General features: G+C 45.3%; 6 protein-coding genes across 8 annotated transcripts; 2 read left to right on the top strand and 4 right to left on the bottom strand.

Moving 5' to 3' along the window:
• Nucleotides 1-8438: 8438 nt before the first annotated feature.
• Nucleotides 8439-35295, bottom strand: ANAPC2 (anaphase promoting complex subunit 2). The gene is made up of 13 exons (XM_036751666.1): nt 35047-35295; nt 34025-34653; nt 31313-31445; nt 23561-23735; nt 19142-19261; nt 17832-17949; nt 16708-16889; nt 14790-14931; nt 12820-12895; nt 12399-12602; nt 10606-10735; nt 9640-9878; nt 8439-8944 (listed from the first exon to the last, which is right to left on the bottom strand). Exons 1-13 carry the CDS (start codon nt 35161-35163, stop codon nt 8732-8734), a joined length of 2478 nt encoding a protein of 825 aa, XP_036607561.1. The 5' UTR covers nt 35164-35295; the 3' UTR covers nt 8439-8731.
• A 48-nt stretch (nt 35296-35343) lies between these two features.
• Nucleotides 35344-37482, top strand: SSNA1 (SS nuclear autoantigen 1). The gene is made up of 3 exons (XM_036748522.1): nt 35344-35509; nt 35665-35864; nt 36834-37482. Exons 1-3 carry the CDS (start codon nt 35458-35460, stop codon nt 36939-36941), a joined length of 360 nt encoding a protein of 119 aa, XP_036604417.1. The 5' UTR covers nt 35344-35457; the 3' UTR covers nt 36942-37482.
• Nucleotides 37483-40032: 2550 nt separating this feature from the next.
• TPRN (taperin) lies at nt 40033-76276 on the bottom strand. Its single transcript, XM_036749228.1, has 4 exons — nt 73940-76276; nt 42303-42522; nt 41843-41952; nt 40033-41245 (listed from the first exon to the last, which is right to left on the bottom strand). The coding sequence occupies exons 1-4, from the start codon at nt 76139-76141 to the stop codon at nt 41183-41185; spliced, it is 2595 nt and encodes an 864-aa protein (XP_036605123.1). The 5' UTR covers nt 76142-76276; the 3' UTR covers nt 40033-41182.
• Nucleotides 76277-78795: 2519 nt separating this feature from the next.
• On the bottom strand, nt 78796-79940 carry TMEM203 (transmembrane protein 203). Its single transcript, XM_036749227.1, has 2 exons — nt 79871-79940; nt 78796-79697 (listed from the first exon to the last, which is right to left on the bottom strand). Exon 2 carries the CDS (start codon nt 79570-79572, stop codon nt 79162-79164), a length of 411 nt encoding a protein of 136 aa, XP_036605122.1. The 5' UTR covers nt 79573-79697; nt 79871-79940; the 3' UTR covers nt 78796-79161.
• Nucleotides 79507-90689, top strand: NDOR1 (NADPH dependent diflavin oxidoreductase 1). Of its 3 annotated transcripts, none has more exons than XM_036749224.1 (15): nt 79507-79995; nt 80386-80520; nt 81854-81931; nt 83204-83301; nt 83978-84076; nt 84763-84864; nt 85378-85587; nt 86696-86817; nt 87192-87412; nt 87590-87697; nt 88349-88463; nt 88838-88984; nt 89610-89728; nt 89918-90012; nt 90225-90689. In XM_036749224.1, exons 1-15 carry the CDS (start codon nt 79942-79944, stop codon nt 90367-90369), a joined length of 1848 nt encoding a protein of 615 aa, XP_036605119.1. In that variant the 5' UTR covers nt 79507-79941; the 3' UTR covers nt 90370-90689. The 3 variants fall into 3 exon arrangements, with proteins under 3 accessions (XP_036605119.1, XP_036605120.1, XP_036605121.1); XM_036749225.1 differs by having other exon boundaries at nt 79973-79995; nt 80372-80520; XM_036749226.1 differs by lacking the exon at nt 79507-79995 and having other exon boundaries at nt 80494-80520; nt 81903-81931.
• Nucleotides 90690-102573: 11884 nt separating this feature from the next.
• RNF208 (ring finger protein 208) lies at nt 102574-105738 on the bottom strand. Its single transcript, XM_036748526.1, has 2 exons — nt 105445-105738; nt 102574-105086 (listed from the first exon to the last, which is right to left on the bottom strand). Exon 2 carries the CDS (start codon nt 104620-104622, stop codon nt 103867-103869), a length of 756 nt encoding a protein of 251 aa, XP_036604421.1. The 5' UTR covers nt 104623-105086; nt 105445-105738; the 3' UTR covers nt 102574-103866.
• Nucleotides 105739-106688: the final 950 nt, after the last annotated feature.

The raw sequence follows: 106688 nt of genomic DNA, 5'->3' as shown, positions 1-106688 counted from the left end.
CTACACAGCAAGCTCTGCCACACCTGCACTCCTCCTTCCCCAAGAACCACCAACCCGGTCCGCTACTCAGATCTGAGCAGGCCCTGCACTCTGCACTGGGATCTATCACTTAATTCCTCCCACCAGGTGGGCCTGGGGCCGGAAGCAACTGCAGCTGTAGTTCTGTAGCTGCACCACCTCTGCTGCCCCCAAGGGCAGTCTTTCACTCTGTCCCCACAGTTTTTTCCAACTAACCTTCTCTGTTGTCTTTGGTGTTTGTGGGCTGAGAAGTCTGGTAACTGCCACAGCTCACTGATTCAGGGCACTAAGGCCTGTTCTGCCTGGCTCCCAGTCTGGTTGGTCTGGGCACACCCCATGCTGGGCTCTGCTCCGCTTGATAGACCTTACCCAGTGACCATCCAGGCTGTCCTGGGCTGGAGCCCTGCTTCCCTCTACTATTTCGTGGGTTCTGCAAATCTAAAATTTGTTCAGAGCCATTTTTTATAGGTGTTTGGAGGGTCCTGGGGGAGAGCTTTAGGCCAGTCCCTGCTTTCCAGCTGCCATCTTGGCTCTGCTCCCCAATAATAAACAACTTTAGCAAAGTTGCAGGATATAAAATAAACCCACATAAACCCTCAGCATTCCTATATATTACTAACAAAGCCCAATAGCAAGAGATATAAAGGGAAATTCCATTTAAAGTTACTTTAGACGTTGTAAAATATTTGGGAGTCTACCTACCAAAACAAACCCAGGAACTATATGAACAAAATTACAATTTTCACCCAAATACTCAGATCTACATAATTGGAAAAACATCAGTTGCTCATGGGTAGGCTGAGATAATATAATAAAAATGACAATTCTACCTAGATTAATTTACTTATTCAATGCCATACCTATCAAACTACCAAAAAGTTATTTTATAGAGCTAGGAAAAATAATAACAAAATTCATCTGGAAGAACAAAAGGTCTACAATGGCAAAGGAATTAATGAAAAGAAATGCTAGGGAAGGTGACCTAGCCATACCAGATCTTAAATTGTATTCTAAAGTAGCAATCATCAAAACTACTTGGTACTGGCTAAGAAACAGAGGGGTAGATCAGCAGAATAGGTTAGATACACAAGACACAGTAGTCTATGATTATAGTAATCTACTGTTTGATAAACTCAAAGAACTCACTTTTTGACAAAAACTGCTGGGGAAACTGGAAAATAGTACAGCAGAAATTGGGTATAGACCAATGTCTGACACCATATACCAAAATAAAGTCCAAATGGGCACACAATTTAGATGTAAAAGCTGATACTATAAACAAATTAGGGGAACAAAGAATAGCTTATTGTCAGATCTATGGAAAATGGAGGAATTTATGACCAAACAAGAGATACACAACATTATGAAATGCAAAATTGATCATCTTGATTACATTAAATTGAAAAGTTTTTGCACAAACAAAGCCAATGCAACCAAGATTAGGAGGGAAGCAGAAAAATGGGAAAGAATTTTTAAAACTAGTGTCTCTATAAAGGCCTCATTTCTAAAATACATAGAGAACTGAGTCAAATTCACAAGAACACAAGGCATTCCCCAATTGATAAATGGTCAAAGTATATGAACAGGCAATTTTCAGAGTAAGAAATTAAAGTTATCTATAGTTATATGAAAAAATGCTCTAAATCACTATTGATTAGAAAAATGCAAATCAAAACAGCTCTGAGGTCCTATATCACACCTAGCAGACTGGCTAATATGACAAACCAGAAAACCAAATGCTGGAGAAGATGTGGGAAAATTGGAACACTCCAGTTGTGAACTGATCCAACCATTCTGTAGAGCAATTTGAAACTATGCCCAAAGGGCTATAATAATGTGCATACCCTTTGACCCAGCAATACCACTTCTAAGGCTGTATCCCAAAGAGTTCATAAAAATGGGAAAAGGATCCACATGTACAAAAATATTGATAGCAGCTCTTCTTGAGGTGGCCAAGAACTGGAAATTGAGGGGATGCCCATCAATTGGGAAATGGCTGAACAAGTTGTGGTATATGAATGTAATGGAATACTATTGTGCTATAAGAAATGGAAGAGGAGGACTTCAGAAAAACCTGGAAAGACTTATATGAACTGATGTGGAGTGAAGTGAGCAGAACCAGGAGAATATTGTACACAGTAACAGCCAGTGTTCGATGATTGACTTTGATAGGCTTAGCTCTTCTCAGCAATGCAAGGACCTAAAACAATTCCAAAAGATTCATGATGGAAAATGCCATCCACATCCAGAAAAAGAAATATGGAATCTGAATGCAGATCAAAGCAGACTATTTTCTTTTTTTGTTTTGTTTTGTTTTGTTTTATGTTTTTCTTTCTCACAGTTACTATCATTCATTCTAATTCTTCTATACAACATGACTAATGTCAAAATATGTTTAATAGGAATGTATATGTAGAGCCTATATCGCATTGCATGCCATCTTGGGGAGGGGGAGAAAATTTAAAACTTATGGAAGTGAATGTTGAAAACTAAAAAAAGATAAATTAACTTATTAAAAAAATGAGTCCTTGGTTTTGAACAAGGCATATTTACATAAAAAAGGCCAAAAGAACACAGAGGTAAAGCCAAGCAATTAGATGTTATTTCCAAGGAAGGACAGTTCCGTGGCATGGACAAATCAGGTGCTTCATATAAAAGACATTTATGTGAAGCTAGAAAGTTCATTCCCTGCCTGAAACATGCACACACAACTGCTGCAAAAAAAAATTAGATGGAAAGAAATCAGTGATCAATCTATAATGCCAAATGAAAAACTCAAAGTGAAATGTCTTAAGGCAACCTTCAAGCCCATGACTTTGTCTGAGACATGAACACTATGAAGAAAAGTATTATTGCCTTCTGAGACAATCTCAAAAGGCTATGCTCCCAACTATTTCTAATTTCTTACATAATTACCTTTAGGAATCTAGAATAGATCTAAAAATCTTCTTAAACATTTATTTCTTCGGTCCTTATCATCATTCAAGGTCAAGTGTTCCATCTTTGTGTTGAGTCATTTCAGTTATTGAAGATTCTGCATCCCCATTGGGAATTTTCTTGGCAAAGATACAGCAGTGGTTTGCCATTCCTTCTCCAGTTCATTTTACAGTTGAGGAACTGAGGCAAACAGGTTAGTGACTAGCCCAGGGTCTCACAGCTACTATCTGAGGCTGAATCTGAACCCAAGTCCTCCAGACTTCAAGGCCAGCACATTATCCACTGTGCCACCTAGCTGCCCTGGTCCATTTTTACTCCTGTGTATAAAAAGACTTCTTCCCATTTGTCCTAAAACTATCTCCCTCAACAATAATAGTTTCCATAGCACTTGCAAAGCAATGCATATACAGATATACACTTGATTCTGGCAACAGATCATCCAGGCAAGTGCTCCATGAATTACAATCCCTTTTTTTCAGATGAGGACACAGGCCCAGAAATGTTAGCGACTTGCCTACTGTCACACAATCACTAAGCCTTAGAGGTGGGTTTAAACCCAAGTCTCCCCTTAGAACTAGTCTAGTACTTACTATATACCTCACGGCCTCTCAAGCCTTGACATGGTCCTCACCCCCAACACTGGTGGTACATGGGATTTGGTGACCAACACTGGATTTACCCACTCCCCATCCCTTTCATCCACCCTTAGCCTGTCTTTCCAGAAGGAAACAATTTCTACCAGTAGTACATAAAGATACTGATGATCATACTGAATAGTCAATCATCAACATCTAAAAGGATGTTGGAAAATTCTGCTGATGCTTTTTATGTGAATTAAAAAATAGAAACCAAGTTGGTACCCACAAACTACAGAACGGCTGAATAAATCAAGATATGCGAATGCAATCGGATGTTATCGTACTATATGAGACAATGGATATGGAGAATTCAGAGTATGGAAGAGCATACACTGAGACCTCTTTTTGTTCCAGAAAACATTAAAAAAATAATCTTTTTGCAGTCAGAAATCCTTGGTCTTATTTAGACCAAAGACTCAGTCAGTTTTCAGTAACAGTTTTATTTAGGGAAGGATCCAGATTCCCAGAAACTAGAATGAGATAGAGTAAATGTCCCTTTGTGTTTAACCAAAGGTAGTATCCCATAGTTTATTATGAATCAAATCAATCTTTTTGCTTACCTTAGGTATGACTAAAAGAATAAAGTGTCAGTTTAATGTAATTAAGAAAATTATTCCCCCCCCCCCAATTTTTTTTTCTCTGCTTTTGACCAGGTTGAGGTGAATTCATGGAAGGAGTGGTTAAAGAGTAGTTTCAGGAAGATAGTTCTCCAACAGTGTTCCAACACTTGACATTATTATTGTTCTGTTTAATTAAAAAAAGAGAAACTAAACCTAAACTTTGTACCTTATTTTCTCTTGTTATAGAGTTTTGTCTTTTGTTTCATACAAAATGTCTGAGGACATTGGGTCAGGGACAACAATTTCAAGTAGCAATGGAATCTTTGCCAGTATTCCTTTAAGCTGGAATAATTGTCTGATAGGCTTTTGGCTAAAAAACACAGAATATGAAGTCTTTCTTCCACAAGAGAAACATGGGAAGACTTGCATATAGCATACAGAAGGAAGAAAATAAAACCACAGAAATGATATACACGACTACAATAATGTAATGAATATAACATTAAGAGCTGAAATCAGATAAAATGCACTAACCAATATTTGTTCCTAACGACAAACGAAATATAGCTCCCTCCTCTTGGTATGGGACTATAGATGTCAAAGTTGCATCCGTTGATGGAAGTGGAAACCACGTCTATCAGTTCTGCTTCACTGTTTTTCTTTGTTGTAGGGAAGCTAGGTGGTGTAGTGGATAGAGCACCAGGCCTGGAGTCAGGAAGACTTCTCTTCCTTAGTTCAAATTCAGCCTTAGATACTTACTAGCTATGTGACCCTAGGAAAATCACTTAACTCTGTTTGACTCAGTTTCCGCATCTGTAAAATGAGAAGGAAATGACAAACCACTCCAGTATCTTTGCCAAGAAAACCCCAAATGAGGTCACAAAGAGTTGGACATGACTGAACAACAACCACAACTTTTCTTTATTATAATAAAAGGGTACTGATGGAGGAACCAAGATGGCAAAACTCATCCAAACAGATCTAGGAAATACAACAGAACAAACCCTGATGGGGAAATCTAAGAAAAAGTCACAGTGAGTAATTGAATTACCTGTAAGCCATGAAAAAAGGAGCCTAAACATTTTATTTCAAGAAATTTTAAAACTACCCAGATATCTTAGGACCAGAGAGCAAAGCGGAAATAAAGAATCCACTGGTCACCTCCTGCAAGAAACTCTATAATGAAACTTCCAGGAACATCATAGACAAATACAGGGCTTCTGGGTCAAAGAAAAAATACTGCAAGCATCCAGAAAGAATGAATTCCAGTATAGAGGAGGATAAAGAGTTAGGGTCATACACAATTTAGCAACTACCATTATAAAGAGCAAAGAGCTGAAGACAGAATATTCCACATGTGTGTGTGTTTACAACCAAGAATAGTTTACCCAGCAAAACTGAATATAATTCTACAGGAGGAAAATGAGTCTTTACTGAAATAGAGGACTTCCAAGCATTTCTGATGAAAACAGCAGAGCTGCACAGAAACTTTGAAGTTAAGAGAAATATTAATAGGTAAATAAGGGGCTAAACAGGATAAACTGCTTTTTACATATGGGGAGAGGATACGTACATCCCCTCTAAACACCATATAATTGGGAGTCATAGAAGGAATGTAAATAGATAAAAGGCCTGGAAGTAGTTACGTCTTGATGATTTCAAAATGTGTGGGACAACAGACCACTGGCTCAAATAAAAAAACAGAGGTGTCTCGGTTTTCTCAAGGTAGAAACAAAACAGAAGCTTTATTTGATCAAGTCTCGCGAGAATTGGGCATCTCCCACTACCAGGGCGGAGATGGTAGTGAAGAGAGGCAAGGGGGAGAAGGTAGGCAAGGGGATATATAACCTTGTACAAACAATTCTAAGAAATCCCACCCCCAGAGGCTGGACCCCTGTCCCTATTTGCTGGGACAGGTGGCCTCACAATCTAACCCAGAATACGATTACCCAATACTAGCACAGAAACTACAGAATTACCTTACAGGGAAATTTTAATGTTAAGATGACGGTTTGTGAGTAGGCTAGGGGAGGGGGAGAGGGGGAGACCACCTGATTTCCCCGAAATCATATGATTTACAGGAAAACGAAACTTAGGCCTAGTGAGGTCTATATCTTAACTAAATTTGTACTATTTGAGTATTACCTTGTCTGATTTATTCATAGGGAAGCTTTCACAATCTTGTATCCCACACAAAAAGAAGAATGGAAAAGGATGGGAAGAGGAATACACTTGATGGGGTAGGGTCAGCATGGGAAAGAAAGTTTAGGAAAATTATCTCATCTAATTATGGTGTACACATAAAAGTCTGTACAAAGGAGAAGGAAAGAGTGGGGGAGTGAATGGCACTTGAAACTCAATCTCATTGAAATTGGCCAAAGGAAGGAAGAATACACTCACACAGAACAGTATGGAAATGTTCAGTTGTTTCAATTGTGTCCCACTCTTCATGACCCCATTTGGAGTTTTCTTAGCAAAGACACTGGAATAGTTTGTCATTTTCTCCTCCAGCTCATTTTACAGATGGGGCCACTGAGGTAAACAGGGTTAAGTGACTTTCTCAGGATCACCCAGCTAGTAAGTGTCTGAGGCCTGAGCCTCCAGGCTCAGTTCTCTGTGCACTATGGCGCCACCTAGTTGCCAAGGTATGGAAACATAGTCCATCCATTAGGGAAAGAGTGGTGTATATTGAGAGATTAGTTCTAAGGAAAATTCCAATTAAGGATGTACAAAAATATTTATAGATCTTTTTGAGCAAACAAAGAATTGGAATCTGAGGGGGTACCCATCAATTGGGGAATGGATGAACGTATTATGGGATATAAATGTGATGGAATACTATTGTGCTATAAACGATGAACTAGATAATTTCAAAGAAACTTGGGAAAACTATGAACTGATGCAGAGTGAAGTGAACAGTACCAGGAGAACATTTAATACAATGACAAAAATACTGTAGAGACAAACAACTTTGAAAGACTCAGGAACTCTGATCAATGTAATAGCCAACCATAACCCTAGAGAACTAATGATAAAATACGTTACCTACCACCCGATAGAGAAGTGATGGACTCAGAGTACAAAACGAGGTAATATATAGATATACCACCTATATACCACATAGTAACCTGTCTTATTCTGCCCTCTGAATACATTCTGTATATATGTATATACAGGTATGTCTATGTGTGTATATATTCTTTTAGATATAGCCAGTGAAGAAATTTGTTTTGTTCAACTATATATGTTTGTAACAAGGATTTATTTTATCTTTCAGTTTCAATTGGTGGTGAAGGAAGGGAGAGAGGGTGGGTTTTTGCTGACTGGAAAAAAAATGTTTAAAAATGTTAGACATTTTTTGCATGTAATTGGATAAAAAATAAAATATTTTTAAAAAAAATCTGTCATGTGAGATGGCTCTCTTGGAGGAGGCAAGAGAGGGATATTGGTGGAAACTATGGTGATATAAAAAAACAAAGCACAATAAAAAGTTGCGTAAAAAATAAGAGAAGAGTATTTGTGTTTGGTGCTACAGCATATACGTAAATGACTGCTGAGTAAAAAGCAAAAGGAATCAATAATTTTAGAAAACCCACTCTTGACTTTAAAGCACTATCCATGGCTGCATTTATAGAGCTTCTTTATAAACTCTCATTTTATGATATTCTTAGGCTCATATTTGCATATAAAAGTAGCATTCTGCATTATAGGACCATAAAGGCAGACTGTGGGACAAAGACTGACTTTGTCCTGCTACATAAGCCCTCAACTGGAGCCTGAGGTCACTGAAGCATCATAACCACAGGCCAGAACCTGGGGTAAGCTGTTTAACCCTAAACATTTTATGTGGGAATTAAAAACTTTACTACAGTGATACAACAATTTTCCCCTGGGAAAGATTCCTTTATTATGTGACCCCACAAAGGCCTGGTTCTATTAGAAGCCCTCAATCTCCAATAATGAAATTGTGATTTCAGCGTTACAAGGTCATTTCTTTGCCCGCACCTTGAAAGTTCAGCCCAGTGACCTGATGTCATACAAATGTGCCCAGCCTGCTCAGGACCTCATTTGATCATGTCCTAAATTGAACCCTGTTCCCAAGGAGCAAAGTCCAGCCCAGGTATGGAAGAAGGTGCCTCACAGACCAAGGCTGGAAGGTGAAGGTGAAGTGGGGAAGAAGGAAGTGCCTGGTGCCAGGTATGGTTTCTAGCTCAGTGTGGTTTCCATCACTAGTGTTCCTTGCCATACTGTCCCAGATCAAAAACCACCACAGAAAACAGAGAAATGATTAAAAAGCCAATTTTCCTTTAATGAGCAACAAAGAATACTGAATTAATTTTGGGAATAGTAGAAAAGGAATGAATGTGAGGTGGCATATCAGAGGAATGGGGGAGGGAATAACACACATGCTCTCCTTGTCATTACGGAAGGCAGAAAAGCCCATAGAGAGGGCCTGATCCTACACTCATGGGCAGTCCTAGGGTCATCCTGGGATCTGGTCAGTCTCCAGCATGCCCCTCACCATGACCCCACAGGCCCTCAAGTCCCAAGACGATAAGGCTGCAGACCTGCCTCTTGTTAACTGCAGCTCTTGGGCAGGCGGTAGACACCCCCAGAGTAAATGAGCTGTTGGTCTCGAACTTTCTTCTGCAAAAAGCCTTGCAACTCCTGCAGATCTATCTCAGTCACCACTGGGCCCGTCATCACAAACATTTTAAGCATGCTATGGATGCGCTCCAGAGATAAGCTCTCCAAGTTGGTCAGCATGGCCTGGATGTATGTCCAGAATAGCTACAGGACAAAAAGACCAAGAGAATGAATCAAGATGCACCCAATCATCTTCTCCCCATTCCTAATCTTCCTAGAGCTCAGCAGACTCAGGACAATTCTTAGAGCCCACAGATGTGGGAGATAGGACATCAGCTAAGAGTCACAGTGATTCTGCTACCATCCAAACAAGTTCCTCCCATCTGTATCTCCATTTCTTCCTTGGCAAACTGATAATAATGCCCATTCCCATCTCCCCAGGCCAATCTGATTAGAAGGAACAGCTGAGGCTAATTCTTCATATACTCTAAGCTGGGGCAGCTGCTTCCCATGACCTAGGACATCTCTGGGAATCTCCAGGTCTCCTTCTTACGAAAAGTCCTCTGAGAATCAGCCAAGAGGAGGAATCCCTGAGGTACACACAACTAAGTGTTTCAAAGTGTCCATTTCAGTCAGTTATAAGGACCAAGGAGAGTCCATATTATGGATTCATAAAATGCTGAGCTTGAAAGCTTCTATTTCAGCCTGCTCAGTTTAGAGAAACAAGGCTTCCAACAGGGGAATCTGCTGCTGCCCTCTCTCCTCTTGCCCTTCATCTCAGCCCCCATCTCTGCAGCTATCCAGAAGTGGGACTTAGCTCCTGCCCCACCTCCCATGATGACCCAGACCCTTGGGAAGTTCGTTCTACATGTGCCTGGGGGAGCGGGGCCGGGACTGACCTGCAGCTCCTCTTCCTTTTGGTCAGCCTGCGAGGCCATGGCTGAGTCACCCTCCTCATCGCTGTCAAGGAGCACCACCTTGTCCACTCGGTCCCTGGGCTGCTCTTCCTCTATCACAGAGAAGGTGCCCGGTGGCTCCTCGCGCAGAACCCCCTGCTGCAGCCACAGAGCCATCTTACGCCGCAAGGAGGCCACTGGCACCTTTAGCACCTCGCTCAACTCCTCCAGGGACCAGCTGCCTGGGGTTAAGGTGAGGCATGAGGTGGGGGACCATCAGTACTAACATGGGCCTGGGCCCAAGAGGGACAGCGGGTGAACCATCCCCCAGCATGGTCTGACCAGTACTGTACTGTCTGCATCAGGTCTGTCTCTGAGCCCAAGGTACTCACTCCAGGAGAGAGAGGCAGGATGTCCCATAACCAAGCCCTAATTCTGCCTTTAAGAGACTGTTTGTCAAGAAAGGCAGAAAGGGCTGAGCCCCAGTGTCACTGTTTCTTTGGAGGAGTCCGATACCCAATGGGAACCCAGCCATCCTATTCCAGCAAAATAGTTCTGCCAGTCCCAGTGACGCCAAAAGCCAAACAGCAAGAGGGGATGAGGAAAAGCTGGGCTGGATCCAGGGAGGCAGGTGTTCAGTCTACACTCAAATCCTTCCTACCCTACACCAATCAAGGACTATTCCAGGGCCCAAGTCCTCAAAGCAGAGAGTGTTTAGAACATAGTAAGTGAGTATTAATGCTCTGCTCTGAGTAAGAGCTGACATTTGGTATTTAGTGAGGGAATACACCCACAAAATGAGCCTGAGACTGGGGATCAAAAGTCCCCAAACAGGACTATTGTTCCAGCCAGCTCAGAAGAACCACGAACTCCCAGCTCACTGACCTACTCCCCTCACTCAGAGAACTCAAAGCAGCATTCAGACTGCAGTACGAGGGGAAGGAATGCACAAGGCAGGAGGAATCTTACTTTTGCTCTGGAAATGCAACAGGACAGCAGCATGTACCGGAGATACCGACAAGGAAAGGGTACGATCAGCCAGCTCCACATCGAGAGTCACAAGGCCCAGGTGGTGCTTCCAGCTCAGGGTCCTCATAGCCTGAGTAGAGACAGAAGAGTCAGCAGAGGGTCCCTCCATTTAGCTCTGGTGATTCAGCAAAGTGGCCCTCGATACTTTTGTGACCCTAATTAGTCCCCTCTCTATTTAGGCTGGAATATCAGGTAAGAGAAGAGGAGGAAAGGGGTTGCCCTAACCCACGGGTCAAAGTCCTGTTCCTCTTCTACAACCCAACAGTTTGCAGCTGAACTACCAGGAGCCCAAATATTAGAAGAAATTGAACAGCAGCAAATGCTCAGGATGTTTTAAATCAGAGACCAAATGAATGTGAAAAAACCACCAGGAACATGGCATCACAAAACTTTTGAGGGAACTCAAGGACAAAACTGGTGAATTACTGGCCAAAAAATGTAACCTGCCATTACAAATGGCTAGTATGCCCAAGGGTTGAAGTATGGCCGACATCCTCCCCCTCAGGCTCCAGATCTCCTGGAAACCAGAAACTGGTGACTCTGGTAGGATCTATAAAGGGCAGACTCAACTGAACACTTAGGACAACATAACCTATATGGTGAAAAGGAAAGAAATCCCACCTGACTCTTCTATTTTATGAGAGGATAAAAAAAATTTAGGCAAGGAAAAAACAATAGATGTAATTCAGTAAGCCTTTGACAAGGCAGCACACCAAATTAAAATTATGAGATTTATTAAAAATGCCATAAATGTTTTCTAAAGTTACAAAGCATCAATATGGACTTGTTGGCTAACTGCGAAATTACTATTATTATAATGAAGGCTCACCCTCCTTTAAAGATTATCATAGGATTTAGAGCCAGAAGAGATCTAAGAGATCACAAAAGTAAAACTCACAGGTGAGCTGACAAAGCAGCAAAGCTGGAATGTGAACAACACACAAAAGCAAAAACAACTTCATTCAGTGGGGAGTAAACACTGAATGTTAACATTCAGGATGAGGTAAGCTGCAAATATAAACACTACAGTTATTATCAGAGATAGAACGCTAAGCTGGATGAAACAGGACTGACTGTTTCTCAGGGGAAGTTTTCAGAGATTATAAGCATAAAATATGAAGGTCAATGGACAAAAGAGGGTTGACACCCTCAACGTGTATTAAAACAATGGGAACAGAAAATGATTTGTAGACAGCGACAAAGTAAAATTAAGGACAGGAACTAAGAAAAGTATATCATTTTAATAGAAATCTTCATCACAACAGCTTACCCACATTAAGCACTTAATTCAGATAGTTCTGGGTCAAATTTTTGTTTGGTTAATTATCAAACACTTAATTTATAATCATATTTTGTAATCCATGCCATGAAAATAGCATGAATTAATCTGTTTTGAAAGTTCACCTATGGGAAACCAAACTTTAAGCCTGGTTCACATAAAGAGAACACCACTTAACAACTTAATTGGATAAGTGAGGCAGCAAGAAAAACTGGGTAGAGGCCAGACCATACTGAATGGGACCAACTTTGAGTGGCACTTCTTAAGCTCCAATTTACTCAGAGGTCCCCTGCAACTCACCTAAGAAGCTCCTAACATTCAAACTACTCTCAGATTTCACTGCCATATTCTAGGGCCACTAAAATAATCCCTTACTTAGAAAATAATGTTTATAAGTGAGGGAAAGAAGGAACACCCGCCTTCCAGCTCCCTTACATGTCAGGGGGGATAGTACCTTCAGCTTCTCATATCTCTTGGAATAGGCCTCCATTGCCTCTTTGATCTGCTCTGGGAGCTCCAGCTTCTCCTCCTTGAGAGTCGGCCAGAACTCACTGGATAAGATGACAGCAATGAGGCTGAATGGGGGTCGCTCTTCCTCAGGGAGCCTCTCCTCCTCATCACGGATGTTGGCATTGATGCGCCGAGAGTCCGCCATGTCCTGGAGTGAAGTGGAGGACAGAGTCCAGGTCATGTCTGGAGGGCCTGGGGTGGGTTCAGGAGTCAGGCTGCATCCAGAATTAGGGAGGGAAGATAATTAACAAAGATAGGGAAGGCATCTTCCAGGTTAGCGTAGCCCACTGGGTTTCCAAATATGGAAACAGAGATGTACTCTGAACGATTTACAGAGAAAACTTCCTCCCAGAAGGGACACTGACCTTCAACATGACCTCACAGTAGTGCATTTGGGCCTCACCAAAACGAAGCTTCAGCAATTCCACATTACGAATTTCCCTAGAAACGGAAGTATAGCTATATTACGACTGGGGAACAAGAACCTCCATGTGCCGGGGGAGGGACGTCTAAATCTGACAGCCCACAAAAGGCATGGAATGAGGTTATGGCTTTCTCTATTGGCATCAGAGAGACTTGAATATTCTAATACCTTTGAGGAAGAAGTGAGAGGATGTAGTAAATCTCCAAACATGGACTCCGATAACTGTCTGGAGGGATACTTTAAGAGGGACATTTCATTTTGGGGGCTCTCCTGGCATTTTTCCTCCTTCCTATCTCCACTCTCACCTCTGTCATCCCCCTGCCCCGAAAAGTGATTATAGGGTCATATAATTTGGAACTGCAAGGTACCTTAGAAACCACCCACTCCAACTCCTTCATTTTAAAGTTGAAGGAATTGAGGTGGGGGGGGGGCAGGTAATTTGGCTAAAGTAAACAGCTAGCAAACTGCTGTTGAGATGTGTATCAAGTCCTCTAACTCCAAACTGAGGGTTTTTTCTACTATACTATGCCACAATGCCTCACAGACTTTCCCTGAGACCTTGAGCCAAGTGAAAAGCCATTAGAGAAGCTATTGTGAGCCTAGGACAGCTGGGAAGATCTGAAAGATTGCTGTGAAATATTCCCTAGAGATCCTAAAAGTTCTGATAACTCTCCCCAACCCCCTACCTAAACAGCAAAATGGATCAAAATCTCTGCAGACTCCAAATTGCTTCACTGCCTAGGAATCCATGCAACCAATAGTCTATCCATGCCAAGAGGATGGATCCTCCATTAAGGGTAATGAGTATCCTTAAGAAAACTAGGCTTGACTTCCTCTCACCCCCCTCCCCTGGGCAGTTCTGAAAAAGCATTATAGGATCCCTGCTCTAAGCAGAGAAGAGCTTCTTTCCTAACAGTGAATGAACTCTGTGACCCTCATCTCCTAATAAATAAAAGCTACAGAATCTTCTACAGAGCTGCCAGACCTCTTGTCTAACAATCTTGTCCAAGGGAAAATATTTATAACATTGATAGCATCTATAGGAGCAATTTTTGTAGTAGCAAAGAAATGGAAACAAAGAAGGTATCCATCAACTGGGAAACAGCCAAATAAATTCTAGTAGTAGTATTGTACCATAATGGGATGGAATATCACAGTAAGAAATAATAAATATGAAGAATACAGAAAAACTGGGGAGATTTATGTGAAATGATGGAGAGCAAAGTAAGCACAGTCAGAGGACCAATTTACAAGATGATTGTAATAATGTAAAGGAAAATAACACCCAAATACTTCCACTCTGATCAATGTAGTAACCAATCATGATTTCAGAAGACTGACAATGACTCATGCCTCCTGTCTCTTGGCAGAGATGCAATGGACTAGAGGTAAAGAATGAGACACATATTTTCAGGCATAACCAATATATATACTGGGTTTTCCCTTCTGCCTTCCCTGGCATTCAGCCTGAGTGACTCAGTTGTGTGTATATATTCCTTTGTTTTGCTTAACCATATCTATTAATAACAAGGGCAGTTTAGATTGTCAGTAGGAAATATCTATGATACAAAGAAAAAGAAGACCAACAAAGCACTTAAAATATGTACATAAAATCCTATTCCTAGGGAGTTATCCCTCGGGACAGGTTACTGGAAACAAGGAGGGAAACCATGGCTTTTCTTGACCAGTAATAGCTTCACTGAACATAGTAGACCTAGCCCTACAAATAAATGCAATTAGGAGAAATGGGTAGCACTGCTCACCTGCTAATCCCTTTCCTAGGCTCTGAGGGTTTCACTCAGTCAGATCAGAAGGGGATCAGGTCTCTTCTTCAAAGATATTGTGCCTTGGGTACCAGAGTACTGTGCAGTGAAGACTCCTCTCCCATTAAGGACCAGGGAACTGACTTACCTCTCAGCACTGTAATTGAACTGATGGAGAAGGCGGTCAGCAAGTAGTGTACGGTATTCATTGATAAAGAGGTCTTTGCTGCCATAGATACTGACCAGCAGGCTGATGATGTCTGAGGAACGGCGTTTCGAACTTGACTTCCCTAGAGACATAGGCAACAAAGACAGAACATTAAAGAGAAACTTCTGGAACCACTGGCAGAAACAGGAACATGCTGCTGGCAGAAGGGGGACCCCGGGCACATGAGCCCACCCTGGCTTTCCCAAGCCCTAAAGGAGCACCAGATGATTCCCCTTGGGCTTGTCTTTGGGTGATAAACTGAAAATCAGTCTCCTTATACTAGACCAGTGGGCCCCAACCAGGTGATCAGGGTCTAACAATAGTGCTTAAAGACTCACCAGACAGATCATCAAACCAGCCGTTGCTGCCATCACACCCTCTTCCCCAGTTTGCCAGGGTTCCAAGTAGAGAGGAAAGTGTGGCTGTGGTAGCGACCCCTTGGGGACTCAAGGGCTTTACTGTCGGTATCGCCACCCTTTCAAGTCAAGCACTTTACCACAACCCCTGACTCCAACCCCACCAGTGATCTGAGAACTTCTAGGTAAATGAAAGTAGCTAGCTCCTCTTCAGAAAAAGGCTGGGGATGCCTGTCCTAGATACCACTCCTGTCAAAGGGGTGGGAAGAGAGAAGGGTGGGACAAAGGACCCAAAACTATCACAAAGAGAGCTCGGGGCCATCTGCCCTTGGGGCTCCCCTGTTGGTAAAAAGCCACACAACCGAGTCACTCAGGCTGAATGCCAGGGAAGGCAGAAGGGGAAAACCCAAGTAGACTACGATCAGGGCCAGGGAGGGAATGAGGGAAGGCAGGAGTGGAGAGAAAGCTACTGGAGACTTGTGGGAGACAACTGGGGTGAACTACAGTGGGAAGTAGCAAGGTGGAAAGTGAGAACTGTGCATTTAATTCCAACAGAGTGCCTGATACACTGGAAACCCAAACCTTGTTATGCCAGTTTCCCTGTGACCAGAGCACAGGTGTGAGGTTTGTTTAGCTGCTGCTCTCAGGAAGGGAGGGCACAGAAATCCAGAGGCAGGTATGCCAGGACAATATGTTCCTCTCCTCTTATAGCAGCAGAGCAGTAAGAGACATGAAATGAGAGGGGATAGGGCAGAGAACCTGATGATAAGGAAATGTGCAGCCCCTGCCTCAGATGCTAACTGTGCTTGAAAAGGATGAGCTAGCTGCATGTCTGGATTTCCACAGACAGTTCCCAAAGCCAAGGCTTGCTTTCTGGCCCCCACTGTCACATGTGTATCTGTCCAATTCTACATATATAATAAACAGATGACAGGAAAGACCAAACGAGTAAGCCAGAGATACGTTCCATATGTTCTATGAATAACCTGGCCCCTGAACTCAACATTCACCTATCCTGGGAAATCACAAGCTCACACCTGACAAAGTTCCCCAGCCAAAATCTGAGCATCCAGAAAAAGAAAACCCTTCCCATCCTTTTCCTGCCTTCCCCAAAGAAGTCCACTGGGGCTATTAGTGATGGAGCTGGTTCCAAGGACTCCTAGAAGCTGGATCCCTTTTCCTTAAACCCAATTTTGCAATCCCCAGTCTGGCTCATGTCCCTCCACACTGTAGTTCACCCCCAACTGGCTCTTCAAAGCATCCCATAGTTACTTATCCCTTCCTGGGACACTGAAGTATTACCCCACAAACTGAAACTTAGCTCCATGGTTCTCAGCAAACAGCAGTAGAACTGATGAAAAAACAGGACCAGTGAAAAAAACAGAACTAAGCCTACCCTACGTATGTACAGGACCAGACCTTGGATGCTGCCCTTCCCACCAGCAAAAACCCCCAATAGCCCATGGCCGGCTAGGGAGCTACCCTAGAGGGAGCCATCTGACCTGGATCTGCATCCACTGGGTCTGGCACCCAGTCCTCCGGCTCACAGATGTCATCATCACTCTCCTGGCCATTTTCCAGCGTCACCGGGTCAGCCTTGGAGAGCTCGTGAGCCAAGTCCCCAGAACCCTCAGCATCACCAGTCAGCCCAGCTACAATCTGCCTCACAGTGTCTTCCCGTGTCCTGTCAGGGTGAGACCATGTGTGGTCATGACTTGGGGCCGAACCAACAGCTCCCAGCACTGGAGATCCCTGCATGGTCACAGCCATTGTAATAAATAGCCCTGTTCTAGTGCTATGAGAATTAATAAGTGATGCCCATACCCCTTCTTGCTACAGACAGAAAACATATTTTATTGGATGTAAATTTGTAATGGAAAATAACTGATAGACAACAAGGAGGCAAACAAGATGATGTCCTGGAAAGCATCAGTATAAACAAAAGGGAAAAACAGTGAGAAAAGAAGTTTCGAAGTACATAGAGAGAGCAATGGGTTTAAGAGGTGAAGGAGTTAACCAAGCAGGGGGAGAACAAATTGAGGAGCTGATCTAGTGTGGATACCCTATAAAAAGACACCACTTGAGAGACTCCTGACCACTAGGAATATCAAGACTGGGGTTGGGGTAGCTGTGCACAGGTTGGGTCTGAGCTCAGGGCTTGTTTCTGGGGCAAAAGGGATCTCACTTCTTCATTACTCAGTCCAAAGGGGATAAAAGTACACAACTCTGGTTTGAACTGTTGGGTTGGAACAGAGTAGAACCAGGAAGAGAAGCCAGACCTTCCCAATGAAATTAGGCTTTAAAAGTGCTAAGTCGGGGAAATGGGTAGAAAATCCAAACCCAAGGAAATCCTTCAAGGAGCCTTCTCTCTTAAGCAGCTCTCTGTGACTACACTGGACAACTGCAATATCCCATCTCCCCCAGGCAGTTTGTCCTCAAAGGCATCTCACAGGGCAATAAAAGTCTCTTGCCCTCTGAATAGCTGTCTTGAACATGACACGGTTGATGACTCACTACAGAGGAGAGGTATGAATGAATGACTGATTAATTATCAGTAAACAAGGTAGACAAAACCAGCGAGATTGAGGCAGGGATGAGCACCTACCATTCTGTTACTCTCCCTCACCTTAGATATCGTCGTATAGGTTCACAAGCTACTTCCAGGATGACCATGGAGGAGTCCAGCTCCCGAAGGGCTTTGATGGCTGAGATGTAGAGGGTGATGATATCTGATGTATTTACCCCTGAAATTGAAGAGAGCAGGAGAACAACAGCTGGAACACCTCTGGGACACCCCAATGGGACTCAAGAAGCTAGCTAGAGGAGCAAGCTCACATGAAGCTGTGCGGGGGAGGTGCAGGTGGCTAGGGCATCCATGCAAGCAAGAGACTGAAGAAACTTTGCCCCCTCCTTGAAGCATCACTTTAAACCCTTGTGTTGTTCTTGATTCCTCAATGGACATTGTGGAGAAAGAACATTTAACATTCACTTTCCCTTCTACTCCCGAGAAACTCAACCTGATTCCTTCCCTGCACTATCCTGCACGTGAAATAAGAAAGACTAGGCATGGCCACTCTATCCAGGTTCCTAAACCATGTTCCCTCCACACAGCTCTTCTGTGCAATATTGAAACAGCATTACTGGCTCACTTTGCCTTCATTCACCATTTTGTGAGGTTAAGTTTCAGTTACCTGAATTTGGAGAAGTCGCAGGATTACTATTTCCCCTGACCCTGCAAGTCACCTGACATAAAGAATGTCACAAAACTACCCCTTTTCCTTCTCTCCTCGTCTCTCCTGATTGTTTCCCAATCCCCTCCAGCTAACCCTCAACCTCACCTCATAGTCTCCAGATCTCCTCCAATAAGAAACAAGGTGTCTTAACCTTTCATCCTGTTTTCATTCCCTCCAAACTGTATATTACTAGGTAAAAACCAAAGTTCTGGGTTCTTGACTACCAAGAGCCCTGAACCCAGCTCGTTTTGCAATGATGTGCACATGCATTGCTAAATAAATCACTTGTTTGGATGATACTCAGTTTTATTATTTAACTGTAACATCTAATGGTGAGGTATTCTTAACTTTGCAAGGTACCAAGGGTTCCAACTCAGACTTGGCCTATTTAGTTGCTATCATCCCTTCAAATGGAGAATAAAAGCCATCTCAGTGTCCCAGGGATCCACAAGAGAATAATATTCTTTAATCTGCTTCTCTTTCACACTGTGAGGGCTATACTCAAATTCCATCATAAATAAGTCCAATTTTCACAAGCATGAAAACTAAGGCGTAAGAACATGAAAGAAGTAAGAGTAGGACAGAAAAGGATGAAAATGGAGGTTTGAAGACCTCATGACAAACAAACCTAATTCCCCTACAAAATGGGACAGAAGCTAGACAGCGAGGCCCAGAGCAACCATCTTTGATAAACAAGACCAACCTGGGTGAAGGAGGCGGGTTTCAAGAGCTGCTTTAAGGGAGCTGAGCAGTTGCTGTCGCTGGTTGGTCCTTTCCAGGCAGTATTTCAAATCTTCAATTGCTGGTTTAGACTCTGGAAAATCTATAAATTAAACAGAGAGTATTATAAAATCTTTTCATTGTGAGCCCACACTAGTATGTTAAAAAAATATCCTGCACCTATGCTGATGCAATCCAAGCTATACACATATAAAATCAAAGAAGTTATAGATGTACACACACAGGCACTATCCAAGGAACTCCTGATGCCCACACTTTTGCCCTCATCTCTGAGGTCTCAAGATCAGAAATGAACACACACACAGGAAAAATAGCCAGTTTCAATTTCTAACCCCACTCTCCACTTGAAGAGTTTAAACCTAAGAAAAACCTGGCTGTACGGATCCGAATGTCTCAGAAAAATATTAGTTTAATTAATCCGGTAGGGGAGAATAAAAATTAGGTGCACAAAGAAGTACTAATCCATACGTCAGCCAGATCAGGAAACCCTTAACCTGAGCCAGAGAAGGGAGAGAGATGGAAGTGAGAGAAAATAAGGTGAATATATACAGCAGTATAGTGTAGCCACGAGTCCAGTTGAGAACTGGGGAGCAGGAAACCTGTCATCACTTGACTGGTGAGGGTAGGTGCCTAAGCACAGAACCTTTCACAAACTGGGTTTGCAACTTTCCCTGTCCCAGAACCTCCCACATGTGGAGACATGACCTACTCCACCCTGCATCACCAAACCATCTGAAAAAACACTCAAGGGACAACTCTGACAGCAAGGGTTCTCCAATCTTGGTCCCTCTCTGGGATGGAGTTTGAAGACCTCTTCACCTAGGGACCTACTGCCACTAGAGAGATACTTACTCCACTGTTTGTCATCAAACGGTCTCTGAAGATCAATGCTTCAGCCCTCAACCATCAAGCATGCAAACACTAAGCTACTCAGCCATGACCAAATGGCACTAAATTTAAGTCTGGTTAAGCCCCTCAGGACCCAAATATCAGGTCCTTCCCAACTCAGATGCTCCACCCAATCAGCTTGCTGGCTCAACCCTTTCCTCCAACGTCTGTTACTGTAAACCATGGAAGGCAGGAACCCTCAGTAAAACGGTACTTCCCTCAAACTAAGGCTAGTCAACCCATTCCTCCTCTGGTTTCTCCTCCTCTTCCTCCTCCTCCTCCTCCTCCCCTAATCCTTGTCATTAGAGCTGCTGTCTACAAAAGCAAAATCAAAAGCAAACCCCTTTTACTCTGCAGCCATTCATTGCCTTTTCATCTCCATCCCGCTCAGCTCTGCTTTTCTACAGTGCCCTCTGGGAAGCACATAATACTATTTAACAAACTTTCTTTTATCCTAGGCCTCTTCCCCTCACATTCATCTCATCTTCTTGCACTCCCAAAAACCTCACTTTCCTCCCTTCACAGTCCTGACCAAAGAGCTGACCAGTTCAACTATAGGCCATACTCTACCCTTCAATCACTTGTCTTATTGCCTTTACAATGTGACAAGCATCAACTGTGAATCAAACCCATCCTCTATTATCTCCACTCTCAGACCGGGGAACACCGCTAGAGGAAATCACACCACTGTACTGCCTGATGCTGCACAGAAATCCTTTAATTCTTCCCTGCTATCACACTCCTTGTGGTGACTCTTCCAATCCTTGTCTTTTTTTCCTCAAGACCCCCATGTTATCCACAATTCCTTCCCTCACCAGAAAGTCCTGACTCTGACTCCTACTGAAAAAACAGGGGCCATCCCTTCACTGGGTACTTCTCTTCCTTTGAGATTCAGTTCAAGGTCCATCCTCTGCATGAAGCCTTTCCTGATTCCCCCAACCACTAGCAGCCTCCTTCCCAAACTACCCTGTACTTACCTACTTTGTATATAGCTGTATTTATATTTATGCTGTACATAATTTTACTGGCAGCTAGGTTGGCACAGCAAACAGAAGGCTAGACTCGGAGTCAGGAAGACCTGAATTCAAATTTGGCCTTAGACACTTGCTAACTATGGCAGGTCACTTCACCACTATCTGCTTCAGTTTCTCATTTGTAAAATGAGGAAATAATAGTACCTAACTCTCAGGATTGCTTTGAGGATAAAAAAAGGTACCTGTAAAGCGCTTTGCAAACCTTAAAGCATTAAAACTGCTAGCTGTTTGTTATTACCTTCCAGGGCTGTGGTGAGGATCAAATGAGATAAAAATGTAAAGAGCTTACTTTATGTCCAGAACATTTATAGAGTAAGCACTCTATAAATGTTCGCCATGGCTATATTACCTAATGTCATTATTATTGGTGGTGGTGTTAAACATTTGCCCTTTCCTCTGCTGGAACGTAAGGTCCTTGTGAGTAAGGATCGTTTCATTCTTTGTACTTGTATCTTCAGCACCTCACACCATGCCTGGCACACAGTAGGCACTCAAGTGCGTATTGACTGAATGATTGATAGGATCCCTCTTCTTCCCCCCATAAACCTCAAAATCTCTCTACATCTTCCCTCATTCGCTCCTTTGCTCTCGTCTCTGAGAAAGAGATGGTCTTTCTCCATGTCAAGGCCAGCACTAAGACAACCACTCAAAACCCTTTTCTCCTTTCAGGTTTACCTGAGCCACCTCTATCACCTGGGCCCTTGATCCCATCTCCTCTGGGTGCTGGTCCTGTCAATCAACCCTCTCCCTTCATTTTCAATTTCTCCTTATTTGCTGGCTTAATGTTTAAGAACATGCCCAGGTCTCCCACATCTTTAAAAACCCTTCATTTGACTCTGCTGTCCCGTTAAGCAAACATGCTGTCTCTCTTCTTACTTTCAGTGCCAGACTCCCAGTAATAGTCAATCTATATTGACTTCCATTGCCTCACCTCCCAATTGTTTACTAATCTCTTATAACCTGGCTTCTGATGCCACCATTTGACTAAAATTATCTTCTCCAAAGCTACATGTGATTTCTTAACGACTAAATCTGCCCTTTTAAAAAAAACTAAATTGAAATTTTTTCAATTAAAAAGCTCTCTTTTTTTCTTCCCTCTGCCTCCCACTAACTGGAAAAAGAAAAGATAAACAAAATCTTTGTAACAAATAATCATGAGCAAGTGAAGCAAATTCACAAATGGTCATGTCTAAAAATGTATGTCTCTTTCTTCAGCTTGAGTCTGTAATGGGAGGAGGGTTTTCTGGAATTGTGGGTGGTCACTACATTGCCTTCTTTCTATCCTCATCCCACCTGACACACTCTGCAACTTCTGACATTGTCAACCACTCCCTGTTCCTCCATTTCTCTTCCCTAGGCAACTCTGCCAGCACTCTTCTCATTTTCCTCTTTCCTGTCTGACCACTCCTATTCCCTCTGCTGGATCATCATCCATCTCCTACCTCCTAATTATGAGAATCCTCCAAAGATGTATACTCAGCACTCATATTGTCTCTCCACAGATTGCCTCTCTTGGTGATCTCACTGACTCTCATGGGAGCATCTCTATGCAGATGACTCCCAGATTTAACCTGTCTTTGAAAACTCCAGTTCTAAAATGCCACAAAACTGCCACCCTCTTCCCCCTTGCCTATCCCCATGGCACCACAAACTCAACATATCTGAAACAGAATCCATTATCTTCCTCATGCTGTCTATTCCTCCACCAAACTTCCCTATTTCTGTTGAGGTACCACCACCCTCCCAGTTACTCAGATTTGTAATCTCAGTCATTCCTGATCCTCCCTCACCCTCCACATCCTAAATCTTGTGATTACACATCCCTACATGTCTTGAATATCACCCCCTTCTCTCCACTCACATGGCCTCTATGCTAGTTTGGGTTCTCATGACTTCTCAACTAGACTATTGTGAAAGCTTCCTAATTGGTCTCCCTATTTTCAGTCTCTTTCCTTCTCCAATGTATTGTCTACATATGTGTCAAATTAGTATCACTGAGATAGTGGTTTTGAATATGTTCTCCTTCTATTCAAAAAGTTCTAGTAGCTCCCCACTGCCCCTAGGATAAAACATAACTTCTCAGCCTGGCATTTAAGACTATCTATGATCTGGTTCATCTTTACATCCCATGTTCCAATACTGGCTATTACCAGACTGTGGCTTCCATCTCCTTTCCTTCTGCATCTATCTCCCTAGGCCTGGGATGCTTTTTTGACTTAACTCTACCTCTTGGAACCCTTATTTTGTTTCAGGGCTCAGATCAGAAACCCTTTACACAAACCCCTAGTTATAGTATTTTCTTCTCCTTCAACTTCTCATGCATTTGCTTTTATGTTTACACACTGTGTCCCTCCAGCAGAATGAGCTCCATGAAGGCTGAGATTCACTTTGGACTTTGTATCTCCAGCTCCTTGCACACAGTAGGCACTTAATACTTACTGAACTGAATTGATGCTTACCCCGGATGATGCTGAAGAGCTCCTCAATTCGCATACTGGCATAAATTCGATAAAAAAACCTTTGTACGTGGCAGCGCCAGCGTCGCAGGGTATTGTTAGCTTCAGGGGCTGTGGGCCCTATAGGATTATCCTGCAGGAATACTTTGCTGAGCCAGCCAATTACCTTCTCTATCCACTGTCAAGAGAAAACAGGAAGAAGGGTCACCCACTATACAAGATAACACAAAGGTAGGCCTGGGTCCTGACAGCATCAGGGTGGGGAAAGGCTCTATATACCGTAGCAGGAAAGAGAGAATCTGGGAAGGGATATCAAATTAAGTTTCATCTAGCTGTAATACTATTAGAAACTGAAGCTCCTAAAATTCTTTGCTGGTTGAACCTAGGAGATCTACTATTACATAATGATAATTTATTTTTATGTAACACTTTAAGATTGATGAAAGGAATGCTTGTGCCACAAGATAAATATGACTTTCAGTGCCTATGACCAAAGCCCTGGCCAGAATAACAGCCCAGAATACAATTTCTTTTGTAGTTTTTTGGGGTTCTTTTGTTTGGTTTTGGGGGTTGTCCCCCTCCCCCGCCCAGCTGTAAGCTTTACTCTATAAGTTTTGATTTTCATTGGAAGACTCACAAACCTTGCTGACTGAGTCTGCTACCCATTTATGCTAGCTGCTTTCAAGTAGGCTCTCCACTCAGCAAGGCAGTCCTACTGTTCCTCCCTAATTGGCTCCCTACCACACTGACTACAGTTGCTGTTTCAGACTTTTTCTTTCTCCTCAAACCTCCCATGCCAATCCCTATGTTCACCCTTCCTGATGAGGATCTCCACTTATACTTCACTGGGAAAAAAAAAAAAGAACCCATTTGCTGGGAGTTCCCTCTACTCCATCTCACATCTCTCTGACGTCATCCTCCACCATCTCCTTCATTCTAGTATCTGATAATGTGGCCATTTCAAAGGTTAACGCCCAAATATTTATCTATGACTCTATCACATCTTGTCTTCTCCATCGAACTGCCTCCATCACCATCCCCATTCTCTCATCTTCAGTCTCTCCTTATCTATTAGCACCTTTCTGGCTGCCTATAACCCCAAATCTCCCCCATCCTTTGGCGAAAAAAGTACGACATCCTTCTTTAATTGCAGTAAAGAGAACAGAAGGAAGGCCAGAAAGAAAAAATAAGCAGGACAGCTTTGAAAACTAAATGCTGAATTTATTATATACTTAAAAAAAAAATAAGTGATACCTAATAGACACCTGCAATTTTGTGTACAATCCTCTTTCTATTCTACTATGCATGCGGAAATGTCCATTTTTATTTGGTGTTTGTTAAATTCAGAAGAAAAACAAATTTAAAATAAAAAGCCCTCATTTGATCCTACTAAGCCTGCCAGCTATTGTTCTATTATCTGTCTTTCCCTTCTCGGCTAAACTCCTTGAAAAAAATCATCTACAATCAGCAATCTCCCCCACAACTCTCTAAATCCTCTGCAATCTGGCTTCCAACCTCAGCATTCAACTCAAACTTTTGTCCAAGGTTACTGATATCTCTGAATTGCTAAATATAAAGGACTCTTCTCAATCCTCATCTTCTTGACCTCTCTTCAGCATCTGATAATGGTGACCCAGATATTCCCTCCTGTCTGCTCTCTTCTGTTTACGTCCTGCCTGACGGTCCACATCTGCCCACTAAATGTAGGTATCCCACAAGGCTCTAAAAATAGAATCATCATCTTTTTTATCTCTATACTCTCACTTGGTGAGCTCATCAGCTACCCATGGTTCAATTATCTATGCAGATAATTCCCAGATCTATTTGTGTGGTCCTAGTCTCTTTCCTGGTCATGCACCACAAGTTGCCTGTTAAGACAGCTTGATCTGGATGTCCCCCAAATATCTCAAATTCAACATATCCAAAACAGAACTCCTTAAATTCTCTCTCAAACTTTCTCTCTTCCGAACTTCCCTATTCGTGTCAAAGGCAACACTATGCTTCTAATCATTAATATTCAAAGCCTCAGCATGACTCAGTTGACTATACTTTATCCTACATATCCAATTAGTTTACAAGTCTTGTAATTTCTTTCTCTGCAATACCTCTTAAATATGTCTCCTTTCTATTCAAACAGCCACCACTGTGGTACAGATCTTCATCACCTTTCTCACCTGGACTACTGAAAAATCTTCTAATTGGTCTTCTTGACTCCCTCCCTATTCTATCCAATCTATCCTCTACAGCTACCACAGTCATTTTCCCAAAGTGCATATCTGACCATGCTTGTCTGTCTTCTCTTACACATACACACACACACACACCATTCCATTCAATAAACTCCTTTGACTCTTAGAATTCCTGGCTTCCTCTAAAACTCAGCTAAAGTGACATCTCCAGGAGATCTTTCCTGGTCCCCCCAGCTGCTAAGCTCAACCTCTCCAACATTACATTCCATGTATTCTGTATTTATCTTGTATTTTCTTCCCTTCTGGTAATTATATCCAATTTATTCTGTATGTGGCTTGTTCGTACATAGTTGTTTGCATGTTGTCTCCCCCATTAGATTGTGAATTCCTTGAGGGCAGGAACTGTTTTGGCCTTTTTTTTGCATCCCCCATTGCTTAGCATAGTGCCTGGCACATAGTAGGTCCTTAATAAATGCTTGCTGAAATGCAATGATCTAAAACAATTTCAAAAGACTCATGACGGAAAATGCTGTCCACATCCAGAGAAAGAACTATGGAGTCTGAATGAGGATTGAAGCATACATACTATTTTCTCTTTTTTTGTTTTTTCTTTCTCATAGTTTTTCCCTTTTGTTCTGATTCTTTATTCACAATATGACTAATGTGGAAACATGTTTAATATGATTATACGTGTATAGCCTATATCAGATGGCATGCCATCTTGGGGAATGGAAAGAGGAGGGAGGGGGAAAATTTAGAACTCAAAATCTTATAAAAAGTGAATAATGAAAACTAAAAATAAATTAATTTTTTTTAAAATGCTTGCTTTTTGACTTGACTTACATATGCTGTCCCTACATCAACAGAATGTAAGATCCTTGACAGTAGGGATTGTTTTTGCCTGTTCTTAGTATTTCCAGTGCTTGAGCACAGTCCTTGACACATAATAAAGAATTAACAAATATCCATTAATTGATTTATATTCTAGCTCTAACGGCACCTGAGGCAGCGACTTTAACGCATCAGATGCATTAAAAAGTATGTATAGACACACATTTGCATGTACTTATTACATGAAGTGTGACTATAACATCATGACTGACTTGCTAACAGATGTACCAAAATGTATACCTCCAAATGAGTATGGTCCTTTAGGGAAGTCCCCTTGGTGATTATATCAGGGATGCTACCATTGCTCAAAGAATTTCTGGAAATACTCTTTCCAAACTCTCTTCTCAAAGTCTTGGCACATTCTTCTGACTATCCTCAAAGAAGGAAAATCTTTATCCTTTGAGAACAGATTGGGTTTTTAGAGACATCAAAAAGTCACTGAAAGACTTCTGTGGTGAATACAGTAGGGGAATCACATAAGGTAATGCAATTTTGAACTAAAAATTGTTACTACAAAGTAATAACATCTTCAACTGGATTCATTAACATTTACTAAGTGCATACTTTGTGTAGTATACTGCATTAAGAGCCAACGAGGATACAAAGTTTAGCTCAAACGCAGACCTTACCTCTGAGTTCTACTTTAGTAGGTTTTTTTGTTCTAGCTGATACATTGGTTCCCCAAGTAGTTCCAAAAGAGGAATTTCAGAAATGTTTTGAGCAACGGCTTCATCGCTGGAATAAGTATATAGTTTTCCAAGGCCAAAACTTGTTTAGAGGTATGAGTTCTGTCTTGCCTATTAAGAGATTGTCTCATATATATCCTACTCTTTATTACAACTTACTTTCTTCCCCTTCTCTTCTAATTATACCACAGTCCTGCTGGCAGTGCTCTAGACTAAAAGGAATTGCTGAGCATTGTTTTAGACTCCCTAGGTAGTTGTTCGGTCGTTTCAGTCACGTCCAAGTCTTCATGACCACATTTGGGGTTTTTGTAATAAAGATACTGAAGTGGTCTGCCATTTCCTTCTCCAGCTCATTTTACAGATGAGGAAACTGAGGCAAACAGGGTTGAGTGACTTGCCCCAGGTCGCAGAGCTAGTAAGTGTCTGAGGCCACATTCGAATTCAGGTCTTTCTGACTCCAGGTCTGGTGCTCTATCCACTGCAGCACCTCGCCACTCCCTTTAGGGAGTAAAACGTGGTTTTTGCCCAAGCTGTATGACAGTGAAGGTAGGACAGGCCAAGATCTCTAGTCCATGGTATACACCTCATACACAAAAGGAGGCTCGATCACACCTTAGGCAAATCACTTAACACCTCTGGGACTCAATTTCCTCCTCAGTAAAATGAAAAGGCTGGATTTGATGATGTCTAGAGTACCTTTCAGTTGTAAATCTTATTAAATGATTGCTTCTTTTTTGGCAAAAGCGAGGAAGCTTAGACCCAGACTTGGAAACCAGATCCCAAATAGTGGCATGGGACAAGTGAGCATTCAGAATCTAGTTGTGGAACTGTTGACAGAGAAACTTCCCCTATCTAGGACACATACATGGCTGTTCTGTTTTTGAGTAACCATAATGAAACAGGGGAAAAAACTCACTCATGTCTAGATCTGCCAAGTAGGAGCAAGAAAGGGACAAAGTTTCTTTTTCCTTTCTGTGCATTTGAGGCACTAATAACCAAGGTCAGAATACTTGAGGTTAAAAACAAAGTGGCAATATTATGGGCTATCTGCATACAGATAATCCACTTTGTCTCATCCTGGCAAATGTATTTTCTCTTACACCTAGGCCATGCCACCTAATGAAATTAACTTTTAATGTTAGCATAAGAAAGTAATAACTAACACAGACTGGCTTAATGCTAACATTTTAAAAAAAGTATTTTCTATTTTTAAAGTATAAGGGTTTATTGGAAAGTGGGAGGTAAGTCATGTTTCAATTATTTAGCAAGACAAGTTTTCCTCCTCCTCACTTGGGAGAAAAGACTGGCTGTGCTTATTTCACAAGAAATCTTCTAATTTCACCATGGCCATTTCTGACTGCTTTTGTCACAAGTTCCTCTTTACTGACTAGTTTTAGGAACCCTCTGGTTCTAAGTCCATGATTTTTTGTCTTCTGATAAGAAGACGCCAACCAATGTATATCTCATGATGTGTAATTTAACATACCATTTTGTAATTCCTGGAGGCCTGTTATGTGTTGATTCTATTTATTTTTTGTGTTGAAAGAGAAGGAGAAGGAGAAAGAAGGGGAGAAAGAGGGAGAAAGTGAGGAAGAGGGAGAGGAGGGAAAGAAAAAGAGAGAGAGGAAGGAAGAAAGAAAATAGAATGGCAATAATTAGTTCATGTTTGAGTTGAGCAAAATTTGGCTATCTCCTCCTTCACCCCCAACTCAGATGAAGAGAGGGCCCTTTTCTTTGCCAAGTCAACCTCTCTCTATATGTACCCTGACCCCATACTACCTCCCCCCCTCCAGGAGAGTAACCCTTCTATCATCCCCACTCTCACTAACCTTTATCTACCTAGCTATACACTCCTTCCCTGCTGCCTACAAACATGTCCACGTCTCCCTCATTCTTGGAAAACTCTCATTTGACCCAACCACCTCTACCAGCTAACTTGCTATATCTCTCCTCTGCCTCTCAGCTAAAATCCTTGGAAGAGCCATCTATACCCCCACCGCCTTTCTTCCAACTGGGTTCTAAACCTTCTGCAGGATGGTTTTCGACCTCACCATTAAACTGAAACCGCTCACTCCAAAGTTACCAATGATCTCTGAACTGCCAAATATAATGGCCTTTTCTCAATCCTTATCCTTCTTTACCTCTCTCTAAACTTTGCCAAGCTCATCACACTCTTTTTCCTGGAAATTCTCTCCTCTCTAGGAGGATTATAGGTTTTTGTGACACTGCTCCCCCTGGTTCTTCTTCTACCTGTCTGACTACTCATTTTCACTCTCCTTCGTTGGATTTTCATCAGGGTCATACACACTAACCATTGATGTTCCCATCCCATCTCCCTAATGACCTCATCTCTTTGTCCTCCCTACTCTCTCATTTGGTGATTTTATCAGCTCCTACGGGTTCAATGATCATCTCTATCATTTGAGGCAAGTAGATGGCACAGTAGATAAAACCTGAAGTGAGGAAGACCTGGGTTAAAATCTGAACTCAGACCCTTCTCACTGTGTGACTCTGTGTACTTTAACCTTCATCTGCCAGTTTCCTTAACTGTAAAAGGGGGATAGTAACAGCACCCACCTCCCAGAGTTGCTGTGGAGATAAAATGAGCTAATATTTTTAAAGTGCTTAGCACAGTTTCTGGCACATAATGGGTACTATATAAATGCTTACTGTTTATTGTTATCTCATGCAGATCATTCCCAGATCTATACATCTAGCCCTCTGGATCTCAAATGACCAACTACCTACTGGACATAGCACATTTCAAACTCAACATGCCAAAACAGAATTCATTTTCTTTTCCCCCAACTCTCCTCTCTTCTGAAGTTCTGGACACTACCATTCTCCCAGTCACCAAGGCTCACAATCTCACTATCATCTACAACTCCTCACTCTCACCCCACATATCTAATCCATTGCCAAACTTCATCATTTCTGCCATCGCAACATTTCTCAAATACATTCCCTTCTCTCTATTCATACTACCCTACCTCAGGCTCATGACCTCATACCTAGACTACTGCAATAGCTTTCTAGCTGGTCTCTATCTAATCCATTCTCAACTCAGCTGCCAAAGCAATTCCCCTAAGTCGCAGGTCTGACCGTGTCACTGCCCCATCTCCTTAGAAAATCCTCTCTTTGACCTTTAAGGCCCTTTATATCCTGGTACCTTCCTACCTATCCAGTCTTATTACTATTTACTCTCCTCCACATATTCTATGGTACATTAATATTGGCCTCCTAGCTGTTCCTCAAACATAATACTCCATGACTTTTGATTGGCTGTCCCTCATGCTTGAAAAGTTCTCCCTCCTCTTCTCTGCCTTGTGGCCTTCTTCAAGATTCAGCTCTCGTTCAATCTTCCTCTGACTCCTAGTGCCTTCCCTTTGAGATTACCTCCCATTCACACTGTATATGTACATAGCATATGCATAATTGTTTGCATGTGAGCTCCTCAAAGGCCAAAATTATGTTTTTGCATTCTTTGTGTCCTCAGCACCTAACACAGTGCCTAGCACATAACAAGTACTTTATAAATGTTTAAGTGACTGAATGATTAACATCACCACACTCGCAAGAGCCTATATGAAACCTAGACCACAGCTAATAATGCAAGCCTGGGCAAGAACCATTAAGGAACGACAACAAAAACCCACCTACCCCTGTTCAACTACAGGGTAAACAAAAAGGTTATCTGTATATTCTACCACTCTAAATATAGATTCTGGTCCATGTTTTGTTTTGTTTGCAGGGGGGAAGGCAGGGCAATTGGGGTTAAGTGACTTGCCCAAGATCACACAGGTAGCAAATGTGTCAAATGTCTGAGGCTGGAGCTGAACTCAGATACTCCTGACTCCAGGGCTGGTGCTCTACTTACTGCACCACCTAGCCGCCCCTCTGGTCCATTTTTTAACTAACTCTCTCCTACTTGTTCAAATTGCGCTCCCTAAAGCAAGAGTCAAGAATACAAAGTCAAAAAGAAGGCTTACCTCCTGAAACTCATTCAGGAAAGACCTTTCATATTCTCCCCGACATCGACGTTCCATCCTTTCCTCTATCATTCGGTGGAGGATAGTTGTAACAGCATCAGCACTGACTCTCTCCAGCAAGTTTAGCCTGTGCCTGAAGGGAAGCCAATGTTCAAAAATCTTATCCTAAACCATGTGAAGGAATAGCTGAAGCAAAGGATGCAAGGAAGGAGATTCAGAAGATGCAAAGTGTGAGACCACAAATGAGGAGTTACGTTCCTCAAACAGGACCTGGACCTAAATCCAGACAGATTAAGTAGCTAGCCTCTATATGCTCTAAGAGTTTTCTCCCCATTCCAAAATATTTGAACCACTCTCACCCTCCAATAAAAAATTCATACCATTAGATCCACCACTACTTATAGAAAGGTCACTGTTAAAATATACGTTAAATCTGAAAAAGTAATAGAACAAAGTTCCCATAGTTCATCAGTACCCCCAAAGAATAGGGCTCTGAGAGCATTCGATGAGCACAGATTAAATTTTGTTGAGGGGGACATCCTAGGGGCAAAGTCCAAGAACACTGCAGTGGGAGTTCCTAGGCAATTAGTAGGTCAGGAGTTGCTAAAAGCACAGAGGAAGGCACAGAAGAGGTGGTCTACTTCTGCTAAGAGGCTTGCCCTCAAGGACAATAAAGGATCAGAAAATCTGCTATAAAATGGAATTTCTTAGCTCTGACTGGTGAAGTAGCACAGGCCTGACCAGCAGGTGTCCACACAGATCAGTCAACAGACAAGTAAACATGGCTCCAATGGATGCAAAGGTATTTCTGGATAAGACAACTATCCCACCTGCTCCTTCTTGCCACTGAAAAAAATTGTAAAAATTCTGCCTGGATAAATAGACATTACTGTGGTAGCTTTAAAATGATTAACTTTTGGGACTTTTAATGCAGATCTAACTGTAGTGACAAATGCATCCTTAAAAACAATTAACCACATACTTTGTGTGTGTGTATCTTGCCCTTCCTCCCAGCCTTAGGTGGCCCAAAAAGGGGTCCCTCAGAGAACCATACTTAAAGATTCATTTTGGGCCTAACTAGTATCACTATGGTAAAAATCTGTAGACTGAAAAACTTCAAAGTTCACCCCCCGGCACAGTTACTTAAAGAATATACAGAATTCCAGTACAAAAGAACTGGGATAACCACTTGGATTTCATCAAAATAAAAGCAAATCCATGAAAATCAATGGGACCCAAAAGGTCAAACCAGAAATCTTAGTCATTTTAGCAAAACATCTCTAACATATTGCTGAAGAGCAAAATTCTTTCCCCAAAACTCTTTGATGGCCCTTAAGTACTTCTAGAGAATGCTAGTGATTTTGGACATGTAAATAAAAAGCCATGAGCTAATCATCTGCTCCAGAATACAAAACAAGGAACCTCAAGGGTCATCTAGTCCCACTCCTAACCATAACATGAATTTTACCTATAATGTTGTTAATAAGCAGTCATCATTCACTTGAAGCTGTCCAGAGACAGGGAACACAAGACAAACCACTTTTATGACTTATTCTCCACTGAGTGCAACTAAAGTCCAGGAACAGGCGAAGATGTGAAAACATGATAAAAAAAATCAAATGCCTAAAAGTATGAATTAATTATTCCAACAAATAAATTCTATTTTCTGCTAATGATATAGCACCTCACACTCCCTGACATTCCCTGCAATTATGAGTAAGGGAAATAGGATATTAAGATGTCTTAAAACTATGCTCAAAGGGCTATAAAAATGTGCATACCTTTTGACCTAGCAATACTTCTACAGCTATATCCCAAAGAGATCATACAAATGGGAAAAGGACCCACATGTACAAAAATATTTATAGGAGTTCTTTTTGTGGTGGCAAAGAAGTGAAAATCAAGGGGATGCTCATCAATTGGGGAATGGCTGAACAAGTTGTGGTATATGAATGTAATGGAATACCATTGTGCTATAGGAAATGATGAGCAGATGGACTTCAGAAAAACCTGGAACCAGGAACTGATGCTGAGGGAAGCAGAACCAGGAACTGATGCTGAGGGGAGCAAAACCAGGAGAACATTGTACACAATTACAGATACACTGTGCGATGACTAACTTTGATAGACTTGGCTCTTCTCAGCAATGCAAGGTTCTAAGGCAACTCCAAAAGACTCATGCTGGAAAATGTTATCCACATCCAGAGAAAAAATTAGAGTCTGAATGCAGATTGAAGCAGACTATTTGCTCTCTTTTTTTTGTTGTTTCTTCTTTCTCGTGGTTCATCCCACTGGTTATAATTCTTCTTTGCAACATGACTAATGTGAAAATATGTTTAATGTGAATGTATATGTAGAATCTATATCAGATTACATGTCATGGGTGAGGGCATTACAACTAATGTTGTAAACAAATGCTGTAAACTAAAAATAAATTAATTAATTTAAAAGAAAAAAAGATGTCCTAAGATCCTTTTCCACTACCCAGAAGTAACAGGTTCCTCCTACTCCACCTTTGTTAAGCCCTGCCTGATCCCAGGGAAAATGACTAGGCTAGGGGATACTTTTTATAGGATAATAAGATTTGGAGCTAGATGGAACCTGAGAGATGATTAAATTTGATTCCTTTATTTTACAGAGGAGATCCTTGGATCCAAAAGAAGCAGAGGGATTTGCCCAAGGCCACAAAAGGTGCTAGTAGTAGTCACTTACAGTATCTCACTAAGCTGCTGGAATTGTTCCAGAGCCACTGAGCACCAGCACAGGTCCTTAGTGCTACTGCAGCCGGCACACTCCTGGCCCTCTGGAGACACACTCTCTTCCAGGTCACCTTGGTCCAGCTCTGGCTCACTCATACCACTTTCACTCATTCCTTCATCCCCTTTCTTTTTCTTCTGCTGGTGCATGTAAATTTTAAAGGTACGCCCATAGAACTGTTGGATCATCTCCTGAAAGGTCTTCGTGGTGGAGAAGAACAAGATGGCTCTAAACATAGTATAGACTTTTTCCCGCAGACCCTGAGAGCCAGTCCCCAGCAACAAGCCCATTTGCGTCCACTTCTCCAATAAATCCAAGCTGTTGAGGTAGGGGTCCAGTCGACACTTGAGCAAGCCAAAGGCTTCCAGGAGGAGCAAGATGCACTGGGGCTCTTCGACAGTGTTCTCATACTGAGCGATGCCATTCCAGAACTCAGGGGCGATGTTAGACTGCAGGTCAGTCTGAAGAACTTCTGTGAACCATTCCTCCAGGATCGAGTGCAGCTCATAGCATTTCAGCACCTCCACAGCAGCCTGAAGTTCCTCTTCTTTCAAACTCACTGCTCCACTTGGCCTGGAAGCTGCCTGGAGAGCACAGAACTCATAAGAACAGGACCGAGAGGGGCCAGAAACAAGTATGTGGCTCCTTCAGCATCTCTAAAACAAGGAGGGAAGAAGCTCTAAAGGTCAGTCAGGGAAGGGAGAAGACTGCCGAGAGTCAGGACACGAAGAGAGGTGGGGGAAAGGAATAGAGCCCGAGAGGCCAGGTCTTAGGGGCATGAGCTGAGAGGAGGGATGGGGCTGAGGGGCAGAAGGAGCAGAGAGGAGGAAGGGGATGAGGGGAGGGGGCTGAGGGGGGCGAGGCTGAAGGAAGAGATGGGAACGAGGGCTGGGATGCGACCGAAAAGAGAAAGGAGTCGAGAGGAGGTGGAGACGGGTCCGGGTGGACGAGCCCGCCCGCCGGAGTGTGGCCCTCACCAGCCCCAGCGCGGCGGGCGGCACCAACCCGGTGCTCACGGTACTCCAGGCCACTGACAGCTCCGCCCCCGAGGCCCCGCAGGCTGCACCCTCTACCATGGCCGCCACTGTCGTCATTCGCACTGTCAGGCTTGGACCCCGATCCGGCTCTGGCTCTGGCTCTGGCTCTGGCTCCAGCTGCTGCTCCCAGCTCCCGCTGCCGCAGCGGCTCGGATCTTAGCCGTGGCGCGCGCCGCGGTGACGTCAGACGCAACGCGGTGACGCCCCTGAGCCGACGCGGCGCGGTTTGATGAGCTCACATCCCCACTGGCGCGCAAAAGGGGCGGGAGGGCGGTGTCTGAGCCGGCGCGGTGATGCGGTAGCGGCGGTTGGAGGGAGTAGGAGGCGGCCGGCGGCGGGAGCCCAGGGAGGATGAGCCAGCAGGGAGCGGCGCTTCAGAACTACAACAACGAGCTGGTCAAGTGTGAGGGCTGCAGGCGGCGGCGGAGCCCCGACCCCGAGCCATCCCCGACCCCCGATCCCCACCCGCCCCTCCCCTCCCTGATGTCCGGCCCCGCGCCCCAGGCCCTGCCCCCGCCCCCCGCCCGGGCCCCCACCAGCCTCTCTCGCCTCCCCCAGGCATTGAGGAACTGTGCCAGAAGCGGGAGGAGCTGTGCCGGCAGATCCAGCAGGAGGAGGATGAGAAGCAGAGGCTCCAGGGCGAAGTGCGGCAGCTGACGGAGAAGCTGGCCCGGGTCAACGAGAACTTGGCGCGGAAGATCGCCTCCCGAAACGAGTTTGACCGCACCATTGCAGAGACAGAGGCCGCTTACCTCAAGGTGGGCCGGACCCTGCCCCCCACACACACCCCCAGCCCCCCATACTTACGTCTCGGATGAGTACCTAAACCCATGAAAACCCCAAGCTCACTTATCACGTCTGCATGAAAAGCCCTCCCCTACACCCCCCCCCCCGAGATGTTAGACCATTTTCCAAATCTATCTGTTTGTGCTAAGCACCCCAGGGTTGGGAGAGGATGGGTCTGGACTTGCAGACTGGGTGATTTGTTCCAGAGAGCAGACAGAGGCCTGGACTTGTAGTCCTGAAGCCACGGGTTCCAATCCTGCCTCAGACATTTCACTAGTCGTGTGACTCTGGGCAAGTCATTTAACCCTCTCCGAGGTTCAGTGTCCATATAAGTAAAATGGGATAACACATCAATGAGTCTATCGAGAGTGCCCACAAGAGGTCTGAATTTTCCATTTTTTAAAGAGTAGAGCTGCCAGATATCCCCCACCCCAAATGAAGTGCTCTCCAAGAGCAGGAGCTTTGCCTTTCGCTCTCCTTCCACACCTTTATTCTTCTGTTGCTGCCCCCCTGATAAGCCCATACTATGTACTAGGTGCTATGCTAGGCACTAGAGGCACCAGGAAACATCAGGTGTGATGGAAAGAGAATTGTTTTTGAAGGTGGAGGATGTGGTTCTGCATCCTACTTCTACTACTTGGCTACCTGTGGGACCTTGAACCAAGTTCTTTAATTTCCCTGGGCCTCAGTTTACTTATCTATAAATGAGGGAGTTGGACTAGATAATCTCTTAGGTCCCTTACAACTCAAACTATGACCCCACAAATATAAAAATGGCACAGTCCAGGCCCTTGACTTATTTGAAGATGAAGGAGAGTATATACAATATGTAGAGGGTACAATGAAAGGTAGGTAGTGATGGGACAAAGGACCCAGTACCTAAAAAGCTGTACCTCTCCAAGATATGCAAGCATAAACCGTTCCATTTTTTCTGATCACAGATTCTGGAAAGTTCTCAGACACTGCTCAATGTCCTGAAGCGAGAAGCAGGGAATCTAAGCAAGGCTGCAGCCCAGGACCAGAAGAGTGCTATGGGCAAGGACAGCTGAACTGGGACCATGGGCTAGAGCCTGGGGCTTGCCTAATACTCCCCTTTGTAGGCCTGCAGGTGACTTCCTTGAGAGGGAATCTGTTTATAATAAAGTATCTTTGTTTTTCATAGCTGCAGCATTTCCCTTCTCTTGCTGTTTCAGGCATGTGAGAAGAACTTAGCTCCCCAGTACTTCATGGGTATTCATTGTTCTCTGGGTGTTTCATCTAACATGTCCTAAAGAAAAGGGGTAATAACAACAGCCCAGCCACTTGGGGTAGGGGTGAGTAATGCTCTGCACATTTCAAAGGAAACGGGGAGAGGGAAACATGGAGAGGACCAGAGGCAGTTTTGCCTGAGAGTTGTCACTGCTGTCCTGGGTCAGCCTTCAGGATATTTATTCCCAGGCTAATGCTTCCTTCAAAGCAGGTGACCAGGCAAAGCCAGTAATGGTGGGGATGAGTGGCCAAAAACCCTAAGTAGGGACATGAGCCTTAATAATATGTGTAGTCAATATTTTGCAGTTTTATGTGTGAATAAAGATTTCCTTACGATTTTCATTTCTGAGCCTGCTGCCTATGTCATGGGGGGGAGGGCTTTTTTCTCCTAACCAAGAGCCAGAAGGCTTTGTTCATTGTTAACAAAGTCTGTGCCCAGCAATCCAGCCCAGATGGCTCCTTACCCCGCCCCCACTCCACCCTGAAAATTGAGGCTCAGGGTAGAGAGTATGTATGAAGAGCTAGAGATACAGGCACAAGATGAGGCTGGAAGGACCTGGTTTGGCCACTTGACTAAAAGACCAGGTCCTTTCCCTACATTGAGATGAGCAAAGGCCCCAAAAGAGTAAAGGACTAGACATCTTTCAGTTCTTTCTAATGTATGTTGAATGCCTGCTAAGGACAGGGAAGGCCTTGTGTGACTATATAACTAGTCCATATCCTAGCCTGGTCCTGGATTATTTCACTCTCATTTCACAGTATTCCCCTTTATGTCCTCTATTCCAATCAGACTGACCTGCTAGCTTGTTCTTCCTACACATTTCATTTCCTGCCTCTGTATTTGCACAAGTGGCCCCCCACATCTTGATAACACTTCTTTCTCTTTGAATCCTTGTCTTTCTGTACAACACAGCTCATGTGTTGCCTCCTAGAAGAGGCTTTTTCTGATATTTTGACATATTGGCACATTCCCATTGAAAATACTTTGTATTATTTTGTATACAATTTGCATTAATTTACTTGAGTACATATTTAAGTTCTTTGAGTGCAGAGATTTGGGGGTTTTAGCCATTTTCCCAGGGCCTAGCATAGTTATATATAGTTAGCACCAAATAAATGTTTATTGAAATGAAATACTCTTCTATTGCTATTTATTCTAACTCTTCCACAAAAAAGTAATAAAAGTCATCATCTTCCTCCAGGGGCATTTTGACCTTGTCACCATCCAGATTAACAATGGCTTCCCCATCCAAATTAAAGTTCAAACAAAGATTGAATGTATCTTGAATGCTGTCTTGATGTGAATTTGTTTATGGAAAAACTATTAAGCTAATGATATTATAGTATGTCTTAAATCTAATGAATAGTGTAGACCCATTTTTAACCCTCCTAAGCAGGAGTAAGCCTAAGAGAACCCACTGACTTACTGCCTTGTTTTACTTTCCTCGTTCCAGCTGTATCTTCATTTAGCAATTTGTTGCTTATAACTGGGAACTGCCTTCATCTTCATAATCCTCTTTAGGTTAGGAATTTACTTCCTTACTGCTTCACCTTTCCAGTTAACATCTAAGCAAGTAGAACCTACAGATTTACAGACCTTGATGAGTACTTGAAAATGAATTTGTGACAGCCAAAGTTTTTGGTTTTTTTTTTTGAGGGGGAAAGGCAGGGCAATTGGGGTTAAATGACTTGCCCAAAGTCACACAGCTAGTAAGTGTGTCAAGTGTCTGAGGCCGTATTTGGACTCAGGTCTTCCTGACTCCAGGGCTGGTGCTCTACTCACTCCGTGATAGCCAAAGTTTAAGTAACTGAGGGACTGTGTGACATTGTCATCTACTCTCTTGCGCCTTAAATAAGACCAGAGAAGGAAATGTCCAAGGTAGTTCCTAACAGATGACCCTTCTGAATTTTATCACTAGGGCATTTATCAGCACTTAAATCTGTTTGTCACTTCCTGGGCAGTTAATCAACTTTTAGTACCAGCCACTATTGGTATGAATATTACGAGGGCTTTCAGGATTGAAGTGTGTTCCAAGGCAAAGAATTACACTAAATTTTTGCTGCCTTTTATATTGCCTTCTCCCCTCATAGATTTGAAGTCTCAGCTCTTCGGTGAAGCTTTCCTTAAATGTATTACGCTCACCACTCACATCTTTCAGTGCCACATTACTTAGGATTCTTGTCTCCCTGCTGCTACGTCTGACTGTGCTTTGATTGCTATTTCTTGTGTCTTAGTATTCATGGAGTCCGTGGTTCCCAAACTCGGTAAGTTTCTGGGCCTGTGAAAGAAATACTAATTTTCCCTCACCCCTAGAGTTAGGGAGGGCACACTGAACATTGAGCAGTTCCTATAAATATATTTATAAATATATAAATATATATTATATATTGATATAAATATCAATACTGATTTCTTTTCAAGAGGCTATAACTTAAGATCTGACCGCTTGGCTATTTGCATTATAGAAAAAGGTCACTGGCTGAACATCCAAAGGAATGGAATGTGAACTGAGAGGGGCCTAATTCTGACACAGAATAGAGAAAAGAGCACTTAGGGGAAAACTGGGGGAGGGAATGCTGGGAAAAGCTGACTTAGGAGTCAATTTAGGCTTGAGCTCAGTATATGTTTTTTTTTTTTTTGGTGGGTGGGGAAAGGAGAGGCAGCTTCACCATAGGAACACTGAGGGCAAGGTCTTTATAACCTAAAACCAAGGATGTCTAGTCCCATCATGCTTAGACACTGGCCTTCCTCCCTATTCAACTAAGGCCCAGATGGCACTGGGCTCCCTTCCCTTATTTCCTCAGTATTTCCACCTGCCCCTTGAGGCTTTTACAAAGACATCGTCCCAGCTGGAGTGGACATGGAAAGAGAATGACAACTGAGCAAACAGGCGAAGTTTCTCTAGTGCTGTTTATTGAGTCCCATTTATCAGACAAGAAAGAAATTATTCTGGTTAATTACAAAGTGAACTGTGCTAATTTCAACCATGTGTATAAGTACTGACTGGTTGAATGGAGAAGGAAGAACCATCTGTGGAGTCATAAGCCCCTACGACCCCAGGGAGGGGACAAGGCAAAGGGGGCAGGGCATGGTGCAGAGACTGAATCTGCTTTCTGGCTAAGCCAGGTCTGGTTAAATTCACTCTCTTTTCACATGTGCACACCCACTCTACCCCTTCACATGAAATCCTGATATCCAGTGCAGACATGGAGTGCCTTTAAGCCAGCTAGGCATTGCTAGCCTCAGTAGTAAATTCTGAGCAGGAAGAGGGCTGCCCTACTAAAACAAACAGAAGGAGATAGGTAACTAAACCAGAGCCTGGCACAAAAGGCAGTTGCAAATGGAGAGTAAACACCCTAAGCTGGCTTTGGGCCTAGGTTTCCGCCAAAAGGACCAACAGTGGGGTGAGGGGGCAAGGGATGTAGAGAAGCCCTGGGAGTAGGCAGGAGAGGTAGGACAGCAAAGGACAGCAATACCCCCAATCCTGCCAATATTAGTGCTACCAAGAAAAGAGAAAGCTGCTCTACTCCCAGGCTTGGGTTATACCCAGGGGACTAGAGGAAGCTTTGGGACAGGATCAGAACTAGATTGTGAGCCCCCTTTGAGCCAACAGGGAGGGGCTGCCCTGTTAGTTCTCAGTAGTGGAACAAAAGGTATGGCCAAGCCCCAGCATTCCCCAAAGAAAAGGTGGCAATGGAGTCTCTTGGGGCTGAGGCCCTGCCGAGGAGTAAAGTCATATAGCTCTGGAAATGTAGGCACAGATCCTGAGTACTTCGTCACTGGGCAGAAACAAGCCGGATGGGAGAGAGGGGACGTGGGCCAGAGAAACCAGCAGCAGCCAGAGTTATGACCCTGGTGGCTGAGCTCCCCAACCACAGCACTGGAGAATTGTGGCACCTGCTGCCCATGACTACTGGAGGGGGAGGGGGAATGGCAGGATAATATGTGGAGAATTTCCAGCCCCACTCAGCCAAGATCAGGGCCAATAACAAGGTGAAGTGCTATAGGTCTCTCCATTTCTCAGTCCAAGGCGCTGGGAGATCAGAAATAGAGGGCAGGCTCACTTCGGAAGTCTGAGAGGTCATTCTTGCTGGCTGGGGTAAGCTATGAATGAGAAAGAAAAAATGAGGTAAGAGGGCTGTGAGTAGAGACATATTCTATTCACCCACCCTTTTCCACAAGGCCTCCCAGGAGGGCCCTCATTAGATGCCATGATCAAGGCACTGTAGGGACCAGAATCTTAGGGTGCTTTAGATTGGTCAGTGAGAGAGGGGCCAATGCAGTGACTGTGGAAAGGTCAGGACAGGGGTAAATCATCAGATCTGCCAAGGGGAAACAAAACTAGCCCATCCCTGTTTCTAAGCGGAACCTTAAAGAAGTAAGCAGAGGCTTCTGGACCCTAGAATAAGTGCTGTGGGGGTGGGAAAAGGTGGTCAAAAATCAGACAGCCAGAAGGGACCTTAGAAATCAGTTAGTCCAACTCTCTCCATATTTTAAATGATGAAATTGAGGCTGAGCGGGGAAGTGACTTTCACCTCAGGTCTCAGTGACTATGTGGCCTAGCTGGGCCCTGAAGGCAGGTCTCTGAGCTCCTGGGCCAAGGCTGTTTCCACTAGCCTGGCTTCTTGAACCCACAGGGAGCAAACCCTGCCCCCCAAAGCCAGGCAGCCCAGAGGCCCTGTTCCAAACCCACACTCTTACCATGACTTCTTTCTGAGGGCTAGCCCCAGCTTCACATGGGCCTGCATCATACTTCTGCTCCTGCCATTTGCTGAACTCCACTGAGTGCTTTGGGGTATAACCGGACAGACCTAGGGAACCAAATATAACATATACATATATATGTATATGTATAACATATATATATATGTATCCACCCATGTGTAGTCCTGCTGAGCAGCAAGAGAGCAGTGGGTCCCACCCCATGCAGGACCCATGTTGGCAGGCCCTCCCCAAGCTGAGTACCATTAGACAAGTTACCTCATGCACCCCAAATACCCAGTCTACTAAATGGGACAAGGGTCCTTCTAACCCTGGGCACATCATGGGCTCTCTCACTTCCAGGTTTTAAAAGGGCTGAGAAGCAGGGAGATCCAAGCTAAATCATGCCTAATCTCTCCCCCAATGCCAAAAGATGAATTCTCCCCAACGGCTGGCTCACCTGAGCCAGATTCTGGAGGTCGAGTGGCACTCTCCATTACAGTGCTGTTTACAAAAGTTGCTCGAGGAAGGAAGACAGCAAAGGGTTTCTCCTCCTCATCCCCTTCGGAGCCAGATGCCTCCTCTTCTTCCTCCTCTGCCTCTTCTTCCTGTACCAATGAGCTCTCGGAGGGGTATTCAAATGTGGTCTGCAGGCTCTTCTCATTGAAGGAAATCTTCATCTAGAGCCAAGAAAAGAGTGACAGGGACACTCCCTTCAAGGCATTCTCTGCCCTTTGTACCTCGTTAATCTTCCTTACCTCCTCTCTCTGGACTGGAAGGAATCCAAACCCAGTAGCTGCCCTTCTGTTCAAACACCTCCCCTCCCACCCCCAACCTGGAGAAGCTGGTAGGTAGTTGCAACGGTGAGTTCCTGGGCAAATCAGCACTGACCACTTCCCTTAGGCCAGAAAAAGGACTGTTATACCTTTCATCTGGAAACCAGTTAGGCCACCACAGCAGTCATCTGCCCTCTTAGTCTTGCTTCCTATTTTATAAAATGGGATTAACAGGACACTACACACCTCATGTGGCTGTTGTGAGGAAAGTGCTTTGTAAACTTTAAAACAAGTAATATAAACATGAATCAATCCCTAGCTGGCCCAGCCTGGAATGGCCAGCCACCCTCATTCCACCCACTCCCTTTCCTCCAACAACATGGGGTTCATGACTAAGGAACTGGCCTCTGAACTGGGCCTTTTGGTTACTACCCACCAGGAGCTTTCCAGTAGGCTTCCAACATGGAAAGCAGAAAAGCTGGGAGTAAAATCAGTCAAGAAGCATTAAATCCTTACTATGTGCCTGGCACTGTGCTAACTACTAGGGTTACTAAGAAAGACAAAAGGCATAGTCTCTGACCTCAAGGAGTTCACATTCTAATAGGGGAGACAAAATGTAAATAACCAGGTACACACAAAACATAGATATACAAAGATATGGGGGGACAGGGCTGGACCAGGAAAGCTCTTCTACAGGAGGTGGGATTTAGGCTGACTCTTGAAGGGAGCCAGGGAACCCAAGAGGCCAAAGTAAGGGGGCTTAGCCAACACAGAGGCACTGAAACAGAGGACAGTGAGAAGTGGGCCAGTGTAGCTGAGCTGTGCAGCAGGTAGAGGGGAGGAAAACGTAAAACCTGGAAAGGCAAGAAAAGGCCAGGTCATGAAAGGCTTTCCATATCAAATTGAGTATTTTTTTTAATTTGACCCTGGGGATAAGGAACCACTGGAGTTTATTGAATACAACTGTGGCATAGACAGACCATTGCTTTAGCAGCTGAGTGGAGGATGGACTGGACTGGGGAGGGACTTGAGGCAGAGAGAACAATTAGAAGGCTATTGTGATAATCTAAGTGTCCAACTCTTCGTCACCCCATTTGGGGTTTTCTTGGCAAAGGTACTGGAGTGGTTTGTCATTTCCTTCTCCAGCTCATTTTACAGATGAGGAAACTGAGGCAACCAGGGTTAAGTGACTTGCCCAGGGTCACACAGCTAGCAAGTGTCTGAGGCTAGATTTGAACTTTGAACTCAGGAAGATGTCTTCCTGATTCCAGGCTCTATCCACTGTGTCGCCTAGCTGCCCTAGCTAGGTGATAGATAGCCTATACTGGAATGGAGACAAGGTTATACGAACATGACATGTTGTGAACATGGAAATGACAAGATCTGACAAGAAACTGGATATGGGGGGGGTGGTGAAGTTAAGAAGTAGAGGATGACACTGAGATTATGAGCCTAGACTATTGGAATGGCGTTGGTACCATCAACTGAAAGAGGGAAGTTCAGAAGGGCATGGGTTTGGGAAAAAAGGTCATGAGTTTTGTTTTTAACAAGTTAAGTACCAGATGCCTATGAACATTCAGTTTGAAATGTCCAAGAGGCAGTTGGTGATGTGGGAATGGAGCACAGGAAAGAGACTAGGGCTGGATATGTGGGTCTGGGAATCGAGCATAAAGGTTATCACTGAATCCGCAGGAGCTGATGAGATAGCCAGGTGAGCAAATACAAAGGGAGAAAAGATGAGGGTCCAAGGCTTAGCCCTGAGAGACATACATAATTAGTGGGTTATTAGGGAAATAAAGACCATGTAAAAGAGAATTTGAAACAGTCAGGCAAGGAGGCAAACTAAGAGAGATCAATGTCCTGACAACCTCAAGAGGAAAGAATATCTAGGAGGAGGTGGTGGTCAACAGTGTCAAAGGCTGCAGAGAGGTCAAGAAGGATGAGGATTGAGAAAAGGCTGTGAGATCTAACACCTCAGTAACTTAGGAGGGAGCATTTCAGCAGATGAGTTTCAAAGATAACGCAGAAGGCTCAGAATCAAGTGAGAGGAAAGTATGTGAAGGTACCTGGCATTGACTACTTTCTCAAGGTTAGCTTTGAAGGGAGGAGAAATAGAGCAAGATAGCTAGTGGGGATGGTCAGATCAAATGAGGACTTTTTAAGGATGAGGGAAAATATAGGCATGTTTGTAGACAGCAAAGTCGATAGGGAGAGACTGAAGATTAGAAAGAAAATCAACATGATGATAAGGACAATCTGCTAGAGAAGACAGAAGGGGATGGGATCATATAAAGGGACTTACCTTGACAAGGAAAAAGGCCATTTCTTCATGTGAGACAGGAGGGAAGGAGGAGATAGTGGAGGAATATGTTTGAGTGATGTGAGATGAGAGGAAGGAGAGAAGTGGGAGCTCTCCTATGTCTTTCCAATAGACTAAGGATTCCACACACCCTTCTCCCTCTCAGCAACACAACTATACGTTCTCCTGAACCCTTAGGTTGAAAGATAGCAATGGCTATATATTAATGCACTGGTTTTCTTTTTTTTAATAAGTTTTTCTGGGACACTAATGCACTGTTGGTGGAGTTGTGAACTGATCTAACCATTCTGGAGAGCAATTTGGAACTATGTCCAAAGGACTATAAAGCTGTGTATAATACCCTTTGATCCAGCAATACCACTGCCTGATCTATATCCCAAAGCCATCCAAAAAAAAGGGGAAAGGACCTATTTGTACAAAAATATTTTTGGCAGCTCTTTTTGTGGTGGCTAAGAATTGGAAATCAAAGGGATGCCCATCAATTGGGGAATGGCTAAACACACTGTGGTATACGATTGTGATGGAATATTATTGTGCTGTAAGAAATGACAAGCAGGATGATTTTAGAAAAACCTGGAAAAGCTTACATGAACTGATGCGAAGTGAAGTGAGTGGAATCAGGACAACATTGTACACAGTAACAGCAATATTGTACCATGAAGAACTGTGAATGACTTAGCTATTCTGAGCAATACAATGATTCACGACAATCCCCAAAAGACTAATGATGAAGCATACTATCTGCCTCCAGAGAAAGAACTGACATTGTCTGAATACAGAATGAAGCATGCTACTTCTCACTTTCTTCCTTTCATTCATTCTTTTCATTCATTCATTTCAATCACCAACTGAAAGAGATCCCAAAATGAAAATTCCCAGAAATATTATAGCCAAACTCCAGAACTCCCAGGTGAGAAAATATGAGAAAGTACTTCAAGCAACCAGATAGAAACCATTCAGATACCACAGCGCCACAGTCAGGATCACACAAGATTTAGCAGCTACCTTGTCAAGGAGAAGGAGGCTTAGAATATATTCCAGAAGGTAAAAGAGCTATGATTACAATGAAGAATAACCCAACCAGCAAAACTCAGTATAATCCTTCAGGGTGAAAAAAAAAATTGATATTTAACAAAATAGAGGACTTTTAAACATTCCTGATGAAAAGAATAGAAAATTTGACTTTCAAATACAAGACTAAAAAGAAGCATAAAAAGAAATGATGAGCAGGGTAGTTTCAGAAAAACCTGGAAAGACTTACATGAACTCATGCAAACTGAAGTGAGCAAAACCAGGAGAACATTGTAAACAGTAACAACAATATTGTAAAGATGGCCAACTATGAAAGACTTACCTACTCTGATCAAGACAATGATCCAAGACAATTCCAAAGGACCCATGATGAAAAATGCTATTCACCTCCAAGAGAGAACTGATAAACTCTGAATGCAGATTGGAGCAAACTTTTAAAACTATTTTTATTATATTGTTTGTGTTTTCTTTTGCAACATGGCTAATATGGACATATGTTTATAAGACCTCATGTATAATTGAAATCAAAGTGCTTGCCTTCTCGAGGAGAGAAGAGAGGCAGGAGGGAGGGAGAGAATTTGGAACTCAAAAGTTTAAAAAATGATTTTTAAAAATTTTTACATGTAATTGGGAAATATTTAATAAAAAAATACAATCTTTTTTTAAAGTTAGGTGCCAAAGTTAAAAAAATATTATGAAAAGGATGGGTTCAGAGAAATTTGGGGAAACTTCTATGAACTGATGCACAGTGAAGTGAACAAAACCAGAAGAATATAGAAAAATTAAAACATCATAAAGACAAACAACTTTGAAAGACTTAAAAACTCTAATCGATGCACCAGCCACAATTCCAAGGGATCAATGTTGCTACATGCTCCCAGTTCCTAACAAAGAGGTGATGGCATTAAGATGCAGAAGGAGACATATACTTTTTGCACATGGCCAATACGGGCATTTGTTTTGCTTGACTATACATATTTGTTACAAAAGTTGGTGTTTCTTTTTACCTTTGATAAATGAGGTGAGGGGCAGGAGAAAGAGAAAACAAATGCTTATCAACTGAAAAGAAAAATAAAAAAAATTTAAATGCATGGTTGCACCCTGGGTAGATCAACCCAAATAAGCAGATCAGTTCTGTCTTGGAAGTAAAGGATAAACCAGAGTGACTGATCCATGGCCATGTCTCATCTTAGATGTTCCCCCTTGTCAGCTCCTCAAATCTTAAAAAACATAGCTGATTTCAATATTCTTTTAAAACCAACAGGAAGGGAAATCAACTGCGATTCCAGGTGATTCCTTCAAAAATGTAAAACAAAAAAAAAGTTCTGGGTATCTGCCATTATCAATACTCTCTTCTATAGCATCTTCTTCCCTGGTTAGTATAAATCACTGAGAGGTGACTAAATAGATTCTAGGTCCCCTGGGTCACCTTTTTCTGTTTCCTTGCCTCCAGGTAGGGCCACAAGAACTTACATAGAAAAGGAGGTGGGGCTCCTCCCCACCCTATTTCTCCTTCAGCATTTCCCTTTCTCTGAATACCAATATGTTCTAAAGAACATATTTGGGCAGACCCAACCAAGCTCAACAGACACTGAGACAAAGAAACTATCATGCATGCTCACCACCTTTCCAGACTGATGAAAGGGAGGACTGAGAAGGCCAAGACAACTACTCCCTAACCGCTTCCCCCCACCCACTCCAAACAAAATTGTGTATGTAAACTTAGGACTTCACTCTACTGAGGAGAAAAGGCTCCAATGAGAGACAGGGCATGAGAGTGAATAATGCAGAACTTAGACTTAGGGAAACCTGGGTTCAAATCCTGTATCCAACACAGACTAGCTGTGTGACCATAAGCAAAGGCTGAATCTTTCTGAGCCTCCTCATCCTCATTTGTAAATTGGGGATGACAGTACCTGTGGCACCTCTCTTGAGGGGTTGTGGTAAAGTTCAGATGAGATAATCGAGGTAAAGTGTTTTACAAAAATGTTAGTTATGCTTAATGATCCAGAACAGTGGCAACCTGTGGTGTTTTTTCCTAAACTCCCACCCAATCGTTTTTGCAATTCCTGTGCCCTGCCTAGAGAAAACCAATCCCAGGTTTGCAGACACATACCTCACCTCTGGGTTGGTTTGTCCCTGGCCCAATCCCCAGCCCAAAGAGCATCCAGTCACTAAGCCAGGGCAGTACTCAGGGCTTACCTCAAGTACAAAGCTTCGTGGGTCAGTCAGGATTCCCAAGTACTGGCCTTTGCCCTAATCCCCGTATCCCCACCCACCTTTCCACCCTTGCTTCTCTTATATTGCCCAACACAGACCTCCCCCCCACTCAAGCCCAAAGAAAGACCTCCTCAATTTTACCCTGCACATGCTCATTCTCATCCCCCTCCCCGCATTCATTCATTCATGCTGCCCCTTCTCCTCCAACCCTAGGAATGTCCTCACCAAATCTTAATCTTCCTTCAAGATCCAGACTGCCTACACCCTCCCCCCCCCATAGCTCCATCTTTCTAGTATTTTCTCCTCCTTCCTGCCCCCACCCCCCAGCCAGAAGATCTCACTCCCCTTTCCACAAATTCATTCCCACCTCTCACCTTTGCGCATATCGTTTCTTTCCTCTCCTAGAATGAGCCCTAATCCTTTCCACTTAGCTAAACCCTACTTAACCTTCAAGACCTAACCCACCTCTCCAGTCCTCCTGGATTGCTCCAGCCCACAATGGCCTCTCCCCTCTCCGAACTCCTCCAGCTGAATCTACAGCTATAAAGTCCTCCTCTGAGGCCTTTCCACGGCTTGGAAGGTGACCTTCGGCTCTTTTTAAATATAAACAGTTTTCAACATTAAAACCAGCTATTTATAAAGAAGAAAAACATTGCGTGAACTCAGCTCCAGAGCCCTGACCTGCATGTTCCCATCAGATGTGCCATTCAGGTCTCTCTCCCCTCCACAGCCCTTTTGCCTTTTCCCTGAATACCCTTGCGTGCCTCCCCAGACTAAGTTCCCAGGGTCACATGAATGCACAGAGGACATTCCAGTTCAATGATCCATCTTCTCTCTGTCCCCTGGGAGCAGGCAGAGGCTATCTAGGCACCGCCCCCCCCACGTGGACTTTGGCCTTGGCCTTCTCCTCTCTGCCTAGAGAAAAAGAATAGCCCCTGCTTCCCCTCATCCCTCCCCAGGAACAGAGAGGAAAAAACGGCCAGTGTATGGCAGGTGACATGACAGTCCATCCCTCATTAATGACATGGGTTCCATTCAATTCCCCCTGGATCCACAAGGCCATGGCCAGTGCCATCTGTTTGTATCTTGGTGACTTCCTGCACACCAGTCCTGCTTAACCCCTCCCTCACAAATAGCCACTCCCAGATCAGAAATACAGTTATTTATACCTTGGGCTCCGGAAGGGGAAATCAGTGTTTAGGCATGTTGTACAGGGCGTGTATGCCTGCCTGGAAAAATACCATTTGGCCTTGATGGGAATGGGGGAGGCAGGAGAGAGGGGTGGAGAGTATACAGCAGAGTCATGTGACCTTGAAGACTACTGGTAGGTGGGGGGGGGGGGAACCCATGTACCTGTTAAGCTGGCTATTGCCCTGACTTCAAGGAGAACAATTTGAGTTGCTCTGGTTCAGATGCCAACACAATGGCCTTTATGCCCTGAAGAGACCAGCCCTGGGATACTGCCCGTTCCCCAAGAAAAGGCCCAAATGAGAGCTAGACACCCTTACTCCTCACCCCACCCCACCCCAAATGCCAGCCTTAGTGTATGAGAGGGAAGACCAGCCGAGGGAGTTTATTCTGTCCCAGCTGAGTTCCAGTCATAGCAAACAAACACCCTAACCCCACTCCATACCCCCCACCTCTGGGCAAGCCACAACCCCAACAAGGAGCAACAGGCTTGCCCTGGGACCTCTCCAGGAACATGTCCCAGCTGGAGGAGCATCTAGCTCATCCAGCAGCCTGGCCTGGACTCGGGCAGAGGCCTTGAATGTGCCTTGAAGGACACAGTTACAACAGGGTAAGAGCAGGGGCACCTCACAGAGACCAATGCAGAGGATCAGTGCTTCCAGAGAGCCTGCTCCAAAGCCCAACAGCCAGGTGGGGAGGAACCAAGGAAAAATCCCACTCTTCTGACTTGCAGGCCAGCTCCCGACCCACTAGATTGGCCTATCCTGCCTTTTCTTCCAGTGTTCAAGAAGGTCCTCACCTCAACCTCTCCTGGATTAAAAAATGGACCTTTAGAATGCTGTCTTAGGAAAAAAGAAGAGAAAACATGCCTACTTCCTCTCAGCAGAAGTGTAGAAGACTCTAGGTATGAAGCATTTTGAACACCACCAGACATAGCTGGGTATAGGCTTTGCTCAAGGAGGATGCTGTGGAGAAGGGAAGATTGGGAGGCTATTGGCATATTAAAAAAAAAAAGTGTGGAGCGGAGAGGGATGGCCCTGTAACTCACCAAACACTTCCAAGGAGTGCTTTCTCCACCGTTCCCGGATTTCAGAAACACTTATAAGCATGTCTCCTTCCCCCACCCCTCCCATTTCACAGGAGCTGATTCTTAAGTACCTTGGGGTAAACCTTCTCTACCCAAACACCCGGGGCAGGGCAGACAGAAAGGCATTGGCTGAGATCACACATTCTCTGTTACCCAAACACCTTCTACCCTGGTGTCCACTGGGGAGGACAAGATGGGCCCAGGTGCACCTGGTATGGAAAGCAGGGGCCCCAAGAGTAGGGGAATAGAGGGCAGCAAAGCAGGGTAACAAGAGAAGGCTTCTTTGGCTTTGTAAGTACAGAACCACAAATTTCAAATAATTCAGCCCCCCAAATTCAGCCTGAACCCTACTACAGGAGGGGGAGAAAGGGATAAGTAAGCATTTATATGGTGCCTACTATGTGCCAGGTACTGTGCTAAGAGCTTTTTACAAATATTCTCTCACTTGATCTTCACAAAAACCCTACAGGATAGGTGCTATTATTGTCCCATTTTACAGTTGGGGAAAGCGAGGCAAACAGAGGTTAAGTGACTTGCCCAGAGTCATGCAGCTAGTGAGTGTCTGAAGCCAGATCTGAACTCGGGTCTTCCTGACTCCAGGCCCAGTCCCTCTATCCAGTTCACCACTGAGCTGCCTCTACTATCCACTTGGGTTCTAAAAAATAGCCCCCTACCCATGATGGACACGGGTGGGGGGGGGGTAGGAAGACCATGGTCTAGTGGAAAAACCACTGCAGTAGGAGTCAGGAAGCATGAAGGTGACATCATGAGTCTACCATTTACCAGCTGTGTAACCGTGAACAAGTCACCCTTTCTGACCTTCATTTCCCCATCTTGTAAAATATAAAGACTTGAAGTAGATAATTGATAAGACCTCTAACAGCCCATAATTCTATCAGGTGAAGCCCAGACTATGGTGACACTTGATCATCAGGGGGTCAAGGGGGAAATCACTCACTCAGAGGTGAACAAGGCTCACGCCTGTCCGAGGGGCCAAGGAAAGCATTTCATGTGCGAGGTAACATTCTGGGGCCCAAGCCTGGCTAGCTTCCCAGGCAGCAGCCATCATGGCTGGCTGGGGTGAAGCCTGCATTCTATCCTCAGCCAGCACAGCAGACAATGTCCCTTACAATGACCTGTCAGCAATGAAGGTCCTCGATAGGACCAAAGTAGATCCTAGCTGCTTGCTCAGCAACCATCACCCTAAAGAAGATCCCAGGTGCTCCTGCCCCACTCTGAGGGATTACACTTGGATGTGTTCCCCCCTAGAAGGTTATTGCCACAGATTAAGAGTCCATTTACTCTTCCCTGTGTCCATCTGCCAAAGACTTCCATCCAACAGAGGAGGAGGCCACAGAGGGCATCAAGCCTCCTGACCCAGCATCCCTTTTAGGGGCTATCCCTAGCCTCTGGCACAGTGCCTAATACAATACTTAATAAATGTTTATTGAACTGAACTGCCAGCATGGTACAGTGGAAGAACACATCTGGTGGAAGCAGAGGACCCAAGTTCAAATCCCACCTCTGAAGCAATTCATTTATCTCCCAAGTGCTAATTTTCTCACCTGTGAAATGAAGTGATTTCTGCTGGAGATCCCTACTCCATTATGCTGTAGGTGTCTCCCCCTAAACCTACCTTTCCTCCCAACTTCCCTATTTCCTTTTAGAAAGGTACCATCATCCTTCTAGTTAGCCAGGTTTCCAGTCTCTGGGTCATCCTCAACCCTTTGCTCTCCCTCACCCCTCAAGGTCAGTTAGTTGCCAAGCCTTGTCAATTTTACCGTCATCATACACTGGACATCCATTCCTTTCTCCCTTTCCATGGCCAGCACCCTGGTTCAGGGCCTCTCCCTTCCAATAGCCTCCTAATTGATCTCCCTGATTCTTGAGTTTCTCCTCCTGTCCAATAACCAAATCAGCAAGATTCAGGGCTACACAACCACTTTGTGTTTATGGAATTCAGAAGACTAGTTATTGGCCTGGCTCTCTCCTCTCCAGGCACTGAAAACATCTCAAAGGCCAGACCTAAACAGAGGCAAACATGCTGCCAGGGAGAAAAAAGCTTTATGTGCCAACGTGATATTCCTAAAGCACAGGTCTGACTGAGTTACACCCCGGCTCAAAATGTGTCAGCAGTTTCCTATTGCCTCTAGGATAAAATACAAATTCCCCCGTTGTGCCTTTAAAGCCCTTCACAATCTGCCTCCAACATTTTTTTTTCCAGAATGATTTCATATCACTCCCTCCCACTTTATGTTCCAGACAAACTGACCCACTTGCCATTCCATTTCCAGTCACAATGTCTTTGTAAACACTATTCCCCCAAATCTGAAATGTCCTCTCCTCTCACTTCTGCCTCTTAAAATCCCAAACTCCATTCAGGCTCACCTCAAGTAGAACAACTGACAAAGGTCTTTCCCTATCTCCCCAATTATTACTGCTCCCCCATCCCAAAATTACTATTATATGTATATACACATACATCTATACATGTGTATACGCTCATGTGCACGCATGCACATACACACACACACACACACACACACACACACAGCTAGCTGGCACAGACGGCCTGGAGTCTGGGAGACTCATCTTCCTGAGTTCAAATCTGGCCTCAGACACTTACTGGTTGTGTGACTCTGGGCAAATCACTCAACCTTGTTTGCCTCAGTTTCTTCATCTGCAAAATGAGCTGGAGAAAGAAATGGCAAACCATTCCAATATCTTTACCAAGAAAACCTCAAACGATGTCATGAAGGGTCAAACAAGACTGAAAAAGACTGAACACACACACACACACACACACACACACACACACACCTGTTTACAATTGCGTGTCCCCCTGTAAAATGCAAGCTATTTGAAGGGCTGTCATTTTCCCCTTGATCCCCCAGCACCTAACAGAGTGCCAGACACATACTAAGAACTTAATAAATGCTTGTTGAGGAGGCGGAGCCAAAATGGCAGAGTAAAGTCAAGGACTCACCTAAGCTCTCCCCCAAGCCCTCTAAACAAATTCTGGAGCATCAGAGCCCACAAAAAGACAGAGTGAAACAATTTTCCACCCTAAGACAACTTAGAAGGTCAGCAAGAAAAGTCTGTGGCACCAGGGGGAGAGAGGAGCACAGGCTGCACCAGACCAGACTGGGCCCCAGAAAACCAGGAGTAGGCTTTGGGGCAACTGAATCAGTGGCAGCAGTGCTGTTTTCCAAACCTCTCAGCCCACAGATGGTAAGTGAATAGGACAGCGGGTCAGAAGGAGATTTACAGGGGTCCTTATACTGGCAGTAGGGGCTGAACTCTGTTGCATTACCTATACCTGAATCTGGAGTCCCATTGCAAGGAGGAGCACTAGCATAAGAGACTTGGTGGCCACAGGGGAGCAGGGATCCTGGTCAAAGTTCCAGGGTTGAAAAGAGTGCTTGCGGTCACTCACAAACCAGTGCTTAGTACAGAAGAGTCGTAAACACACCTCTCCCTTTGGCTTGGAAGAGCCAAAAACTTACAGGTCCCTCGAATTACCTCTGAAAACAGTTGCACAAAAAACCTGAAGCTTGGGACAGTGCCCCCTCCACTTAGGAAGCAGAGCCCCACTTTAGCAGAGAGTTAAAAGTCAAGAAATAAGCTGGAAAATGAGCAAACAGGGAAAAAAAATTCTGACCAATGCTTATTGAATTAAATCCATCCCTCCTCTCAACTTTTCTATTTTTCTGGAAGGCACCACCATTTTTGCAACCTGAGTCACCCTTGACTCTTCACTCTCCCTTACCTCCCTCATCTGAATCAGCTTTCAATTCTACCTCAACAGCTTTCACCCTCTTCTCTCTACTTCTGTGGTCAGCATTCTACTCAGGCCCTCATTATTTCTCCCCTGGACTATTCCAATAGTCTCCTAATTGGCCTCCATATTTTCATTCTCTTCTGTATAACCATCATCCTTCCACAGAGCCTTCAAATTCTTATTTCTTAAACATGAATCTGACTATGTCATTCTCCTACTCAAAAAGCTCCAGTAACTCCCATTTTCTTCTAAGAGAAAGAAAGGAAGGAAGAAAGGAAGAAAGAGAAAAAGAAGGAAGGAAGGAAGGCCCTAAGACTGGCATTTAAAGCCCTAAATACCAGATGTGGGAAGACTGTCACTCTGACAAACTACTGGTGGAACTATGAAGTGATCCATTTTCTAGATTTCAGTTTGGAATTATGCAACACAAGGAAGTAAACTGTTTGTGCCCTTTGCCCCAGAAATTCAACTGCTGCACATATGCTTTCCCCACCCCCCACCCCAAGAAGTCACACTCAGAAACAAAGATACCAAAAACTTCATAGTAGCCTTCTTTGTGATCCCAAAGAGCTAGAAATGAGGCAGGTGTCATCGATAAGGGAATAATCAGAATAACCAAAGAGACTATGATATGGGCAGCTAAGTGGTGCAGTAAACAGAACATTGGCCCTGGAGTCAGGAGGACCTGAGTTCAAATTTGACCTCAGACACTTACCAGCTGTGTGACCCTGGGCTACTCACTTAACCCTGATTGCCTCAAAAAGAGAAAGAGACACAGAGAGAGAGAGAGACTATGTGATATTAATGTGATATAAAATTACTATACAGCTCAGTAAGAAATGACAAATATAAGGCATTCACTGAAACATGTATAAATTTGTATGAACCAATACAGAAGACATAAGGAGAACTAGGACTCTAATGAAGAGATACAAGAAGACATCTCCAACCTATTCTTTAGTGGAGGTTAAGAGGCCCATAGGTGTTATACATTGTTCTCAGTACAATGTTTTCACAACTTCTTCAGTTGTGCTACCTTTTTTTCCTCTCTAAAAATTATAATCTGTCATATGGGATGGCTCTCTAGACGGGGAAAGAATATGCATGAGATGTATGGTGATGTAAGACAGAATGTAACAGTAAAAACCTGAAAAAAAGAAGCAGAACCAAGAGAATAATATACCCAGACTATAGCAATATAAATAAAAGAACATGAAAAAAGTTAAATTTAGTAACATAAAAGCAAATGAAGGTTCAAAACAAGAGATGAGGAAGTATATCTCATTCTTCATGGATAGTTGGGGGAGGTTGCGACAGGATATTGTCTAAATTGTCAGACATGGTCTTTATATGAGTTATTTGGGCTTAATTGCTCTTCTTTATCACAAAGGGGAGATTCTCTCTGGAGCAGAGACTGGAAGACTTAAGGAAGTAAAGACAAAAGGTGTCAATAAAAATTTTTTAAAAACAAAAAGGCTAAATGAGTAATTGTGGGGTATGGTGTATAGGGATTCTTTTTACAAAGCACAGGGTGTAATGATGGCCAAAAAATTCCCTTCCAATCCTGAAATGCATCGATTCCAAACTTTTGCTTAGGTTGTCCCCCACTTGTCCTCCTCACCTCAACCTCTAAGGATCTGAAACTAACTTTCTTCAAGGCTCAGCTGGGTGTGGTGTGGTCTCCTTTGACAAAAAGCTTTTCCTAATCCTCTCCAATACACATCAACCAGCTGGTCAGTACACAGTCTTTTCAAATTACCTGGGATATATTTGTGTGTGTGTTGTAAGCCTGATAGAAAGTAAACTCCTGGTGGGCACGTTAATTTTGGTCTTTATATTAAGAGAGGTTCTATAGAAATGTTTCTTTTTCTTGTTGCTGTTATGGGAGGAAGTAATGGAAAGAGTAGTGAAAGGCAAAGGCCCCGAATCTGAATCCTGACTGCAGCTCACCCTGGGTGACCTCAGCAGGTCACCTAACCAGATAGGCAAAATGAAAGGGATTCTCTGATCCCCAGTCTAGCACTGTTTCTCTATTGACCAGTAATCCTGAGGGTCTTCCCCTCCCAGTTTGACTTTTTTTTCTTTTTTCTAATTAAAGGGACCAGCCCTTAACTCACTTCTTAAAGAGGCCTATTCGCTGAATGGGCGTTACCTCCCTCGAAGTGAGAACCTGAAAAGGCCTTAGCCTAAAAGGGTCAGGGTCTCCCATTGTATCCTGGGCCACTGGACCCAGATGGTTCTGGAGAACAGAGTGAGGCTGACGACCTTGCACAGCCCTCCCTCACTCAAATCAAAGTCAACTGCAAGTCATGTCATCATTTTCCTGATGTCATGGTCCTCTTCGAAAATGAAGGACAAATAAAACACAAGCACAGTGCAACCTTACAATAATAGGCACTTAGATATTTGTTGAAAAGAACTGAATGTTCCAATGGCTTGATCAGCCATGGGATTCAAGGGAGGTATGTCCAGGCATCTCTGGCCACAACCTCCCAGCAGAAGTAAAGTTCAGTGAGTGATCTTTCCTATACTCTAACTCACAAATCCCAAAAGAAACAGTAGAGCAGGGACAGGGTTCCTCCTCACAGCCAGGCTCATCTGTCCTCCCCAGAGGAAAGGATTCCCTCATCTGGGAGCATTCTTTATTCTCAGTCAACTTACACTTTCCTCAGATTGTTTTCCATGACTCTAAGCCACCCATTCCTCAGAGTTTAAAGTTAACTGTGCCATAAAGTACCATACTCGAGCTCACCTGTGGTTTGATGCTGCCCTGACAGGAGAGGGCATACCCACAAGGAAAGATGCAGGAGGCTACTTGGCATTCCAGCTTTCACCTTGGTGTCTCTGCAGGGGTTGTCCCCCTGGACTGGGACACTCTCCCTTCCTCCTGGTAGGATCCCAAGCTTCCTACAGGGCATGCTACGAGAACATCTTCTTCCAGGAGGAGTCCCTTTCCAAGGTTAGTGGTCCCCTTCTACATCAAACTTACTCTGCATTTACTTTGTTTCTATTTTATGACTATTTAGTTGTGAATACATTTCCCCAGGGAGTACAGAAGCTCTCTGAGGACAGGAACTTTTATTTCCTGTCTCTAAAGTTCTTCCTCTTAACACAGTCCCTGGCACTCAGTTAAAGATTGTCAATTGAAAGCCACCCACCTCCTTGAGGAACTACTCCAAAGTCCAGACTTAGCGCCTGTCAAATGGTAGGCATTTAATAAAAAATAACAGTTGCTTAACACTATTCGTGACATCTTGCTACGTATGGCTCCTGTCACCTACCAAGTGGACAAGGAACTGGAACTTGGACTCAAGAAGGCAAATTTGGAGGCAAATCCCACTCATACTCATGCTAGGTGTGATACCCTGGACAAGTCATTTAACTTGTCTATGCCTCAGTTTCTTCATCTGTAAAATGAGGGAGATGTACTCAATGGAGCCCTTCCAGCTCCAAAGCTAAGGACCCATATGAACCTACCAAAGGACAGAAATATTTGAACTATTCAAGCCACCAGAGTCATTGCTCTGTCAATACTTAACAAAAGCTATTAACGCTTATGCCCTTTGAGCCCTGTAATTGTGCTTTGGGAAACATAAACCAAGGAAATAACAAGAAAGAAAATTGTAAAAAGATGTTCATAGCTCAAAATTTTTTTTTAAAAAATGAATGTTAAAAATTATCTTTGCATATAATTGAGGGAAAATAAAATATTATTTAAAAAAGAAAAAGATGTTCATAGCAGCAATACATAGTGGGGTACCAAGGGGGAATCTCCTTAAGGGGGAACACCCCCTGATCCCATCTAGTAAGTAAGCCTTAGTAGAATAATCTTATGCCAGAAGCACAGAAGCCAAATGACTTTTCTAGGATCACACTACTGCACTGAATCAGAGGCAGGATGACAACCTACATTTCTCTAACAAGCCCAGGATACTAATACACCCTAAAAGGCAGTACTGTTATAAGAGCAAAAAACTAGGAAGCTGCTAAAGGCTCCCACGGGAACAGTAGGAAGAGAGCAGGCAGGCTCTAGTATGTGAAACTCGGTGATACTGGGGAGCCAGGATCACTGAGCCAAATGCCAGCTCTGGGGCTGTATTGAAATGTTTATATAAAAATAACGTTTACTGAAAAAAAAAAAAAGCAAAATTCAATGTGTACATAAAATGCTGTACAAACATAGGAATGAGCCTTAAGGACACAAGAGACTCCTGAGGGACAGAAAGAGCTTAATGCTTTGTTTTCTGCAAAGTTGTTGAAGTTCATAATTTTAAAAACCATTAAGATCAACTTTCCCTTCAGCTAAGCAGAATAAACAAAGCCAAAGCTAAGAGGAAACGTCTTTCTTGAGCTTTGAAATCATTTCCCTGACAGGCAGAACCTCACATGCTTTCACCTGTGGATTCTGCTCTTTACAAGTTGGAGGTAACTGGATACGTGCATTACCATAAGCCTTCTTTTAAAACTACTGGCTTTTTTTTGGACCCAAGCAGCCCCATATAGTTCTCTGAGCCCCTGGCAGGGCTGACCAGATCATCTCCAGGCAGACAAATGAGCTATAACAGACAAGGAGTTCCTTCTACTCCACTTCCTCAAAGGTCATATTCAAGTAAATTCTATCCCCAAGTCCCCCACCAGAGGTAATCAGAGGTGACTGAGGGCTAGGAAGGAGGAGATGGCAGGACAGCAGCTCCTCGACTTAGTCTTAAGGGTAGATGTCCCCTCTGACCCAGGCACATCTTGCCTTTGGTCTCAGAGGGTGAACAAAGGCCAGGTGGGGACCTCTGCCACCAGCCCCAGCCCTAACAGTCAGTAATCACTCTTCAAGATAGCCAGAGGACTTAGGGCCTATACCCTGAGGAGGAGCAAAAGCCTCGAGGAAAGGAAAAGCCAAGGTGAGGGGCAAGTCTGGAGCCCCACCTCTGCTCTGGGGCAGCTCCAAGATAAGATCCCATCTCCCAGCCCCAGGGCCCGCCCACACAACCTGCCCTCACTAGCTCTCTCTGTAATGAATACACTCAGCCAGTGGCAGATGGGAGCAGCACAGCGGAGGCTCGAAATATTAAACTCTACCTGGGCACAGGACACCACAAACAGTTTCAAATTCCTCGGGAGGAGAGACAGCACGATCTAGATTCCACAAAGGAAGGCAGAAAAATGTGGCAGGCCATGCGCCAGGAACCAGGAAGGAACTGCTCAAATATTCCAGCTACCAGCAGGGGCTTTCCACTCAATCAGCGCTGGACTTTAACAAGGAAGCCGCAGGATGGGCCTCCAACGGGCAAGGGCACAGCTTCCAGCCATGCCTCGATTGAAAAGAATGATGATATCTGCATGGCAGTGCCCTTTCGGAAAGGGAGTTCCAGGTGAGGGCCTGGCGTAATGGGGACACCGCCCCTCCCCATTCAAGGATGTCTGGCTGCTCCCTAAGCACGGGCACAGGCTTAGGTTACAATCACATCTCATAGGAGCAGTCCTAGAAAGAACAGCTAGCTCTCTCACATGAGCATTAGCCTAGATCACACCACAGGACAGCAGGGCCCACACCTGTAACTAACCATGGGCTACCCCAACAGAAATGTCACAGGGAGAACAACCACAGATCAAGGGACTCACACACCTAACAGGCCTACACGCTCATTGGGGGTCTCCTACAGTGAAGGCTTCAAAGGAAGAGACAGGAAGGTTTGGCCATTGCCAGAGGTTGTGGAGTAGAAAAGGTGAGACCCTAGACAGAAAACAGGCCTCTCCTGAATGACAGGCTTCCTCTGACCAAGGCGGGGAAGGAGCTCCCAATGAATCACCAAGCACCTAGGAATCCTCCAGGTCACAGAAGCCCCATCTCTAACTCTTAAATAACTAGCCTCAGACCACCTACCAGGCTAGGGCAAGGCTTGCTCCATGCTCAAAGTTGCACAAAGCCAGCCCAAATTAACTCTCCTACCACAGTACTCAGCCTTAGCCCTCTGATGCACTCCCAATACCACAAGCAAGCTATTTCCAACACATACCCAAAGGGTCTACACATAACCACAAAAGCAAAGCATTCTAGTGTCAAGGGAAAACTTCCAAGACACTCCCAACTTCAGCTTCCTGAATTTAAGGGAAAACTAGTCACTGAAGCAGCAGCAGCAAGAGAGAAATACTCTCCATGAGTGATATCACTATATCCATCCCCTCATCTTTACAGAGAACCCTGCTACACATCTAAGGCTGGGCTTGCTCAGGGAACACAGAACAGCCAATTCCATGAGAACAGTCCCCTCATCTTGCCCTGGCTAGCAAGAGCCCTAAGGGAGGAAGACTTGAGTCACTCAAGCCAGTAATGATGTTTCCCTCTTAGATGGGTGCTTGCTCAATTTCATCATAACAACTGGCTTCCCCTACCTGCAGGACAAACAAGAAACCTCACTTTGCTCCTTTTCTGGGCCTGTGGAGTAGGTGAGCCTGAATTCTAGATGGAGAAGGTAAGAAAAAGTCCTTGGGGAATTAGGAAAGGAGAGGCATCAATGGCCATAATCTGAACTATTGGGATGAGGCCAGGGCAAGTCCTGAAAAAAAGGCATGGAGCTATCCCTCAGCCAACCCTCTGGCCTATATGTGCCCCACTGACCACCATGTACCCCCTCAGAAATAGAGGCCTAGCTCTCCAAGCCAGCCCAGAAGGATATCAAGATTAGCAGATGACTCACACATACATACACCATGCTAACTCCTAAAATGGTCGCTGGAGAAAGGCAAAAAAGAAATATAACAAAGGAGCTCTAGCTCTCTGAGGGGCCCTACCAAGATCAAGGTCCAGGATTGGTTAGAGAACACTTTAATCCAAATGATGAGACCCCCCTGGTGGAGAGCTTCCAAGCACAGACATGCCAAAAGGCTGAGCGCAGAGCTAGCTCGAGCTATCTCGAGCTATCTCCTAGCCCCCTGCCTTTACTAAGGACCTCAGTGCCATATGGCTCAGGAGCCCTCTGTGTGAAACAGGAGGGATAAGCAAGGAGAGTCAACCCTGTCTCAGCTCCCTCCCAAGGAGGCGGACACAGGGACCCACAGAGACAAACAGAGACAAACTAGCGAGTTCAACAACAGGCTTACAGAAATCATCTAAAGGTCTATGCTGCCTTCCTACTCACAGCTTGGCTGCTGTGAGGCTAACTCATAACCCCAATGTCACAGACTGTGCCCCTAAATCATAATCGATGGCTATTGGTCACTAGTGGGACCGGGTGGAATGGAGAATGGCTCAGGGCAGACCATCCCCACTGCCACAGAAACATAATACATAATACTGGATAAACAGTGTCATCTCTATACAAACTACAGCACATTATTGTCTTGTCTGTGGACTTGCCCTTTGTCCTTTTATCCCTTTAAATGACAAACCCAAAAGGCAGAGAAACCATTCTCTAGATGTAATGAGGAGGCCAAACAGGCTGCCACACCACTGATCAGTCTCTCTGACTATCTTCACTCACCATAGAAACCAAGTCCTAACACTGGGTGGGGCCTAACGCTGATCACTGCTCTTTGGCGGAAATAAGCTGGTCAGCCATTCACCTGGAACATTTATTTACTGACTGCTGCTTCCCTCTTGGCTGAGCATTTATAAAATCTCAACAGGGAAACAGGCCTTCCCACATAGAGGATTAGCACTAAGCCTGACCAGCTGCTTCAATCGGCTTGTACGCAGGAACCTCTAAAACTCACAAGCCACCTAATACAGGGCCAGTTAACCTGGGGGGCAGGGGCCTCTAACAATCCCACTATTCTTGTGCCTCTCCAGTTACCACCATAGAGTGATGTTCTGGCTGCCCCCACGGATAGCACTCCCAGTTTTGGGCCAAGCCCCAAAGCTCATGGCAGCCACAGCAGAAAATGCCTTGCCAACAACCAGCCCTCTACGGAGCAGAGGGAAAGAGAGAGGCAGAAGCCCAAGAACCAAAAGGGAGTCAGGCCCAGAGAGGGAGAAAAGCCTAGAAGAGGTAGGCTTCTGTGACTTCCACTGCCGTGTGCTTATATAAACAGTATCACCTGCCCCATGGGGACTTTGACCAAAAGAGTTTAACACACCAGGGCAGATTGGTCACGGCTCAGCCTCAGCTTCAAAGCTGAGCTTTCCCAGCTTTCACAAGTGCCTTTTTGTTCTCTGTTCACACTACACAAAGCCCCAGCTTGTGTTACATTCCTATCCTCAGATTCTAGGCCCATGAGCCAAACACCAACCCCAACTTCAGGGGACAGCTGGGAGTTCAGAACCCTGGCTGTCCTCCCATCATCACCCCTCATCCACAGTAACACCTCTCTCTCTCCCCAACTGTAACATGCCAAGTGGCCTATACCCATCAACTAGCAATGAGAAAACCTACATATACTCTCACCCAATTCACTTCCCCACTTTCTGCCTGGTGCTCAAATCCTCCCTCCTCACTCTCAATGTCTACCCAGGATGCTGTCTGGAAAATGCCTTTCAGCTATTCCTGTAGACCAGATAGATAAGGTATCCTCTGCAAAGAACTTGGCCTTGGAATACCTCAGGAAGTATGAGTTGGGAAAATGAGTCACTGATTATAGTGTGGCTCAATGAGGCAATGAGGAGATTAATTGTAGGTATCTGTGGATTGTCAATAAAAAAAAATAAGATAATGAATAGACCATATCAGTTCTCAAACATGAGACAATAAACTGTCTTGTGTCAATGATGACAAGGTCCTAAACATGAAGTAAAAAAATATGCTGAGATGTAGCCATCATATGTATAAGTCCACAACAGGAGCTAAAACCAACACAATTTGTTTAAGAAGTCCCACTTGGCCACCACCTGCCTGTGTGACAAAATCAAGGGCATACTAAGATTTAGATGGTTGCTCCACAAAACAGAGGTATTCCAGAATCACACAGAAAAAGGGGAAAGAACTAGTATGGAGATGAAAAGGCCTCGTGCAGTAGATGGAATAGTGGGCCTAGAGTCAAGAAGACTTGAGTTCAAATCCAGCCTTAGACAAATACTAGCTGTGTGATCCTGGGCAAGTCACTTAACCTCTATTTGCCTCAGTTGGTTTTTTTCCAACTATAAAATGGGGATAATAACAGCATCCACCTGGCAAGGTTGTTGTGAGGGTCAAATGATATGCCTGGCACATAGTAGGCACTCTATAAATGCTTATTCCCTTCCCCTCTTCCTAGGAGACTACATAACTTTGCCTTGGGCTGGGCCAGTCTACCTCTGCACACACTCAACAAACTTTTTCAGAAACAGAAGATTCTTCATACTATGGTATCAATCATAAAGGCAATATTGGCTTTAAAACCCTAGGTTTTAAAGATTTCAATAATATATAACAAACTGGAGCAACACTCATGTGGTTAGGGGTCACTTCTCCATTATCAAATGGACCTCACCCACTTTTATCTCACCTTTCTTCCAAAGAGTACGAATACCGAGAAACTCTCAAATATCCCTATGTGAGGCAGGGCAGAAAGACAGCAAGGGCAACTACAGGGCTTCAGTGAAGTGACTCATCCCAGGACACAGTCATTGCCTGGGTCTGTGACCCGGGGCTCCCAACTCTTTGCCCAGGGTCACAAGGACAACTCATCAGAAGAGCAGCGGGAATAATACTGAGACTCAGGCTGGCAGATGACAATTCCAAAAAGTCTAAATCTTAAGGCAACATGGAATTTGCCACCCAGAGACTTTGTGCCAGGAAACTGAGGCCGGCTATGTCCAGATAAGGCCAAGTTTTAGCCAACATTCACTCCCACAGCTGCCAATAATAACAGTAGCACCAACAACTGATTTTATGCCTGTTTCAAAGTTTACGGAGCATTTTACATACATTATCTCATTTGAGCCTCATGACAACCCTATGAGCTAAGTACTAAAGATATGCGCATTCTACAGATGAGGAAACCAAAGCTCAAAGAGCTTTGTAAAAACAGAACTGTTCCCATGGCCACAGAATAAATTAAGCATCAAGACGTAGGATGTGCCCCTAGGTCTTCCTAAGTCCAGCACCATCCAGGGTGCCGTTCTGCCCCTCCCCCCTTGGTTAGGTAGCAGGAATTTGCTGATGAGAATGGAAGGAAGGGGGTAATGAGGGCAGAGGCTCAAGTACAGAAGTGACAGTAAGAGTTCCTCTCAGTAGTCTAGCACTTCCTCCACTAACGGGGTGGAAAAACCAGGAAGCCTGGAGGGAGGGCAGGCCAGAAGACACTCCCAGGAACAGCAGCCAGGAAAAACTTCCTTTGGGCATACCCAACTCCCACACAGGTCCCAGCTGCCCCACCCCAGACTCAGGTGTATAGAAGAAAAGGCAGCAGGAACCAGAGACAGAGGCTTAGACAAAATGATGTAAAAATCACTTAAAAGGCCAAAGGCAGTCTCTAGGAATACCCATCAGTCTCTACTTCCTCCTTACAACTTAAACAAGTATAAAACACAATTTGCTGGCAAATACATTAGCCAAAGATCCACTCAGGGGAAGACACAACACAGCAGAATCTTTCCCCGGACATCAGACCACTAGCCCAGATAACCCTGAAAGTAGACTCCTAGAAACTGAAGCAATAAGACCCCCAAGGATGCAGAATGACACTTGCAGATCTAAAGCTGCAGCAGCCTGGGGGGGGGGTGGGGTGAGAGGGACTTCCCAGGGCCAAAGACCTCCCCAACTTAACTCAGGGAGAGAAGGGGAGAAGGCATGGTCTCTTGTAGGCTTCTAGGCCAGGCCAAAGTTGCCTGTCACTCCTCCTGGCTTCTAATTTCTCTTCTTCCCAAGAAAAGGCACAGGGTAGTGGAAAGCATATTTAACTGGGTTCTAACCTTGGCTCCCTCACCAACTCACTATATGATCTTAGAGGGCCAGGGGAACCAATACCACAGCAATCATTGCCAGTGACTAAGCTTGGAAGGAAAAAACTTCCAGAAGAATTTCTTAGAAGTCTTCATTTCCTTCAAAGCCCACCCTCAAATGCCATCGCAGGTTCTTAACTTGGGGGTCCATGAACTTACATTTAAACACATTATTCTGAGGAGTTTGTAAACTTCACCAGAACACAACAGAGAAAATGATTAGGAACCCTCCTCTACATGAAGACTTTCCAGATCCAATGCCTCTCCCCTGCCCCCAGCTACTGGTTCCACCCCCTCCAAAATAACCTTGTATTTTGTATATAAGTAATGTTGCCTCCCTGTCTAGATTATAAACTCCTCAAGGACAGAAACTGTTTCACTTTTCTGCAGACACTTAATAAACGTTTTTGGTTTGTTGGTTTTTCTTTTTTTTTGAGAAGCAGCTAGGTTGTACAGTGGATAAGAAAGCACTGGATCTGGAGTCAGGAAGACATGAGTTCAAATTCAGACTCCGATACTTCCTAGCTATATAAACCTGAGCAAGTTTTTAACATTGGTCCACATCAGTTTCTTCAACTGCAAAATGGGGGTTATAATAGTAGCACCTACCTCCCAGAGTTGTTATGAGGATCAAATGATATAATGTTTGTGAAGGGCTTGGAAAACCTTAAAATGCTAAATAAATAATAGTTAATAATAACAGTTTTTATTGAGAAGTGGCTCTGTGTATTTCCAAAAGGAAACAGTTTGCAGGACCAGCACCCTTTTCCCCTTGTTTTTCTACTCCATGATCACAGACTACAAAATCTGAGTCCAGCCAATCACTTCACAAATGCATATGATTGTTAAATAGGTACATTTCACAATGTTAGTGGACCTAAGAACGGGTCCAGCCATTCTAGAAAGCAATTTGGAACTGTACCCAAAAAGCTATTAAGCTGTGTATACCCTCTGGTCCAGCCATATCACTACTAGGCCTATACCCCAAAGAGATCAAAGAAAGAAGAAAAGGACCCATATGTACAAAAAAAAAGCTGCTCTTTTCATGGTGGCAAAGAATTACAAACTGAGGGAGTGCCCATTAATTGGAGAACAGATAAACAAGTTATGGTATCTGGATGTAATGGAATATTACTGAACTGTAAGAAATTACGAAAAGGATGGTTTCAGAGAAACCTGGGATGACTTGTATGAACTGATACAAAATGAAGTGAGCAGAACCAGGAGAATAATTTATACAACAATAACAATATTATCAAGACAAAGAACTTTAAAAGTTAAAGTTTAAACTTTAAAAGTTTAAAAGACTTAGGAATTCTGATCAACACAATGACCAACAACAGTTCCAGAAGACTCATGATGAAACATGCTATCTACCTCCAGATAGAGCTGATGGACTCAGAGAAAAGGTTGAGGTTTATGTTTTTTACATGACCAATTTGGGAATTTGTATTGCTTGACTATACATGTTTATGACAGGTTTTTTTTTTCTTATTTTCTCAATTGAGGAAAGAGGGAGGGGAAGGTGGAAAGGAAAGACTCTGGATTTAGAAATAAAATAACAGAACTAGGAGAACATTGTACACAGTAACAGCAAAAGTCTAAGAATCATCAATTTAGCTACTTTGATGAAGACAATTCCAAAGAACCCATGACGAAAAATGCTATCCACCTCCAGGGAGAGAACTGATGATCTCTCAATGCAGAATGAAGCTTACTTTTTTTTTAACCTTCATCTTGATTATTTTATGTTTGTGTTTTCTTTTGCAACATGGCTAATATGGACATATATTTTACATGACCTCATATGTATAATCAAAATAAAAGTGCTTGTCTTCTCAAGGAGGGGAGGGGCAAGAGGGAGGGAGAGAATTTGGAACTCAAAGGTTTACAAAAGGAGGTCCAAAAAAATTTACACATAATTGGGAAATACTTAAGAAACAAATAAAAATATTTTTTTAAATAACGGAAAAATACAATAGAATTTTTTTAAAGGATTTACAACAAATGACAGAGAAGGTATTAACAAAAGCTCATTCCTCCATTACTAAGGCCCATTGCTCATAACATATGTCAGAGATGTCACTGGCTGACTTAGGGTGTTACCACAGTTGACTACAGCTTTGTGAAGTGATAATTCATATTTTGAAATCACTTTAATATCTACAAAGCACTTTTCTCACAACCACCCTGGGAGATATAACAAGTATCATTATCAGAAATAGATTTAGAAAAGTCAAATGATTTGCCAGTGGTCATACAGACAATATATACTTAAAATGGGATTCAACCCCAAGTTGCCTGACTCTTTGTACTGCATGAAGTGCTGCCTCTGACGAATGTGAAAGAGACAAGTGATGCTGTGTGTCCAAGGGCAGAAGCAGCTGCCCTGAATCAATGCTGTGAATGAAGGTATTGCTCCCAGTAGGGCCCTGGCCAGGCCTACCTACTCACCTGAAAGAAGCCATCTGGCCTCTCCCTTCTTTTTCTGGAACTATTCTGGTGATCACTGACAGGCTCGGTCACCTCCACAACTTCCCAAGGTCAAACCCCCTTTTCTCCTGGCTCAGGCTCAAGCTGACTTCCCTGTCAACTTCTTCAACCTCTCTTCTTCCAAACTAGTTTATTGGAAAGTGCATTACCTTTCCTATATCTAGGAACGTCTGTCCTTCTGTTCTCACCTCTCTTCACCTCCCAAAAAATTTTTATTAGCCCCTTCTATAGCCTAAGACCCTGAGTGTCCTCAGCTCCCTCAGCCTCTATTTCTTAGTTGCCAAACACCCTATCCAGGGTGGGGAACCTGAGGCCTCAAGGCCACATGTGGTCCTCTAGGTCTTCAAGTCTGGCCCTTTTGAAGTTTGGATTCAGTCAAAGGGCCGAATTTGAGGATCTAGAGGGCCACATGCGGCCTCAAGACCACAGGTCTCCCCACCCTTGCAGGTCTAGATCAAGAGTTCTTAACTATTCTGGGTCATGGATCCCTTTTGCAGTCTGATGAAATCTACAAAGGTTTTCTCAGAATAATGTTTTTAAATCATTAAGAGAAATGCTAAAAATCAGTTCAAGGTTAGTAAAAATAAAAATATAATTTTTTTTCCTATCCAAGTTTGTGGACTCTTGAAATCTACCCATGGACACCCCACCTTTGTAGACCCTGCCCTAGACAATCTATGCTCCTTAGTCCTAAAGCCCCATCATCTCAAACACCATTAGACCACAGTCTCCTAGAGGTGAGAGATGGCTGAACAAAGATGCTGTCTCTTTCCATTTTTGTCTTAATGCAAGGAAGGGAGGTAGGGGTGGCCCAGTGAACAGATCACTGCCCTTAGAATTGGAAACCTGGGTTTAAATCCCTTTGTTCTCCAGATGTATGACAATGAGCAACTCACTTATACACTTCAAGTCTTCATTTCCCAATCCATAGAAGGGAGATAATAATGAGGATCATAATGAGGAAAATGCCTTCTTGTAAATTTTAAAATGCCATATAAATATGAATCACTATGGACATGAGAGACCCTAGCCCAGGTAGGTAACCTGTGGCCTTGAAGACACTTGTGGCCTTCTAGGTTCTTGGGTACGGCCTTTTGACCAAGTCCAAGTTTTACAGAACAAATCCTTTTATTGAGATTTGTTCTATGAAGTTTGGATTCAGTCAAAGGGCTGCACTTGAGAACCTAGAGGCCACATGAGGCCTCAGGTCCAAAGGCTCCCTACCCCTGCCCTAGCCCGAGGTCAAATGACACAAGGCAATAAAGGACCTGGGATAACTGGGGAAGCTGATGTCTAAGGATTGGAGAGATATAGCAAGGGGACAAGGAGGAGGGCACCAAGACCAAGAGAGAAGAGGGTAGCCAAAAAGAATAGTTTAATTTTTTAATGGCAAATAGGAAAGAAAAAGTGATGGAGTAAGGTTAGTGGGTAGGTTTGTCTGCTAAAGTAGAGGCTGCCGTCAGGGGGATGAGAAGAGGGAAAGCCCCACAAGGACAGAAATGAGGATGAAATAGTGGAGAAATGGGATAACCAGATTTTAGAAACAGGCTTTGCTAAGAAAGAGGCAGGTATGAAAGATGACATAAGGGACCAGACACGGCACTGAGAGGATGTGCGAATAAGAAAGGGAGAGGGACCAGCGGGTGGGAATTATTGCTACCAACTGGGATGGCAGAGCTTCAGCACAGAGGATAAAGAAGGGCTGGGTTTGACTGCTATTAAGCCATGATAATTCCAAATACTAAGAGGACATTCAAGTGTCTTGCTGAGATGACGAAGCACTGACTGGAATTAAGGGCCAAGGGCCAGTGATAAACCATGATGGCAGAAGACCACCCCAAAGGAACAGATGTAGAGAGAAAACAAGGCAAGACCTAACCCCTGGAAGAGACCCCGGCAATGAGAGGGAAGGGAGATGCAGAAAAAAGGGAAGAAGGGCAATATGGAGAAGAGAACCAAGGAAGGAAATACCCTGTAATTTAGTGCCAGAATGTGAGGGATATATGCAACATCTAGGAGAGGGGAAGAGAAAAGGGGCCCTTGGATTAGTCTTGGAAAAGCTGCTAGAGGCTTTAAACAAGAGAACTTTTGGGAACTTGATGTAAAGCAAAAGTCACATTAGGAGGATCTGGGAGGAAAAGAATGAGAAGCCTTGGAAATAAACAACTCACTCAGGAAGCTCTGAAATGAATGGGAGAAGTCACCATTAGCGAGACAAGTAGGGCTGACCGGGGTATGCTGTTAAGATACTTGTCAGACCCAGTTTCACTCCCAAAGGAGCCCCTTGTCACCCCACCAATAGGGAAGTGATATGGTATTTACTAGCCTTGGAATTTGCCCCGAGGTTAAACAAAGAACAGGAAACAACCCGGAAAATTTTCAGTTTTTCTGTAAAAGGCATTGACAGGGAGGGGCTCTGTAAAGCACCGTGCTCAGGTACAGGGTACAAAGGGTTAGGCTGGCACTGCCTCTTCCCCTTCCCCCTCACCCCCCAAGAACAAGTAAGGCTGGAAAGGGGTTGGCTCTGGTCAGAAAGGTAGTCAGACACAAATCTGAGAGTCTATATCTAGCCTTCAAGTTACATAGCCTGGTTCTTATGGTATTTGCCATTCATAGGATTTAAGGACTTTAAAAAACTATCTGGTCCAAACCTCCCATCTTTCATGAGGAAAATGAAGCCCAGAGAGATGAAGAGAATGTATCCAAGGTCACACAGAGAGTAAGCAGCCAAACCTGGATTTGAACCCAAGGCTTCTGACTCTACTTAAATCCAGTGCCCTTCCCATTATACATCCCACAGCCTCTCCCTTTTTCTTACTCAGTTATGGTCAATATACCCCTTTGAATTCCTTCAGAGGTCAAGACTTGTAGCAAGAATATTGCTTCCTCCTAATACACTCAAGAGCTCAGTACAATCTGCTCTCCTCCACTCATCTCATTAAATACAGGAGAGGCCTAGGGGTGGGGTGGTTCATGTGAGCTCACCGAAGGAGAGTAAAAAGCCAAGAGAATGGGACAGAGTCAGCAGGTGATTGGGGACAAAGAGAGTCCAAGAAAGGAGAGCAAGCCCAACCCTATAAGAACAGGCTCCACCACTAAGAGCCATCTAGGGATGAGTCAGTTCTCCCATTTTTGCAAATCACAGAGAGTAAAGGCAACCAAAAAAGTCCTTCACAGAAGGTAAGAGCGTAACCCCCATTATAACAATGCTCCGTCTGGATCTGGAAATAAGGTAGATCCATTCATAGTTCTGAGACTTCAACACTCAATACAGAGAAAGCTGGTTGGGGCATGTAGTTAATGGGGCCCAGTGATAGCCCTGCCCCATGACAACAGCATTAAATAAAAAGGAATTAACAAGCCTGTTAATTCCATGTGGCCACTCCGGTTTCTGAGGGCTCCAGAAAGCTAAGGCTTTGAGCCTGGATAAATTTCAGTTTCTACTCACAAGGTTTGGAGGATTTGTGGATTTACCAGCCAGAGCTGGCACCACTTGCAGTAGGAACAAAAAAGACCTCCCACAGGAGGGAAACATTCTACAATGCTTTTCTGTGAAAAAGCCAAAAGAGAAAATACACTCCTAACTTTAGAAATCGAAGTAGAGGTACCCAGGTTCCTAAGGAAAAAAAAAAAGGTGGGTCTTAAGGGGACTCAAAGGTGAAGAAATGCATAAAGCTCCATCCAACCCAGAATGCTGTCCAAAGAATCAACTTGCCCTAATTTCTCATGGGTAGCAACAAGCTTCCTGAGGTTCTCCTAGGACTTCTAATCTGAGCTTGGATTCAGCTGAAAACTAAGTAAAGGACCCAAAAGGACATTGTGAATGTCACACAAGGTCAGTAAACTTTGCCACTTGCCGATGACAATCCTTTAAGACAGAGGCATCCCCAGTCAGATCAAAATGTAATTGGGAAATATTTAACAAAATTAAAATGCAATAGAACATAGATACATGTTAATAGGTGGTTTTCTAAGTCATTATGCAGCCCGAACAGGGGTTAGTGGCCCTCATTTCTATTTGAGTTTAATGTCACATTGCCACTTTAAGGGAGAGGAACTGGATCTTTATTTCATTAATATAGGGAACACCCAAATACAGCAACTCCCTCTCACCAATTCAGACCAGCACCTTTTCAGCAACTGGCCTAGAGTAATGAGAGGTAAAGAGAATTGCCCAGGGTCACAAAGCCAGTAGCTTTCAGCGCTAGGACAAATTTGGGTCTTTCTGACTGAGACCTACTCTCTATCCTCTTGTCCTATAGCCACTGAAATGGACATAGCCATAGCCAATTTGGGGCTGACCTAAACTTCTTTCCCACTTGCGTACTCTTCAGCTGACAAGCTATCTGAACAATAGCTCCAGGTGAGACCCTACAGGTTTTTCCTGCCACAGCTACTTTTCTCCCCTCAGGGGAGGCCTGAAGAGCTGAACTTTCTTCCTTGGGATGAGGCTACGGATCACAGGATCAGAAGATTGGAGATTTAGAGCTGAAAAGAACTTCAGAGGTCATCTGGTCATCTAGTCCCATCTCCCTCCTTGTTTTACAGATGAGGGCTAGAGATGTGAATTTATGTACCTAAGGTCACTCAAGGAGTGTCAAGTAGCAGAAATGGGACTCAAACGCTGGCTGGTCCTTTTATTCCAACGCCAGCGTTCTTTCTAAAGTTTTCATGCAAATGGGAGTTGCCTACCAAGCAGAAAAACAGCACATCAGTTAAGTTCTTTCTTAAAGCAGGCCCCTCTTCCTATTTGAGTGGCAAACCTTGGGTAGGTACACCACATTGCTGCCACCACCTTGCTATAACAGGGGCACGTTCCATCCTGTGTAAGAGTGCTGTAATGACAAAATAGTTAGTATGGGATATTTTGACTCCTCTGTAAACTATGACTAGGGAATTTTCTAATCTATACCCACAGGTACCTGCCGAGAGGGCAAAGACATCATGGGGAAAAGCTCAAATGCTTAATTTGAGGGAGGTCCGTTTCTTGTATCAAACAATTGTTTTTAACTATCCAAATATCTCCATCAACTGGGCACAACCACCTGGACCAGAACAAGCTAATATTGTGTCCCTTGGTCTCTGAACATTCAGAAGAGAGCACCTGAACAGCAGTTGCAACCAATTTCAACAATTTATGACCTGACTACAGATTTGGAACAAAGAAAAGCGGCAGAAATCAGAAAAATGCTGATGTTCTTTTCTCTCTCTTTTTTTTTCATTTCATTGTCGTTTTCCACTAACCATTCCAGTTCCAATAAAGCCCTCTCTTGTGATAAATAAATTCAGTCCAGAAGGAAGCTTTACTTCACAGCTATCACTTTGGCAAAGGAGACAGAAAATAAGAAAGGAAAATGTTAGCGGGGTTATCATGGGAAGGCAGGCACACTAATAATCTGCTGGTAGAGTTGTAAATTGGTCCAATTGTTCTAAAAACAATTTGGAATTACACCCAAAACATCACTAAGCCATGGGTATGCTCTGACCCAGGGATACGATATTAGGAAGTGAAAAACAGAGTGAAAGATCTCAGACATATAAAAATATTTATAGCAGATTTTTTTGGAGGGGAATAACAAAGAACTGGAAACAAAGTGGATGCCCACTGACCAGAAAATATCTGAACAAATTGTAGCATACAAACTTAATGGAACATTATTGTGATGAAAGAAAAGAATTTAAAAAAAAAAAAAAGGAAGGTCGAGGGCATACTTGGGGCAGCTAGGTGGCACAGTGAGTAGAGCATCGGCCCTGGAGTCAGGAGGACCTGAGACATTTGACACACTTACTAGCTGTGTGACCTTGGGCAAGTCACTTAACCCCAATTGCCATGCCTTCCTCCCTCCAAAAAAAAAAATGAAAAGAATTCAACTTGGGAAGGCTTATTTTGAACTGATGCCAACTGAAATAAAAATAACCAGAAAAACAATTTACGTGATGACCACAATAATTAAAGGAAAACTACATCAAAAACCTTCAGAATTCTGATCAATAGTGACCTATCATGACCTTGAGAACTTTTTTTTGAAACATGTCTCCCAAGTCTTAACAGAGAGGTGACAGACTTAAAGGTTACTGAATGAGGCTTACACTTTTCAAACATGGTTAATGTATTGATTTGCTTTGTTTGACTATATTTATAAGAGAAGGCTCTATTAGAGCAAGGATGGCCAGTGATAAAATGGCTGTGAAGGATAAGGAGATAAAAAAAATATCAATAAAGCTTTTCTTTCTTTCTCTTTGAGAGGCTGGGAACATTCATCAAGTGCTAGTCAAAGTGTCTATCGCTTGATCACACGTTTTTCTTCCTAGCTAGGCAGACCTCTGGTATCTCTCATTCAGTGTTACCTTTTTCCTTGAGGACCCAATCTTGGTCAGACAGGACTTCTTTAGGGATAAGTAGCCCCCAATCACTTCAATTTCATGGACAGTGGGATAACGTTTCTTGAGTAACATCCCCACATTCTCATGGGATGCTTCAGGATCTTCAAGAGTTTTCCCTTTCCACTGGTCTTCCTCCTCCTCTTCCTCAGCATACAGTTCCCCATTTGGTGGACTGAGGCTCACCCCAGGGGTAGCTGGTTTCCTATTAGGCACCACCGTGAATGTATTGTTGCTCCGGTAGTGAACTTCAGATTTGCTGTTAGGCAGAGAGGGATGAGGTCGATAATGAGGAGCATCAGGGAGTCTGAAAACTGGTTTGGCCTCATGGTAGGATTCATCATCTGAATCTACCTCATCAATATAAGTAACAGGGAGCGCTGGTCTACTGGGCTCTTCAGGAATCTGGGTAACTGAGGAACTGAGGGATGTGTCAGAAATCTCAAAGCCTCCACAAGGCTCTTGTTTGGAAGGTCTCTCTATGGTCGGGGGTGTCAGTACCTCCCCTTGCCATTTGTGGTTCGCCTCTGAGAGAGCTGTGGCTATTTTTTTCTGAGGATCCCCTTCCTCAGCTGCCTGCAGGGCCTCACCCCCCAAGTGTTTCCTATATGCAGGTACAACTTCCTGTGGGTGCTGGCTCCCATTTTCCAGAGGTATATGAGTCAAATGGCCAGACTGAGAAGAGACACTGGACTTTCCCTTTGGCTGCTCAAAGGCTTTGCTCCCCACTGGATGGCCAGCCCTGGAGCCCAGCACTTCCACCCTGGGCTTGGGGATGAAGACAAAGGAGTTTTTGGAGTTCATTCGGAGGTTGGCCAAGGCCTTAGCCTGGACATCCTCATCAGAGATAGTCTCCATATCTGGCTTGGGGGCGGGCCTGATCTCAAAAGAGTCATTGGTGCTGGTGGCTGCAAAAACCCACCTTCGCTGACTGGGAGTGGCACTGGCCAGGCTGTGTTTGGGGAATGTGGAAGGGGCAGCTGGAGTGGCACTGGGTCCCCCATTGGCACTGCCCGTCGGGCAAGGGCCAGGGGAAGGGTTGAGGATAGGTGCCTCCTCCTCAGCATTTGGCTGCCGATTGTCTGTGCCTTTGGAAGTACTGGAAGAGGATGGCACAGGCCCACCCACTGCAGGGAGGCCATTGGCAGGACCCAGATGGGGCTCCGGGGTGGCCTCGATGGCAGGCCCATTTGGTACCGTCCGGCCTCCTCTGGCCAGACCCCGGGGGTGGACAGTGAAAGAGTTGCTGCCGGTCTTCTGGAGGAAGTCACTGAGCCGGGATGGCGCAGCTGCTGATGCCTGCTCCCTCTGGAACCAGGCGGCTCTCTCTCCCACGCTGGGAGTACTGGGTCCAGGGCTGGGCGGGGAGGGGGAGGTGGCCGAGCTCCGCTGCTCGGCGGCAGAAGGCTTTGGCACCAGAGGCCGGCTCCGTTCAGGACTCCCGCGACGCCGAGGCGGGGATAGGGCCCGGGACCGTGACTCGCCGCTAGCTAGCTGGGAATCGAACTTCTCCAACAGACGGCTGACTCTGCCCGGCTGCGCTGCCGCCTCCGCCGCTGCGCGGGGGGTCTCGTAGATCACCACCTCTGCGGCCCGGATCTCCGCCACGGAGCAGCCACGCCGGGCCAGTAGCTGCTGCACTGGGTCCGAGTTCGGACTCGGGCCGGCGGGGCTCACCTCGTAGGGCCGTTGGCCGGGCAAGAAGCCGGGCTCGGACTCGATGATGAGGATGTTGTCGGCGCGAATGGTGCGGATGCCTGGGACGCGGCTGTAGAGCTCCAGCAGCTGCTGCACCGGTCGCCCTGTCGAGGACCGGGCCCCGGGCGCCGCGCCGCGCCCCCTCCGCTGCCGCTTGCGCTCGGTTTCCAGCCGCATGAAGGGGTTCTCCCGCAGGGGTCCCAAGCTATCGGCCAGCACCAGCCGCTCCGCCGCAGGTGCCTGCTCCCCTGGGCACTCGCCTCCAGCCCCGGCCGTAATTCCAGCTGCAGCCTCGACTCCGACCCCAGCGTCGGCCCCTCCGGCCAAGCCCCGGGGCCCAGCCCCCAGGCTCGCCAGCTTGGCTCGCTTCCTCTCCAGGATCTCCCGTTTCCATGCCGGCAGCACTGAACGGGAGCCGGATCCCGCCAGTCCATCGAGGCCCGGCGGCCGCCGAGGCTCAAGGCTCGTCATGGTACCGTGCAGAGCGAGATGAGGCGAAGCCGGGCAAATACGCCCCAGCGATAGCGCCCGGCAACCTGCCTGGCGGGCTGGTGGACTGATGGAACTGCCCCGGCTCGCCTGACCCCCACTGCTACCCGCTTTCCCATCTGTGACCACACCCCTATTCTCTGGGCCGCCTCCCATTGGAGAAAGGCCCCTCGGGACCCGCCCCATGTGTGCCAGGGCCACCTATGGCAGACGGGGAAGGGTCGTCCCGCTGCCCACGGGGGGGAGGAATTCTGTTCATTGGCCAGTGACCTTTCTTGCTCCGCCCTCTGAGATAAAGGACTGTTCATTGGGGAATACCATCATCACCAAGACCGGTGCTTATTGGGAAAAGACCCCACAGACTCGCCCAGTATGTGCCAGCAGCACCTATTGGGAAAACTGGGGGCGGAGTGAGGCGAGGGGAACGCCCTCTCCCCGTGCCCCCCTTTAAGAACTCTTCTTATTGGCTAACGATTACACTCGCTCAATCCCCTGGGGGAAAGCACCCTTAATTGGGTAAGACTCCATCACCCGGGCAAGCGCCCAATTGGGGAAAGGCACTTTAGACCCTCCTCTTGGGTCGTCATGGTGTATTCTAATTACTTTTGCTCCTCCTGCTATTCCCTCAGAAGACACTAATGTGGGCAACAAAGTCCCTACTAGGGTGGAAAAGGGAGGGTCCTGGCCCGCAGCCCAGACACTTGTATCACAGAGAGAGAGCTTCGAGCTATGAGTGATTAAACCTGGGTTCCGCCTCTCCGTGTGACCGTGAGCCTTGTTCCTGTTGGCCCAAGGAGGCAGCCCGGGGTAAATTGGAGGTAATAGGAATGAGCCTAGTTCTCTAGCATGACACTAGCACAAATTCTCTCTGCTGTCTCTGTGTGGTTCCAGCGTGGACTCCTAGGAGGGCAGAAGGCAAAGATTTTTGTTGTTCAGTAGTATCCTACACTACGAGGCCCATGAACTTTGTCCATAGGATTTCCTTGGCAAAGATACTGGATCGGTTTGCCATTTCCATCTCCAGTGTGTCCTCATTTTACAGAAAAGGAGGTGAGACAAATAGGGAATTAAGTGTCTTGCCCAGCTAGCGTCTGAGTGAAACAGCTAGCATCGGGGACCGAATTAGAATTCGGGTCTTCCTGACTGCAGGCGCCACCTAGCTACCCAAGCAGAGGTTAGGCCAACTCTGCTCAGTAAAAGTGGGGCCCTTCATTTCCTCTACAAACTTGCCTCTCTTCTCATGGTATTTTGCTTTTATGGGGAAATATAAACAGAAACTTTTGGCATGGATCATAGGATCATAGACTTAGAGCTGAAACATTCATTGGAGGTCATCCAATCCGGTCATTTTACACATGATGGGGAAAACAGTAGGGTTTCCAAGATCCCAATATCTGAACAGTTCACAATACCCTCTAGGGTGCCCTTTAATCCAGAGAAAGCATAACCTGACCAGAATATCTTCTTTATGTTTGTTTCCTTCAGTTATGCCAAGTGAAATCCAGTGGTGGGAAAAGCCTAGGATTGTGAACCAAGGGACTGATGTGAGAGCCTAAGCCAGAAGAAGCCAAAATAACTAACACCAGCTGTGTTCCTAAGATTGCTAACTTTTCATCTCATTTTCTCCCATTTCCTTGGATGCCTTACTCCTACATTACAGTCAAGGGAAATTATTCACCTCCCACTCCAAAGTCCTAGTAGTAAAATGAAATCTGCCTCCAGCCAGCACCACTGGTTGGCCAGGAAAACATCCACACCCAGGGCTGCAACAGACTGGATGCTCTTGACCTCACCAATTTTTCCCAGGTTACATTAGTGTTTACCTAACTAAAGTGGGCTAACTGAGGAAAGTAATGAGATATGGAAATATTTGGGTAAAAGGAAGAGGGATTGTGAAAATTTGGTGCATCAACACAGGATTTATATAAAGTTTTAGGATATGCAAAATATTTTGTATACGTTACCTTATTTGAGCCTCACAACAATCCTGTAAAGAGCTATACAGAAATATACAAATGTAAAGATACATAGAAATGCACATTATGTAATCTAAGTCATCAATACTTTTAGTAACAAGGCTACTGTCCTGTTGATGTTACCAGCCTTTAAAATAAAGGATAGTAAGGACTTAACTGTTACCTTCATTTAGGATTACTGAAGGTGGATCACTCCCAAATCACTCTACAATATCCAGAAAGGTTAAGTGGGGCAACAGTAGAGGATGAAGAATGAAAACGGAAATGCAGAAATTACTGGAGCTGGCAGGAAAATACAACTGTAATTCTAGATACCAACCAACTAAAACAAAAACTATGTCTCACTAATTCATGGGGCAAACTAGTCAGAATACTATCTAGGTACTAGGGTCTTAGGTCCCAGATTCCGATGTTTGCTCTATCCTCTGGAATTAGTTTTCTCAATTTTCTCCTTAGGAAGGGAGAAACAAAAAATATTATGTTTAGTAACTGCAATCATCCAATTCTTTGATCAATTCAATTTGAGAAATGAGCTTTGCAATTAACACATGGTCTGCTACCAGGATAGCTCCCTGACAAAACACCACTGACCAAAATGGGATTCCCAAATTTAGCAGTACAGCCAACCACACCCCCTCCTCCACCAAGTCCAAAGAAATATTCATATTCCAACAGTACATTTTATTAAAAAGCAATTCCTAACAGCGAAACTCCTTTACGGTTCAGGCAATTAAACACTGTCCAATCCGGAAGTCATCTCAAATCAAGGAGAATGAAAACAGAAAAAAGAGAACTCAAAGCAAAAAAATACAAGAAAAAAAATACTTTTATCTAGTGATCAGTGTTTTTTCCACACATCTGCCCACAGGCCAGTAGTTAGGATGAAAAGCATGAAGAAAAGCTGAGGGCTTCATAAGCAAATGCGATTGACTCCTTGCTGGAGTTCCTTTGATCCAGTCCAACGCTAGCTAGGGAGAGCTAGGTTTGGGATAGCGTCCTTTCTTTCGCCCTCCCCTCCGAGCAGAGCTAATTGACCCGACAAGCCCGGATCATGAGCAGCTGCAGAAGAATGAAGACTGGGGACATGATAAGGCCAAACCAGAGCTCCCTCGTCTGCTCCACCAGCTTCTGGCACAGCAGCATCTCAAAAACAAACTTGAGGCTGAGAATAGTGAGGATCCAGAAAAGGCGGAGCACAGCGAGCCGCTTCTCCCCGTCCTGGAAGAGGCGCACGGACACGATAGTAGTGAAGTAGGTGCTGAGCCCGTCGGCGGCGAAGAAGGGCACGAACACGTTCCACCACGACAGGCCCGGGGCCAGCTCATCCACGCGCAGCGCCAGGAGCACGGAGAACACGAGCAACGCCAGCACGTGCACGAAGATCTCGAAGGTGGCGAAGCCCAGCCACTGCACGAGCTCCCGCAGTGAAAACAACATCGCGCCGGCTCGGGGACCGGCGGGGCCCAGGGCTCCGCTCTCGGCAGGGCCCGGTCCTGGCCGCCCGGCGCTGCGCAGCTCGGCGGGGTCGCTCCTCAGCGGGAACCCGGCGGCGGCGGCTGCGGCTGCAGGGACAGAGCGTCAGCAGCGAGGGGGGAAGGGGGCCACCCTGGCCTCCTTCCGCTCGCGTACGGCGTCCCTGGCTCCGTAGTCGGACCTGGTCCCAGCCCGCCGGCTGACCGAACCGCCACACCCGATATCGGTAACCTCCCATCCCACCCCAGACCCCCGCACTCACCTCAGTGGTTCCGGCAGCTCCTCCCGCCGCCGCTGCTGCCGCCGCCGCCATGATGTGCCCGTCGCTCACTGATGGCGTCATTTCCCCCGGCACCGGAAGTCAGCTCCGGGAAGTTGCTGATAGAGGTGGTGGTCCTTTCCCTGTCTCCCTTTCCGTCCTTGGCCTGCACCCCCTCTCCTCTCTACTCGTCCTTGCCTTATCCCGACCTCCCCTGCCCACACACCTGAGGCCTCGCGCCCGTGCCCTCACCTGGCCCAGAACCCCTCCCCCCCAGCTGTGGCCTAAACTCCAAGTTCTGTCTGGCTGTCATCCCGTCAACTTTGACCTACCCCGATTCTGATTCCAACACTCTTAACCCACCCTTCTACATATCCTACCTTCCTTCCCGACTCTGACCCCAGCCTCACTTTTAACTCTTTCTAATTATAGACTGCCCCATAGAAACACCCCCTCCCCCAATTCTGTCCCTCCTCACGTCTCTGACACTCTCCCCAACACTAGCTTCATTTCTCCAGATGTTGACCCCGAGCCTCCTAATCCTGTTTGGGAGCCAGACAGGGACTGCCCAGGATGTGGCAGAGAGGATCAGTAGGGAGGGCCGGCGGAGGAGGCTCCAATGTAGGGTTCAGGCACTGGATTCCTATGATGTGGTGAGTAAGGTTGGGAGTGAGGTCTTGGCCTAGACTCCCCAGCTTTCTATTCAGGTGTGCCTCATGGCTGATGGGGTCCCTGCTCAGGACTTAGGAAGATGTGTGCCCCTGCTTGGCAGAGATGGGACACAGTCCTGCACTTGGGTTTCCTATGCGAGATGATTTTAAAAACTTCAGGAAGGTCACCTTAACCAAAAATCTTACTCCCACTTAGCTGTCATAGGGCCTCAGATTACCATTACAACTTCACATCCGATGCCCCTGGAAGATGCAAAACCTTAAGCCATTAGTTACTAACCCTTTATCATGATATTAGCTTGTCAGATTTTTCCTCTCTGATGGGTAGCTGAGAAAAGGCCAGTTAAACAACACAACAGTACAATTGAGTAAAGATTTATTAAGGGTCTTCTGTGTGCAGAGGACTGTACTAGTGACTAGAGGAGATAAAATACAAGTCTTACTAATCAGATGAATAAGATGTAGAGCTTACAATGTCATTGCAGGATACAACACAAATATAATAATAATACATATTATTACACTAAGCAAACATTTGAAAGTTGCAAAACAAAGCATGAGGTCTGAGGGGAAAGGTTTTGTGGAAGAAGGTGCATTTGATTTAGTCTTGAAGGATGGGTAGTTCAGACAAAAAATGGGAAGGGAATGCATTCTTGGCATAGAAAAAATATAAGAAAAAGTTACAGAGGAGTGAAAGCACCAGGCAGACTTCAGGGACAGAATAATTCATATAGACAGCAGCATGCCATGTGTTGAGAAGAGTAATATGAGATAATGTTGGAAAAATAGAGTGGCTCTCAATCATGGAAGTCCTCGTACGATGGCAGGGAGTGGGAAAGAAAAAACATTGGAGAATATAGGGAACTGCCATGAGAGCTCCGGCTTGGAGGTGTTTTAGAAGTAAGGGAGTAGAGCAGGAATGTAGGAGATAATAGGTGGGGGAAAAGGCCAAAAATGAGAAGAGAATGGCAAACACAAACATTTGTGTTCCCATAATCTGATAAGTTCCCTTCTGCTCATGTTAATCCCCTTTTCTTCGTGTTAACTAGAGTGAATTTGAACAGTGGGAACAGATTGAAGAATAACATTAGGGGTTCTTATCCATTCTTATTCTTCATCTACCTGGGCAACCAGGCCTGGTTCTATGAGGCTTGCCTGTTGAATAGAATGGACCTTGTAAGGAATCACTCCTTTGATGCCACAAGCCAAGTCTATAGTACTTTCTTTCCTGTGTATCTACTGGAGAGGAAAGGAAGGGAAGATTTCTCATGCTGACACTATGAGAGATCCTTACACTTCTATCTTTTATATTGAGGTGAATCTGATTAATGAACCACTGGTGATATTTGTTTGTGCAACTACAGGCCAAGGAGACCCCCCTGACAATATGAAGGTAAGGTTTTCTGAATATTTGTGAATATCCCTGGGGCCCAAAGAATCTGTCCTGGGTCAGTTCAGTTCAACAAACATTGTTAAAACAAGTCAGGTTACTGGGCTTATAGGTCTTAAAGACATAAGAATTGCTATTCTAGATCCATCCAGCCCAGGTTCATGTCTCTAATTGGGTCAGTACAGTGATGGACTTGGTAAAGCCATAGTCATTCTTCCTGACATCACTGCACAGATTAGGGACACCTCCAGCTTTTCTTATTGACCTGCTATAAGTCTGTTGTCTAGGGGTTCATCTAAACCCCTCCAGGTCTTAATTGTATTTTTATCCCGTATCATCTCTCAGGGTAACAAATTCCAAGCTATTTAAATTAAGACAACTTTGATTTGGCCTTTATTTACCTCTCTTCAGCCTTATGTTATAGTATATAGAATGACTTGATGAACAAGTTTCTCTTCCTTTTCAGTTCCTCCATGATTTTGTAAACTTTATCTCATTGTTATCAGAGGGTAGAACTAGTACTTACTAGTTGTACTAGAAGTAGTAACTAGTAATTCTGTTACTAGAAGTAACAGAAATGCAGACTTAGGTTAGAGGTCATAAAAGCTTCTTAATGATTAGAGGCCACTTAATGAGTGGCCTACCCGAAGAGGTAGGGTGTTCTTCCTCCTTAGATGTCTTCAAGCACAGGCCAGAGGACCACCACTTGCCAGGCATGTTATAAAGTGGAGTTTTTCCATGTATGGATTGGACTAGGTTCTTTCCAACTCTCAAATTCTGTGATTCTGTGATTCTAGACTGATCCCATCTCTTCTCACTTTCCATCTGTGAAAACTAAAAAGAGGCCTTATCTGCAAACATGAGCTACCGTTCCCTGTGCTTTGCCTGCCCCGAGATCCAGTATCCAAAGCTGGCCCCAGAATTCCAGATCCAGATACACTTTTACTGGAAATACTTATCCCACCCAGGATCTGAACTGCATGAGTAGTGCTGTATTTATCAGACTCTGATGTGAAGTTTTTCTCAGGAAAACAAATTACCCTACATGAAAATAGCAATCTGTTACTTGGGGAACACTTCCTAGAATTGGAGTCCTCACTTAGACTGCCCTTAAAGGCTACACTATTGACTTAGACCACTTGAACCCATATACCTGTAGCCCAGATCAGGGAGGTCTGCTTGCGGGGCAGGCAGTGTGAGGTGGTCGTCATGCCAGATTATGAGCTCCTCAGTTATCTGGACCTGTGGTTATCTAAAGAGTGGTTCTAATTGTAGAACTTCTGGAAGTTTATATTCCGAAAAAACCTGCCTCCTACCTCCCTCTGTCAGATGGATTATGCTGTGCTGGGTCTCGGCGATTCCTCCTATGCCAAGTGAGTAGAGTGGTTCACAAGTGGGAGGAGATAGAAGGCAGCCCGTCTTCTGAGGTTGACCCCGTCCTGTGCCCCTCAGAGAAGGATGGACTCTGCTAGATATCTTGGCCAAGATGAACAAGGCCCCCCCCCCCCCGCCTTCCCCCCAGCCCTGGTAATTCTCTGAGGTTTCCTGTCCTTCTGCAAGCCGAGAGACTGACCAGGAAATCAGGTTCCTCCGTAGCAGTGCTCCCTCGCCCTCTGGGACCCAGGCTCCTCCTTCCTCTGCTCTCCCGAGGGCCTCTCTAGTCACGGGGCTGTCTTAGCCTGACGGCTTGCCTGTTTTTAGCATTGTTAGCTAGAGCCAGTTTGGGGACTCCACTGAAATCCAACATCATTAAAACCTCTCTGATAGGGACTCCCCAATCATGGTCCTGTGAAGAAACACTGGGCCGGGACTCAGAGATCCTGTCCTGGCCCACTCACAGGCAAGCCCTGACCCTCTTTGAACCACTTAGGTAAAAATGAGAATAACAAACCCCACAGACACACTCCCAGACTGAGATCCTGCAGAAGGAAAAGGGTTTTTCTGAACGATGACAGGATCACCCGGGAACAGGGGCTTCATGGACTGGGAGTGGGGAGTTTTACATTTGTTTGCGTATGGGTTTCTTAGTATATTTTTTCCTCTCAACAGGTTTAATTTTGTGGCCAAAAAACTACACAGACGTCTGCTGCAGCTTGGGGGTAGTGCACTCTTGCCCATTGGTCTGGGTGATGACCAGCATGACCTGGGGTGAGTCGGGGCTCCAGCGCTTCACAGGCTGGTGCTGATACTCCAGTCAGACAATGGTCAGTCAACAGGTCTGTGGCGGTCACTGTGGATACAAAGACAAACATGAAACAGTCTCCATTTTTATGGAGTTTACATTCTGTCGGGGGAGACAGTATAAGTATATGCAAAAAGTAGAAATCTTCAAGGAGCTTTAGATAGGGCAGGTAGTGAGTTGTCTGCCAACAGACCACTGTGCTCTAATGAAAGGTGTCTGGGCCAGAGTGCAGCCTAGACCCCAAGACATGCCTGCATAGGCCTCTTCCCTTCCACAGCTTTTCTGCTTGTCCTGTGGAGCACATAGTATAAGAAATGCTTGAGTCTTGATTTGGGAGCAGGATCAAAGAGCAAGGAAGAATGATATTAAACCAGGCTTCTTGCGTATGTCAGTTACACCTACCTTTTACCTAGGATCCTGGTTTGAGTCATCCCTAGGAAATGGTGATGGTTGTAAGACTATCCTTAGTTCAGCTGCCCTCTGGTTTAAGAATGAGCTAAGACACTCTTTCCTCCTGACAGGGGGTATTCAAGGCCTGTCCCAGAGCCAGATCAGCCTCAGGGGAAAGGAAGGGAACATGGGTGGACATGGGTGAAGAGTTGTTAGAAAGGAGCATGCTTGCTTACCCTGGATTTTCTCTGTGTTCTGGCAGGCCTTACGCAGTTATTGATCCCTGGCTTCTGGACCTGTGGACAAAGGTTCTGGGGCTGTATCCTGTGCCTTCTGACCTTAGTGTGATACCTGCTGATATACCGTAAGGATCAGATGTTGGAGAGAGCTGCCAGCTCTCTTCTAAAAGGTTTCTCTGTGACTCCCACCCCACTCCCCAAGCCTTCTTGCAGGACATTAGCATTTCTAGATCTCTTCCCTTTCAGTAGCTGAGTCTAGAATCTCCTTGGATTTGACAACACTGATCCAGGTAGCTTCTAAGCTTTTCCTTGGACCAGCTCTGGACAGGAGTAAATCTGTAACTGAGACAGATCCAAACATATTCCCCTCTGATTCAATTTAGGTACTCCCTCTGCTGGTCACTGGGAAAAGATTCATCATGAAAACTACCCCACTTCCTCTTGTGGGCTCTCTTTGCTCCCCAGCTTAGGCAGTAGGGAGAGGAGGTGTGGCATATCCTTAAAGATTTTGGGGGGAAAAGAGGGTCCTTTAGTGGCTTACTTCATTAAAGTGAAGCTCCTCCCCTCCCTCTCCCACTGCTGCTGCCAGTCTCCTAATGCACTGGCTTCCTTTGCCATCTTCTCATTCCCTTTTCTAGTTTGCCTTCAAGGTTCATTTTGAACTTTTGTGATGAAGCTCCAGGGATTTCCTATGAGGAACAACATTCGGAGAATCAAAGACCTGAGGAGCTGCCCTCTGACCACAAGCCCTTCCTGGCTCCCATGGTCTCCAATCAAAGAGTGACTGCTGAGTCACACTTCCAGGATGTTCGGCTAATTGAATTTGACATCACAGGCTCTGGAATCAGGTGAAATGCCTCTGTCCCACAGATCCATCTGAACTTCTCACTGGGATTCTCCCTTTGTCATCTAGAGATCTTGCCAAGTTGGGCATTTGTTCAATAAGCATTTATTAAGTATGAGATATGTTAAAGATGGAAAGAGATATTCCTTCCACAAATGTGGGTATGAATAGGTGAGATGTAAACAAACAGCTATACCATATCACAGAATACAAGTGCCATATGAGATAATAAATGCTAAAGGAATTCAGTAAAAGGAAAAATCTGTGAGCCTCTCTGGTTGTAGAAAGTTTTGTGGGAGGAATTTGAGCATGTATCTTGAAGGTAAGGTTTGCAAAGGCAAATTTGGGTGAGGAGGGTGTTCCAAAAGGAGGAATGACAAAAGCACAAAGTAAGGAATATATGGGGCACATTTGGGAGACAATGAGAAGACCAGTTTGCCAAGAGTACACAGTTCAAGTAGGGAAAGAAATGTGAAATGAGGCTAGAAAAGTAGGCAGGGGCCTACCAAGCTGAGGAATTTGAACTTTTAATAGTTTGGAGCTGCTAAGCAGAAGAGTAATGGGATTAGGCCTCTGTTTTTAGGAAGATTGTTCTGGCCAATGTATAGACTGGATTATAGTGGAGAGGCCAGGAGATCCTTTAGGACACTCATGCAGTACTCTAGATGAGAGGGAATAAGGGCCTCTGGTAAGATGGTAGAGATGGGAAGAGAGAAAGAACATGGGGATGCGAGTGTATTTGGGATGTAGAATCAGCAGACTTAGTTTCCAGTTAGATGTGGGAGGCAAGGGAAAAGGAGGAGTCCAAAATGATTTCCACCTTGGCTTTTAGCCCCCAGTTTTCAGCAACTCAATTAAGGGTGTTAATTCTGAGACCTAGAATCCTAAAGAGCTACTTCAACCCTTGTCTCCTAGACCTAGTACTTTCTTGCCCTTCCTTGTTATCTGCCCATAAAGTTTCCACCTCCTGCTCCCAGTTCCCCTAGACTCACTGCTTCTGCCTGTCTCCTGCCGTACCCAGTTGTCCCTGTATCAAGGCCAAAGGGAAGCTTCTCTGAAGCTTTCATAGGCAGGTTCCCAAGGGTAACTGGAGTAGGGTCCTTTTCCTGCAGCTTTACTGCTGGTGACATAGTGATGATCCAGCCTCAGAACTCAGCCAGTGACACCGAGCAATTCTGTCACCTGCTCAGTCTGGACCCAAACCGGCATTTTGTGCTACAGCCTAGGGAGCCAGGTGAGTTTCTCTGTTTCTCTGTCCATTTCTTCATTTTGCCTTTCTCTTTTCCTTGTCTATCTTTCACTGCCTCTCTCCTCTGTCCATCTCTGTTTTCCCTCTATATGGCTTTCTTTTCTATCTTCTCTCTTTTCTGCCTTCAAAGCCAGAGAACTTCAAGTATCTTCTCAGGGGCTTTGAGATATAATTGGTCTTCAGAGTCTCAGCCTAGTTCCTACAGTATGACCTAGAGAGACTCAGCCTGGCTTCACCAGGTCCTACCAGATGTGGCTGTGAGTCTGATCGCCCTTGAGGCAAGGGTCACCCCCACCCCACACCCCCCCACACCCCTCCCCCCGCCACCACCAAATGGGATTCCCTGCTTGCTATTTCAGATGTCACTTGCCCAGTTCAGCTGCCTCAGCCCTGCACCATCCATCACCTTGTGTCCCACTACCTGGACATCACCCGTGTCCCCCACCGCTCCTTTTTTGAGATCCTGGCCTGTCTCTCTCAACACCAGATGGAACGTGAGAAGCTGCTTGAGTTCAGTTCTGCACAAGGCCAGGAAGAACTATACAACTACTGCAACAGACCTCGAAGGACCATCTTGGAGGTGAGGGGTCAGAACTAGGGCCTGATTCTAGACTCCTGGGTCAGGGAGGCTCCATAGACAACTAAGGATCTGGCCCCAAGATACCATTGTGCTCTCATGCACCCAACCTTCAGCATCTGGGAGAAGCCAAAGTTGAATTCCAAGATTAAAGTCAGGCTGCTCTGCTTCTACCTCCAGATCCTGGGTGACTTCCCTCACTCAGCAGCTTCTGTACCACCAGACTACCTGCTGGACCTCATCCCCCCAATCCGGCCCAGGGCCTACTCCATTGCTTCTTCATTGCTGGTGAGAGATAGTTCCCACCACCTCAAGGGTGCTGAAAGGGAAGAAGGTCAGTGCCAGCAGCTTCTGGGGAGGGAGGGCCAGGAGCAGAAGGCAGTCCTCCACTGTGAGAAAATCTGCAAAGAGCTTAGAAACATCATTTAGAAGAATCTTTAGTCCTTAATTCCTAGCTTGATACTTTAAGTGTCTGTTTACAGTTTAAGAATAAACGTAATAATATAAGCAAGGAATAAATAAGAAAAAAAAAAGATTTAATATTTTAAGTAATTCATACATACCTTTTAGGAACACAGCTGTTGTGTAGAGGGGCCCATCTAGCCGTAGTCTAAACCTCCCAACCACAGAGGTATGAACAGTGGCTCAACACAGGATACAGTAAGAGCCCTGAAGGAAATGAAGAGATGGAAATTCCTCCCAAAAAATCTCTTTCACTGCCTCTTGCTTCTTGTTTTCTCTCCAGTTGTAGAGGCATATGTGGCCTTTCCAATTTGACCAACAAAGGAGAGGCATAAAGGGAGAAGCTTTGTAAATTCTGTGAAGCAAATTGATTTTTATAAGCTATCCATTGACTTTCCGAAAATAAAGACCTACCCCATATCCCTTCCCCCTTACTTCCCCAAAGCATTATGTGATCCAGCCTGTTCCCTCTCCAAGGCTTATCCTCTCAGGGTGCAGATCCTTGTGGCTGTGGTGCAGTACCAGACTCGCCTCCGTAAACCCCGCCAGGGCCTCTGTTCTTCCTGGTTGGCTTCCCTGGATCCAAAGAGAGGTAAGCTCAGCAGCCCCCCAGGAGCAGAGCGCCGTGCTCAGGCAGTGTCACATACTCTCTCTTCTTTGCCATCCCACTCCTACTCTCTCCACTCAGCTGAGCTAAAATATCACAACGCATGGGAAGTAATGAAGGACTCTAAGGAAGGCAGGGGAAATTTAACATAGGTGTCAAACATTGCATGCAAGGCTCTTTGTCCCTTCTATTCCTCCCAGGGCTAGGAGTACATCCTGAACTTGCCCTGGCCTGGGGCTACCCCCTCCTGATACCTTTTCCGTTCCAGGCCCCCTCAGACAAGATTAAAAACTTGGAAACTCTCAGGGACTGAGAGACCTGTCTTTGGATGTCACCCCAGCTTCTTCTTCCCTATCCAGGACCAGTAAGAGTTCCCCTTTGGGTTCGAAAAAGTGGGCTGAGCTTCCCTTCAGAGCCTAACATCCCTGTGATCATGGTGGGTCCAGGCACTGGTGTGGCACCCTTCCGTGCAGCCATCCAGGAGCGTGTGGCACAGGGCCAAACAGGTGAGCACAAGAGGCAGCATGGATTGGGACAGGACTGGACAGCAACTACATACAAAAAGCTTCCTTCAAATAAGTACTTTTGTGTATTCCTGCCTTACTGTGTCTTAACTAGAATGTCCCCAAAAGAATATAAGGTCTTGGAAGGTAGCATCAGGTCATTTTCATCCTTGTACCCCCCAGGTATCTAGTAAGTCAGAATTAGAAAAGTCAAAATCAAAAACAAAAGCAAACAAGTCTCCCTGAGCAGCCTAATGGAGAGGGATCCAGAATAATTAGATTCCTTGTTGAGAAGGAAAGGGTGAGTGGATGAAGGTCATCCTTAAAAACTCAAGGTTAGAAAGATTGGGAGGGAGAATTGAAATGGATTTTCCAAATTTCCCAAAGCCCTTAATAGGGCACCAGGCACCAAGATGCTTCTGGTGGTCAAAGCCAATATTCTGGAATTGTCTTCCTTTTTTTTTTTTCCTTTTAGAGGCAATCAGGGTTAAGTGACTTGCTCAACTAGTAAGTGTCTGAGGCCAGATTTGAGCTCAGGTCCTCCTGACTCCAGAACCAGTGCTTTATCCAATTCACCACCTAGCTGTCATTGTCTTCCTTATCCCACTCTGACCCCATTTGTCAACAGGAAACTATCTGTTCTTTGGTTGTCGACAGAAGGACAAAGACTTTTACTGTGAGGCAGAGTGGCAAGAACTCATTCGGAGAGGCTTTTTGACCCTCATCACTGCTTTCTCCAGGGACCAAGTGAGTGGGAGTTGGGAGGGAGAGTCATGAGAATGATGGCATGAAAGACGATGGAAATCAAAGGAGTCTGGGTGGGAAATGGGAGATCAAGAAAGGAGGTAGTGGTGCTGGACCCAGTGAAGGTGAGGCATTAGCTAAGTAACTGCCTTGGCCCCAGAGGGCTGAGAAAACAATACAGCATCTCTACAGGAGGAAAAGATTTATGTTCAGCACCGTCTCCAGGAGCATGGGGCATTGGTGTGGGAGCTGCTGAACCAGAATGGAGCCTACTTTTACCTGGCTGGGTAAGTCTCCCCTCCCTTCTCTCCCCCTCTCTTCTCTGACTTCTCATTCCCTTTGTCCTTATGGTTTGGAGAGGTCCATGGGGGTTGATAGGCCAGATTCATACTTTGCAGTAACCAGGCATATGGGGACCCAAAAAGGACCTGCGCCCTAGGGGATCCACTGGAATCTTGTGGTAACTTGCTCCCTTTCCGTTCCCTTTTCTTTCCATCAGCAATGCCAAGTCCATGCCAGCCTCTGTCTCAGAGTCATTGACCTCATTGTTCCAATCAGAGGGTGGACTCTCTAGCCCTGATGCTGCTGCCTACCTCACCATGCTGGAGCGGGCCATGCGCTTCCAGGCTGAGACTTGGGCCTGACAGCTTCACAACCCCCCTTCCCTTACAAGGGCTCAGGCCTGAGGCTGACAATCAACCCTTCACACCTTGGTCTTCAACATGTTCTCCAGGCCCTCTCCACCCAACCTAGTTTTCCCCACCCTGTGACTAGATCTCACCATCTTCACCCTGTCCTGATATCTGGATGTTTTCCTTTTCACCTGGGGAAGCTGATGATCTTCAGTTGCTGTGAGAAGACTGACTGAGGGGGTGGAGCAGGGCCAAGGTATTAGATTTTTTGATTGGCTGGGAAAGTGGGATTGAGATGTGATTGGCAAAGCAATAATAATATGGCAAACTGATCATCTGCAGGGTCTTTAAAAGGAATTGGGAAGGGTTGAAGACACAGGGTTGAACACACACACACACATACCACACACACCACACACACCACACACACCACACACACACACACCACACACACACACATACCACACACACCACACACACACACACACACACACACACACACACACACACACACACCCCCAGGCTTAAGAGCACCTGACCAGTGGGACAGCATTCCCCTCTCCTGCCTTCTGCTGCAAAAAGAAGAAGAAGCTGGGGAAATGGCCTAGGGTGGGTATATAATAAAAGACTGACTTCAATGGGAAAATTAGGGAAGCTTTCCTGGAGGAAGTTCTGAATGATCACAGATTGGTGGAAAGAACAGTTTTGATTTGGAGAGGGAGAGTGTGGAGAAAGAAACTGAAGAACCAGAGTTCTTAAAATAATTACTTGTGTCTCCAGGATTCCTAGTCCCCCAAGGCTAACCCTGAGAGAACCTGGGTTTGGGAGAGGGAGTTTATCATTCTCATCAGATCCCAAATGCCTCAACCCCTGTACAGGTGTGCACCAATGAGGTCCAGTCATCTTGAGTAGAGGACACCTCTGCCCTGAGGAAAGAGCAAGGTCCCCTGACCTGGGAAAGACCTTTCCTGCATTCTGGTCTGACCAGCAAGTGGGGATTCCTTACCCTGACTCAGCAGGGAGGGGCGACTCCAGGAAGCCTGCCTCACACCTGTATTCCTTCTTCTGGGACATGGCTTAGAACATTCCAGGGGCCCAGAATACCTACCCTCTCCATCAAGCTACAGTGGGGCCATGGCTTGCCACTTCTAGGAAATTGTCCCAAATTAACTGTACCTCCAGATGAGTCCCTGCTTTTTACTACAAACATCCCCTCTGTCTTACACAAGATACTGACACTGTTCATTGGCATATACCCTCCTGTCACTTCTTCAAAACTTCATTTCCTGGCTAGAAAGAAGTCCTCAGATTTGGGGGATTCCCAAGCTTAGTTAGGGATCTTTTATGTGGGCAGTACTCATCCATTGGGTGGGTGTAAAGATGAGGCCACCTTGGTTTGGAAAATCAGAGGCTGAAAGTGGAATTGAAATCCAACTTTATGGCAGAATGGGAAAAGAAGCCCATGTCCTTAATCAATGCTGGTACTGAGAAATTGGAGCTCGAAGTATTTTTGTAAACAAGTCCCAGAGGTACTAAAGGCTGAAGAGAAAGCCTCAGGAACTAAATTGGAAAAGCTATTTCCCCATCATGGCCATGCCCAGGAAGTGACTGGGACATGGAGTTGGGAACAAAACTACCACCCCTTCCCCTGGGGTTCTTTGGAGCCAAGTGTCCAGTCATCTCAGAAACACTCATTGGATAAAGGGGTAGTAATGTTGATGCATATCAACAAGACACCTACCTTCCCACCCTTCCAGGCCTATCTCACAAACCCTCTGAAAACTGCCATTTTTAAATGACATCAGGTGGTAGAGAATCTTAGACTATAAAGATCAGAATGCAAGATGTTACCTAACAGATAAGGCTGCCCTGTCCCTCCTGACCAGGCCAGACTCCCAGCTAGGGGGAAATGTTTATTCTTAACAGTTTTTTTTCTTTTTATTATGTTTAGTTTTCAACATTCACTTCCATAAGATTTTGAGTTCCAAATTTTCTCCCCATCTCTCCCCCCTACCCCAAGATGGCATGAATTCTGATTACCCCTTCCCCTAATCTGCCCTCCCTTCTATTACCCCCACCATGCTCACCCCTTCTTCCCTTCCTTTCTGTTTTCCTGTAGGGCAAGATAGATTTCTATCCCCCATTGCCTGTTTATCTTATTTCCCAGTTGCATGTAAAAACAATTTTTAACATTTGTTTTTAAAATTTTGAGTTCCACATTCTTTCCCTTCCTCCCTCCCCACCCACCCTCATTGAGAAGGCATTCAATTCAATATGGGTTGTATATGTGTGGTCATGCAAAACACTTCCATAACACTCATGTGAAAGACTAACTATATTTACTTCCATCCTATCCCGTCCCACATTTATTCTATTCTCTCCTTTGACCCTGTCCCTCCTCAAAAGTGTTTGCATCTGATTGCTGCCTCCTCCCATTTTCTCTCCCTCCTATCATTCCCCACCCCCCATCCCATTCCCCCTATTTTCTTATAGGGTAAGATAGATTTTCATACCCAATTGAGCATGTATGTTATTCCCTCCTTAGGCCAAATCTGATGTGAGTGCAGTTCACTCATTCCCTCTCAAACCCCACCCCGCCATTGTAAAAGTTTTTTCTTGCCTCTTTTATGTAAAATAATTTACCTCATTCTGCCTCTCCCTTTCTCCTCCCAGATTCCCTCCAACTACCCTAATACTGAGAAAGGTCTCATGGGTTACAAGTATCTTTCCACGTAGGAATGTAAACAGTTCAACTTTAATAAGTCCCTTATGATTTCTCTTTCCCATCTACCTTTTCTGCTTCCCTTTTACATATATATTCTTTCTAAAAATTAATTTATTTTTAGTTTTCAACATTCACTTCCACAAGATTTTGAGTTCCAAATTTTCTCCCCATCACTCCTCTCCCTCCACCCCAGACAGCATGCATTCTGATTACCCCTTCCCCTAATCTGCCCTCCCTTCTATCTCACCACCCCCCCCATCTCCTTTCCTATTACTTTCTTGTAGGGCAAGATAGATTTCTATACCCCATTGCTTGTATATCTTATTTCCCAGTTGCATGTAAAAACAATTTTTAACATTTGTTTTTAAAATTTTGAGTTCCACATTCTCTCCCTCCCTCCCCAACCACCCTCATTGAGATGGCAAGTAATTTGATGTAGGTTATACATGTGTAGTCATGAAAACACTTCCACAATAGTCATGTTATGAAAGTCTTAACTATATTTCCCTCCATCCTATCCTGACCCCCATTTATTCTATTCTCTCCTTTGACCCTAACCTCAAAAATGTTTACTTCCTTTTACCCCCCCCATTTGCCTTCTTTTCTATCTTACCCCCTTCCCCCCTATTTTCCTGTTCCATACCCAATTGAGTGTGTACATTATTCTCTCCTTTAGCCAAATCTGATGGGAATAAGGTTCATTCCCTTTTACCTCCCTGCTCTTCCCCTCCACTGTAAAAGCTTTTTCTTGCCTCTTTTGTGTGAGATAATTTACTCCATTCTACCTCTCCCTTTCTCCTCCCTCACCCTTTAATTTTATTTTTTAGATATCAATCCTTCATATTCAACTCACCCTGTGCCCTCTGTGTGTATATATATAGAGATATATAGATATATATAGATATAGATATATATTCCCTCCAACTGTCCTAATACTGAGAAAGGTCTCATGAGTTACAAATATCATCTTTCGATGTAGGAATGTAAACAGTTCAACTTTAATAAGTCCCTTATGGTTTCTCTTTCCTGTTTATCCTTTCATGCTTCTCTTGAATGTTGAATATTTGAGTTTAAATATTTGAAAGTCAAATTTCTATTCAGCTCTGGTCTTTTCATCGAGAATGCTTTAAAGTATTCTACTTCATTGAATATCAATTTTTTCTCTTGAAATATTATATTCAATTTTGCTGGGTGGGTAATTCTTGGTTTTAATCCTAGCTCTTTTGACCTCCAGAATATCATATGCCAGGCCTTCTGATCCCTTTATGTAGAAGCTGCTAAATCTTGTGTTATTCTGATTGTGTTTCCATAATACTTGAATTGTTTCTTTCTGGCCGCTTGCAATATTTTCTCCTTGACCTGGGAACTCTGGTATTTGGCTACAATATTCCTAGGAGTTTCCCTTTTGGGATCTCATTCAGGAGGTGATTAGTGGATTATTTCAGTTTCTGTTTTCCCCTCTAGTTCTAGAATATCATGGCAGTTTTCCTTGATAATTTCTTGAAAGATGATATCTAGGCTCTTCTTTTGATCATGGCTTTCAGGTAGTCCAATAATTTTTAAATTCTCTCTCCTGGATCTATTTTCTAGGTCAGTTGTTTTTCCAATGAGATATTTCACATTGTTTTCTATTTTTTCATTCTTTCAGTTTTGTCTTATAATTTCTCATAAAGTCATTAGCTTCCATTTATTCCATTCTAATTTTTAAGGAATTATTTTCTTCAGTGAGTTTTCCCATTTCTTTAGTGAGTTTCCCATTTAGCCAATTCTCCTTTTTAAGGCATTCTTCTCATTGGCTTTTTGGATCTCTTTTGCCATTTGGGTTAGTCTATTTTTTAAGGTGTTATTTTCTTCAGCATTTTTTTGGGTCTCCTTTAGCAACCTGTTGACTTGTTTTTCATGATTTTCTTGCATCACTCTCATTTCCCAATTTTTCCCCTATTTCTCTTGACTTTCAAAATCCTTTTTAAGCTCTTCCACGGCCTGCAACCAATTCGTATTTTTCTTGAAGGCTTTGGATGTAGGAGCTTTGACTTTGTTGTCTTCGGTTGTATGTTTTGATCTTCCTTGTCAGCAAAGTAAGATTCTATAGTCTGATTTTTTTTGCCACTGTTTGTTCATTTTCCCAGCTAATTACTTGACTTTTAGCTCTTTGTTAAGGTAGGACTCTGCTTCTAGAGTGAAAAGTGCCCTGTGACAAGCTTCAGGGGTTTTGCACAGCTGTTTTCAGAGATATTTCTAGGGACCTGTAAATTTTTAGTTCTTCTAAGGTTGTATGATCAAAGGAGAGGTGTTTATTCTTCTCCTGGTCTGTGTTCTAGTCTGTGAGTGACAACAAGTACTCTTTTCTGCCTTGGAACTGTGAGGAGGATTCCCTCTCCATGACCACCACAAGCTCCACCACACCAGTATTCCTCCTGACCCCAGGACCACCACCCAGGACTTCGACCTAGATCCAAGCACAGGCAACACAAGAGAATCCTGCCTCAGTGCCACCAAATAGATCCATGCAGTCCCCCTCTGATCAGCTGCTCAATTCCCCCACCATCTGTGGGTGGAGAGCTCCAGAAACAGCCACGGGCCGCTGCTGCAACACTGCCTCCACCACCACCAACCCAGGGCTGGGGCCAGACTTTGCTCCTTTCTTTCCCAGGTCTGACAGACTTTTCCTACTGACCTTCTAAGTTGTCTTTGGCGTTTATGGGTTGACAAGTCTGGAAACAGTCACAGCTGCCAGTGATTCAGTGCCCTGAGGCCTGCCAGTGCAGCCCAAGTTGGACTGTGCTCTTCTCTCAGACTGATGCAACAGACCTTTTCTGTCGACCTTCCAGCTTGTCTTGGGCTAGAAATTTTACTCTGTCTTTTTGTGGGTTCTGCTGCTCTGGAATTTGTTTAGAGTCATTTTTTACAGGTATTTGGAGGGGTTGGGGGAAAGCTTAAGCAAGTCCCTGCTTTTACTCCCCTATCTTGGCCACACACCCCCAACAGTTCCTTTTCTGAGATATGAAATGGTCATCACTTTACCCAAAAGGCTCTGAAAGATAGAGTGGAAAGTCAAACATCCCTAGGGACCTGCCAAGTTGACATTAACCATTAATGACTACTTTTTGAGACTTACCATTCAACTGGTGCCAAATCCATCTAATTGAATTATCCTTTAGTCTGTATCATAATTCCATCTTTTCCACAAGAAAATCTGCCTTCATTTTCTTACCTCACACTAAGTTCTCAACCCCTTGCAATCTGGCTTCTATCACAATCAATCGATTAATATTTATTCAGTGTCTACCATGCTAAGTGAAAAAAAAATAGCCCTTGCTCTCAAAGAGCTTACAATCTAATGGGGGAAGTTAAAACACAAAAGGAAGCCAAAAAGGGGGGGGGGGGGAGGGTGGTGAGGAAAAGGTACCCAGTAAGGGGGTGTGGTGAGGTCAGTCAGAGAAGTCCCAAAGTAGTACACAACCAGGTGAGAAATGAGGAAAGAGGTGTGTTCTTTGTTCTGAGAACATACACTCATGTAAATGCAAGTATGACACATAACTCTAATTGTGCCTTTTCCATCCTGTCTTCCTGAAAAGTTGTGTGTAATAAACTATGTAATAATAATTTGTGACAGATATTTGGAGTAGGCATCTGAACACTTCAGAATGGAAATCTTCAGCCCTTCTTGATGGCCTATAAATTTAAATGTACTAGAGTTTGTGGCTTAAGAGAATCACTGGGTGCTAACCTAAGGAATTCTTGGTAATTGAAACATCTATTGAGAATCTGTTATGTTAGGGATGAGCATGTTAACACGGGAAAAGTAAAATCATAAGGTTAATTCAGAAATTTGTTTTGCATGTCTAGAGGTATTTGTAATATTTTTTAAAAAAATTTTCTTACCTTCTCAATGGGTAGGGGAGGAGAAAATTTGAAACTGAAATAAAAATAAAATTGAATTAAAGCTAAAAAAAATTAATACCAGGCATTAGTTTGATTGGTTGATGTCTAATTAACCTTGAACCTTAAATAAGTGGTCCTGACATCAAGTGCCATAGACATTCAAAAGAAAGATTACTGTATTTGTTGTAAATTTAATAATCAGTAAAAACAATATATTTACAAAGTAAGTACCAAAATCTTACCGTCTGATAAGGTGCATGAAAGACAAACAAACAAAATGCTTTGTGTCCTTTTCCAGGCTTACCAAGAGTAGGCAAAGGTATCTCTAGTTTATCTTTTAGCAAATGGGAAGACATGGACTGGCTGGGTTGGACTGGGAAACTAGGTAGAGAGGTCAACGAGTAGACTGCTTAACTTGTAACTCTAATCAAAGCACCTCGAAGCTCTGTAAAATTTTGATGTGTTCTGTCTGTATTCAAGTTGGGTTACATCAAGAGGAAAGAGAGAATAAGGACCAAGACCAATGAGCAGCCTAGCATTGAATTTGAAGTATTGATTTAGGTGTTTACCTGTGTTTATAGTGACCTCCCCTCCAAAAAAAGTGCAGAAACATTCTTCTAAGTAACAATCCCCCCTCAACCCCATAACTCCTAATCAGCTCTGAGTCATCTTCCCCTTCCTGACAACCCACATTGCTTAACCTCTAATGCCATGTCTTCATGTTCCTAGGAGGGCAGATTTGACACTGGAGGGGACTGAGAGGTTAACCATCTTTAGGTGAGGAAGCTGAGATCCAGACGAGTGACTTCCTGAGGTCACACAGGTGGTTAAGTGGAAGAGCTAAAATTTTAAACCAGATCCTCCAACTCTAAACCTGGCGTCTATATTCAGACCCATCATACAGCCTACAGTCTTATTCTTTCTCCCAAGTCTCTTCCCAACTAGACTGTGAGGCTCCAAACAGCAGATGCTGTAGGTATTCTTCCTGCCTTCCCACAAAATAATGTTGTTATAATAAAGAACTGTAACTAGGCAAGGTATAAGTACCCGATAAAGATTCGGTTAATTAAGTGCCTTCTCTTTGAAGATCTTTTCTTCCCTCCCCTTCTCAAAACCTGGGAAATCCTGACAATAGATTTTCTTGGATTTGTGCCTTGAATAGATTCAAGATGGAGTTGGAAGAAGTCTCAAGAGCCTCAAGCGTTCAGATTTCTGGGCCTCCTCCCAGGCCAGTACTCACCTGGCTAGGGAGGAGCCTGCCTACCTGAGGCTGTCTCTTACTTGCCCCACCCCCAGCCCTGGGAGGAGCCTGAGTTCACAGTCAGCTGAGCCCGGGCAGATTTCTTCCCAGCTTCCTTCATCATTTGGTCTATCTGGATTTGGCAGGAGCCAGAATTGGAGCTGGATGTGACCCAAGAAGTAGGAGAAAAAAGCCAGAAATTAGGAACCCAAGCTCATAAGGAATCAGGACTACCAAGTGCCATCATCAACCAGGTGTTTGGGACTACAAACTCTTAGAGGTTTGCTCCAATTACCGGGGAGGATTGTGCTGGGATTCTGGGGAGGGAGAAATTGGTGGCCCTAGATCAAGTGCTGGGTGTGTGGTCCCCATAGGGGCCTCGGGCCCTGTAGACTGAGCAGTCAAGTCCACTACCAAAGTCTCAGAGGAACTGAGGCAGTGAGCCAGGAAACAGTACGTGTTTTGGCTTTTTCCTTGTGAATTTTAAACTCCTGAAACTCTAACTCCTAACTTCTAACCTCTAACCCTGGTCCTGCCTTCCTAGAAAGACATGGCTGTGGGCAGCCAGGAGCCAACTGAGCCTGTGTCTAGGTCCCCAGATGAAGACGAGGAAATGGAGAGCTTGGCCTCTTCAGCCCCCTGCGCTCCTGAGGCTGCCCCCACAGATAGCAAGCCCCTATTGGGGGCTGGAGCCCAGTGGACTCTACAGCTACTGGAGGATGTGGAAGATGAGTGCCCTATCTGTACAGAACCCTATGGGGTAGATGAGCACCTCTTGGTGCTGCTGAACTGTGGACATGGACTGTGCCAGCACTGCCTGAACAGGCTCTTGGGCACAGCTCCCAGCACCGACTTAGGCCGTGTGCGTTGCCCATTGTGCCGTCAGAAGACTCCTATGTTGGAGTGGGAGATCTACCAGCTTCAGGAAGAATTACTCCAGGCTGATGGGCCTCAACCCCCACCACCTCCCAGTCCCCCAGCCCTTCCTCCCCGAGGGACAGGGCTTTGGGCTTCCCTGGAGCACCGTTATCAACTTCGAGGTAACCGGGGTTGCCTCCCCTTCTTGCCTTGCCCACCCTGTCTGATTTCGAGGCTCTGGGCCCTTCGTGACAGAGGGCCCTGCACCCGTTGCCTAGTTTTGCTGACAATGCTAGCCCTGGAGATGTTTGGACTGGTACTCATCTTTCTGCCCCTCCTACTGCTTGCCTTGCTCTTGATCCTACTTAACCATCTAGGCCACTGAGCCTCCAGCCAGGACTCAAAGACCTTTTGAGGGGGTGGGCCTACTTACCACTGGCCAATGATTTGCTCATCAAAGAAGTAGCAGCCAGAGAGACTTGAGCACTGCAAAAGCCTATCACTGGAAGGATCCTGAACTTAGTGAACTGACATTATCTCTAAGAAGATCTGGGGGACAATTCTTCCAGGAGCTAATGGTCACTGATTAGAGAGCTTAGACTTTGATCACAACTCCCTCAACTGCCCCCCCCCTTGATAGTCAAGACTGAATAGGGGAAGAATGAACTGGATTACTGAAAGAAGTAAGTTCAAAACCTGGATAATTTATAGAAATGATCATTTACATTAGTGAAAAGAAGTGGGGTGGGGGAGGCAATGAATACATTGAGATGGCAGGTGTGGAAGGGGCACGTATAGGCAGACTGAGTGGAGAGAACAAGTGCCCTCTTGGGATGGGAAGTATAGAGTTATGGACCAGCCAAGTCGAATGGGGGGAGGGGCAGAAATGTCCTTCTCTGCCCCTCTGTTTGTCTGGAGGCCTCAGATAAGGGCCTGCGGCTGGTGTTCCCTGAAGGTCAGCCAGGCTTGGGCTTGAAGGTGGGGAAACAGAAACTGCTCCCACCCAATTAGGGTGGAATGTCAGGCCTCAGACTGGTAGATGGGAGATCTCTGGGGAAGAGCTGTACTCTGACCATATAGGCACATGCCTCCTCTAACAGGGATATGGCCAGCTGTGGTGAACACAGAACTTATCCCGGTGTGAAAATGCCAGAGGGCACAAATGGACCTGGACTGAATTTCAAGGTGACCCCTTCTGCAGCCACCTAATTCTCCTGGAACTTGTCTCCCACACACTCCCATACACACCCCAGACCAGAAATTGGAGCCCTTAAAAAGAAGAGTCCACAAGCTTTGGGGGCAGAGATGTGGCAAAGCTGGACAGGAGGGAGCAGCAATCCAGTATACAGAATGAAGGAGCTGAGTCCAGTTGTACTCTGCTCTCCTCAGACTACATAAGAACTACATTCAGAAAGATGTTGAAAAGCTGGAGTGACAGTGTCCAGAAGAGGGCGACCAGCCATATGAGAGGCTGGGAGACCACAGCATGTGAGAACTGGTGGAAAGAATTGGGTATGATCCATTGGGAAATGGTTTAAAAAAATGATGATACATGAATGTAGTAGAACATACCACTGTGTGGTAAGAAATGATGAAGACAGAGAAAAATAGAAAGATTTGCCCAATCTGATACAGACTTAAAGTAAGAAGAGTCAAGATAACAATATAGACCAGCAATTCTCAAACTTTTTGGTCTCAGGACCTCTCTACGCTCTTGAGTTACTGGGGGCCCCAAAGAGCTTTTGTTTATGTGAGTAATATCCACTGATATTTATTATATTAGAAAGTAAAACTGATAAATTTAAAAAATATTTATTCATTTAAATAACAATAAACCTGTTACATGTTAATACAAACTGAATATTTTCTATGAAAAAAACTATTTTACAAAACAAAAAATTTACTGACAAGACTGGCATTGTTTCACATATTTTTGCAGATCTCTTTAATGGCTGGCTTAATAGACACCTGGATTTTTATATTTGCTTTTGCCTTCAATCTGTTTCGATATTGTTTTAATTGAAATATTTGAAGGAAATCCAGCTTCATTCATAGATGTAATTGGAATAGGAAGGAATATTTTAATAGGCAAATAATGTCTTAATATTATTATGAAAATAGTTTTGACCCTGCAGATCCCCTGAAAGGGTCTCAGGGACCCACAGAGGTCTGTGGACCATGCTTTGAGAACTGCTGATACAGATGATGACTACAACAGTGTAAATGGAGAGAACCACCACAAAACAATCGAGTGTTACAAAGTTACAAAGAACACACATGGCACCCAGAAAACAAAAATGAGGACATCCCTACCCTATTTGCAGAAGTGGGCTGAACACAGCCGTGGTACATTGCATATATTTCAGACTTAGTAGATGTATTAATCGGTTTTGATTATTTTTTCACTTTCAATTGCAAGGGACTGCCCTCTGGGAGGAGTGAAGGGAAGGGAAGGGAGGGGGATACCAGGAGAAATTCTGTTGATGTACAGAAGACACCAATAAAATTATTTTTAAAATAAAAATGTTAGAACCAGAAAGGACTTTGTTACTATCCTCTAGACCAACCCCTTCATTTTCCAAAGGAGAAAACTGAAGCCCAGAGAGAGACATCAACAGTTTCTGAGGTCATGGTTGCTGTCTTGGAATATCATCAGGAAGGGTTTAGACTTGTTCTGTCCAGAAGACAGAGCTAGGGCTAATGACTAAACATTTTAGGGAGGCAGTTTCAAATCAATTTAATTTTCTACAAATCAGAATCGTCCAAAATAAGCAACCTTTGAGGTAGGTGTGCTTTCTCTCCATCACTGAAAGCATTCAGGCACATACTGGATAATACCTCCCCCAATCCCACTCCCAAGATGTAGAAGGGAAGGTGATTAGACTCAATGGTCTCCAAAGTTACTTCCTACAGTGAAATTCTATGGCTTCTGGCTACACCTAAACTCCTTCTGCCCTAACAGATGCTCCGGTTTTCACTTAAGAGGGTGCAAGATTCAACCAACTGCTTAACATACTGTCATTAGCATCAGGGGAGAATGTATTGGGTGGGTACAGTGCCTGGTGTGTGAAAACCAGGCCTGGGTGCGAAGAATTTCCACATTCTAAAGTGGTCATGGTCCAGCTCCACGTGGGTTACATTGCTGCTTTGTCCCTATATGGTTGTACCCAGTCTCCCACGCTTACCAGCTCAAAAACTCTTATAATTCCCTCTCCCTATCTGGACTCAGTTCCTGCTGCCAAAAGGTAGTCCTAGGGCAAAAAGAGCCTGGCCCTAGAGTGCCTAGGGATTAGAAGTGAAGTCCAGTCAGAAAGAGCTTGGGATTAAGCCGCTAATCAGTCCAGTCCATAGTGCCCCCCCTTTTCCCTCCCTCCCTCAAGTGCTGTGGGTTCTCACTAGCTTTAGGACTGGTTCCTCCACTTGCCACCCTTATCCCATCACTGGAACTGCACTGACACCATCCCGCCCTCCCACCCACTTCTCCCAAGTTCAGGCACCGACAAGGTTGGAATTTTTCAAAAGGAGTCTTTACTAGGAAACTCTGGGGCAGAAGAAGGAAAGAAACACAATAGCAGAGAAGCAGATGAGTTTGCAGAGCACGCATTCCTGATCAGAGCAAATATTGGACCCCAGAGCAGCTTATATGGAATAAGTTACAGATCACCTGCTTCTGGGGGACAGCAAGGGGTGGTGGAAGGAGCGCTAGACTTAGAATTCAATGACTGGGGTTCGAGTCCCTTGGGCAAAAGTCATGTCACCTCTGAGCCTGTTCCCTCATCTGGAAAATGGGGATAATACTTGCATTGCCTACCTCACAAGGCTGTTGTGAGGAAAACGCTTTGTAAACGGTAAAGTGCTATAGAAAAATGAACTGTCCTTAGTAATAGTTATTGACCTTATTCTTGCCGAAGCAAGACAAAAAGGTTTACCATACGTGACCCGGGGAAAGAATAGATCAGTAGGTCCCTGGGTTCAAGCGCAGCAGTGGTAGAGGACCAGAGCTCCAAGAGGGGTCACCCAGGCAGGAGAGGGATGTGTTGCTGTAGTCCCTTCCTGTAGGGGAATCCTTGGCTGATGGAACCAGCCCAGACATGTAAATGAACTGAGAGGCCTCCGGACCCAGCTGTCCATGTTTCCCAGGCTCACACACATGGCCCGACTTAGCACAGCACACAAATGGAGCCTAGCTGCATGCTGACCTGAGACTCCAGGGACCGTGTCTTCATTGCTGGAAGGGAGAACCTGGGACCCAGCCCTGGGCAGAAGGGTTCCTGGGGAGGATGCAGACCTGCTAGGTTGACGGGGCTCTGGGTTGGGTCTCATGGGCCTCTCTCCCATGACTACTCTGCTGTAAGGGAGGAGGGAGAAGGGAGAATGGGGCTGGGGCTTAAGTCCACCTGGGGAGGAGGGTTGTGCTGTCAGAGATGGTTCCAGTTAGCAATTGAAATGGCAACTTTGGCAAAGTTTTAATGGCAAAACTGGCTGCAGAGACCCCTCCTTGGAGGGGTGAGGAATGGGAAGCAGCAGGGCAGGGGCAGAAAAGGCTTCTTCCTAGGGACTAGCATGGCCCCACTTCTAGGAGAAGCAGTTTCAGAGGGTAAGCAAACACCCAGGGAGGTCGGAGGAAGTGAGGATCCCAGGAGATGTGGATACAGGGAACATCTAGTTGCAGTCCTTCTCTGCTGAGTCCTCTGGGATGTTCCAGAAGGCTGGCATCAGTCTGTGCCTGGCATTTGGAGGGACCAAGGGGAGCAGAAGTCCTAGCATGGGGGATGAGGGTACAGCAGGGATGGGGAGGGCACTACATGATAGCACAGGAGGACAGCGGGTTCCGGACGTGGCAGGTACAGGCAGCCCCACAGTACTGGCGGAAGGTCTGGTAGCAGCTGCCCTCAGCCTCACCACCCCACTGGCCAGGTGGGGCAGTCAGTGCCTCTGGTGGCAGGCGACTCAAGATGGATGTATTGACAGCCAGGGCAGCCAGCCCGTAGTCAGTGAAGAGCACAGTCTCCCTGCGGCAAGTAGGGCAAGAGATGAATTTGTACTTGGGGCAGGACTCATAAAGGATTTGTAGACACTGCTCACACACAGAATGCAGACATGAGAGTACACGTGGACGCCGCTGGGTCAGGTTGTATGTGTGCCCACAGGTTGGGCACTCCAGAGGCTCCCCAGCTGGGCCAGGCCGTAACACATATTGGTTCACAATGACCTCATCACCAGGAGCTACACGGGGGAAGCCCAGCTCAGCACTGCTCTTCCGGGGCCTCCTAGGTGGAGGTGGTGTGCGAGGTACCCCTTCCAGGGCAGGCACATCCCCACCGCAGGCTTGATTGACAATGATCTCGGTGTCAGAAGGCCAGGCCCTCTTGGGGGCCAGGGCAGGAGCAGGCCTGGGGGTGGGTGTATAGCGAGGAGTACCCGCCTGGAGCTCTGGGAACTTCTCAGGGTGGACGATCTTCATGGTCTCCATCTTGAGGATGACCTGTGGGCCCTTCAGGCAGGACATGAGGAGGCCGGGCCAGCCACTCGCCTCGGGCCCAGGGGGCGCCGGCATCCGGCTAGTGGCACTTAGGCGGGTTGGGCCCTGGGTTGGGGGTGCTGGTGAGGACCCAGCATCGGGAACAACATCTTGGCACTGCCAGGTTTGGGGTGCTCCCCGGCCACCCCCCTGATTCCCAGGGGCGGCCAGTGATAATGTATGGGGGAAGATCTGGGGGGGAGACCCCCCCAGGAGCCCCAGCTTCCTCCCAGGGCAGGTGTCAGGAGAAGGGGAAGTAATAGGAGGAGTGGATATAGGGGATCCCCAAGGTATAGATGCCTCCCCCAGGGCCCCTGCCCTCTATCTGAAGAGGTATGCAGGAGGCTTCCTTTCTGGTCTGAGTCAGTGGTCCCAGCAGCCAGGCAGCTGGACACACGGGCACTCTGTGGCTGCCATGGCTCCAGGGCGGGGCTTCCCAGGGGGGTTGGTTATCTTACCCTCCCACCAGTCATGGGGCACCAGAGAGAAGAAGAAAGAAACTGAAAACAGAGACCAAAGGGTAAAGGAGGTCACCAGGCTGAAGGAGACGTGACCCTAGAACCAACTGCCTGACCCCTGAACCACCCCCATTCCAAAACCTGGGAACCTGACCCCTGACTCCCAACCCCGGTCCTGAAACCTAAGGACCCCTCCCCCCTCCAGCCCAGGTGTGTGCTCCGCCCCCCAAGCCCTTGGAGAAGGGAGGGGATGGGGATGGAGAAGGGGCAGGGAGGGGTTAACCGCGTACCCCCCGGCAGATAGACCCAGGCCAAGGCAGGCGAGACCCGTAGGGTCTGGCCGCGATGGTGGCCCCAGCCCCAGGCCGCCCTCCGCCCTATCTCCGGCCCCGTCCGTCACCTGGCTCAGTCCCCCGCGGCTCCGATGCGGCCCCAGGCCCGGCCAGCCCGGGCGCGCCTCCGCTGAGGTTATCTGAAAGGCAGAGACGGAGGATGCGCCGCCCGAAACCCGGCTCGGCCCGAGGCGGTTCTCTGGGAACGGCGGCTCCAGCAGCTGCTCGGGAGGGAGAGAGGAAAGGAGGAGCAGGGCCCGGCGTCTGAGGATGCGGCGGGAGGATGCAGGGTCCCGGGCCCGGGGCGGGGGCGCGGGCGGGGGGCGCGGCGCGGCCGGCTCAGCTGGGCTCGGCGCGGCGGCGGCGGCGGCGGCAGGTGCGTGCGGAGCCGAGCGCGCTCTGCGGCGGAGACGCGGGGACCGCAGTGAGTGCGCGCTGCGCCTCGCGTCCCCCTCGTTCGCTCCGCGCGGCTGCAGCGCCTCCCCGGGCCCCCGACCTGACCCCGCCCCCAGCTCGCCCAGCCAGACCCTCCTCACCGCCCCCGCATCTCGAACGCCCACTGCTTCTAGTTTCCTCCCCACTCCAGTGCCCCCACTCCTCATAATAGGAGGGAAGGTGATTCAGGCCCCTCTAGAGGCCAGGGAGTTGAGGTTCCCAGGCTGAGCCCCGACCCAATAGACAAACACTCCCCCTACACAAACATTTCATGTCCCCCAGTTCCAACAAGGGGCCATCAAATGTCCTGAGGGGACCCCTCCCCCTGTCTCCAAGGCCAACGTGGAGGTGGGAGGTGGCAATGGTTCACAATCATAGCAGGAGCTGATGCCCAACAGAAAACCCTGTCACAGTCTTTTCCATATTTTCTCGTCTTCAACGACTGCACCCTTAGTCCCATGAATGAGAACACACACACACACACACACACACACACACACACACACTCTACTGGTTGTAACGAATGACATATAAGCTCCAGCTCCAGGGACTCCAGCTCCCACTCCCAGGCAAGGCCTCAGTCCTGGTGGGGTCAGCTCCAGGCTTTGGGAGCCAAGCTCCGCTACAGGAAATCCGGGCTTTCTCCTCCCAGGCCACAGGCCCGCCACACACAATGCTGCATAGGGGAGGGGGAGGGATGCCTGGGGGAAAGGGGAGACCTGGCCAGAATGGGTTGGAAGGAATTTTTTGGTGTCCTTTAGTGGGGAAGGCAGTTGTATCTCCAGGGATGCAAAGCCACAAGTGATACCAGGCCATCAGGAAAACATGACTGACCCTCTCACCTGCACTTCTTCCATCATACTTAAATACTCCAGCA

The sequence above is a fragment of the Trichosurus vulpecula genome, chromosome 3 (genome assembly GCF_011100635.1).
Source record: "Trichosurus vulpecula isolate mTriVul1 chromosome 3, mTriVul1.pri, whole genome shotgun sequence".
NCBI lineage: Eukaryota > Metazoa > Chordata > Mammalia > Diprotodontia > Phalangeridae > Trichosurus > Trichosurus vulpecula.
The sequence above is the reverse complement of the archived record's forward strand: the minus strand, read 5'-3'. Positions and strand labels throughout refer to the sequence as shown.

Bases quoted from the DNA above. Each gene is read 5' to 3' on its own strand.
- TPRN (XM_036749228.1), bottom strand. From the start codon at position 76,141: ATGACGAGCCTTGAGCCTCGGCGGCCGCCGGGCCTCGATGGACTGGCG. The intron at 42,523-73,939 runs GTAACACTGAAT...TCTTGGCTCTAG, and splicing joins TTGGGTCCTCAAGGAAAAAG to ATGAAGATTTCCTTCAATGA. The intron at 41,953-42,302 runs GTGAGCCAGCCG...TTGGTTCCCTAG, and splicing joins ACCTCCAGAATCTGGCTCAG to GTCTGTCCGGTTATACCCCA.
- NDOR1 (XM_036749224.1), top strand. From the start codon at position 79,942: ATGGCGTCATTTCCCCCGGCACCGGAAGTCAGCTCCGGGAAGTTGCTG. The intron at 85,588-86,695 runs GTGAAATGCCTC...CTTTTCCTGCAG, and splicing joins ATCACAGGCTCTGGAATCAG to CTTTACTGCTGGTGACATAG. The intron at 88,464-88,837 runs GTAAGCTCAGCA...TTCCCTATCCAG, and splicing joins TTCCCTGGATCCAAAGAGAG to GACCAGTAAGAGTTCCCCTT.
- ANAPC2 (XM_036751666.1), bottom strand. From the start codon at position 35,163: ATGACGACAGTGGCGGCCATGGTAGAGGGTGCAGCCTGCGGGGCCTCG. The intron at 17,950-19,141 runs GTTGGTCTTGTT...CTTCAATTTCAG, and splicing joins AACCCGCCTCCTTCACCCAG to GGGTAAATACATCAGATATC. The intron at 9,879-10,605 runs GTAAGATTCCTC...CCTTAACCCCAG, and splicing joins GTTGCATTTCCAGAGCAAAA to GCAGCTGGTCCCTGGAGGAG.
- SSNA1 (XM_036748522.1), top strand. From the start codon at position 35,458: ATGAGCCAGCAGGGAGCGGCGCTTCAGAACTACAACAACGAGCTGGTC. The intron at 35,510-35,664 runs GTGAGGGCTGCA...CGCCTCCCCCAG, and splicing joins CAACAACGAGCTGGTCAAGT to GCATTGAGGAACTGTGCCAG. The intron at 35,865-36,833 runs GTGGGCCGGACC...TTCTGATCACAG, and splicing joins CAGAGGCCGCTTACCTCAAG to ATTCTGGAAAGTTCTCAGAC.
- RNF208 (XM_036748526.1), bottom strand. From the start codon at position 104,622: ATGCCGGCGCCCCCTGGGCCCGAGGCGAGTGGCTGGCCCGGCCTCCTC.
- TMEM203 (XM_036749227.1), bottom strand. From the start codon at position 79,572: ATGTTGTTTTCACTGCGGGAGCTCGTGCAGTGGCTGGGCTTCGCCACC.